This window comes from Rhincodon typus, chromosome 2 (genome assembly GCF_021869965.1).
Source record: "Rhincodon typus isolate 14 chromosome 2, sRhiTyp1.1, whole genome shotgun sequence".
In the NCBI taxonomy this organism is placed as follows: Eukaryota; Metazoa; Chordata; class Chondrichthyes; order Orectolobiformes; family Rhincodontidae; genus Rhincodon; species Rhincodon typus.
This window is the reverse complement of record NC_063333.1, coordinates 91,722,452-91,866,630: the sequence shown is the minus strand read 5'-3', so window position 1 is coordinate 91,866,630 and position 144,179 is coordinate 91,722,452. Positions and strand designations below refer to the sequence as shown.

Below are 144,179 nucleotides of genomic sequence, written 5' to 3'. Positions count from 1 at the left end.
GCTATGGACTTCATCCACTTGGAATCATACCCACCTGCACCCTATCCACCTTGTCCACCTGACATCACACTGAATTGACAAACCAACCACCTGATAGCCAACCCACCTCCTGCCTGGTACCCTACCAGCCTCACTAACTGGTGAACCACCCAGCCGGCACCCTACCTGCCTCCCCACCCACTTCAGCCACCTGGCAACCGCCCCTGGAACCCTACCCAATTTACCCCTTTTCAGTCCCCACTACCTGGTACCCCACCCACCTCACTCACCTGACGCAGTTCCCATCTCACCCAGCTAGCACCCTTCAATCAACTGCCACCTTAACCTTCAGTTACCTTACTTACTCACTTACCGTACTTACTCTTTCACAGTCGCTGTCAAGTGGCTGACTATGCTGCTGGACATTAAATCTCAGAACATGCCACAATGACTGCTACAGAGATTTGCTTTACTGCTGAATTTTTGGATTTCTGGACAGGTTCTGTCTAGGAGTCTCCAGGACAGAAGACATGTAAAGGTTAGTGGGTAACTTTTAATCCAACCAGAGTTGGAAATAGGGTTTCTGAACCTGATCAGAATATTTGGACTATTCTTCCTACCTGTGTATAGAATGTGAACAAATGAGGAAGGCTACTTGCTACAGTTGTAGAATTCCTAATTTTCTTTACCAAAGTTCATTTTTTACATGAAAAGATCACTCAGATTACATTTTGCACTTCCTTTATAATATGCTGTGGTTTGGGACTATATGTTACCGTATGTTAATGTTGCACTGGCGCAGTCCAGCATTTACGACTATTATTGGCAATTACTATTTTTCTGGGAGTAGTTTTCCACCATATTTTATTGTAAGTAACAAAGTGTACTTTTTACTGTTAAATTTATCACTGCTGCCATTTTCGGCAAAAGAACAACCTCAAAAGGAGACTGTGATTCAATACGTACGATTCAGGGATAAGAGAGATATAGCTTTAGACCAAAAGGCCAGATTTTATAAAGAGGTCAATTTGTGCCTTCCTTCACTCCAAGTCAAATAACAAAAATATTTGACTGTTGTAATTTTTAATCTGTCTCATTCTAGCCGAGTTTGAATCTAACAAATGAATGTTATCTTGGGTATACTCATAATTAAAGTTAGCAATTCAATGTATGCAATTTATAGTGGAAAGATTCTAACAATGCAGTACTGTTTAAGAAAAAACAGCTTTTGGGAAATTGCCAGACATAATGTGTTGGTTGTGACAAACTTCAAAAATATTTGTTCAGCAAAAGGCTGCAATTCCAATCACAAACTCATACATTTAACTCCTTTTTTATGTTGGTTGACTTGTTTTGTAATTTTCAGTAGTAATCCATTCACAATGGTTATGGCTAGATCATAAATCATAGCTTAGCTGAAACATCATGGACAGAGTCTAATGTTTTAAAGTAATGCCATGGTAGTATTACAGTTTAAAACAAAACCTCCTCGGAATGTAAAGCAATTCAATTTCCATACTTTTAAATTAAGAGTCACTGTACCTGTGTCATGTCATATTCTCGAATACAGTTGCATCTAGTTATTATCCTGATGATATTTCCATTGTAGTTTGTAATAGGAAAGTTTAAGTGGGCAGCCTGTCTAATTATAACATTCTCATCCATAGCATCTGCTGGAATAGCAGTGTCTCAACGGAAAGTGCGCCAAATCAGTGACCCAATTCAACAGATTCTCATTCAGCTGCACAAAATCATCTATATTACACAGGTATATCAATTTGATTTATTCCTTTCCTTTTTTAATTCATTCATGGGACGTGAACATCACTAACAAAGCTGGCATTTTTTGCCCATCCCTAATTGTTCTTGAGAAGGTGGTGGTGAACTATCGTCTTGGATCTCTGCAGTCCATATGATCATACTGCACCCACAGTGCTGTTAGGAAGGGAATTCCACGATTTCGAAGTAATCATGGTGAGAGAATGATGGCATTGTTCCAAGTTAGGCTAGTGAATGGCTTGGAGGTGGTAGTTTTCCCATGAAACTACAACTCTTGACTTTCTAGGTGGTGGAGGTTGTTGGTGGAGGGTTGTTGTTTGGAAGGTATTATTGGAGGAGGGTTGGTGAGTTCCTATAGTGCAGTTTGTAGATGGTACACACTGCAGTGATGGAGGATTTGTGAATAAGTAGTTAGATTGGCAGACATTAAACTTATCAAGAAGGCCGCTTGTTCCTCATTTGTACTCAGTTTCTTGAGTTTTGGTGGAGCAGCACTAATCCAGGAAAGTTTTCCATTACACTCTTAACTTGAGCACTGTTTATGGCAGAAAGGCTTTGGGGAATCAAGAGGCATGTTGCCCATTGCATAGTTCCCATCCATTTACATGGATTGATAAGCTAAGTTTCTGATCAATGGTAACTGCCAGGATGTTGATAATGGGGTATTCTGCAATGGTAATGCCGTTGAATGTAAAAAATAGGTTCTTGAGTTCTCTTTTGTTGGAGATGTTCATTACCTGGCAATTAAATGTTGTTTGCCATTTATCAACCTGAATATTATGAAAGTCTTAACTGCATGCAAACAAGGACTAACTCAACATCTAGGAGCTGAAACTAGTACTGAACAATGTGCAACATCAGTTGCAATCACCACTTCCCGCCTTATGATGGAGGAAAGGTCATGGATGAAGTAGCTAAAAATAGTTGGGCCTAGGACACTACCCTGAAAAACTCCAGTAGTGATGTCCTGGGACTATTGGTCTCTAGCAATCACAATCATCCTCCTTTATGTTGGATATGTTGCTACCCAGTGAAGAGCTTTCCTCATGAGTCTTATTAACTTAGTTTCACTAGAGCTGCTTGCTGCCACATTTGATGAAAAGCTATCTTGATATCAGGGGCAGTTACTCTCACCTCACCTCTAGAATTAAACATTTTTGTCCATGTTTTCACCAGATAAGAATCCAAATTGACCGTCAGTGTGTGTCAGACTGTGTACATACTACTTGACAGCTTGTTAGCAGATCATCTTCTGTAGGCCCAGTCTCACAGATGTACCCTCAACACTTGGGCACTTGGGTGCTTGTAACTGTGTACAAAGCATCCAAAGAGTGTAGATGGCATTGTCTGCTGATGTTAGTGTTGCATCATTTTATACTTCATCATATTCTCATTATTCAACAATTTCAAAGCCACCATGATTAAAATGTATTCTAGTATAATTTTAAATAATATGGTATTTAAATTGTGTCCTTTTTTAAAGTAAAGCACAACCTCCATATAATCTAGTTCAATAACCACCCAATTTAGAAGCAAGCAGTGAATTTTAGTGTTATACCACTGGTAGCCAGTTGGTAAAGGAAGCATTACAGGAATATATTTTCTGATTTCATTTCACCTCTACATTACTAAGTATCTCACATGCTCAGATAATCATCCAATAAATACTCTCCACCTGTATGTACTTAACCTCAGTTGATAAAATTACTCACTTGGGTGGATGGATTTCTGTGCATGCGGCAGTATAATAGACCAGAAACCAACATGTTTGGATGTAAATGAGAAGTAGCTAACTTCTGCATCTATTGAAAGCGTACTTGCTAATGTGTAGGAAAGCCTTGGGACAGTAGAGCTCGATTCCTTCAGACATTGAGTGGAGTTTTATCTCTGGATTCTGTTACTAACTTGGAGCATTTAGGTTTCCTAAGCTTCAGGGAACTTACCACAGGGTGAGACATCTATGGGGATTCAGAAATGTCTTTAAATATTAAGATAAGGCAGCTACTTCCCAGCCAAAGCAAATGGTGTTATTCTGAGAGCATGTTTTCACTGCATCTTGAGGAAATTTCCAAGACTGCACTTCTCAGTTGTTGGCCTTCATAGCTGCATGGGACCACTGATGCAGATCTACCGCAGATTTCAGATAAGGAGCATAAGCAACACCACCAACAGGAACCTCCTCAATCACTCCCACTGTCCAAGAGGAAACAAGCACAGAGCACTAGTTCATAAGAGGCGAGACCCTAATATAAGGTATGCAGACAAGGGATTAAATTTCTGACAAAGGCTACGAATCAAAAGGTGAGAAGTGTGAGTGGGCAGGATAGTTGTTGTTGGCCACTGCAGACAAAATGGATTAAAATGCCTTCTTCTGAACTGTACATTTCTGTGATTCTTCAACTAAGCACCAGTATTTCAGGAAGCTCGGACTTTAATATCAGATGCCTGCTGACATTTGCCACTTCCTGGAAGAAGAGTTTCTGCCGAGTGGTCCAGATTTGCCTGTGATATCCATAGAATTCGATTCCTGGTTCCTTCCAGGGGTTGACAGGATACATTTGTTGTATCTCACAATCTGCTGACACAAGTGCATCATCCTGGTAACACAGTGTGGTAACACAGAGGAGCAGGAAAGTTGACGTTTCGGGTTGGGACAAAGGGTCCCAACCCGAAATGTCAACTTTCCTGCTCCTTTGATGCTGCCTGGCCTGCTGTGTTCCTCCAGCTCCACACTGTGTTATCTCTGACTCCAGCATCGGCAGTTCTTACTGTCTCTGCGTCATCCTGGTGACTGATGCAGTGTTTCCCAAGGCCAGCCCTAATGTGCACTCCCCAGCTGATGAGGCCAGTGAGAATACAGGGGCCCTTGGACCTGCACTCTGACTAGATTCCCACAGGTCCAGGCAATCACAGTATACACGTGTAGCAATCAAGTGGTTTTCAGATTATGCAGCAATACTTATAAGTCAAAATGGATTCCATTTTCAAAATGAATACAGTCAACCTGAGATCTTCATGCATTTTTGTCCAAGTCTTGCTGGGAGCACAGACTACTTCATTATCTAAGTTACCAGCATTGATCATATTTAGAACAATGCTAGATAAAATAGGTTATAAATTCAGGGCTGATTCCTTTTCCAGAGTTTTAGTTATTGGTTGTTAATAGGTAAACATGCTCAATTCTATGATTGAGAATATTTACCAATTGAAGGAAATTGAATTTATTTGTTAGAAAAGTTCAGAAGACTGTTGTATGTGCAAGGGTGTGAATGAGGCCTATATCCTTCAGCACTCTTGAGACTGTGTGGTTGCTTTTCTCATTAACGATGGTGAGTGGCCATTCTGATAGAAGGTTATTTTGGCATGATTTTGTTTGAAAGGTATGAAGCTTGTGAAAGTTGATGTTCAGAGTAACTTGGATGTAGTCATATAAGGAACACAGAAAAGTTAGCATGCAGGTAACAGCAAGTAATTAGGAAGGTAAATGGCATGTTGCCCTTTACTTCAAAGAGGTAGGAGCTCAAAATAAGGAAGTCTCTTTGTGATTGTATGGGAGTTTTGTGAAACTATGCCCAGAATGCTGTGTGTACTTTTGGCCTCAATATAAAGAAGGATATGCTTGCATTGGACCGTATCAATGAAGATGAATAAGTTGATCTCTCTGATGAAATGGTTGCCCTTTGATGAGAAAATTGGGCCTCTAGTCTTTGGAATTTAGAAGTTCTGAATGTTCTCACTGAAACATAAAAATTTCGAAGGGTTCACAACAGTGCAGTCACTGAGAGGTTTTTATTTCAACAGAGAATCTAGAACAGATGCAGTCTAACGCTAAGGGGCAGATCATTCGGGACTGAGACAAAGATAAAATTATTCAAAGTGTGTGAATCTTTGGAATTATCCACCTCAGGGGATTGTAAATATGTCATCATTGAATACATTTAAGATTGAGTTGCAGATGTTTGGCCTCACAGGGAATCACAAGATATGTGAAGAAATCGGGGTTTTATGTTCTTAATTGCACTTGAGACTGTGGTGGTGGGTCACCTTCTTGAAGTGCTGCATTCTGTATGATCTAAGGGCACTGACAATGCTTTTTTCTGGAGCAATTTTATCTAACAGTTGCTTACTAAGCTATTTCCAAGTCAACTATATCACGATGGATTTGAATTATACATTAGGCCAGATAACATATTTTCCCTAAAGGATACCAATGAATCAGATGAGTTTTTGAAACAATCTAGTAGTTTCATGATCATTGTTAATGAGATTAGTATTTTATTCCAGATGTCTTAATTAATTTAATGTATATTCCACAAGCTACTGTGGTGGGATTTGAATCTGTGTCTCTGAAAAATTAGTCCTGGTTTACACACTATTCGTACAGTATTACCACAATGCTTCTATCCTCTTTGTAAGGACTAGAGTTGTGAGGACTAGACCTCCAGGAGGAAGAATGTGATTAATGCTCTAGACCTTCAAATAAGTAGTTGGAAGAGTCAGAGGAGCAGTTGACAAGCAGCCTGATGTGCCAAGGGCACATGCAGCCACTTACATAGCTGCCAGGCGTGCACAGGACAGACTAATTCATCTGCTGGAGCTAATCTGAGGCAGTGCAGCCATCTAGCACACCAGTTCTGAAGCCAGTGTGCCCACCTCGCCCTACCCCCTTACAGCCTCCAGCACAAAGCAGTTTATTAATTAACAAACCATCCCTCTCACAGACTCCATTTCTAATCTATGATTCTTGTCATAACATTTCTCATTAGGCCACTTGAAAGCCAGCAGACTACAATGGAGAGGGCAGAATATTAGAGATTTGAAGTAGTATTTAGTGTTCATAAACATTAAACTGAAATGTGATGAAGTCTTACCCTCACCACATCCCCCCACCTCAGATGAATACAGTTGTACAGCTACAAATTCCTCTTCTCCCTTTTGTCAATTCTCTTCTGCCATGACAGAGCTGCCTGTTTCCGGCTCTGACTGTTCAGATGCACTTGGCGAAGGTTTGCTGGGTTTGGGAATAGTTAAGGGCCCCATCAAAAATGGCCCCACCTGCACCTTTACTGGGATAGGCCTGGTCATCTGCCAGGATACAGCAGCATAACAGGGGTGAGATGGTGTTGGGAAGGAGTCCATAAGACCATGAGATATAGGAGCAGAATTACGCCACTCAACCCATCAAATCTGCTCCACCATTCAAACATGGCTGATTTGTTTCTCAACCCTGTTCTCCTGCCTCCTCCCCATAACCTTTGACTCCCTTACTAATCAAGAACCCATCTATCTCAATGATTTGGCCTCAACAGTCCTCTATGGCAATGAGTTCCACAGATTAGCTACCCTCTGGCTCATCTCCATTCTAAATGACCGTCACTTCACTCTGAGACTGTGGCGTTGGGTCCTAGACTCTCCTACTAGTGGAAATATCTTCCCGTTGTCTGCTCTATCTAGGCCTCTCAGTATTCTATAAGTTTCACAGCAGTAAAAGTCAGCAGTGGAAGCACTTTGAATAGAATTCCCATTTCCATTCGTTCTCCCGAACGTTTCGAGTCCGATGTAAGTTCTTCAGAATTGAAAGAGGCTGGAAAGTAGTGGTTTGTTACGCTACTGACAGAGTGGGAGGAGAAGTGGGTGGAACAAATTGTGAGGGTGCCCAGAACAAAAGATAAAGAGGGTGCCAATGGTGGGGAAGTAGAGATACAGATATAAAATGGTGTAAATGAAAATGTGAAAATGAGAAAATGGATCTGCACTGCTAAGAGCAAAGACAACAAGACACTAAGACATAGCTGAGGGAGGGTGAGAAGGATGTAAGAAAAACAGAGGTCAGAGAACATGCTCTGAAGTAGTGGAACTCAGTGTTGAGTCCTAGAGTCTGTAAAGTGCTTAAGTGAAAAATGAAGTGTTGTTCCTCGGTTTGCACTGAGCTGCTAGATCTGCTAGATCTGCTGAAGGTCTCTTGAACACAGGTATCTGCAGCAATGATGGCAGCAGTCTGATTTGAAAAGACCCGTATCTTAACCCCGTTGCATCACTCAGTTGCACTCATGTCATGTTAAGTAGTGTTTTCAAAAAATAATTTACCAGGAGATAAGAGAACATGAGAGTAGTTTGTGAATGTTTTGTACTGTTACTGAACTTCCCCAATGCTGGACACAAGTGAAAATAAGTATGGAACAATTTTTAGTAGTCTGCTTTTCCAAATGACATGGTTTTGACATTTCTGCATTAATATTTTGTTTTGAAATTTAGGATGCATTCAATTTGGGCATTCAGGATTTGTATAATAAGGCCACATATATTGTGCATTGTAATATAATAAAATTACTAAGTGATTTATCGTAAGAATCCCATATTGATAAACTGTATTATTGTCTCCCTAAAATAGATATAAATTATAAGAAGATTTCATTATTAAAGTAATTCTCTCTTCATTCCTCACAGCTTCCACCTACTTTACATCACAACTTTCGAAAAAGTGTTATTGAAAGGTTTAAAAAGTCATTATTCAGTCCACAGAGCAATCCCTGCAACTTGAAAGCAGAGCTTAAAAAGGTTTGTTGCCATAACACAGTTAACATATTTTGATACAAATATATTAAAGTTCATATATTCATGAAAGTTCATGAAAGAAACAAACATCTGAAATAACTAATGTGCAAATATTTAAATCCAAGTTTAATCCAGAATCTGAACTATTGTATAATAATTTACTGTATTTAAATATTCAATGCCTTTTCTTCCTCTAATTCCAAATAATATTGAATTAGTACATTGTAGAAACATAGTAAAGTGTAGATTGCAAATATTAAATAATTTATCAAAGGGACAATTTGTTCTATATTGCATTTTTTCATACTCCTTTGAGGTACTATGCAGCAAATGTGACTGTCAGAACCAGGCTGAAAGCAGATTTATTGCATATTCTTAAAGTATTCTTTTTGATAGGTCCTTCAAGGGTCCCCTGAACTGATTGAACTGAACTTTGTGACAGCGGATTGTAATTTAATGCGACAAACCTCAAGAGAAAATGCAGCATTCCCTGGAGATAGGGCAGGTAATGACAATCAGCTTTCCTGCCTGCCTTTGGAAAAGTTTTCTGGTGATGGGAATGTGTTGGAGAATTTTCCCAATATGGCTCCCCATTATTTTCCCAGCCATTTGGGTACTGGTAAAATTCAGCCCCATGTTTTATTTTAACTGTTTAGAATAAGAGTGATCAGTTTACTGTATTGAATAATTCATAGATATACAAGTATGGTTATTTCTGCTCTTAAAAAAATGTATGATTACAGAAGACCTTGTCTTTTAATTTACTTTAGTTTTGGTTGTGGACCGAATTAGAGAAAGGACAGTTTTACAAAAGAAGGAATTGCTTTATTTTTAGAAAAAGCAAATTACTGAAACTCATTGTAATTCATGTTTCTACTGATGCTGTACAAGCAGTAAGGCTGGTGTAACTAGATGGCCTGGCACCGGGGCATGTATACAAAGTGAAATTCATCTAACAGCAAGTAGTTGATTCGTTTGTGGAATTTTGACCAGTTGTGGATATCAAAGGTTATCATTGTGAATTACTTGTGGATATGAATGATTCACTGGGAAGCCCTCAGACCTCTGGAAGGGTAAGTGGTGTGTTTGTCTCTCTCACCAGTAAAATACCTAATGCTAAAGAAAGCCAGTTGTTTTCTCCCACGAGTTGTTGTAAGATATTGGTTTTAATCAATAAGTCAGAGATTTCATAATTTGTGAACCATCTGCTCTGTGCCTCCTGTGAAGAAATGAAAAAACCTGAAAATAAAGCTCAGAGAACTGAAGGATTTGGGAAACAAAAGGAACCCCTCCATTAAATCCTGGGGACTAATATCACTGAACTATCTCTCCAGTACTTTTTCTCCCCTTCCATTGTAACTCCTGTATGTATGTGTACAGAGCTTTAGAAAGGGATTAGAATTTTAACTGGTGGAATTATATGTTAATAGTTCATAATTGTTTACTTGTAGTTTGAATCTATTTATTTGTAATAAGTAGTAGTTCTTGTTAAGTACAGAAACCTAGTCCTTGTTTTCTGTTAACCTGAGTCTATCAGACTGGTTGCCTTTGTGTACTTTGATAACATTTTTAATTTTATGATGGTTCCAGGAATAGTGGGGCTTTACTTTCAGCATGGTAACCCAGTGAGGCATTACAGGATTGTGTGCATTCCTACTCTCTTAGAAGATCTTATAGCCACGAACAATCCTGGTTGCTAAATGTTTATTCACAATATCTAATATGGCCTATTACCTATACGGGTAAGAAAGAAAGACTTGAGTTTATATAGTGCCTTTCATTATGTCATATTGTGCCAAAGCACATTATAACTGATAAAGTACATTTGAATTGTAGTCACTGTTGCCTTATAGGAAACACAAAAGCCAATTTATGCATAGTGAGGTCTCACAAATAGTAATAATGATTAAATAATCTTAAATAAGAATTTCATGTGCTACTTGCAATATCTTCTTACAATATCTGGGTGGTACCACTACCTAATGAACAATCTTCATCCGCAGTTGTGTGAGGGTGTCTCCACATTCTAATAAGAATTCTGTTCTTCATGAACTAGCATTCCAGAACTCCTGTAGCTCAACTTCCGTGTGAGCTGCCTATGGTGACTCATTTAACTCAGGGTCTGCTTTCTGTCATGACTGGGTGACTCCTTACTCTAAAATTATGCCCTTTGCTCCTATACTTTCCCTCAAGGGGAAACAATTGCTTCACATCTATTTTGTTAAGCACCCTAAGATTCTTGAATATTTCCATTAGGTCACTCTCATTCTTCTAAATCCAATGAGTACAGGCCCAATCTACTCAATCTTTCCTCATAAGACATTCCCTCCATATCATGAATCATCCTAGTAAACCTTCTCTGAACTGCCCTCCCAATGTGAATACATTTTTTCCTTAGATATGGGACCCAGAATAATTCACAGTATTCCAGATGTAGTCTGACTAGTACCTTGTACAGTTTTAGAAAGACTTTCATATTTGTATCCTCCATTCTTTTCAAAATAAAGACCAACATTCCATTTGCCTTCCCTATTACCTACTGAACTTGTATGCCAGTTTTTGTGATTTTTGCATGATGACTCCCAAATCACTCATTGTTGTAGCATTTATAGAACATAGGACATCAGGCAGTACAGCACAGGAACAGACCCTTTGGCCCATCATGTCTGTGCTGACCATGATGCCTTTCTAAACTGATTCTATCTGCCTGCACATGGTCCATATCCCCCTATTCCATGCCTGTTTATATAAGTGTCTAAATGCCCCTTAAATGTTGCTATTCTATTTGCTCTACCATCTCCCCTGGCAGCATGTTCCAGGCACCCACCACCCTTTGTGTAAAAAAACTTGCCTCGCATATCTCCTTTAAACATTCCCCTCTCACCTTAAACCTATGGCCTCTAGTATTTGACATTTCCAACCTGGAAAGAAATCTCCAACCATCCATCCTATCTATGCCTTTCATATTTTTATATACAGGTAATTCTCCTATAATGCAATAGTTGCGTTCTTGTGTGACCTCGTGCTATAGAAAATCACCATAGAAAATTACATTGTAGGGAAATCGCTATAGAAAATCACACTACCTGTACAGCAGAAATTTTGCATTATCCAAACAGCATCCACTATTCATCAATCACGTTACAGCTGATTCGTGTTAACAAAACACACATTATAGCAGCAATACCTGTACATCTATCAGGTCACCTCTCAGCCTCCAACCCTCCAACAAAAGTAATCCAAGTTTGGCTAACTTCTCCTGAGAGCTAAAATGCTCCAATCCAGGCAAGATCTGGTAAACCTCTTTTACACCTCTCCAAAGCCTTCACATTCTTTCTCTAGCATGCACACAATACTCCAAATGTCATATAACTAAAGTTTTATACAGCTGCAACATGACTTTCCAACTTTTATACTTAATGCCCTGACCGATGAAGGCAAGTATACCTTCTTTGGGATAGTAAGAACTGCAGATGCTGGAGTCAGAGATAACACAGTTTGTTATCTCTGAAATGTCTTCTGAAGAAGGATCCAGACCCAAAACGTCAACTTTCCTGCTCCTCTGATGGTACCTATCCTGCTGTGTTCCTCCAGCTCCACACAAAGTATTCCTTCTTTACTATCTTATACACTTGTATTGCCAGAGAGTTATGGACTTGCATCCCAAGATCCCTCCATATATCAATGCTTCTAAAGGACCTGCCATTTATAGTATACTTTTCTCTTGCATTTGACCTCCCAAATTGCATCACCTGACGCTTGTCTGGATTAAACACTATCTGCCATTTCTCTGCTCAACCTTCCAATTGATCTATATCCTGTTGTATCCTTTGACAAAGTTCCTCATTATCCACAACTCCACCAATTTTCATATCATCTGCAGACTTACTAATCAGACCACCCACATTTTTATCCAAATCATCTATATACATATTACAAACAACAGATTCCCAGCATTGATCCTTGCGCTCACTGGTCACAGACCTCCAGGCAGACAAACACCCCGCCACAATGAGATCCAGTTTTCTATGACCAAACCAGTTTTGTATCCAATTTACCAACTCATCGTGGATCTCATGGGACTTAACCTTCTGGACCTGCTTACCATGAGGAACCTTGTCAAATGTTTTAGTAAAGTTCATGTAGACAACATCCGCTGTCCTACCCTCATCGATCACTTTCATCACTTCCTCAAAAAACTCAATAAAATTTGTGACACAAGAGCTCCCCAGCCGAAAGCCACGTTGACTATCCCTAATAAGTCCATTCTTTTCCAAATGTATGTAAATCCCATCCCTAAGTATCTTCTCCGATAATAAGAGGGAAATCAGGAGGGCAAAAAGGGGACATGAGATAGCTTTGGCAAATAGGGTTGAGGAGAATCCAGAGGGATTCTACAAATACATTAAGGACAAAAGAGCAACTAGGGAGAGAATAGGGTCCCTTAAAGATCAGCAAGGCCGCCTATGTGTGGAACCACAATAGATGGGGGAGTATTTTGTATCAGTGTTTGCTGTGGAGAAGGATATGGAAGATACAGAATGTAAGGAAATAAATAGTGAAATCTTGAAAAATGTCCATATTACAGAGGAGGAGGTGCTGGATGTCTTAAAATGCGTAAAGGTGGATAAATCCCCAGGACATAATCAGGTGTACCCTAGAAGTCTGTGGGAAGCTAGGGAAGTGATTGCTGGGCCCCTTGCTGAGATATTTGTATAATTGATAGCCACAGGTGAGGTGCTGGACGACTGGAGGTTGGCTAACGCGGTGCCACTTTTTAAGAAAGATTATAAGGAAAAGACCGAGAACTATAGACTTGGTGAGCCTGACATCAGTGGTGTGCAAGTTGTTGGAGGGAATTGAGATTTTTGGAGAAGTAGCAAAGAGGATTGATGGGGGAAGAGTGGTGAGCATAATCTATATGTACTCCAGTAAGGTGTTTGACAAGATTCCACATAGTAGACTGATTAGCAAGTTTATATCACGCGGAATAGAGGGAGAACAAGCTATCTGGATACAGAACTGGATGAGAGGTAGAAGACAGTGTGTGGTGTTGGAGGGTTGCTTTTCAGACTGGGGGCCTGTGACCAGCATTTTCCAATCCTACGCCATCTTCCTAGATGTAAGTCTTCTTGGAACGTTACTACCAGTGCATCCACTATCACTGTACCTACTTCCTTTGATATCCTAGGTTCATCCTGTCAGGTTCAGGAGACTTTTTGGACTTTAGCCCCATTAGTTTCCTTGTACTGTTTCTCTAATAACGTGTATTTATTTCCTGTCTCTGTTTTACCTCTCTATTATTTATTATATTTGGAATGCTATTAGTGTGCTCTACTGTGCAGACTCTGCTTCCATTTTCTTGTTCCCTTTCATTATTATTTCCACAGCCTCGTTCTTTGAGGGGCCTATGATCATTGTGGCCTCTCTTTTTCTTTTTATATGTTTAAAGAAGCTTTGCTGTCTGTCTTGATATTACTTGCAAATTTACCCTCAAAGTTTATTTTCTCCATATTTATTTTCTTTGGGTCAGCTTTTGTTGATCATAAAATTTTCCCAATAGTCTTGCTTACTGCTAATCTTTGCCACATTGTGTATTTTTGCTTTCAATTTAATGCTATCCTTAACTTCCCTGATTAACCATGGTTGACTTATCTCTTGTGAGCCATGAACTATGTTCTTAATCATTTGCCATTCTGCTTCAACTATCTTGTCTGCTAAACCCCTTTCTCAGTCTACCACAGCTAGATCTTCCCTCATCCCTATGTAATTACCCTTATGGTTGGCACCATTGTTTCTGACCCAAGTTTCTCTCTCTCAAACCGAATGCTAAATTCTAAAATGTTATGGTCACTATTTCTGAGAAATTCTTTAACTCTGAGGTCATTCATTAACCCTGCCTCATTGTATATCAGAAGATCCAAAATAGCCTCATCCCTGATTGAATCCATAACATATTATTCCAGGAAATTGTCCTGAATACATTCCATGAATGCTTCCTCATAGCTGCCTCTGCCAATTTGACTTTCCCAATCCACATAAAGACTAAAGTCACCCATGAATAATACTGCCTTTTTTATATGCCCTCATTATTATCTGATATATTCACTGTTCTACTGTCTAACTACTGTTACAGTCCTCTCTACTACTCCCACCAGCATCTTCTTCCCCTTGTTATTTCTTACCTCCAATCATATCTACATCTTCCAATCCAAATCATTTCTTGCTATCATATTTATTCTATCCCATTCTAACAATGCTATCGCACCAGCACTTCCTTCCTGTCTGTCCTGTTGAAAAATCACATATCCCTGAATATTTAATTCCTAGCTTTGATCTCCTTATAACCAAGATTCTGTAATGGCTGTAAATTCATACCCATTAACTTCTATGTGTGCTGTTAGTTAATTTAATTTGTACTATATACTATGTACATTCAAATAAAGCACTACTCATTTTGCCTTTTTATCATTTTTTACCACTTTGACACTGCTGCAATTTTTCAGGTTTGTGTAATCTGTCCCTTCCTGTCAGTATCCAATAGCTGACCTTTAATGTGACCATATCAATTTACCTTAAAACCTACATTTCCCCTCTCCCAAGACCTCCCGCACTCTCTAAATGTTTTAAGCCCTCTTGACAGCCCTTGTCATTCAATTTGACAAGACACTGGTTCCAATGTTCCTACTATTCAAATGAAGCACATCTGACCGAACAGCTACACCCAAAACTTGTAACAGGACCCCTTGAACTGAAAACCATTCCATCCACACCAAACTTTGAACATTTAACTGCTTGATTTCATTTACCCTTTCCCAGTATGACTATGTCTCAGATAGTAATCTAGATTACTACCTTGGAGGTTCTGATTGCTAATTTAGCTCCTAACTGTTCAAATTTTTTGTGCAGAATGACCTTTCTAGCCCAATCAATGTTATTATTACTAATATAGATAATGACAATTGGATCTCTTGCCTGTCGCTCCAAGTTCTTCTCCAGCCCCAAGGAGATGTCCTTAAGCCTGGCACTAGGCAGGGAACACAGCCTTTGGGACTCCCACTCGTGACTACAGAAAACAGTGTCTATTCCCCTATTTATACTGTCTCCTATGACTGCTACATTCACATTTCCTCCCCCGACTTGAATGACTCCCTGTACTGTCGTGCCATGGTCTGTTCTTGTAGCTTGCTGGAACCTTGTAACTATTGGACAATTGCAGGGGCCCAGGATTTTCAAATCAAGCTCCCTACGGCCACAGTGTGCAATCACACTCTCCTATCCCTAATCACAGATCAAATGTGAGTTACCCAGTCTGAGGGGTGTGACTTCCACCTGGAGCAAAGTGTTAAGGTAACTTTCCCCTTCTCCGGTGTGGCGCAATGTGTGCAGCTTGGACTCCAGCTCCTCAATTTGGATCCGAAGTTCCTCAAGCTGCAAACACTTACCATAGATGTGTTTGCTCTGGGTCACCTTGGTGTTCAGTAGTTTCCACATGTTGCAGGAGCAAACACATTGCCCATCCTGCCATCACTATCACATTTGACTTATTTAATTAATTAATTACCTTTGATTCCCTCCTGTTCACGCTTCACTGAAATTAATTTTTGTTATTAAAAACAGTCTCAATCTTATACTTAACCAGTTTTTTTTAAAGAGTGAAGAAAAGAAACTTAAGACCTAAATATAAACTTAGTGAAGTAAGATCTTACTTTTAGTTTAAAGATTAGAAATGTTCTCCACTCCTGCTCACCAGTCAACTTCTTTCCCTGCTCTCATGGATTGAACCAGGCTGCATCATTGTGCTGATCAGTCTGAGCCTTCCTGGATGCTCACAGCTTCTCTTCATTGCCTTTTTGAATATTTACCCTCAACTGGAGACACCTAGCTTATATTACTGCCGTATTGCCATGCCACTTATCATGGGCACAAAACCAGGAAACTTGCCATGGTTGTCAGCAGGTCTCAGTCAAGTCAAGGGATACAGCCTTCACCTAGGTGATCCTGGCACTGTAAGTCAAGGACAGCCTCTGATGCCAGTCAAGGTCCTCCTCGGTTGGTCAAAATCAGGATCCTTTCCTCATACCGAGTGAAAAATCGAATGGCAGGCAGCCCACCATCTGCTTTGATACTTTCTGCTTTAGTGTGGGATGTTCAGCTCCTGAAGTAAGAGTGAGGCAGCTATTACAGAAGATGAAAATGAATAGCACAGGTACTACTGTTGGTACAGGTGGGAGGGTTTCCTGAGTGAGTAAGCAGCACAGAGCACATGCAGGATGAGCAGTGTCACAATTTGGGGCAGGTAAGGTTGTGTGGGGAAGATATTGTGTGCAATTATGAGAGTGATAGAGTGGGTGTATGAACAAAGACAGGGTGAATGTGAGGTATCAGAGTGAAGATCGTGGCACTTATGCTGAAACTGCTTCAATATGGGTGGCAACCTTGGAACTCGTTGGCGTGATCTGATAGTGCAGCCTCCTGCACTGATCCTAGGAAAGAGGAAGTCCCACCTGTGCACCACCCAAAACAGCAGGAACTCTAGGACTATTCCCGTAACCCAGGCTGCTAATTTCCCCCTGTCTGCCATGTCTGGGACCATGCAGGGCAGTGCAGTCTGGCAGTGCTTGTCCTGGTGCACAGAAGACTTAAATATCATGCTGGTGCCAGGGGTTCCAGGATTGCTGGTGAGTGGTGAGTCGCTCATGGATTGGTGCGTGGCAAGATGGGCCAGAAATCAGAAGTGGTAGTCATCATAAGGTTGAAACAACAATTAACACAGAGAGTTTGATAAGATATGGTGAGAAAACTCGCCAGCCTTGTGACATGAGTCACTCCACCAATCACAACCTGACTCACACTTAGCTGAATAACCATCAGATTCAGCCTGTGGTCTTTGCACCTAGATCATGGGAAGTGAATATAGGATCTTTTTTGTCTATTTCATAGAGCAGATGTTGTCTCCGTTTAACTTAGAATTGGCATTTCAGAGAGTGCTCTGCTCCCTCAGTGGTGCGTTAGAATGTTGGCCCAGACTTTGTGCTTAAGTCTCAAAGTCAGAATCAGTGCCCACAACTTTCTGGCTCAGAGGCCAGATGATATCACCAAATCAAGATTGATATCATAGAATAAATGCTTTTCAGAAGTATATGAGACTATAACTTCACATGAACACCAGTGCATGAAATAAGCAAGTTTCGTAGCAAGAGGTATATAGGACTAGCATACAGCAATGATGCAAAGTCTTTAGCAAAGATTTCAAAATAATTGCCAAGGTGGTGGTATTGCAGATAATGTATTGCCCACCTGCTGTGGCACTCATCTTTAAACAATGAAATGAAGATCAAATTAATTCCACAAAGGGGAGGTGATCTACTCCTCCATATTGTTTCTGAGGCAATTAAAACAAAGCTAGATATTAATCTTTCATGTAGAACTTTAAATAGTTATGCAATAGTGGGCCAGCAACTAGTATATCTCTTCCATTAACCAATGTATATTTTAGTTCCATAATGTTTAACAATTATTGTTATTCTTTCTAGTCAATACATATAGCTATGAATATGAAGATGGAATAACGTATGAGCAGATGCAGGTTAGCGTTTCATCATATACATGCTAAATTATATTTATCTTTATATGTAAAAACAGTTAAACCTTTAAAAGGTTACCACACTACACTTCGTTTGTTTTGTTTCAAAATCTTAAATTAAGCTAATTTCTGTTCAGTTCTCCTAGTTCTACAATGTTCATTATGAATTTAAGTAAAAAATATTGTTACAAATATTTAACCTATAAATACACTCACATATAATATACATTATTGAAAGACAAGTAGTTAACATATAATTTGTTTGTTTATATGTTTTCTGTTTGTTTCGTATATAGACCATGATTGAAGAAGTTCTGATTGAAAGTGGTTATTACGATATCCTGAACACTGTTAACAGGTCAGTTTATCCATAAAGGAGATATTTGTACTCAATAAAGTGAGTGGCTTTGGATCAAGTAGGAACTAAATATGTTAACAAAAATGTAAAACTTGAACCCATCCTACCTCAAATCTAACCACTTCTGGTTTTAATGGAAGTCAGATGAGAGCTGGATAATAATCTGCCCGCAGGAAGCATTCATTTAAGCATTTTAATGAGGCTGCCTAATTCAGATTTTGTTTGTTTTATGGTTTCACATCGGCTAGGTGGTATTCCCAGGACTTTGGAAGCAAGGATCTTACAAGGATATAAGGATGGCAGCATTAAAGAGAATACTGGGAAGATAAAAAGTGCAATCTCCTGTCCAGAACAAGCCTGTTAATTTGTCTATTGATTATATCACTCTCCATCCAAGACCCTGCCCTGCACCTCCTTGTGCTCCGCTCCCCGACAATAGCCACCACTGACGTCATTGTGCAACAACCTTTTCCTCGCTTTGTGTACTAACTCCTCATTCCCTGAACTCATTCATTCCCCGACCAATTACTGACCCTCTTGCCCAGGATACGTGACTCTTCTTGTAACCCTCTCTCTGCATTCAGTCTCTGTCCTTATCTCCCAGTCTCTCTCCAACTATCCCGTATTTCCCTCAAATGTCTCCCCCGACCCCTCAACCACACTGTCCCATAGCCTTTCAAAATCTCCACTGCAGCCTGGTTTGCAGTGTTTCTCTCCTGACTTGGATCAGGCTGGCTTCATGGAACCTGTTTTTAAAAAAATGCATTCATGGAGTCAAACTCTTAAGGTGTTCAATCAAAACTGCTCCGTATTATTTGGAAATCCTGCCTATTAATGATTGGAGCCAACAATATAAAAAGTAGAGTATTAATAAATGAATTTTTAAAAATTGACAGGATGTGATGAATGGAATCTCTGCTTAGGTCTCGGCTTTTTACAATTTAAAACAATGACTTAGATGAGGGAAACGAAGGCACAGTGGTCAAATTTGCAGATAACACAGGTAGCAAAGTCAACATGAAGAAAATACAGATGCATGTAAATAGATTGAATAAGTGGTCAAAAATCTGGGAGATGGAGTATAATGTGAGAAAATGAGAAGTTATTAGCTTTGCCAGGAAAGATAAAACAGCAACGTATTGCTTAAATGAAAATGAATGCAGAATTCGAAGCTGCAGAGAAATCTAGGTTTTCTAGTTCATGAGTCACAAAATTTAATATGCAGGTAAAGCAAGTAATTAGGAAGGCTAATAGGATGTTATTCTTTATTATACAAGGAATTGAACATTAAAGATAAAACAGAAAGTACTAGAGAACGCAGCAGGTCTGGCAGTGTCTTTAGAAAAAGAAACAAAGTTAAGGTTTTTGAGTCCAATAAGTTTTCTTCCGAATTGCTCTGAAATCAAAACATTAACCCTGTTTACTCTTCACAGGCCTGCTGAGTTTCTCTTGCAGTTTCTGCTTTTATTTCTCATCTCTAGTATTTATAGTATTTTGCTTTTATAAAAGTAACAATGTTATCCTTCAGTTATATAGAGCATTAGTGAGACCACATCTAGAGTTTTGGTTTTCTTATTTAAAGACCAATGTAAATGTGTTCAATGAATTTTACTAGATTGACACCTGTCTTATGTGGGAAGGTTGGGCACACTGGGCTTGCTTCCATTGTTCAGAAGAGTGATGAATGAAGTACTTGATTGAAGTATGTAAGATCCTGAACAGTCTTGACAAGGTGGAATATGGGAAAGATGTTTCCTTTTGTTGGTTTATTCAGAACTAGGAGCCACCATTTAAAAATTAGGGATCATCCCTGTAGGACAGGAATGAAGGGAGTTTCTTTGAAACTTTGACTTTAGAAGTCGCCATCTCAGAAAGCAATGATTAAACATTTTTAGGTAAAGGCAGGTAGATTCTTGTTAGGCAGGTGAATCATTAGTTATTTGGAGGTAGATAAAAATGTGGAATTCAAAACATAAACAGATCGGCATGATCTTATTGAATGGCAGAGTGGGCTCAAGGGATCAAATAGTTCTGCTTTGATTAAGGGATGGAATATGTGGTTACCAAATTTTCTGACGACTTAAAGTTAGATAAAAGCATAAATTGTGAAGAGGACATAAAGTGGTTACAAAGAGATATTGAAAAGTTAAGTGAGGACGAATATCTGGTAAGCGGAGTATCTTGGGAAAATGTGGAAGTATCCATTTTGGCCGGAATAATAAAAAAGAAGCATGTTATCTGAATGGTAAAAAATTGCAGAGCTCGGAGTTGCAAATGTATCTGGGTCCTCCTGCAAGAATAGCAACAGGCTAGTATGCTGGTGCAGCAAGTAATAAGGGAAACCAATGGAATGTTACATATTGCAAAGGAAATTCAATACAAAAGTAGGGAAATAACACTTCAGTTGTACAGGTCACGCTAAGACCACATCTGGAGCACTGTGTACAGTATTGATCACTTTTTAAAAATATTTAAGGCAATGTCAATATACTAAATGCAGTTCAGAAAAAAGTTTACTGCACTAATACCTGAAATATGTGTATTGTCTTATGAGGCAAGGCTGGACAAACTATGTTTATATCTGCTGGAGTTTAGAAGAACAAGAGGTGACTTGATTGAAACATTTAAGATCTTGAGGAGTCTTAAAATGATAGACGTGGACAGAATGTTTCCTCATTTGAGGACAATCTAGAACTTTGGGTCACTGTTTCAAAATAAGACATCACCAAATTATAAAAAGAAATTAGGTGACATCTTTTCTCAGAGGATTGTGCATCTTTAGAACTTTCTTCCTGAAAAAGGTGATAGAAGCAAAAGCTTTAAATATTTTAAAGATGGATTTGAATTGATTCTTGTTAAGCAAGAGATTGAAAGATTATCAAAGTAGGGAGAAATGTGGACTTGAGGATACAATAAGATCTAATTAATTAGATCATGATCTAATTAAATGGTTAGCGGGATGGAAAAGCCAAAGAGGCCATTCCTGCTCCTTGTTTGTATATTCATATAACAAGGCATTGCAGTAACTCACTAAGGTCTCAACAGTAGCTGCACCCTCTCTATATTTTAGAACACTATGATTATAGCAAGCGTGTAGGAGAACAAGCACCTCCAAGCTCCCTTTCTGGTTACGTACAATACTCGCTTACATTTTTATACTTGTTCCATTTATAATTGCTGGTTCATTAGCTAAAACTTTCCTTATTAGCATCACTGTGACAGCAGAATCACAACAAGGGCTTTGATCATTTAAGGAGAACATTTGCAATGCAACTAGGGATAGTCAACAAATGCAGCTGTACCAGCATCATCCAAACATGAGAATAGAACAAAAGTACAACCAGTAAGGGTTGCTAATTTTTCTTTTCTTGAAGATGAAATTAAAGATGAAGTAATTGAGAGTTTGTTACAGCTTTTATTCTGTATACCACTTGATGTAAATTAAGCAGCTTACATTATGTACCAGTTTCATTTCACAATGTATTAGTCAGTTCACTTACGAAATGAACAGAAAAATACCTGAGAGGACAAATGTGCAGGGTGAAATATCCAGTTTAGATAGTATGGAGATGTATTATTACACCTCTGGATTATATTGTTATTTAAATTCATGATTAGACAAAAAAGACACCAAAGTTCATTGCAATAGCACCATTGGACAGTTCTGACATTAGTATCCATCTGTTTCAAAGAATTTTTTAATTGTTTGTAAAGATTAAATACATATAGTGCCTGGTTTTCTCTTGCAACTATAAAGATCAGGACTGGATACTAAATATACTGAATACAAGCTGCTAAGGAAAAATAAGAAAAAAAAAGGTTAACAGTACTGATTAAGGAGAGCATTATCATGCTGAAGAGAATGGATGTACTAGAGAGGTCAAGGACAGAATTTATTTGGTTAGGGCTAACAAATGATAGATTTACCATTACACTGCTGGGTGTATTCTATTGACCATCATCCAGTGGGAAAGGTATAGAGGAACAAAATTGCATGTGGAGGTGCCGGTGTTGGACTGGGTTGGACAAAATCAAAAACCGCATTACTACAGGTTATAGTCCAACAGGTTTAATTGAAAACACTAACTTTCGAAGCGTTGCTCCTTCCTCTGATGTAGTGAGAGAGGAGGTATCAAGACACAAAATTTATAAGTAAAAGATCAAACAAGCATAAAACTGATGTGAATGTATTGAATAAACCTAAAATGACTGGCTGACTCCCTCCTGTTAAATCTTTAATCAGTTAGAAAGGAGGTGCATGATTTTATTGATTAAAATGCAAATCTCCAAATTTCTTTCAAGTCACTGCCCTGAGATAACAAAAGGTTTTATCAGTGTATACAAGAGGTGATGTCTCAGGTCAGACAATGCACGTTAGGAGTGAGACCTTGTTTAGAATCTGGCTGTGTTTTAACTTGGAGACAGACTGGTTTTATTTCCAAAGCAGGATTTTATAAAATGCCCCATTGACTGACTGTCCCCAAATTGTGTGCTTTTCGAACAAAAAAGAATGCAAATTCACTCCATTGATCTATATGTACGCGTGCGCGCGCGCGTGCTCAAGACAGAGTGTGTCATTAAATGTCTTAACAATAATGGATAAGCTTATGGAACGGAAAGGGAAAGTGACAGCATGGATATGAAATTGGCTGTGTGACAAGAAACAAAGACTAATAGTTAATGGTTGTTTCCAGAATGGAGGAAGGTACGTGTTGAAGTTCCCTAGAGTTGAGTGTTAGGATCGTTAATTTTCTTGGTCTGCAGTAATGACCTGTTCTTGCAGGTACAGGGCGCCATTTCAAAATTTGTGAATGACACAAAATTTGAAAGTGCTGTGAATTGTGAGGAGAATAGTGAAAAACTTTAAGAGGAATTAACTCGGTTAATGGAATGAGCTGACAAATGACAACTGAAATTTACTGCAGAAAAGCCTGGACAAATGCATTTTAGTAAGGACAAAGAGAGACAATATAAAATAGACTGTACACATATCCAAAAAGTATTTAGGAACAGAAGTATCTGAATGCATTAATTGAATGTGAGGCATAGAATACAAATGCGAGGAGGTTGTGATGAAACCTGGTTTCATCAACCTCAACTGGCATATTGTGCCCAGTTCTGGATGCATACATTAGGAAGGCTATGAAGGCATTAGAGAGGTTGTAGAACAGATTCATAAGAATGGTTGTTCCCAGAGATTAAAAACTTCTGCTACACGGATAGAATTGGCCTGTTCTGTTTGGGAAGAGCATATTAAAAGGAGATTTAATGAAGATTTTAAAATTTGGACACAGTGGATAATAAGAAACTGTTCTTTGGCAGAAGAGTTAAGAATTACCTGAAGCTAACACAGTTCTGATGGTCAGTTGGCCTCCTTCTGTTCTGCAACCATTTAAGATTCTATGAAACATTAGTGATAACAACCCATCATCTGGAGATCTGAGGAAGGGTCACCAGACCCAAAACGTTTACTCTGTTTTTTCCTTCACAGATGCTGCCAGACCTGCTGAGCTTTTCCAGCAACTTTGTGTTTGTTCCGTCTTTCTGCTAGATCTGCAGCAATTGTCTCAATATTTTTGTTGTAGGAATTACAGTTATCCATGGGCAATGAAGAACCATTTGACTGCACGCCGATAGTCTTCTTTTCAGATCTTCATAAAAAATCATCAACAGAACTGTCTGCGCACAGGATTGTAGGAAGGAGTTACTGAATAACGCATTCATCACTTGAAATGCACATTGAACTGTACAGTATATATGAATAGAAGGTACTATATTCACAAATACAATGCAGTGTATACCATATATATTTCCTATCCAATATTTTATTTTATACAGCAAACTGAATTGCTTCAAATTGATTTCTGTTTTCACTGTTTAAAATGCTTAAGAATTTGATTCTGTTATTATTGTGATTTGTGAAGTTTTTGTTTATTCAACGTGGTAAAGGTTAACATTGATTTGCAACAAAATATTGTGGATATGAGCTCAGACTAGCATTGATGTCACAGCTGAATAATGCTGTTTGTTCTCATAACCTTTTGCTTGAATTTCTTAACAGACTCAATAATCAATATAAAGAATGATTTTTTTACAGTTTATTACACTGTCTTTAAGTGAAACAATCGAATAAACTATGAGGATCCATCTTAGGAGATTGATTATCATCATGTTTAGCCATAGGCAACATCTATTATCTATTTAGTTTAATAAGCATATTGTTGACATGATTTTTATGCTTGCGTGTAAAATTATTAAAAAGATGTGAGACTATTAATGCAGGAAATGCAGCACAAGGCATGGTTTAGGAAAGTTCTGTCCATTCAAAACCACCAACCAGCTAGTCAATGTTTCCTGTTGGCCCATATAATACGTAGCAAGTAATTGATTTTTTTGAATCAGACCTTCAATATTTTGAGATAATGAATTTTTCATGAAACAAGTGGTCATATTTTGTGTTTAAATGCTGTAACAACTTCCCTTGCAGTGTAAAGAGAGCAAGACACTAGCAATTTGTTCAATGAAAAATTCCCAGCCATTTTACAAAGGGACCCCAGCTGTATTGAAATCTTTTCAGTGAAGAATGAAAGGATAGTTATATGAACCCATAAGAACAGCAAACTCCCACAGATATGGCTAGATAATCAATGTGTAAGACCAAAACTGACCAATATTGTAACACTATAATTATATATTTTTTCTAAACTAGAAAAGAGAAGACTGCAACTGATATTTCTATTTAAGAATGAAAAATGTTAAAATTTTTCATTTTCTATTTATCTCCTGCTTTATTAATAGATTGTCAGCCAGGTTTATTTGTGTTATTAAAATCTTGTTATGTTGCTGCCTAATAAGAACCTGCCATAGCATATACAATGAATGGTTTCAATGTATATAAGCATCAACTATTTCTTTATAGTTTATCTGAAAGTGTCAGCACATTAATCAAAATGTAAGACAATATGTTTTGAGAAAAAAGGGACTACTTCTATAATTTTCTGACATGTTACAGTATTTACTCTCTAATATAACTGCAAATGTTGGATCAAATGTAAGACCGGTACTAGCAGTGGCTGTGCCTTCATTCATAAAGAAAGTACCTATAGTTGATGACTGTCTCCTAAATTTATTACAACTAAAAGTAATTCAAACACAATTCAAAAGTAGAAGTCTTTTCAAAAAACTTTCCTACTTTGTTATACAGTTAGATGGATTGAGCTCACATCATAGGGTGCACTGATATTGCTGTTCATCAGTAATGTCTGCTCATATGTGACTTATTTTCTTAGTAAGCTGTACTTCGTTGTGAATTTACCATTATTACTAATGCACAAAAGACACTTGTAGATTCCTAAACCTGTGATCACTGTAACACAGTCATCATCAACAATTTTTACCAATTCTCCAAAGTCTAATGCTTGCTGGGATTTGAGTCTACATTGAAAATTGTGACTCAGGTACATTGCTTTAAGCAACAAGAAAGAACTTGCTAAGTGTCATTATTAACTTTTTGATTGTTCATGTAACAAGAATGGCATGGTATTACACTTAAATGGATCTTTAAGGAAATACATTTTTATTTAAACATACAATTTAAATATTACTCACTTGTGCTGTGCAAATTGAGTGATTAAGTGTATTTAAAAATAAGTTTCTGTTCATATTTGCAACCTGTACAATAATATGTTAAGAGACATTTACAAAAGTTGATATGTTCTATTTTTGTTATACTTAAAAATTCTCTATATTGTACTGAATGTTTAAAAATAAAATCTATAATGAACATTTGCTGTTTAACATAATTTACATTTTTAATTAGAGATGAATTAAAGCAAATAGTCAAGTTGACATTTAAACTATAAGGTATTAAAATAAAATTGCTATGATTTATATTAACCTGTACCATATTTCTCCTGTACCTGCTAGTTCTATGAAAATCATGTTTGACTTTACATATATTCCTTTATTAGTTTAATTTATTATTATTGTTAGGTATATGTATATAGCATGATGTCAATATGTATAATTCATCATAACTAGTTAGGCATGATTACACTATCAAGAGCCAGGTATGATAAATATGTTTCCATTGGGACTTTGTGCTAAGCTAGCTGTTTCTTCACCCAAAGATTATGTGATCCCATTAGGTTGGATGAAGCTCATGCAACTTCAGTCTTAACTCTTTCAGAACCATTATCTTATACAATGCTCCACTTGGTGGAATCCTGTGTATTGGCCAAGTTTGCATTCTAAGAAAATATCAAGCTAAAGTTTTCGTGTACCTTCCTTTTTTGAAGCTTAAGCTTGTGTTTTCAAGTTTTAGAATTTATGACAATCACAAACATAGGATCAGTGTTCAATTGCCTGTTCCTTTAATGATTTGAATCACAATTTGCATTTTCTTACAACAGAAAGTTTGGTGATATACCATTCAACCTTGTAGTCTATTTTACTGATCTTACTCTTGCTAACTTGCTGCTAATTTTACCAGCATACTATATAGAGAATGCCATCAGAACAAACACATTTAAGACAAGCCAAGAGCTGAAGTAATAGCACATTCACCCCCCAGAGCTGTAAAATGGTCTAAGTGAATGGAATCTTAATTAAACTTTAATCTGCAATTAATTTAAGCTGCAGTTTTGCTATTTGAGTTTGGAGAAATTTGACAGTTTAACTGCTATGTGTGATGTATGAATTAAGTCTATTTTAACTCACTACATTATGAATTAAAATTTTAAGAAGAATGTAATTATTGACTTGGATTTTCTTGGGTTGCAGAGGTATAAAAAGAGCTCAGCAAGCCAGTCTTGAATTATTAAATTATTGAAATGTTCTGAGTTTGAATGAGGCTGAAACTCAAAAGTCTTCATGGACAGTTTAAAAAAAATGCATGATAGCATGCTGATATTCCTCTTAGTAGATAGGAATGACACATTTTTGAGGTTTGGATTTCTCAATTTACCCATAGCCATGAGCATAACTTGTGGCACTGTCAGCATTAGTAATGTTGATCAATGTGGGAAAACAGAGGAGGAGCTGTTTAAATTCTGAAAACAAGCTGAATGGGCTCCACATTTATGTCATTGCAATATTAAAATTAAACTCACTGGTAATTGGATAATCAAAGATATGTTATTAATATTTGCAACAGAAAAACATTTTAATATTTATGTCCAATGTAGGAATAATCCATCATATCATTTCAAAATCACATTGACATTACACTATTGGCATTGATTTTACATAGAAACATCACAAACATATGAAATAAGAAGAGGAATAAGCATTTGGCCCCTGGTGGCTGCGCCACTTTCAATATGATCATCGCTGATCCATTTCTGGCCTCGATTCCTCTTTCATACCATTCATCATTGCAATTCCCCCCTATATTTCAAAAATCTATCTATCTCATTTTTAAATACTTTTAGTGATCTACCCTCCACAACTCTCTGGGGTAGATACTTCCAGGAATTCACTGTTGTCTGGGAGAAGAAATCACTTTTAAATGTGTATCTCCTTATTCTGTGACTATGTCCTCTAGTTTGAAATTCTCCATTGGGGGAGAGATCTTCTCAACATCTACTCTATTCAGTTTCCTCACAATCTTGTATGTTTCAATACGACCAATCCTCATTCTTCTGAATTCTAATGAATAAAGTTCTAACCTAGTTAGCCATTCGTCATAAGTCAACCCTTTCGTCCCAGGAATCAGACTAGTGAATCTCTTTTGAACCGTCTCCAATGTTAGTACATCGTCTCTTAAATGCAGGGAACAAAACTGTACATAGCACTCTGGAAATTGCCTCACCAGTACGCTGTAAATTTGTAAAAAGCCTTTCTTTTTTTTTAACTGCGTAAAGGGCAAAATTTCATTTGGCTTCTAAATTATTTGTTGTGTCCGTATGCTAACATTGGACTTGGATGAGGAGCAGTGTGGATCTTGCAGCTGCTCCTGGGGTTGCTGGCTTGGTTAAAGGTTTATTATAGTTTTTTTTTTACAGTTTTACAGTTATTTATAGTCATTATAGTTTACTAATATTGGATTTTTTTCCATTTTGTTTTATTAACATTTAAAAATGGGGAGGCGATGGCCTAGTGATATTATCGCTGGACTGTTAATCCAGAGACCCAGATAATGCCCTGGGGACCTGGGTTCGAATCCCACCATGGCAGATGGTGAAATTTGCATTCAATAAATATCTGGAATTAAGAGTCCAATGATGATCATGAATCCATTGTCGATTGTCAGAAAAACCCATCTGGTTCACTAATGTCCTTTAGGCAAGGAAACTGCCATCCTTACCTGGTCTGGCCTACATGTGATTCCAAACCCATAGCGATGTGGTTGACTCTTAACTGCTCTCTGGGCAATTAGGGACGGGCAATAAAAGCTGCCCAGCCAGCGACGACTTCATCCTGTGAATGAATGAAAAAAACACAAAAAAAATCTCAATTTTTTTCAAATTGACTTATTTTTAAAATTTTTTTAAGGGCCTACAATGAACAGCTGAAGTTTTTTATTCTTAATTCAGAAATTTAAAAAAAGTCTATATGTGTTTTAGGGAATTTTTTTTCTTACGTTGCAAAGGTTTTTTTTATTGAAAAACAACGAACATTTTTTTAAAATAAGGAGTAGTGTTTTCGTTCTGGAGAGTCCTGCACATGGTCAGCTCTGGAGAAGACTTTTTTTCTTCAAAGAAGTTATTGAAAAGGAATCGATTTTATTCAGTTAATCACTAAGTGGTTGATTTTATTTAATTTTTATATGTTTGATATACATATATATATTTATTTTTTTTCCATTTTAACATTATTTTCTGTAAGTAATGAAAGGTAGTTTATTTTATATATAAGATGTTATTGAAATATCCTTTTTTTATGCTTAATGTTATTAAGGCCATATATAAGGTACAGAGTGAGATGGCTAGTAGATTTAGATAAGTTATTACACAGCAGGATCAGTCAGACAAATGGGTGACTGTCAGTAAAGGTAAGAAGGTAGTTCAGAAGTCTCCGGTGGCTATTCCTCTACCAAATAGATATTCAGTTTTTGGAACAGTTGAAGGGGATAGTCTGTCTGAGGAAAATGGAAGAGCCAGTCAGTTATTGGACACTTGGAATGATCCTTATGTTAGGCAGTATTTGAAAAGATTTAATAGAGTTATTGTTATACGGGACTGTCCAGTCAGGGGCATAGACAGGCGATTCTGTGGCAGTGAGAATAAATTTAGGATGGTTTGTTGCTTTCCTGGTGCTGGGATTAAGGACATTTCTAAACGTTTCAAGCATATTGTGAAAGGTGAGATTGAGAAACTAGAAATTATTGTATACATTGGTAGGAATGACATTTTTAGGGAAAAGATTAAAGCAGTACAGAGTGAATTTAAGAGGTTAGGTAGAAGATTAAAAATTAAAACCTTAAAAGTAGTAATTTCTGGTTTACTCCCAATGCCAAACTCAAATGAGGGAAGGATCAAAAGGTTAAAGGAGATAAATCAATGGCTGAAGAGCTGGTGTGTTGTTCAGGGAGTCAGGTTTTTGACAATTGGAATGTCTTTTCGGATAGAAAAGACCTTTTCAAAAAGGATGGGTCTAACCTAAACTGAAAAGGAACCAATATTTTAGCAGGAGATTTGCTCATTCTATTAAGGGAGACTTTATACTGATACAGAAGGCAAGTGGAGAAATTCTAGGTAGCAGTGTAAATGGAAGGATTGACAGGGTAGGTTCTGAATGTGAGGACAGCACGTCAATTAGAAAAGAAAGACAAGAGAGAGTCAGTGTATGTAGTAACTCTGAAGAACTAAATTGCGTTTATTTCAACGCAAGGGGTCTTACAGGTAAGGATGATGAACTCAGGGCATGTTTAAGAACATTGGATTGGGACATCTTAGCTATCACAGAAACTTGGTTGAGAGATGGACAAGACCGGCCCCTCAATATTCCCGGTTTTAGATGCGATTGGAAGGATAGAAAAGGAGCAATAAAGGAGGGGGGGGGGGGGGGGAGGGGTGGCATTTTGATTAAGGAATACATTATTACTGTAACTAGGCAAGGTATTTCTGAAAAGCCATCCAGAGAAAATATATGGGTAGAAATTACAAATAAGAAAGGAAAGGTCACTTTGATGGGATTGTACTATAAGCCCCCCAGTAGTAAGAGAGAAATTGAGAAACAACTATGTAGGGAGATCTCAGATATATGTCAGCATAATAAGGTTGCAATAATGGGGGATTTTCATTTTCCAAACATTAACTGAGACTACCAGGTTTGGGTGGTGAAAAATTTGTCAAATGTGCTCAAGAAAATGTTCCTATCAATATGTGGATGCTCCTACTAGAAAATAAGCAAAACTAGATCTTCTTTTGGGCAATAAGGCAGGACAGGTGACTGAAGTAAAAGTGGGGGAACACAATCATAATTCTATTAGTTTCAAAATGGTTATGGAAAAGGATAAGCCTTCCATAAAAGTTAAAGTTTTTAATTGGAGTAAGGCACATTTTAATGATATGAGACAAGAATTTTCAAAAGTTGATTGGAGTAGACTGTTCACGGGTAATAGGATATCTTGACAGGTGGGAGGCATTCAAGAGTGTGATGACAAGAGTTCAGAGGCATTTTGTTCCTGTTAGAGTGAAGGGTGAGGCTGGTAAGATTAAGGAACAATGGATGAATAAAGATATTGAGGTTCTAGTCAAGAATAAAAGAGAATCATTTTTTAGACGTACAACTTGGTTCAATTGAATCTCTTAATCAATATAAAGAGTGTAGGGGCATTCTTAAGAGAGAAATCAGAAAGGCAAAGAAGGGATATAAGATAGCATTGGCAGATAAGGTTAAGTTTAATCCATAGAAATTCTATGATTCTATGACTATGACCCAATTTTGAATTCCATGCACAAAATAGGCTGCCTTTTGATTCTGCCTACCAGTGTGCATGACCTCAATTAAACTCTAACATTAAACTCCACATGCCAAGTTTTTGCCCATTAATTCAACATATCTATATCCCTATGCTGATTCTTTATGTCCTGATCACAACAAACCCTCTTACCTATTTTTGTATTGTCAGCTAATTTGGATACACTGCACTCTGTCCCCTTCTCCAAGTCATTAATATAGATAATAAGTAATTGAGGCCCTAATACTGATCCTTATGACGGTTTTATATGTCTGAGTTTTTAACTGGATCCTCTCTTCAATTACTGTTGTAATCTACAGGTGTGAATTGTCCTTCTCACTATGTCCTTTTTGTCCAGAATAAATTTTTGAAGAGCGCTGTGGAACATCTATTTAAATGTCCACCATTGCTCATCCACTGACTTTCCTCATATTCTGTTTACCCAACCTTACTTCATACCGCTGTAATTTCCCTTATTTAAATTGAGGACACTGGTTTAAGACTGACGTTGTTCTCCCTCAAACTGAATTTGTAATTCTACCCTGTTGTGATCGCTACATAATTGTGAGATCCCTTTGCAATTTTACCTCATTATACCTGACCAAATCTAAAACAACCTGTTCCCAGGTACCTGATGCTCTCTACAGATTTGCCTTCCCCATTTCCCAATTTATAACTGCTTTCCCTTGCTTTTCGTCATTTGCATCCAAACTGATTCTATATCATGATCTATTGTGCCTCTATTACTATTCATCACTGCACTGATACACTCCCCAATTAACAAAGCTATTTCACCTCCTTTTCCTTTCTGCCTATCCTTCTAAAATGTCGCATACCATTGAATATTATGTTCCGGCATGGTCACTCTGCCACCATGTCACCATAATAATTGTCAATTTCATCTATCCATGCTACTGCTGTCCCATTTAATGCATACATTAATTTTTTTCTTACAAATCTGCTGTGTAACACTATTTCCAATGTCTGTTGGAAGTCTTTGCACACCACATCAATAACATTAACCATGTCAACCATTTTTGTTATCTCTACAAAAAAACTCCAGCAATTCAGTCAAACACAATTTTCCCTCAAGACAGTGAAGTTGGCTCTTCCTAATTAATCTACAAATCTCCGTGTGTTTAATAATTCTATCACAAATATTTCTTCTCAAGTTCTCTGGAGTTAAACTGATTAATCTGTACTTCCTGGGCTTATTCTTACAGCCTTTCTTGAACAAGGATGTTACATTCCTAAGTCTCCAGTCTTCCAGTACCATCCCTGAGTCAAAATAATCATGCCAGTGCCTCTGCAATTTCCACTCTCATTTTTAGGGAAATGAGAGTTCCTTATCTGCTTTGAGTACTGACAGCTTAAACGGAACCGCTTCCAAATTAATTCTGAACTCTTCTAGTGACTGAGTTTCCTTCTCTGTCACCATGGACTGGACAACATCTCCTTCCTTAGAGAAGACAAAATATTCATTCAACAACTCACGCTCCCTGTCTCCATGCATAACCTCATATTTCGTTTCGGAACCCTGCAGCCCAAAGGTCTCAACGTGGACTTCACAAGCTTCAAAATCTCCCCCAACCCCGACCTCATCCCAAGACCAGCCCAGCTCATCCCCGCCTCCTTGACCTGTCCGTCTTTTCTCCCACCTGTCCACTCCTCCCATCTCACTGACCAACTCCCACCCCACTTCCTACCTACACTCACCTTTACTGGCTCCATCCCCACCTCCTTGACCTGTCCGCCTTCTCTCCACCTATCTGCTCCTCTATTCACATTCCATCATCATCTCCCCCTCTCTCTACTTATTTCAGAGTCCCCTTCCCCTCCCCCATTTCTGACCCGAAACATCAGCTTTCCTGCTCCTCTGATGCTGCCTGGCCTGCTGTGTCCATCCAGCTCTATACCTTGTTATCTCAGACTCCAGCATCAGCAGTTCCTACTGTGTCCATGCATAAATCCCCTTTTTAGTCTCTAATCCTCATTTTACTACCCTTACACTGTGCAAATGCCTGTAGAAAACTTTGGTGTTTCATTTATGTTCACTAATAATCTTTTTTTATAATCCTACTTTATACTCATATTTGTTTTCTCACCTTCCTTCTGAACTTTGTGTATTCAGCTTGGTTCACAATTGTACTTTCCATCTACACCTCTCAGCGGCACACATTTTCATCTTTATCTTAATCTCTATGTCTGCTTTCATCCAGGGAGTTCTGCATATATTTATCCTCCCTTTTCCTTTTGATAGAATATACTTCAGCTGTATCTTCTTTGAAGGTAGCCCATTGTTGAGTTATAGTTTTCCCATAACTTTTGACTTCACTTTATTCATCCCAACTCTTCGTACTCCAGTCAAAGTCTCTCCCGGTTAATTATTCTTATTCTGCATTGTCCTTTGCCCTTTTCCATCATCATCCTAAACCTTATGATACAATGTCCCTGAAATGCTCCACTGCAGACACTTTCCCAAGGATTAGTTCTGACAGTAGCCTCTTTCTTGTTTGACTGGATATGTACTGCTGTGTGAAATTCACCTGAACACAATCTAGGAATGTTTGTAACAAAAACAAAAATTACCAGAAAATCTCAGCAAGTCTGGCAGCATCTATGGAGAGAAATCAGAGAAATCAGAGTTAATGTTTCGGGTTCAGTGACCCTTCTTCAGAATGTTTGTCCCTTGTTGGTCTTTACACTACTGCTAGCCCAATCTCTAATTGGGTAATTAAAGTCCCCCATTTTAATTACTCTACGATGTTTCCACTTCTCTATAAATTCCTTGCAAATTTGTTTCTCTACATCCTTCTCACCAGGTGATGATCTATACACCACACTGAGCAGTCAGCAATGTAATTGCACCTTTTTTGTTCCTTAATTCTAGCCAAATTGATTCTGTTGTTGAACCCTCTGAGATATCTTCATACTGCGACATTCACAATACTCTCCTCAACTATAATGGTCAATCCTCCTTTCTTTTCCTCCACCATCTTTTCAGCAATCCTTAAATCCAGAAATATTTAACACCTTGTCCTCCCCTTCCTTGAGCCAAGTCTGTTACAGCTACAACACATAATTCTATGTAGCGCTCCCCATTTATATCTCAACATTCTTATTAACTATATTCCCTGCATTCATATACAATAAGTATTTAGTTTCCATTTCTTTCCTCCTTTCTGCAACTCCACTCATTAAATTATTATTCGCTATTGTTCTCTGTCCTTCCCAGTATTTTCTGCATCCTGGAATTACTCTCTGATATACTCTTCTAGTTCCCAGACCTCTGCTGAGTTAGTTTAAAGCACCAACCCCTCTCCCACCCATACTCTAACAGCACTTGCAAACATCTGCAAGGAACTCAGTCCCAGCTCCTTGCCAATATAACTTATCCAGTTTATACAGATGCCATCTTTCCACAGCCAGTCCTGGTGTCCCAGGAATCCAAAGCTCTTCCCCCAGCACCATCTTTCCAGCAGGTATTCATCTGCTTTATCCTGCAATTTCTGTGTTCATTTACAAGTGGCACTGGATAGGTCTGAATATTACTGCCGGATTGTAAACTTTGCAGTAACCATCCTAAATTGTGTTTGCAGGACCACATCCTGTTTCCCATTTATGTCATTGGTACCATCATGGATCATGACCTCAGGCTATTCAGCCTCCCCTATTGGAAAGTCCTACAGCTGCACAGTGACCTGTTTGACTCTGGTATCAGGAAGGTAATCACTATCCTGGAGTCATATTGACAGAGATTCTTGTCCATTCCCCTAAATTAGGAATCCTCTACCAATACTGCTCTGCACTTCATCTTCCTTCACTGCTGTAGAACTGGGCCAGGTTTAATGCCACGGCCTTGGCTTTTGCTGCCCTCTTCCTTGCCTTCAACAGTACCCAGAATGGAAAGCTGATTAGTGAGTGGCACCTCAGGAAAGTCCTGCACTACCTTCCTGGTTCTTTTCAACTGCTTATCAATCACGCATTTACTACCTACCTCCGTGCTGCTATTCTGTGATGCAACCACTTTTTTGAGCATGCTCTTCATTTAATTCCCCACAGTGTCTCCAGGCATTGCTGAAGCTCTGAAACCCACAGCTCAAGCTTGTACCACCAGTGTCACTTCCTACTGCAGAAGTGCTTGTTGGACTGTTTTCAGCTTTCAGGACCATTCAAAACACTCACTTAAAAAGAAAATCAGTTAAGCAGCAGCCTCTCATTTCCTAAAAAGAGGAAGTGGTAGAATATTCATTGAGTTTAGATTTCTAACATTTAGCTTTGGTTTTAGTCCTTTAATTTTGGTTGTAGCTGTAACTCCAGCTCAGAACTCAAATAGATTGATAGATTACTGCTAGGAAAAGGATTTTCCACAACTGTCATACTATTGTCACCTCTTCAGCCTTTAGTATCCAGATGTCCTGGCTAGCTTTCAGTTCCCACTTACTGCTACCATATTGCAGTTTGTGGTTTCCTGTATATGTTAGCCCATGTAGCTATTATACAGACAGTTAGATTCTTATCAAATAGATATCTTGAAATTTATTTACAACACTCACTGATTACAAGGCTACAATATTACAGACATCCACTCATAGTCTGTGGTTTATGCTTACTGATGTTGCTGTAGATTACACAGACATTTAGCTGACTGCCTACAATGACTCTATTACATAGAGAGAGTGATTGAGGATGCAGTGGGTACTTTATACTGGAATGTAGCCTGTAATTATCTTAAAGGGATACACCAATCTGACCTGGAATCTGCACCATTATTAAACAGATATAAGGGAGGACCTCATAAATGTCTGTTTCATTGGTGACCCTACAGAGAAGTAGTTGTGAATTCAGGTAGGGTAAACACCTGAGAAGGGTCCAATAAACTCAAAGGATTACACCTGCTAATAGCTTACCTTAAAAATGTTCAAGACGCTGGTCTTGAACTTAAACCATGTGAGATTAACTTAATAAAATTTGTTATGTGAATATCAGTATTATTTTTTATTTTACTTGAGTTAATACTTTATTCAAATAGCAGAGGTATTTCACACTCAGATTAAGTATTTATATGGGCACAGTATCATTTCAAGGCCCACAGGTGTCTAAAGATGTGCATATTAGGTGGATTGGCCATTCTAAATTGCCCATAATGTGTGGGATATGCAGGTTAAGTGGATTGGCCATGGGAAATGCAGGGTTACAGGGATAGGATTAAGAGGTGGGTCTGGGTGGATTGCTATTCAGAGGGACAATGTGGACTCAATGGGCCATATGGCCTGCTTCCACACTGTAGGGATCCTATGATTCTACATGTTTAAAGCATAATGAATAATTGTATGAATGATTTCTGTGTATGGACATTTCGAAGGAGAACAACCTCCAATATTCCTAGATGACACAAAATAATTCTGTAGTCATTAAAGGTTAAGCAAAGAAGCTGATGTTTACAGAAAAGACTGTCATTTCTGTTCAGTATTACTCAAATGATTTTCAAAAGCCTTGAGGATACGTTTTAAATCAGTTTGCATATTAATCTGATTTAATGATGACGAGCACAGTTGCAAGATTTAATTTGGTCATTAAAGATCATAGTTTATTGGATGCTTCTAATGATTTTACTGGGATTAAATCAATTTACAGGAATTAATGGTGAGCATTAAACACAACATTTCATGGACAGAGTTACAAGCTGCAACATGATTCTGCTGAATGACCTTGGCAATTTTAACATTGTGCCTCTATTTCAAGTATTATAATTCATTTCAACACTGTACTCATAATTAAAGAACATCTCTTTAAAAAATATTCAATCTTCACATATTCTTTGGTTGAACTATAAAAGTAACTCTTTGCATGAATAACATTGCTTATTGCTTCAATTGATGTTATTCAGCTCACAACCTCTCAATTTCCCATCAGCGATCTAAATTTAACAGAAGTGCAAATTTGTAATCAAGGTGTCAGGAATACCAAGTGAACTGATAGATAGGCCCTCGTTTCAGTTGCATTTATTTTGTTTTCCTCCAGGCTTAAGTTTATTATAACTTACATTTTATTGTGGAAATGTCAACACTGCACAATGAATTTGTTGTTGTAGCTACCCTTTCCAATTTAATTAATCCAAACAACATGAAGATTAATGTCACCCACAATTATTGCTCTATTGTAACAAGCTTCCAGCAGCAGGAACTAAAAGCTATCAATTTGAAAAGTTGGGATACTTCTGGAAATATAAATTAAAAGCTCCTTCATCACTTCAGAACAAAAGAAAAAGGCCTGCGAGAGGAAAATTTCCAATGAAGTCAAAATTATGCAACAAGGAAAATGGTCAAGAAGTCAAAGATACAAAAGGTGAAGACAACATTCCTAGAGGAGGTCAAATAGAGCCAAAACAGATTCGGGACCATCAATTTGAAGGTATAAGGCTTTAAAGTAGATTTTAAGCTCAACACACAAACTGCTGTTTCAATATTGACAGACAGGTTGCCATGGTTGAAGTCTGAGTTTTAAATCAGTAAACATAAAACCCAGGAGGCACAATTCTTCAGGTGCATGAGCAATTCATCACAAAGCACAGTCACAGAGGACAAAATGTTAGTGCAACTTACTGAGGAGTACATCATACATGATACATGTTTTTAATCTAGGCCTGTTCGAGAAAGTAGATGCATATTTCAGAGTAAAGATCGCAGAGAATTTTAGCAAGAAATTCTAAAGGTATTCAAAGGTTTTAAGTAAATTGAAGCGGGTATATCACATCATTCTTCAAGAAGATGCTGATCCCAACAGCTTCTATACAGGAAAATTTCTCATTTCTTGATGGGACGAGTGAAGTTTCAGACAGTATGATTGAAAGCAGGGTCATTTTGTCAATATCAGAACTGACGCCATGCTGCTGAGGGCTAGTAACTGTTCACAAGACAAATGGAGATCTAAGATTTTGTGTAGATTCCTCTCAGTTAAACAAAGAACTAAGAAAGGAAATTTGTCGTATTTCGTCTGTTGGAAATTGTTTGGCAAAATTGATTTTTGCAAAATGGAATGCTAACAGTGGGGTATGGCAGATACCCTTAGAACAAAACTCAAAATTACTGACTACATTTATTACACCATTCGAGCAGTTTTGCTGCAATCATCTACTATTTGGGTTAACCACTGCATCAGAGACTTTCCAAACAGCATTTTTGAGAATCCTGGAATGGATACAGGGAATAATTTGCATATTGATGATATGTGAGTGCCTGTTAAAGCAAAGAATGAACACAAACTGAGTGTCAGGGGCATGTTAACGGCACTACAGGACACAGGCCTTACACAAAATGAGAAATGCCAGTTGTCTAGAATGACGATTACATTTCTGGGATACATTATTCAAGGACAGAGTCAAGACAAATTTTGATGGAATTAGAAAGGAGCTTGCAGAGGTTGATTGGAGAAGTTTGTTTGCAGGCAAAGGAACCTCTCGCAAGTGGGAGGCCTTTAAAAGTGTGGTAGCTAGAGTTCAAGGTCTATATGTTCCTGTGAGGGTGAAGGGCTAGGTTGCTAGGAGTAGGGAACCCTACAAGAGATATTGACGCTTTGACCAGAAAAAAGGAGGCGCATGTCTCAGGTACAGGCAGCTGGGATCAAGGGAATCCCTGGGGTGTATAGGGGATACAGGAGTTTACTGAAGAAGGAAATTAGGAGGGCAAAAAGGGAGCCCAAAATAGCTTTGGTTGAGAAGATTAGGGGAAATCCAAAGAGATTCTTTAAGTATATTAAAGGAAAAAGAATAACTAGAGAAAGAATAGAACCCCTCAAGGACCAAAGTGAACATATATGTGCGGAACTGCAGAAGATGGACGAGGTCCTTGATGAATATTTTCCCTCTGTGTTTACCATGAAGAAAGACATGAAGACTTGGGAACTTGCGGAAATTAGTGGCAATGTCTTGGGGTCAGTCCATATCACGGTAGAGGAGGTGGTGGAAGTATCAGAATGTATGAGGGTGGATAAATCTCTTGGTCTTGACCAGATATATCCAAAAACCCTGCAAGAGGCTAGAGAAGAAAATGTAGCATCTCTGGCTGATATATTTGCATCATCATTAGCCATGGGTGAGGTTCTAAAAAACTTGAGGGTAACGAATGTTGTGCTCTTATTCAAAAAGGGCTGCAAAGAAAAACCTGGGAATTATAGATCAGTAAGCCTAACATCTGTGATAGATAAGTTACTTGAGAAGATTCTAAGGAATAAGGTATTTATGCATTTGGAAAGACAGGGTTCAATTAGGTGTAGTCAGCATGGCTTCATGCGTGGGAGATTGTGTCTCACAAATTTGTTAGAGTTCTTTGATGAAGTGACCAGGAAGATTGATGCGGGCAGGGCAGTAGGTGTGGTCTATATGGATTTCAGTAAGGCCTTTGATAAGGTTTCACTTGGTAGGCTGCTCTGGAGGGTTGGATCACATGGAATCCAGGGAGAGCTGGCAAATTGGATACACAATTGGCTTGATGGTAGGAAGCAGAGAGTAATAGTGGAAGGATGCTTGTCGGACTGGAGGCCTGTGGTGTGCCTCAGGGGTCAGTGCTGGGCCCATTGCTGTTTGTTATCTATATCAATGGTTTAGATGAGAATGTACACGGAATGATTAGAAAGTTTGCAGATGACACTGAAATAAGCAGTATCATGGACAGTGAGGAAGGTTATCCAAAATTGCAGCAGGATCTTGATCAGCTGGGGAAGTGGGCCTAGAAATATCAAATGGAGTTGTTGCACTTTGGAAAGTCAAATCAAGGTAGGAATTTCATGGTGAATGGTAGGGTCTTAAGGAGTGTAGTTGAACAGAGGAACCTTGGAATGCAGGTGCATGTTTCTCTGGAAGTGGAGTCACAGGTAAAAAGGGCAGTGAAGAAGGCTTTTGGCACACTGATCTTCATCAGTCTGGACATTGAGTACAGAAGTTGGGAAGTTATATTGCAGTTGTACAGGACTTTGGTGAGGCCCACTTGGAGTATTGTGTTCAGTTTTGGTCACCTTGATAAAGGAAAGATGTTACTGAACTGGCAAGAGTACAAAAGAAATTTACAAGGATGTTGCCAGGATTCAAGGACTGAGTTATAGGGAGAAGTTGTACAAGCTAGGGTTTTTTTCTTTAGCGCGTAAGAGACTGAGGGGGGGATCTTGTAGAAGTGTATAAGATCATGTGAGGCGTGGATAGGGTGAATGCGCTCAGTCTTTTTCTCGAGGGGAAAGAATACACGGGAACCTGAGGGGTAACTCTTTTACACAGAGGGTGGTGTGCATATGGAGCTGCCAGCAGAAGTGGTTGAGGCTGGTACATTAACAACATTTAAAAGGCATTTGGATGAATACATGGATAGAAAAGGTTTAGAAGGATATGGGCCACATTGCAGGGAAATGGGGTTAGTGTGGATGGACATTTTGGTCAGCATAGACCTGTTTGGGCCAAAGGGCCTGTCTCTGTGCTGTAGGGCTCTATGACTCTATGAAAGGTTCCATGGTAGACCCAAAGAATATAAGAGCTATCAATGAATTTCTGGCAGTGATGATCATAAATGATATACAGTACTTCGTAGATCTATATTTGGAAGGCAAGGACTTATTAGGGATAGTCAACATGGCTTTGTGCATGGGAAATCATATCTCATTAACTTAGTTGAGTTTCTTGAAGAAGTAACAAAGAGGTTTGATAGGGGCAGAGCAGTGGACATGATCTATATGTACTTTGGTAAGGCATTCAACAAGTTTCCTCGTGGGAGACTGGTTAGTAAGGTTAGATCACATGAAATACAGGGAGAACTAGCCATTTGGATACAGAACTGACTCGAAGGTAGAAGGCAGAGGGTGGTGGTGGTGGAGGGTTGCTTTTCAGACTGGAGGCCTGTGACCAGCAGTGTACCTCAAGGATCGGTGCTGGGTCCACTGCTTTTTGTCATTTATATAAATGATTTGGATGTGAACATAGGAGATATGGTTAGTAAGTTTTCAGATTACACCTCCAACTGTAGTGGACAGTGAAGAAGGTTAACTCAGAGTACAATGGGACCTTGATCAGATGGGCCAAGGGGCAGAGCAGTGGCAGATGGAGTTTAATTTAGATAAATGTGAGGTGTTGCATTTTGGAAAGGCAAATCAGGGCAGGACTTTTATGCCTAATTGTAAGGACCTGAAGATTGTGGCTGAACATAAAGACCTTAAAGTGCAGGTTCATAGTTCCTTGGAAGTGGAGTGACAGGTAGACAGGATAGTGAAGAAGGTGTTTGGTATGAGCAGTCTTTCTGGTCAGTGAGGAATTGCATTTACAATATTTTCCTTCCTTAAAGTTTTCAATTTCTTTTAATGGCAACAGCCTGAGTTTCTGCACATTGTTTGGATGGAAAGATAAACACTTTCATCATAATGGAATCAATGCAGTCATGGTATTTTGATCTCATTTGTAAAATTCATGCCTTAAAAATAAATTGCATTTTTCATGAAAACTGACATTTTTAAACCAGGTTATGATTCATAAGAGATTTTAGATATTATGAAACCAATAAAATGATAAAATAATAAAGTGCCATGAACATTCAACCACAATTTAATACCTTTCAGAATATTTATCCTCTCAATTGACCTGTGTAGCACGGTCACTCACGTCACGATTATTCAATCCTTGATTTTCTTCCTCAGCACTACAACAATAAAATCCCAACGCACAAAGAGACTGAGCTGTACTAAGAGTTCGGAGTCTGAAATTTTGTAACAAATTCCGATTAATTGTGAGGAATGAACTTTAACAGTTTGAATGCCATCATCTCAGCAACTTTAGTGAACAGGAACAATGGAATAGTCTTCCCACACAACAGCCATCATTTCCGTGTGTGTGTGTGTGTGTGTGAAAGAGGGAGTTCATAAGGTGGAAGTATATGCTGATGGTTCACAATTCTTTACCTGTACCTCGGGTCTAATACTTGTAATAAATAACAAATTTTGTTAAGAACAGAAACCTATTCCATGCTTTTTGTCAACTTGAATTTAAAAAACAGGTAAATTGGAGAATTTTGTATCATTTTATAGTGTACTACTCCATGGGGAATGATACTGCCTAAGTCCCTCACCCCCGAACATCTCCATATCCCCTCAAATCCTCATCCTTCCCTCACCTCTTCATCATTCCCTCACTTCTGGACCTACCAAACAAATCCATTTATTTAATATCCAACACATACTGAAGTCTTAAGCTAAAATAGTATTGACAGGGGCATCTTTGGGATCTTTGAGAAAATCATAAATCTGTTAAAATAAAAATACGCTCCTTCTTAATCCACTTAAAAAAAACACAATTCCATTAGGAGCTCCAAAATGTGTCAATTTGTCCATGCTCATAGACACTTTGATGGCTGTGCCAACAATCTCTGTTGAACTAAATCAGTGGGGTTGGAATGCAGCTAAGCAATTAAAACGAAATTCCATTGAACTCACTGTGTCAAAAAACTCTCCAGAGCTTAACTCATAAACACCTTTGAACACAGTTGGAAGCTCAGCCATTTGTCAAAACCTTGATAGATTCTTGAACTGACTGTTAATGAAAAGATAAAAGCAAAGGGGATAATTCATATGGTCAAACCTGAATTTCACTATCATTCAACGCAGAATAGCTATTTATACAGTGGGTAATGTACTGTAATGCATCCAAGGACCTTTCAATTTCCACAGTGCTGTTCAACTTAATGATCACTTATGTTATCAAAAAAAAACCCTGTCATCATTCATGATATTAAAAGCATATATAACTTATGGTACAGCATTTCGTTATGACATATGAAGTTGGCAACGCCTTTCAAACTAATCTTTCATACAGTTCTGACTTCAAAATTGTTCCTTTGAAATTCTCATCACTTCAGAGCTAGTGTCAATGCCATTGACAAAGGTCTTAATGATTAATGGAAATTGCAGGAATTTTGAAATGCCCAGTTTCACAATGGAGCCAGCAACACTGGAACAACTGGATATTTGCTCATGATTCACCTTCTTTTCTTCAATGAAGTGGGAATGGGGGCAGAAATGCTGAATCAGGTCCAATTCACTATGTCTAAAGTCTACCTGATGTGATACAGTTCTTAGGACTAAAGGGATGAAAAGGTACGGGGAGAAGGTGAGAACAGGGTACTGAGTTGAATGATCAGCCATGATCATTTTGAATGGGGAAGCAGGCTCAAATGGATCAGTGTCAAGGACTGTCCATGTGTAGAGGTGGCTTGGTGATGTGGTACCGGCGTCTATGGAGTTATTTCACATTGTTGTGAATGGCTTACTCCTGCTCCTATATTCTATGTTTCTATGATTCGGCTCTGTATCTGTATGGGAAAATCCAACATAAAGTTTCAATTCAGTATCAATACAAACCTCAACTTAAAACAAAATTGATCTCCCCAGGGAGCATTTAGTCACCAATATGTTACCATGTTTCTAGTGTGTGTATTTTTCTGAGCTTATTATAGTTGAAGATTACTGTTTATGAAGATAGTATGAGCCTTTTTGCTTTGTGGGTTTCGATGTCTCAACCTTTTACTAAGAACCACCCACAAACCCTTTTTTCTGCTACTGACTCATGGTGTAACAAGTCAGCCAGATGGAGGTCATAAAATATGAGTTCCTTAATTGGGGGCTGTTCATCTGGTCCAATCAGAGAGCCCTTGCTGTCAGATAAGAACAGGATTGTCAGAGGATCTGTTCACTCTCAGAGCTGGCTCTGAGGGAGCTGGATCAGTGTCAAGGACTCTCCTCGTGTAAATAAAAGATGACTTGGTGACAGGATACCGACCTTTGTGGAGTTATTTCACATTGTTGTGATATTTTTGTGGTTGTATTATAGGGCATGTAATGTAGCAATGAGCCTGTTTGATTTTTTGTTTAGATAATTCTTTTCTTTTACAGCAATTTCTAGCCTTGAATTCAGAAATCAGCTTCATTTGGAGAGTCTTAAACCCTCTGTTACATCATCTTTGAACTGGTGAACCATCCAGTATTTCATCTGATGCATTATACCATCAAGGGGGTGAAGTGTACCAGTTTTGTGCAATTATGCCAGGAACGTACTTGTAACTTCTAACAGGATTGTCAGCCTAGCCATTTGATTGCTATTACTCCTTGATGAGTTGATAACCTGAGCGCATAACGCTGCTGTATGAACTTTTGGAATTTTCTTAATGTTGATTTGTTGACTGGTTTGCATGTATTCACTCATGGGATGAGGGCATTGATGGCTGGACCAGCATTTATTACTCATTCGTTACTGCCATTGAGAAGGTGGTGGTGAGCTGCCTTCTAGAGGTGCTGCAATCCATGGGTATTAAGTGCACAAACAATGCTGTTTGGAAAGGAGCTTCTGGATTTTGACCCAGTAACAGTAAAGGAACAGTGATATAGTTCCTTGTCGGGGTGGAGTCCAGCTTGCAGGGGGACTTGCAGGTGGTGGTGTTCCCATTCATTTGTTGCCCTACTCTTTCTAGGTAATAGAGGCTGCTGGATTAGAAGATGCTGTTAAACACACCTAGCACCACTTGCTGTGTTTCATCTTGTGGATGGCACGTACTTCTGCAACCATGCACCGGTGTTGGCGGGGTGGGGGTGGGGTGTGCAGCTGGTGAACGTTAAAGCTGGTGGATACAGTGCCATTCAAGAGGATGTTTTGTCCTGGATGGTGTCAAGTTTTTGAGTTTTTAAGGCACTTGAACCATTCAGACAAGTGGAAAGTATTCCATCACCTTCCTGACTTGTGCCGTATAGATGGTAGGCAGATATTGAAGAGTTAGAAGGTGAGTTACTTGTCACAGAGTTCCCAACCTCTGACCTATTCTTATAGCCAGAACGTTTATGCTGACCAGAAATTGAACTGGACCATGTATGACCTCATTTGGGTAGAAATAGTCAACAAACAAAACACAGTTTATCTTTAGCTACTTGCCCCTTTGTACCTCGACCCTCCCCTCCCGCTCCACCAAATTTCTCAGTCTGTCAATAATATTAACAACATCAAAGATAATCTATTCCATTTGCTTCAAACAGATTATATACTTTATTTTGTGGACTGTTAGGCATAATGTTGAAACTGCTTGGAGATGACATCTTTGCTAGAATCTTTAGAATGTATTTCTTGGGTAATAGCAAACTACTCCCTAGATCTCCAAAGGCAAGAGCTGGAAGTATTGTTGGAATGAACTTTGCACTTCATCTCATACAATGTGATTTAATTATAGGTCATCTATTATTCTTAGTGCCTACGTTTACATATCTGCACACCCTCACCCTGCACCATCAGCATTCCCCACCACCCCCGTTGCCTTTCTTGCTGACCTTATCTAGCAATCAATCCAACCTCCCCCCAACTCTCAAACTGCCATTGGGGAAGTGACTGTTCATCAGTAACACATAAATCAGAGAGTAACCCAGAATCTGGGCATGTTATCACTAATGCAGCTTAATGGACCAATAAAGCATACTCATTTACCTTTAAACACATCCCCTGTTGCATTGCAAAGTTCCAAACATCATTAAAATTATTTTTAATAGTTATGCAAACTTAAGCCTAAAAATCATTGCTATGACTCATTTCAGTGAATAATCGGTGTGCATTAGTTGAATACAATCACAGGGTAATCAGAGTTTGTAAAAGTTTGGATCATTACTCAGAACACAATCTAACCCACCCATACTCCATGAGGCAAATTGTTTTGTTCATCACAGGATGGTAAAGTGGCAGGAGCAGACATCCCATCTCTTAAAGAACTGACCCAATTTTCATTGCACTCTGCAGTGAAGGTGAAAGTTTTACCCCAAATATTACAGTTTCTAAAGTCATTACATTACACTAAATAAAAAACAAATCTTGTCACGAACATCAATTTGTTTGCTTTAAGTTGGGTTAGAATAACCTTGCTACCATACACTATCAGGAACATTGTCCGATCTCAATCCAGGCCACTGGCCATGTCAGTCAGTGATCAGGGTTCACTGATCCATGTCTTTGCAGCTGACACTGATGCCAAGTCACAATGGCAAAAACAATACAGTGTAGGTCTGCATGCATTTCCAGCAACTACTGAACATTCTGCTGGATCTGTCTCTCTATGGCAGATACCAGCCTGTCCGTGGAAAAGACAAATGCTTTCAGAAGACAGAGCCAGCGCAGTACTGAAAATGTTGGTTGACTCCATCAACTCAATCCAGATCAGTAAGTGTCTCTGTTCCTGTGACTTTCTGTGCATTTGTAGAAAGCCATGAATGGCCCAGACCATGGGGTTATCTGCCTGAGCCTGAGCAAGTTCTTGGCAGACCTCTGATTGACAGCCAGGTAGTTCTGCTGAGTCTAATTGAGAAAGAGAACAGCCCCATTCATACCCCATTTTCTGGTTGGTTATGAGACATTTCTACTGCAATGAAACAACAAGTGGGATTGAGTGAGATGAAAGCGAATGGAAGAGCCGTTAGCGGTGCTGCTGGAGCAGAAGAGGTGGTGAGCGCTCCTGAATAAGTGAACAAAATCCCCAGAAGGCTGGATGTGCTAGTGGTTTAGCGGGATGAGGTGAGTGAGGGCCATTGAGATGAGATGCCATATATAATAGTGGGAGTTGTAGCCCATTAGCCTTGGTGATGTTACTGTTCAGTGGAAGAGTTAGAATGCATGTGAGATAGCAGAAAGAAGCTGGTGATATTTAACTTTGCCGAGCACAGAAGATCATTAACCTTCTTCCAGCACTGCTGGGCACTTCTTTTGGTTCATAAGATAGCACTGACCCAGGTTACTGGCTGTGTCTGGTTCTGAGGTCTCCTTTGACAGTCCACAGGAAAAGGATGGATCTTCTCTTCAACAGCCCATCTACCAACACCACCAGGTCCCATTCTCTGAAGCAGGGTTAGTGGCAGATTCCCTTTTTTTAACATCTTATTGCCAAAAGTGGTGGAACAGCAGCTTAAGAAGGGCTTTAGTTGGAAACGCTGTGCAGCTGCAGCTTAAGTACAGCATCGTAGTATGAAAGACAGAAGGTCCTGGCACTGGTGAACTCTTCCACCTCTGCTACCATGGTTATGTGAGAAGGGCATTGTGGGGCTTGAATGAATAATTAATGAGCTTAGCTGTGGAAGATTGCACGAGAAAAGTTGCCATGGGCCATTGTGTGAAGGTCTGCAGCAAAAATCCCAAGTATGACATCTAGCCAAACAAAGAGAAACTTCAAGCCCATGCGTTCCAGTCACTGGAATGGGGTTTGAACTCAAAACCTTCTGATTTAGGGATGAAAGAGTCAGATGAAAAGACTCAACAAGAGACTCCTCTAACAAAGAACTACAAAGAGCAAAATTCCTGGGATCCTCTTTTTGGACAGTGACATTAAGTGGAATGTAAAGCATGAATCCTTGTACATTTTGGAAGCTGACTTTGAAAGCAATGAAACTTACTTTAGGAATAATTTTCCAGCTCCTCAATCTTGGCAGATTCTTTCACCTAGCAAGAGGTTATGTCACAAATTCAAATACACACTGTTTTAAATGTAAATTAATGGTTGGAAAGTCACAGCACACATTTTTGACATACACACCCACTGGGTGAGACTCCTGTAGGCTTTGTAAATTTGAAGAATGACCTTTAATATACGAATTGATATTCCCAACCTTGATGAGAAAGCATAGTAACAGGTGTAGCCATGGAGAACAGCAGTGAGAAAGGTTCAATTCAGAATGTTATTTCTTATAATGGTTGTAATAGATTCTCCTGTTATGTCTTTGTATTTTCACTGCAAACTAAAATAAAATGTTATTCACATAAACACTAGCCAAAGACTGGAAACATTTAATGTCATAGTCCCCTACTGCTTATAGTGATGCATTGTGTTCAACTTAATTTCCTGTTTTTGTCTTTCAATGCTTTAAACGGTATAAGATTGCTAGAAGAATTCTACAGCACGACAAGAACTGAATCATGTTGTAGCAAGTTAATATTGACTGTGTAAATCCCAGCTCCTTAAAGAGGATTGAGTAATTAATCTTAATGAGTTACAATTTAATTAGTGAACATACTTGTTCTTGTAGTCAGAGCTCAGTATTATCGAAAGTAATGGTTCTGATAAGGTTAATATTGGAGCTTGCATTACCTTCCAACCTGATGATGTCATAAGGACCCAAACTGTTAACTCTGCTTTTTCTCCACAGACATTGCCAGACCTGCTGAGTTTCTTCAGCAATTCTGTCTTCTTTTTTATACTCTTTTGGAAGCCATCAAATCAAGCTAACTAAATTAATAACTGATAGCCCTTTAAACGGCCACAACAACAAAAATCAAATCTTAAAGGAAAATTACAAAATGTTACTTATACTGTAGCTTGGTTTTGGGTGCTGATGATGCACTCCAGTTCCTATGGTGATCACTGGTCATGGAAAGCCTTAAACATACTGGCAGATACCACATGCTCCTTCTCCATGGCCACCTGGCTATGAACTGGAAAATTTAATTGTTTTTCCAATGTCCACCCTTCTCTCATCTTCACCTGATCCATCTTTAACTAAGGCCCTTCCTTGACTTCTCTGTGGCTATCAAATAATATTCACTACAAACACACAGACTCCCACAGCTGCTTTGACTACCCTTTAGAATCATAGAACCACAGACAAGATATAGCACAGAAAGAGGCCATTCAGCCCTTATGTCTTTAATTCTATCCATTTCCCTTCTTCAAAATGCATCATCTTATAATTCTCTCTATTAAATTCAGTCTGCCGATTGTCTGTTCATTCTGTTACAGGATATACACTCATTTTGGTGATGATGGCTTAATAAAAAATATTCATCCACCTGAATATTAGGAAGACATTAATTTAGAATAATTTAATTTAATATAATTTAATGGCACTATGGTTTTCCTCCTGGATTGTTTGTGACTGTAACTTGGATATCAATTTCAATTCCTGGAGAGTTGACATAATCCTAGAATTCATTTTCAGGTCCACATAGACCACGTCCCATTTGTTGGTTGAGTTGGTGAATGAATGATCTGTACTTAGTTATATATTTCCATATAACTTGCGGCTACAAATCAGACAAGAATAGTCCAAAGTTAGGAGACTGATGTCATCATTCTGTTTGGCCTTTCCATCTGAGTATTTGATGAACTTTTATTTGCTGCGTGACTGAAATCAATCAGTTTGGACATGTTTGGAAATGTGTAGGTGCAAACCTTCCACTCTGTGAGACAAAAACCGAATCAAATTTGTGTATCTCTTCTATATAAAAATTATTGATCCAGAGTTCACGATCAATTGCAAAGCATCAGCACTTGTGGCTGGTTTCAAAGAAAGTTGTCCCCAAATGTGTAGTGATCTCTATGGCATGGATTTTCCCTCTTGCTTTTGTTAGATTCGATCTGGCATGTGTACCAAGTTCTTGCTTGCATTATGTTAATATGTAAATTATGAGTGTCACACCCTGGGATACAAAGTATATGCTTTTCTTTCTTATTGCTTTGTGGGATAAATCAGGAAACTGTAGGCCAGTCAGTCTAATCTCAGCGGTGGGGAAGCAATGCTGAGACTCAGAGTTAATTTGCACTTGGAGAGGCAGGGGTTAATCAGGAACAGCTACAAGGAGGTCATGGCTGACCAACCTGATTAATTTTTTTTCAAAGAGGTAACCAGGTGTATAAAAGAGAGCAATGTATTCAACGTAGTCTACCAAGGCTTTTGATAAGATGCTGCGTGGAAACTGATCGTGAAAGTAAGAGCCCATGGGATCCAAGGAAACTGGATCCATAATTGGCTGACTGGCAGAAAGCAGCGGGTGAAGCTTAAGGGGTGTTTTTCCATCTGGAAGTCTGTGTCTATAAGGCTCCCCAGGGATCAGTATAAAATTGTAGAGAAGGACAAATGGGATACTTGTCTTTATTAGCCGAAGCATAAAGTTTAAGAGCAGAGATGTTATCCTGGAATTGTATAAAAAGTTGGTTAAGACAATGCTAGAATATTGGGTGCAGTTCTGGAATCCACATTATAGGTGGGATGTGATTGCATTGGACAGAGTGCAGAGGAAGCTTTCTGGGATTTTGCCTGGGATCGAATGGTTTTAGTTATGAAGAGAAATTGGATAGATTGGCACTGTTTTCCTTGGAGCAGAGAAGGCTGACAGGGTACATGATTGAGATGTTAAAAAATTATGAGGGGCATAGGCAAGGTAACAGGAAGCGAATCTTTCTCCTTGGTGGAGAGACCAATGTACAGGGGGTATACATTTAAGAAATGATAAGATTAGAGGGGATGTGAGGAAAATGTTTTTCACTTAGGTGGGAATCTGGAATTCGCTGCCTGTATGGGTGGCTGCCTATATTAGAGACAGAAAGCCTCGTAACAATTGTATAAGTATTTACACGTTCACTTGCAATGCTAAAGCATACAAGGCAACAGGCCAAATGTTGGAAAATGGGATTAGAATAGTTTAGTGAGTGATTTTGACAAGCACAGACTCCTAATGGGCCGAAAAGCCTTTTTCTGTGCTATAAATCTCTATGACTACGATTCTACTGCTTTTCTCTTGTCTCTAGAAATTTAAACAGAATCAATAGGCTTTCTTAAATAAAAATGAGCACTAATCAAATCCAGCTTTTTAAACAAAAATACAACAGATTTTATTTTGTCCAATGCAGCAACAGAATGAAAGCACATGCTGACAATTAGCCATATCTGTGAATTAAGATCCAATGTTATTCAATATCATACCTATTCACCTGAGTCCTTAATGGGGACATTATGATACATAAAAATCTAAAATATTTAAGGACACAGACATCTTTTTTTTTAAGTGAGCTGCATTAAAGTAGGTGATGTGTTTGTAACAAGAGTCAATGAATTTCATTCCGAGTAAGAAAGACTAGTAAATAGGAAGTGTCTGCAACAACCTTATAAAATCCAATCTGTTCAAAAGAGAAAAAAGGCATTCCTTCTGGAAGAGAAATGTTAGTTCATCCATCACATTCACAGCTGCTGCACCTTTGTCCACGATAATCTGACTCGATGCAACTGCCACAAGATGAATAATACAGTGGTATTGTGCATGTACTAGAAATTTTATTTGTAACATTGGATGAGGGCATTGCTGTCGATCAGACTGGAAGTATTGGATGAAGTACCCACAGTTTAAAATAACAATGTTATTTGTGCCATGGGGTATAGCTTCTAGTCTAGAGAGTATGCTGCATGCAATTTATAATGTCAGTTCTCAGGGAATCCCAAACTGTGGGTTGTGAACCCCAAAGTTGCTCGCAGGATGAGAAATTGGGGTGACAAGCTCCAAGGAAGCAGTAGTGGCCTCTGGATGCTACATCAGATATGTTACTTCTCCCCAAAGTCCCTTTAAATGGACACACACAATTTGTTTTGCCTGTGGATGTGGTCTCATTGAAAGTCCTGTCCATCAACATTCTGCAAGATAAGGTTCTTTTGTGTGCATTTACTCATGCCTTTTGAATCCATCCCTTCACCCCAATACTGCAACTTTCCCCCATGACCCTCAGATTCTGTGTTCAAGACCAACTTGAAGCATTGAAATGGGATCACACCCAGAAAAGGTTGGAAAACACTGTCATATCTGTTAATTGAAGACAGCTTTCTTTCCACTCTCTCCATGCTTAGGATTAGTTTACTAGAAAGTTTACCACTCATTTTAAACTAATTTTCCAATTTTTATTACCTCTGACTAAGAAGGCAGATGAATTTTTTAAAAACAGGTTGAACAATTATATAGCACCCTCGAGAACCTACTGCAAAAGCCCTCTCCATCCAATTAAGTATCATTTTCTAAAGTGTTGCAGTATAGAAATTGCAACGATTTGTGCACAGCAACTTTTCACAAGAAACAGTGGCGTATGACCACTTTTTATGATGTATTTTTATGATGTCGATTGATTGATAAATCGAGTCTAGACACCAAATATAGCTCCCCTGCTCATCATAAAAATAGTACCATGGGATTCTTTTAAAATCTCTGTGTAAGGTAGTAGTTAAGACCTCAGGTTAACAGGTCATTCAGCATATTGCACTCCCAGCAGGGTCCTGGAATAAACATCAACTAGCAACATTCTGACTTGGAAAGCAAAATTGCTATCATCTGAGGTACAGCTGACACCTCAGTCCCAGCAGGGAGTGGGAGCACAGCGCAGAAAACTCTGACTAATATTTCCTTTCTCCCTCTCATGAAACTCATAGGGATTACACTAAACCTCTGCAGTGCAGCATGGTTGGGATAAATAACTTTTATGCAGAAAATCGCAGCAGAAACCTATATTCAAATCACAAACAATAATCCTGCTCCTCTATCACCATTTTTAAACACCAAATTGATCCAATTACATTCATGGCAAATAGCAAAGACATTAATTTCAATTCTGATGAAAATGTCATTTCTCAGGAATTCCCAAATTGTAGGCTGCAATCCTCAGATCCTAAATATTATTGTACAGCATTGCTCATTGAATTCCTATTGCTCAGTTATTCAAGGCGTCAAATCTTCTTTGTATTTTGGCTAAAATGTCAGTGCAGGAGGAGATATTAACTTACCAAAGGTGGCAAATGCTATTTCACCAGTAGGCTGGTGGCCAATCAGAGGCCAGCACTTTATATGCATGCCAGTAGATCATTTAGGTATAGTTGGAGGTCTTGTTGGGTATAGGCTCCCAGTGAGGGGCACAGGGTGTGGCAGGCTGAGGTTTGAGAGGGGAGAGCAATCCCGGGCATGGCCTAGAGAGCCCATTGTGGTGAATGAAGGGAGTGGACCTCCAAACCACTGAAAGTGCTTTCAAGGAATCCTGCCGGGCTGTTCATATGGTGTGGGCCTCTCCAGAAGCTCAACAAATGCCAGCCGTGTCTCTAAGAGGCCCGTCGATGTGCATTAATTACCCAGTTCTGGGCCTCAATTGGCCAATTGGCATTTGGAAAGGGATCCTAGCGGGGAAGACGGTGGAACAGCAATATTTCTGGGGGTAGTTTGGCTCAGTAGAAATTCATCCCAAGGAAGAAGAAACATACTAAGGGGACGAAAAGACAACCAGGGCTGACAGGGGAAGTCACGGACAGCATAAAAGCAAAAGGAAAAGCATACAATGTGGTGACAATTAGTGGGAAGCCAGAGGATTGGGAAGCCTTTAAAATCAGATAAAAAAGCAAAAACGCGTGACAAGATGAAATATGAGGGTAAGCTAGCTCATAATATAAAAGAAGATTGCAAGGGTTTTTTTTAGATATCAAAAAGGTAAGAGAGAGGCAAGAGTGGGCATTGGACCACTGGAGAATGAGGCTGGAGAAGTAGTAATGGGGAACAAACAAATGGCAGAGGAACTGAATAATACTTTACATCAATTTTCATGGTGGAAGCCACCAGTAACGTATGAGAATTTCAAGACAGTCAGGGGCAGAGGTAAGTGTAGTGGCCATCACTAAGGAGAAGGTGCTGGGAAAGCTGAAAGGTCTGAAGGTGGATAAAACACCCAGATCAGATGGACTGCACCCCAGAGTCTGATGGATATAGTTGAGGAGATTGTTGAGGCATTGGTGGTAATCTTTCAAGAATCACTGGAATCAGGGATGGTCCCAGAAGGCTGGAAAATGGCTAATATAACACCCCGTTCAAGAAGAGAGGGAGGCAGAAGACAGAAATCTACAGATCTTGGTAAGATTTTAGAGTACATTATTAAGGATGAGATTGAGGGATACCTGGTAGTGTACGGTAAAATAGGGCTGAGTTAGCACAGCTTCATCAAGGGGAGGTCATGCCTGACAAATCTGTTAGAATTCTTTGAAGAGGTAATGAGCGACTTAGATAAATGGAAGCTAGTGGATGTGATCTATTTGGATTTCCAGAGGTCTTTGACAAAGTGTTGTACAAAAAGCTGCTTTATTAGATAAGAGCACTTGGTGTTAGGTGCAAGCTACTGGCATGGATTGAGGATTTGCTGGTTGGCAGAAGGCAGAGAGTGGGGATAAAAGTGTATTTTTCAGGGTGGCAATTCTTCACTAGTGGAGTTCTGCAGGGGTCAGTGTTGAGACCATAATTATTCACGTCATACATTAACGATCTGGACGAAGGAACTGAGGACATTGTTAAATTTGCAGATGAGACAAAGATAGTTGGCAGGACAGGTGGTGTTGAGGAAGCAGGGAGGCTGCAGAAAGACATGGACAAGCTAGGAGAGTGGGCAAAGAAGTGGTAAATGGAATACAATGTGAGAAAGTATGAGGTTTCATTCTTTGATAGGAGCAATAGAGGCATTGAATATTTTCTAAATGAGGAAAGGCTTTGGAAATCTGAAGCAGAAAGGGACTTAGGATTCCTAGTTCAGAATTCTCTTAAGGTTAACATGCAGTTGGCAGTTAGGAAGGCAAATTCAACATTAGCAATCATTTTGAGAATGCTTGAATACCATATATCGTTGAGGCTGCATAAGGTTTTGATCAGATCATGTTTGGAATATTGTGAGCAGTTTTGGGCTACATATCTAATGAAGGATAGGCTGGCATTGGAAGGGATGCAGAAGAGGTTCACAAGAATGATCCCAGGAATGAAGGCCTTGTCACATGAAGAGCGGTTAAGGACTCTGGGTCTGTACTGGATGGAGTTTGGAAAGATGAGGGGGGGATCTCATTGAAACTGAAAGGCCAGCCTGGATGGAATGGACATGGAGAAGATATTTTCACAAGTAGGAGAGACTTTGACCTGAGGGCACTGCCTCAAAGTGAAGGGATGACCCTTTCAGACTGGAATGAGGACAAATTTCTTCAACTAGAACATGGGGAATCTGTGGAACACATTGCTGCAGAAGGCTGTGGAGGCCAAGTCATTGAGTATATTTAAGCTAGAAGTAGGTAAGAGACTGAGGGTTACAGGGAGCAAGCAGGAGAATGGGGTTGTGAAACATTTCAGCCATGATTGAATGGTGGGATGAGCTGAATGGCCTAACTCTGCTCCTAAATCTTATGATCTTATGGTGTCATGGCTGCCCAATGCCCCAAAGCTGCTGATATAATGCAGTGGTGATAGGGTGACTGTGTATGCTGTGGGTAAGCTGTCAAGTGGATTTACCAAGTCCCCCGCATGAAAGAAACTGTATTAGGAAGATAAATTTATTAGTGGAAGTGTAAAATTCCAACTAATGGACGTTAATTTCTCAAAAAATGTTGGACAACAATACAAATCTGGCTTATTAACTGTTGTATAGCATTCTTTTGAAGAGAAAAGAAATGTTTATTTGCATGTTCATTTGCCTATCCTCTTACAATTTCAGAGCATTCCAAAGTGTGATAAAGTCAAAAGTGTTTCCTGTGGTGGGGGGGGGTGGGGGGGGTGTGGGGTGGGGGTGGGGGGAGGGTGCGGTTGCAATATGCCTCCTTAAAAAGACTTAGATTTTTCAAACATTTGGGAGCTTATGATATTTAAATTTGCATATGGTCTTAACATTTATTTAGAAACACAAAAAGATGCCCATATTCATGAGCAAGAAAATGTTCTTTTTCTTTATTTCTGACCAAACATTTTTCTGAAATATGGTGTTATATTACAAGGTGTTGTATTCATAAAACTAATATTGAAAATCCCTTTCATAGCACTGTTCATGTATAGTCCCAGCGGATAGAACATAGAACAATACAGCACAGGAACAGGCCCTTCGGCCCGCCATGTCTGTGCTGACGATGATGACGTTCTAAACTAATCACATCTGCCTGTACATGGTCCATATCCCTCTATTCTCTGTCTGTTCAAGTGTCTGTCTAAATGCCTCTTAAACATTGCTATCATATTTGGTTTGATTACCTCCCCCCGGCAGCGCATTCCAGGGCACCTGCCACCTTCTGTGTAAAAAAAACTTTCCTTTCATGTCTCCTTTAAACTTAACCCCTCACCTTAAATCCATGCTCCCTACTATTTGACATTTTCACCATGGGAAAGGACTCTGATTATACACCTTATCCATGCCTTTCATGAGTTTATACAATCCATCAAGTCGTACCTCATCCCCGACACTCTGGCAAAAACAATCCAAGTTTGTCCAATCTCTCCTTATCACTAATACGCTTCAGTCCAGGCAATATCTGGTATCTTCTTTGCGCCCTCTCCAAAGTCTTGTATCCTTCCGAGAGTGTGGAACCAGACTGCACACAATATCCAAACGTGGCCTCACTAAAGTCTTATACAGCTGCAACATGATTGCTGACTTTTATACTCAATGCCCAGACTAATGAAGGCAAGCATTTCATATGTCTCCTTTACCACTTTATCCACTTGTGTTGCCATGTTCTGGGCGCTATGGACTGGACCTAAAGAGTCCTCTATATATCAATGCACATAATGGTCCTGCCATTTACTGTGTACTATCCTGTTGCATTTGACCTCCCTCCTCATATTTGTCCAAATGAAACTCCAATGGCCATTTCTCCATCCAACTTTCTAACTGATCCATATCCTACTGTATCCTTTGACAGCCTTCATCACAATCACAACACTGCCAATTTTCATGTCATCTGCAAACTTACTAATCAGACCACCTAAATCCAAATCATTTACATATTTGACAAATAACAGATTCCAACATGGATCCTTGTGGAACAACACTGGTCGCAGGCATTCAGTAAGAATAACACTCCTCCACAACTACCCTCAGTCTTCTATGACCAAGCCAATTTCATATCCAACTTACCAACTCACCCTGGATCCCATGTGACTTTATCTCTGGACCACCTTACCAGTGATGCTATGGGTCATTGAAACCCTGGTGGATGATTCTGCTGTAAGAGGCATTTGTTGGAAATTTTGTTTTACTCACATTCAGAAAAGAATGGGTTTGTTAGGAGTAGTCAGCATGGCTTTGTGCAAGAGAGGTCTTGTCTTAAAAATTTCATCAAGTTTTTTAAGGAAGCGATGAACATGTTTGATGAGGGTAGGGCAGTGGATGCTGAACACATGGTCTTTACTAAAGATGGTGGTGGGTGTAGATCATTTTGAAAAACACATTATAAAAAAATGAACACAGTGCTGGTGCACCAATGCAGTCTTCTGTGAAGCCACGTTCACTCCTGTAGCCTTTACTCCTGTTATAGAGTTGCCTACCTGTTTGTCCACAGAACCCAAATCAAAATCTGAAATTGCTTTTCATGTTTCCAGAGCTTAGTTGGTGGATCTGGGAAATTTTCCAACTCTGCACTCCCAACTTGGGAGCAAAAATCAAGGCCTAATTTTAAATTGTATTCAGAGAGGCTGTTGGGAGAAATGGTCCTGTTACTCTGGCAGAATTGTTTAACCAGGGTTTTCTACAGGAAGTCAAAATGCATTGTTGAGTTCTGAGATTACATTATGAACAATAACCACTGTACTCACTAGGTAATTAATGTGAAAAGTTTCCTATGTGGATAGAGTAGGTGTTCACGTTATTATTCACACTTTGAAATGTATATCCGGAAGATGAACTTTTATAGCTCGAGTTGTATATTAAATATTATTGCACGAAAAGCATTACATATTTGTGAGAAAAGCATTGATTTTTTTAAACAAGCTATATATGTACAATTTGGCATTGTTGTTAAATTTAATGTCTGCTGGCTCACAGCATATCACTATAATTATCAGGTATAAATATGCCAGTAGTAAGAAAAAAATCAAAACCCAAAACCTATGCACAGGATATTAACTTGCTTATTTGGTATTTTTATCAGTTCTGAGAAGGTGTTAATCCATTTAAAATAAGTTAATCTGCTGGAAAGCAGAGAGCGAAATTTCAGACGTTCCGTGTGATAATTTCAGGACTTGAGTTTCATCATTCAAGAGCGTGCGAACACTTAAGCGGTGATCTGTTTAATTTTTTCACTCCGCCTCAAGCTGCAACTCTTAGATATTTGATCCCTCTGAACAAATGATCAGAATTACAAGGCAAAGATAATATCAGAGTTTGCAAGTTTGATTTACTGTTACTACCGGATGAAGACATGTGGCGATGAATCAAAATTGTATAAGAATACAAGTCACAGCAAGATAAAAAAAACCCAAAATTCTTTCCAAAACAATCCTTTGGTATTATCCTCACTGCGTAATTATGTCAAAGTCTGTAGTTGGTTCACTTATTTCCTCTTGCACTTTCTACAAATCCATTAGGCATAAAGGAATGGTTCTCCAGTCTCAATTTAGAGTGAGCAGGGCTTGCTTTGCTGTCAAATATTTCACGTATGTCGTTGTTTATGTAGCTACTTGCTGCACACAGTAGAGGCAATCACAGAGCAGAGAACGTGCCATTTGTCTTCATATTTCACTAAAATCCAAATGCCATCGCATATATCAAATGTTTGAAAGAAAGCTCCGTCTGCTTGTCACTGCTTAACTAATGGTCTGATACCATGAATCAATACCCAAGAGGCAACTCCTTCTCTTGGTCTGTCTGTCATGTAATTCCTGCATTAAATTAGCACAGCATAAACAATCAAACCCCCATATGAAGTACTTGATTATTTTTGTCATTGCAATCTTATATTTTAGGAACAGTATTTTGTAACAATTGAGGATGAGGTTGCACTAAAAATAATTTTATCCTTAGATGCTTAAAATTGCTTTTATTTCAGTAATAAAGTGAAATGAATACTACTTCATAATAAAAACCGAAAGAACTGTGGATGCTGTAAATCAGGAAGAAAAACAACGGATTGCTGGAAAAGCTCAGCAGGTCTGGCAGCATCTGTGAAGGAAAAAAAGAGTTAACGTTTCGGGTCCGGTGACCCTTCCTACTTCATAATACTTAGTTACCTCTTTAAATGGTATACCTAAAAATTTCACCAAGATTCTCCTGCTATTCTTTGACAAATTTATCCAAAAACTGACAGAATTCCCAGGAAATTAAGTGAGTGATTGAAAATGATCATTTACGTTAACTTACCTGGAGGATTCAACAAAGTTACAGCAGGAAATCCCTTACGAAATTTCCAGAATAATTAATGTTCATTTTCTCAGCCTATATTTCCCTCCATCTCGATTGTACTGTTTTCTATTGAATATGTTTTATTTCTTGTACTTCTGCCTTCACTTCTTCATCACCATCTCATCATATTTCCACAGTTCATTATTCATTTTGCTGTCAAAGAAGCATTACATTGATTCATAATTCTAGCATTTGTCTACTTTATACATTTTTTAAAGTTCTTGTAATTCAACAAGGAGAAAAAGAAAATGTATGTGTGAAGAAAAATCTAACCTGTCGAAGGTCAGTGGGGTATTTCTTCAAACTCACAGAACAGGCTCTGATGACAGAGCTATGGCTGTTGAACTCTGATAAGAAAGCTTATCAGAAAGTGAGCCCTGTTTAAATTTGAAATTACACTCAGCTGGAATGGAGAGAGTGGAAAGCATGTAACTCTACTGTGTTGTTTTAGATGCTGAGCACAGTGGGGCGTAATTAAAATTCCCAGCTGGTCGCAAGCTGGCCATCCATCCTCTGTCTTCCTTAAATTTCTCCTGATCCAAATCTCAGCTGCCCACGTGATATCCTGCTTGCTCCTTGCACATATTATTACCGACCTAAATTGGTTCATGGTCCTCTATAATGTCAAGTGGAAAGTTTCATATATTTAAGGTTTCTATCGGTCTCCATTTAAGAACACAGTCTTAATCTTTAGCCCTCTCAATGTCTACTTCTTTGGCTCACTGTTGACTTTCCACTGTGTCATTTTTGGATTTCCCTTCCATGCAAGAGGTGACATGCAAATGGCACCTTTTAGAGTGGCGCAGTGGCTCAGCAGTTAGCACTGCTGCCTGACAGCGACACGGACCTGTATTCGATTCCACCCTTGTGTAACTGTGTGGAGTTTGCACATTCTCCCCATGTTGGTGTGGGTTTCCTCCGGGTGCTCTGCTTTCCTCCCACGGTTCAAACACGTGCACATTAGGTGGATTGACCATAATAAATTGTCCGCGGTATCCAGGGATGTGTAGGTTAGATGGATTAACCATGGGACATGCAAGGTTGTGGGTTAGGGGATGTAGGTCTGAGTAGGATGCTCTTTGGAGGGTTCGTATGGGTTGAATGGCCTGCTTCCACACTGTAGGGATTCTATTATTCAAATGCAAGTTGCCGTTTATATTCTTCTATGGGCTAGATATTAATGCTTTTTTGGCTAAGTGAGAATTGCACTGAGTTCTCTGGAGTGATTCTCACCACAAGACTGAGCGAGTTTTCTTGCTGTAGCTTAACAAACTCACCCCATTCATTGCCATTTGAGCTGTTGCGGCAGGAAAAGTATCTGATTTCTACCCCACCTTAACAGATATATTCCCAGAGCAACTCGTCGCTCAGCAGAGGTCCTCCCTAAACCCAGCATCCCTTGTGGCGGTGCCATCTTCCAAAGCCTGCTGCACACCTTCCAGAATGCTGGCATGTGGAAGCTGTGCTGCTTGACTGCTAAAGGAGTCAGGGAAGATAGTGGAGACAGGGAGGCTGGAACCATGCTTCTCTGAGAGGGACCTGGAGACCCCTGTGGACAGAATGGTGTTGAGGAGAGGAACTGTCTTCCCAGGTGACCAGAAGAGAGCCACTGTATCATGCCAGTATGGTCTGAAATCGCCACCTGGGTCACTGCCATCTCCAGGGTGAGGAGGACTGGGCAGCAGTGCCAGAAGAAAGTCAAGGATCTTCTCAGCTCTGCCAGGATAAATATAAAACTCTGCCATCTGCTGCCTCACATTCACTCTAGCCCTGCAACCGCACCCACCTCCCACCAAGGCTCAATGCTCTGGCAGCCCCTCTGTTGTGTACAACACCTTCCCTCACTCATTACCCAACCCATCTTCCCACAACACATCTCCCATGCCCTCTGCACTCTCCACAAACACTAGCCCTATCACCTGTGCCTCCTATCATTACAGGAGAAGACATCCCATAGCTGGCCGGAGTGACATAGGGCAGGTGGTGGCTTGCTGAATATCTCTGTTGCTCAAGCACGAGAAGACGGGGACCATGCCTGATGGGATACAGACACATCCAAGTCAGTAGCACTTATTATCCCTTATGCAACGGTCACATTAACCAGACATCAGAAACCACACTAACCTCTGGCCCCTGTGCCTTCTGCCTCTTGTGTCTCACAGGTGGACTCATACTCCCAAGGACCAGCCCAACTTCTACAGAGGCAAAGTTCTCAACTGCTCCAGATGACAATGCGGAAATATTGCAGGACATGCTAAAAGCACTCCCCCGGAACACGCCCAGACCGCTAGCAGCATGGGGGAGGATATCTCACTGAACACTGTAAGGGTGCACAGTGAGTTCCACCCACTGGCAGTTAAACAGATGGGGGAGGGATAAATGTTCCAGTCCACGACTGTTGAAGATCAGGTACCCTGTCAACATCTGGCAGGAGAGGATCCATTACTCTCATTTCCATTTTTAGTGAACTCTATTTTGATGGGAGACTGTATACATAATAAGAATTTGAATTTCAGGTCACATTCAATTTTAATTAAATGTTTGATTTATTCTTCTGAAGTAAATATTTCTGCCGATAAAGTGGTTTAAATGGAACAAATTGAAAGGAAGTAGAATTACATTGTTTAAAGGATGTCTTTTCAATGTTGTTTGATGATGTCGACAATCATAGTTATTATGCTCCAGTTCATTAATGTGCTTGCAGATTTAATTGCAGCATGAATTCTGCTGAATAGAAAACATTCAAATTCCAAATTGTTACTCTCAAACTAACAAAAATTAAAAGCTTGATTTAAGGAATGAGAAAAACAATTTGATTGAAATTCAGTTTGTGATTCTAAATCTTTTCTACTCCATTGTTACTCCCACAAGGCAGAGGAGTTACCTACCCACAAGGGTCAGTCAATGCAGCTTTTAAACCAGTTGTTACACACCAATGTAGACTGCCATACTGTTTCATTTTCCTTTTTATTTGTGAACAACGTGGCTGTATTGGAGCTGATTTGAAATCACATGACAAGTTAGGATAAACGAAGATTATCCTCATCCATCCAAAAAGGTCCCATATTTCTCCTGTTACAATTTTAATTCAAAATGTAATAGTGACTGACTTCAACAATGTACCATGCAGATTAGTCAATTTCTTCTTGTGCCTGATAGCCATAGGGATCATTGGATGCTGCCAAACAGAAAGTAAATATGGACTTATTTTACTTATTCAATTCACCAGATTAAATAATCCAGATGCCATTCAACCCATTACCACTGCCACCTTGAACCCATACTCTGCACCTCTCCCCCACACACCCAGTCCCTCCTGTATCCCACTCCTTCTCATAACCCTTGGCCAGAGAGCTAAACACACCAGACGTGTTTGTTTCTAGCACCAGTCTGCTGCCTCTGGGTCCCTGGCTTACATTCACTGCTCACCAGTAATACGAAAATGATGCGGGTGAAAATAATTGCCGTGATCATGCCACCACCTTCAATGTTTATGATCAAATTTCTAGATTTGTGGCTAGAAGTTTCAACCCCAGTGAGGGTACATGATGGCCAATATTGATTGGTTTTCTTGGGCAAGGCCTGCTTGACCAGGACCAGCCATTCGTTACTCAAGCTATTCAATGAATGGATAAGAAAGATACAAACAATCAAGTATTTAAGGTATAACTTGATCACAACTCTTTTTTGTATTCCACTGTTTTGGCTCTGTTGAGAATTAAATTTTACTGGTTGTATATGTTGAGTACCGGTGTCTGGGGCACATGGTAATGGCTGCCCGGCCCCAGGGTACTGCGACCTACCAGACCCAGTCAGTGAGTTGTCCTTCAATTGGAACTTCAACGGTGGCTACCCATAGTGGTGGCCTTCTTATTGGGTCAGCAGTTCTTTGGGACATGCCTCTATCCTTACTGGATGGTGGCCCCGGTGACTATTGGTAAGATGCCAAGTCTTGTCACTGTCTGAAGCAGGATTGATTCCCACATTCAACCTCAACGGCAGGATTTCACCATTGGCAACAACGTTCAGTCCCAGGACATTGATGTGAATTTGAAACAATAATGGTACCAATCCCTTGGGAGTAGCCAAATCAATACTTCAGTCTTCTCCAATGTAACTCTTCAAAATAAATCTTTTATTCATTCTAAAGATTTACCCTAAATTCTCTGTTTAAAATGTTGTGTTAAACATTGCTAAATACCTTTTGTAAATCTAACTGTAATACTTTCCTCATGATTTATTCAGTTTATTTGTTTAGATTGATTATAATTGTCATTGGTGCAATACAATAATTGAAATTCAACAACCATTCTGGAAATACAACGTGAATTAATGGCTTACCAACAATCAAACTGACATTTTAAACAAATCAATTTCAAACAAATCAATTTTCAAACTTTTTTCATTCATAGGATGGAAGATGTGACTGACAAAACTAGCCTTTATCACATCTACTCAGAAGGTCTGATTGGCTTACAGTTAGCTTGGGACTGAAGCATTCACCAGGTCAGCTAAAGAAGACAGGTTTCCTTCTACCTTCTTATTTCAAATTATTTTTTAAAGCTGGGTTCAAATTCCCAAACTTCAATTATGGGATTTTCACTCACATTTTCTCGACTACTGATCAGTGATTCTATAATTCTTTAGGAACTGCACTGTTTAAGTTCCCACATACTGTAATCAACTAGAACTCATTGAATTGCAGAGAATATCCCCTAGTACTCTTTAATATTACTGTTAAAGGCCCTCTTGTTAATGGAGGTGATTCTGGATTTTTAAGCTGAACAACTTTACTGTGTCTGGGAAATTTTACCTTCTTATTTCATATTTTAGATTCAAAATTTGTCAGGTTTTAGTATTAAAATTGTTCAGGATACTTCAGTTTTAATGTCATTTATTTCAGTCTCTGTAAAATGTAATAAAAATAGTAGGATAATCAGTGTATTTTCCTTCTAGCTTCCTGTCTTGAGAATTCTTCCATGAGGATGACTTCTTGAGGCGCTTGGTGTTATCTTTGGCATTACTGGACTCTTGGGAGATCGCTTTCACTTGGTGCCAGATTCAAACTGACATCAGGAATGGGGAAATCATTTGATTTTCATTAGGATCCTTTCTTCAAGGTTAGGTGCAAGGGCTGTTACAAAGTCATAGAGTCATACAGCTGTGAAAGAGATCCTTCGGTCCAACTCATCCGTGCCGACCAAGTTTCCCAAACTAAATTATTCCCGTTTGCCTGTAAATATCCCTTTAAACCTTTCCTAGTCATGTACCTGTCCAAATGTCATTTCAATGTTGTAGCTGTACTTGTATCTATCACTTCCTCTGGCATTTCATTCAATGTACGAACCACCTGCTGTGTGAAAATGTTGCTGCTTAGGTCAGTTTTAAATCTTTCTCCCCTCACCTTAAAATTATGCCCTCTAGTTTTGAACTCCCCTATCCTAGGAAGAAAGACCTTTGCTATTCACCTTATCTATGCCCCTCATGATTTTATAAACCTCTATAAGGTCAACCTTCAACCTCCTACACCCCAGTAGAAAAAAAAGTCTATCCAGCTTATCCTTATAACTCAAATCCTCCAGTCCCAGTAACATCTTTGTAAATCTTTTCTGCACCCTCTCCAATTTAATAATATCCTTCCTACAGCAAGGCGACCAGAATTGCACACAGTACTCCAAAAGTGGCCTCACCAATGTCCTTTTCAACCGCAACATGACATCCCAGCTCCAATACTTAATGGTCTGACTAATGAAGGCAAGCGTGACAAATACCTTATTTACCACCCTGTCTACCTGTGACGCAACTTTCAAATAACTATGCACCTGAATCCCTAGGCCTCTCTGTTCAACAACACTCCCCAGGATCCTACCATTAACTGTGTAAGGCCTGCCATTGTTCGTCTTACCAAAATTCAACACCTCACAATATATCCAAATTAAACTCCACCCGCCACTCCTTGGTCCATTGGCCCAATTGATCAAGATCCCGTTGTAATCTTAAATAATCTTCTTCACTGTCCACTGTATCACCAATTTTGGTGTCATCCACAAACTTATTAACCATACTTCCTAAATTCTCATTCAAATTGTTCATGTAAATGACACACAATAGTGGTCACAGGCCTCCAGTCTGAAAAACAACCCTCCACTATCACTCTCTGTCTCCGATCATCAAGCCAATGCTTCAACATTAACTACAAAATCCAAGCCATTAGTTCTTTTACAAGTATGATTCTTCTTTAAATTTTCTAGTTGCCCATGAGAAGGTGGTGAGCTGCCTTTTTGAACTTCTGCAGTCCACAAGCTGTAGATCGACACGCAACGTAGTCATTCTTACTGTTACTGTCATGGATGGGTGCTTCTGCAGCAGGCAGATCGGTGAGGATGAGGTCAAGTATGGTTTTCCCTTTTTTTGGTTCCCTCACCACCTGCCACAGACCCAGTCTAGCAGTTATGTCCTTTAGGACCTGACCAGCTCGATCAGTAGTACTGCTGCCGAACCACTCTTGGTAGTGGAGATTGAAATCCCCCACCCAGAGTACATTTTGTACCCTTGCCATCCTCAGTGCTTCCTCCAAGTGTTGTTCAACAAGGAGTATGGATGCATTGGCCAAGGGAGGGCAGTATGTGGTAATCAGAAGGAGGTTTCCTTGCCCATGTTTAACTTCATGCCAAGAAACTTCATAGGGCCCAGAGTCAACATTGAGGACTCCCAGGCCAACACCCTCCTGACTGTATACCATTGTGCTGCCACCTCTGCTGGGTCTGTACAGGACATACCCAGGGACGGTGCTGGTGGTGTCTGGGACAATGTACAGTATAATTCTGTGAGTATGACTGTGTCATACTGTTGCTTGACTAGTCTGTGAGACAGCTCTCCTAATTTCGGTATTAGTCCCCAGATATTAGTAAGAAGGACTTTGCAGGGTTGACAGGGCTGTTTCGGCCTTTGTCTTTTCCAGTGTGTAGACCTGGCCGGTTTCATTTCTTTTGTTGACACTTTGTCACGATTGATACAACTGAGTGGCTAGCTAGGCCACTTCAGAGGGCAGTTGAGAGTCAACCACATTGCAGTAGGTCTGGAGTCACATGTAGGCCAGACTAGGTGAGAGTGGCAGATTTCCTTCCCTGAAGGACATCAATGAGCCAGATGGGTTTTTTGATAATGGGTAATGGTTTCATGGTCACCAGTGGATTCTAAATTTCAGATGTTTTAATTCCCATGTATTCTGAAGTCACCAGAATATTAGCTGAGTTTTTGAATTAATATTCTAGCAATAATACCAGTCGGCTATAGCTTCTCCTTATGATACATTTACAAATGTATCTAACATATCTACAGTTCCACCAAAGATCACTTTCCTTAATTCCACCCAGGTTGGTCATGATGAGGAAAATCACTTGAAATAACAATGTTGGAGGTAGTATTTTTAAAAAATGCTAATGTTGGGACTGATTTTACCATTCTAACTGATCACAGAGAATCTGCAGGCTCTTGTAAACAGTTTTATGCAAGGAGGAGGAAATAAATGATTAATCCAAAGCATGAAAATGGGAAGAAAGAAACAACAAGTGTCAAGTGTCTGGCATTTATTTTCTCCTGAAACTGAAATGTGCACATGACAAATATAGTTATGTTAGCTAGACAACATTAATAGCATGTTTCCAAATACAATTAATATAGATGTCAGTTAGATAGATAAGAAAAGACAGTTTCTTGCAGAAATCATGTAAGATTTAACGCATAAACAAGCAACACAGATTTCAGGCACTTAATAGGAGATCAGAATCATTCTGTGCTAGATTGTGCTTATTCTTAAGGTTAGTCACTTCTATTTTGAGAGCCAAAATGACCAGAATGCCCGTAAGTGGAGATCTATCAGCTATTTCTCCCCCCCGTCAACTCCATAATGACCAAGATCTATCACACGTTTTTACACTTACACTTTATAGTGGGTCCCATTTAGCAGAGTTTCCTATTATTTTTCTCAGCAATTTCTGTTCACAAATTTATCTTCTGAAGGAGCTGAAATCTCATTAGGATCCATGTGCTGAGTGTTATGTGGTACCTTGGTAAAGTTTTAACTTCCTGTGTGTTAACTGTGACAATGAGTTTTAACAGGTTAATGTTGCTTCAGATATGTCACAGAATCCAGAACAAGGGAATCGTCTGAAAATTAAAGTGAGGCCATTTAGGACTGAAATCTAGTTGCAATTTTTCATGTAAAGAATAGTTACAATTTGGAACTCTTTTCCCAAACACTTAGATAAATCAATTGAAATTCGATAGACCGGGATCAATAGCTATTTGTAAGGGTATCAAATGATTTAGAGGAAATATTAGTAAATGGAATGGAGTTACAAATCAGCCACGGTCAATTGTAATGTCGAATCAGGCCGAAGGGACTGAGTGACCTATATATTATTTCTACATCCCTATATTCAGGTAGGGACACTTTGCCAGACATATCTGTAAAGAGTGGACCGTACTTCCACTTGACATTGTTGCGTAAGTAAAACTCGGACCATCATATACAATCCTGGCTTCACTGCCATCAACTTATTTCATCTTAACCTATATTGGCAGGTGATACTAGAGAACTGAAATTGCCTGCTTGTAAAAAAGACTGACAGGCACAGGAACAAGGGATTCTAACACTGAAAGTACCAAGCTTGGACCGACTGAGAGATTCACATTTTCACAGTGTATGGCAGACTGTTAACATGTTCATGACATTTTTATGACTAATCAGATAGGTTCTGAATCCCTTTTGATAGATACTTCACATTCCCTTCCAATTCTGCCTAAATAGTGAACCAAAGTTTATTATAGGTTAGAGAATTGGTAGTTTTCTCGGTTATCAGAGCTTTACCCTTGCATGAAATGTGGTGATCCTCACCAGTTGCCTCAGTTAACCAGTTAAACCACCACGAGCTGCCTCTCTCTAATAAGAGAGCAGCCCAGTCTGGGCACATCCTCTGGCATAGTGGAGACTTTAGCCATAACTTTGTATTAATTAATACAGGTGGTGATACTGAGACCAATTGGAGATCTTTCTGTTGTGACTATCAACAGTTACCAGAAGGAGAACAGCAATCAGGCCCATGCTTAATCACTAACTGCGTAACGGTGAGGAATTGGGACCTAACACCTTTTTTAGCTACAGTCCCTGACCCCAACAATTCAACTTGTTATAGACATTCAGCAGCTGAAGCTGCAGATTTATTCTTACTTTTCTCTGCTGTTTGGTTTTATTATCCAATTGGAAATAAATATTTCCAATGACTAGTTTACCTAGACTTCACCTTCTCATCGCTATTTCTTTCTCTTTCATCTATATTCCCGTCCCCATGTGATCCTCATCAGGAGGCACCAGTCTCCTGCCCATGGTCTGTTCAGCTACAATTGAAAACAGGCACCACATTGAGTTCTGTATCCTATCCTAATTAACAAAATGATCAGAAGATACAGACAATCAGACATACCTTCAACAAGTAGAGGACAACGGCCCTAAAGCTCCTTAGCTCTGTCATTCTAAGATGTTTCTTTTGTCCTACTGCCAGCTTAGATCTAACAATAATATGATCTACATTCATTCTGTGAGATACATGCTGTGTTTGGGACATACACCTATGAGTAGTCAGATTGAGGGTAAATTTAGCAGTTACATAGACAGCCACTTGAACAGTTTTCCTTGTTTATATTTAACTTATTTTTCTAATCAACTTGTTCAGAGATATTATTACATACCTCCGGAGCAGGTGAGACTTGAACCCGGACCTCTTGGTCCAGGGGTAGGGACACTACCACTGCACCACAAGAGGGCTGTTTTACTTGAATAGTTTTCAAATTAATTGTTTATTATTATTTTCTAGCCTGTGCCACAATCTCAAAACATATGGGATGATGATTAATCAAAGTCTGTAAAAAAACATTCTTTCACCTTATTCTACCATGACCTGATTGTAGGTTTTAAATGACTGTCAGTGATATGGACAGCTCTTCACTATCATTTGTGCATCATTACTTTTCTAGACACAGGAATGCCACCTGAAGCTGAAAACGTCCTCAATTGCTTTATACCAGACTCATGATTTTCCTCCTTAGCAATATCTCCTACTAACTAACACCATTGCAGAAATGCTAAAAGAAGTTTTCATACATTTTTCACATACACCATGGATATCTGTCCATCTTGTAGCAGCTGAGCTCCACTACCTTCAGTTTCACTGCAGTTAAATGCTGCAAGTGGATCCAGTGAATGAAATATACACATAAAAAACTTTGTTTCAAAACCTTTTCTTCAGTAGAACATTTTACAGTACAGTACTAATGTCATCTGATTCCTCTGGCTTCCTTTGCTTGCTAGGGAGTGATTTTAAATATTCAAGATGCCTTCTTGCATCTTCTTGGTTCTGACGTACATAATATACCACGTATGAGATCACCATGGTGAACCAGCCAAACATAGTGACCAGCATGGCCACATCGGTTGTTTTTTTTGACAGATTACAGAGGTCTGCTTCATTTGCAGCACTGATCAAAGATTTCCCAGTATGTTCCTTCAAAGCTGCAGTCTCACAGATAATATTGCTGGCCACTTCATGGTTCGAGGGCATGCCATGCAGTGCCTGCTGGAGGCTGCAGTCACAGTGCCATGGGTTGTCGGAAAACTGGGCCCTGCCTTTGAGTTTGCTGAATGTGTCTTTATGTACACTTTTAATCTTGTTGTTTGAAAGATCAAGAGTCTGCAAGGTATCAGCCACACCTTTGAATGCTTGTTCTTCTATGGACTCAATAACATTTTTGGACAAATTAAGCACTTTGAGTTGGTGCAAGTCTTTAAAGATCTCATTGGGAACGGACCTTATTTGATTTGAGTCTAAGTAAAGTAAAGCAGTTTCTGGAGGAAGGTCTTTAGGAATCTCTTTAAGATTCGCATTGCTGCAGCTTACATTTAAGCTACTGACATGAGAACACATACAGCCTTTGGGACACATGCTGGCTGAGTGAAAGCACAGTACCAGAAACACTACACTCTGCAGCAGAAAACACATAGAGAGTGAGCGAGCAAGGAATAGGTCCATCAGCTTCATGCTGGGACGTCTGCATAATCACACGGCCTAGTCCTTCATCCAACAGCGTACATACAGCATATGGCAATAATTCTTTTCCTCTTCGGTAAGCAACTTAAACAAAGTGGTGAAGTTGTGCATGTTGTCCACATTTATATGTTGGTAATGATGTTCAAAAGTATTATACCTGAAAGAGAAATATACACATTTTATGCACAAATGCCTTGAATAGAAATATAATGGACCAAACACTTGAATCCTTAGGACTGTAACTTTGAATAAATTCAATCACAACCAGTGTCATTGCTCCAATCTTCTGCTGAGACATGCTGTGTCATTGAGAAAACTACATAATAATGAGATGCCGAGAAAACATAATTGCTTCTCTTATATTCAGTGCATTCCACATAATTATTTTGATTGTAATTTTAAGATGAATTATTTTCCATCGAGATGTAAATTAGAAAGACTACATATCTGCACGTAAAAAATGTGACAACTTAATTTTCATAAAGTTTTGCTTCATCAGAAATCTTATTGGTTCTGCTTTCTATTTTAAAGTTCCATCTTTTATTTTTCCCAAATACTACATTTTAATCTTTCTGTTCTTGATTTAAATCTTCTTTATTGATTTTATGTTTACAAGGTTTTTATCGTAAGTACAAGGTCTATTTCAATTTTGGATTAGGAGGATTGTATTTCAATCCCGTTTATCTTTAGTAGTGACCCACTGTAAGAAAAAAAACTACTGCAAAACAGATACAATGAAAAGATATAATTAAAACTCAGAGCAATGGTAAATAAATAAATCTCAAACAATAAAGATAAATTTTATAAATTTCACTACCAACTAACCACAAAGGGTTCCAAAACTATTCCAGAATGAGCAATGCTGTTTTCAAAGGTTGAACCCTTTGCACTTCCAACACACTGCTTTCAAAATTCGAACTTACAAATATTTCCGTGGCCTAACTTTATTTATCCCCAACAACCTCTTGGAGTTCCCTCTCCCAGCTGCACAGTCAGCTCCTCTGTCATGTGTTCACTTCTCATCTCACCCTCCCTCCTCTTTACATTCATGGCATATCCTGCAGGCAGCATGTCTCTGCTATCTGGGATAACACAGTGTGGGGCTGGATGAACACAACAGGCCAGGCAGCATCAGAGCAGCAAGAAAGTTGACGTTTCTGGTCAGGACCATTCTTTTTCTGCTCTCTGGGATTTTCTTTCTAAACTCGCCTGCCGTTCTTCATGTGCTGCCAACTTTGAAAGCTGCCTCAAACCCTACCCTTCAGCCACATCTCTGATTGCCTCCCCTTGATCTTCTAAATCTTACCTGGTGCTGATTTCCTCCAGTGAAGCATGTTGAGAAATTTAGCTGTATTAAAAGGCGTGACACAATGCACTTTGTATTATGAGAAAGGATTTCCAGTCCCCCTAACTCCTAGAAAAGATCTCTCTTTTGAGAAGTACTCTGAAGCAAATGGAATTGAACTAGACTAGCCTGAGTGAAACAGAACCAGTCATCCAAAATTAAATGCAATCAAATCAGAAGTTACACTATGTGCAGCGACCACTCACTTCTGAGGGATGATCTACTCTGGTAAATTAATTCTATCTCCATGATTAAGTTGGAGAAATGAGAAAGCAGAGGGGAAAGGGGAAGCCAACAGAGAAAAGAGGATAATAAAAGAAATACCAAAAAGACCATACCTTAACCACCACCATCTACTCTGCGCCACCACCCTGTACATTGCATTCAAAACCCTTGACTTATATGTGACATACTAAAAAAGAGTTGTTATCAAATAAAGACAGACTTATGTTGCCAACATGGGTAAAAATACCAAGCACTCTGGACAAAGCTGGTGAGCCTGAGGCACATTTAATATAATAACGCAGCATTAACACAGATGCTGCTAAGTTCAAGATGGATTGAGAGCTGAATATTTCTGGCTACAAAATATCCTGGAGAACAGAATAAGAAAGGAAGTTGATGGATCGTGGAGAAGGAATGGTAGTATTTATCAAATTCTTTACAACAGCTTTGAAACATAAACATGATAAAAGGCAACATGAAACATTGAAATATACGCTCAAAGCTAAGGAACAATCTGTAGATTGATGAAGAGTGAAAGGAGACAGACAGAGGAAGATAAATGTAAAATACAAAGGACTGCATGAAAATAAAATGGAACAAAATGGCTGAGTTCAATTATCAAAAACAAACTAGAGTAAAAACAATGTACTTTCGAAGGAAAAGGGACAATTTTGCATTTTGTCCAAAGTCACAATTCTGTCTGCACTGATTCTTTGCTGGGCCAATCAAAAGCCATATCAACTACTTTGTTCTCTCTCCAGAGGCCCACATCTTCTCCAACTTCAAATTCTCTTGGTCTCTGTTCTCAACACTCATCTTGCAAAGAATGTAATGCCACAATCAGGAGTAAAACTGAACTTTCTGGACAATAATAATCCAGTAAATAGCAGTCAATATAATAATAATTCCACTATTCTGTCAAACACACACTTTTCCGCACTTCAAAAAATTAACTTTTTTCTTAGAATACACAATAGTTTCAACTTCTTAGCACAAACTTCATGCTGCACCTACTCTCCGTATAAAGGAATTATGTTCATTTCTAATTTTAAATTTTAATGATTATTTTATGAGTATAACCCAAGCACTTATTTCTCACCAGAGGAGCTCTGCTTGAGACAGAAATGTTGGCATGGGAACATGGTGGTGTGTTGAAGTGGCAGGCAACTGGAAGTTCAGAGTCATTTTTACAGACAGAATGTGGATGTTCTGCAAAGCTATAGAATAGAATAGAATATCCTTTATTGTCACTTGTACTCCAGTAGAGAAGTACAGGAGTACAGTGAAAAGTTTTTACAATGGCCCATCTTAGGTACATGTACCTAGGTACAAATCTTACAGAATAATGTTGCTATACAAGAGGATTAAAAGGTAAGAATTTACATGACAGTCCGGTAAGCGTATCAAACAGCAGCAGCTCAGCACGTGGTGCCAGGCCCAAATCCAACAACTGTCCCGCATCACACCAGCCTCCAGTCCGCTCCTCACCGGCACTCAGCAGCAACAAGGTAAGTCACGCTGTACCCAGATTCGCCTCCCTCACGCACTCTGGGACTTGGGATTCTCCACACGGCATTACCAGGGCTCGCAGCCCACACTGTACCGGCTCGTTCCCCACACACTGTACCGGCTCGTTCCCCACACACTGTACCGGCTCGTACCTCACACTCGTCCAAGGCTCGCAGTCCACTCCACGTTCCGGGGCCCACAGCTCCCAGTCCACATTTTGTTGCCCCAATGGAGAGGAGACCACATTGTTGGCAGTGAATACAGTCAACTAGGTTGAGTTAAGTGCAGCTAAATTTCTGAGGATAGGCTGGCCACTGATATCCACTTCAAACCCACCAACTCCCACAGTTACCTGGACTACACATTCTCACACCCTGCTTCCTGATGGGACTCTATCCCAATCTCCCAGTTTCTCTGTCTCTGTCATATCTGTTCTAACTATGACACCTTCCATACAGGAGCCTCAGAAATGTCCACCTGCTTTCCTCAACTGAAGATCCCCCCTCACAGTGTTGACAGGGCCGTTAGCTGTGTCTGACCTATCTCCTGCACTTCTACCCTCTCCTCCCTTCCACATCAATGATAGGGTCCCTCTGGTCCTCACTGTCCACCCCACCAGTCCCTGCCTCCAAACGCTCATTAGCTATTTCCATCACCTTTAATGGGATGCCACCACCAGACACATATTCCCCTCCCCTCCCTTGTCAACATTCTGCAGGGACCATTCCTTCCAGGACACCTGGGTCCACTTCTCCTCCATTCCCAACGTCTTCTCACATCCCCATTGTACCTTCCCATCCAACTGCAGAAGGTGGAACACTTGGCCATTTACTTCCTCCCTCTTCACTCCTAAGTCCCCAGACATGCCTTCCAGGTGAAATGGCACTTTACCTCCTCTTCAGTCAATCTAGTTTCCTGTATTTGCTGCTCACAATGTGGTCTCCTCTACAATGGGAAGACAAAGCACAGATTGGGTGACCATTTTGGCAAATACTTACACTCTGTCCACAAAAATGACTCCAAGCTTCCAGTTGCCTGTCACTTCAACATACCTCCGTTTTCTCACGCCAACATTTCTGTCGCAGGCCTGCAGCAGTGTTCATGAGTCTCAGCACAAGGTGGAAAAACAACAACTATTTTCCACCTGGGGACCCTGCAGCCTCTATGACTCAACATCAAGTTCAATAACTTTAGATCCTGATTCCATCCCTCCATGTTCTCTACCCCACGCCCACACTCAGTCCAGTCATGACATGGGTTGCTTTTAGCACAGTCACACATTCTCAGGTACTTCTAGGCCCATTATCACATTATATTGGTTGCATTCAGCACAGCTCACACCCATTTTTCTCACTCTTAGCTATTATTATCACTTATTCAGCTTTCTCTGCCCTGCCTGCTATCCGCAATCTACTGGTTACCTACCCCTTTCATATCTCTCTCTCTGGATTCTGTCTCCATCTATTCACCCACCTCTCTTCACACACCCACTTTGGTTTCAGCATAATTACCAACAGTTCTGACAAGGAGTCACTGGACTTGAAACATTATCTCTCCTTTCTTCTTACAGATGCTGCCAGATCTGCTGAGTTTCTCCGGGAATTTCTTTTTTTGTTTAAGATCTGGAACTTGTTGACTGAGAGCTTAGCAGAGGGAGATGACTTTCAAAAGGTAATTTAATGTTTGTCTAAAGACAAAATAATTTACAGTACATACAAAGGAAAGGGCAAGGGAATTAGCAGGTCCACATGACAGGCCAAATGATCTTCTTCTGTTCTGTAACTATTCTGTAATTCTATCTACTCTGTAGTTAGAACATAGAACAGTACAGCACAGTACAGGCCCTTCGGCCCACAATGTTGTGCCTAACTTTTACCCTAAACCTAAGGTCTATTTAACCTCCACCCCTACCTTACACTATCATCCATATGCCTAACTAATTGCTGCTTACATGCCCCTAATGAGGCCGACTCCACTACCCTCTCTGGCAATGCATTCCACGCCCCTACCACTCTGTGAGTAAAGAACCTATCTCTGATGTCTCCCCTATATCTACCTTCACTTACTTTAAAACTATGCCCCCTCGTAATAGCTACCTCCACCCTAGGAAAAAGTCTCTGGCTGTCCACTCTATCTATACCTCTGATCATGTTCTATGAAACAATTTGTATATTTAAAGTGCATTAGGAAAAGTATATCTAGAACTTTACTAACCTTCTATCTGAACTCATTCATCTTCCGAGGCTGTGTGCCATCAGGCTCTGATGAATTTACTTTGGATATTCCACTACTTCATTTCAGAAGCATTGCAACTCTGTTCAACGAAGAAAAATATAAACTGTGTAACTACAAATCAGTCAGTCTAAAATTAGTGGTAAATCAGTTTCTATATGTCATAGTACAGATTAAAATGAATATATCCTTAGAAAGACAGGATTTACCAAGGATAACAACATGGACTTGTAAAAGGCAAATCATGCCTCTCAAACTAAATAAGAGTTCTTTGAAGGAATGTGATAATAAGTAAAATGCATTGGATATTAGGTTTCTTTTCAAAAGGCATTTGTAATCTGGCATAAGGGGGTTTACTGATCAATTTACAGCAAATATTAAAGGAAGAATAGGGTTATAGCTAAAGAATATAGAATGGACAGTAGTGGTCACTGAATCTTTTTACAGACTGGAAGGATTTTAAGAGTAAATTCCCTTAGGGTTAGGATCATTGCTTTTTCCAATATTCCAATATAGAAGGATGATCAAATCTCAGGTTTTCAGGGCATAATATTATAATTTGAAAACTACACAGAAGTAGAGAGCATGGGTTTCTGTAAATAGCTTTGGGAGAATATAGATACGTGAGCAGATGGGATAGATGGACATGAGCTGAATGTTTTGTCGTGAGTTGTAAGGTGATACGTTATGACAGGAAAAGTAAGGTGAAGAAATCAGTGTCATAAAATGGAGGTTGCCACCCTCCCTTCTGTGAACTAAAACCGACACCCAAAGAGGAGGAGCTTGCTCTATAATCTGTAAAAGGATTGTGAGAAGTAACCTGCTGTTCAGCAACTTCTAGCGGTTAAATAAAATAAATCCCTGACACTCACTTTAAAATCTACAAGTAACAATTTATTTATCTAACTCTAACAGTGAACAAATAACTGAACTGTTAACAAGCCAAATAAATCCCTCCTAACTACGAACTATTCCTGAATAAAGTAAGATTCTAATGGTATGCTGTTCCAATAAATACAAATCCCACTTATATATATAAGGAATTAGTCTCTGGAAATTACAGCCAAGTTACATATTTTCCAGAATGTTCTGTGCCTTCTCCGTCAATTCTTCTGTCAGGAATATTAACTAGTTATGCCGTTGGTACCATTGTTATTTAGATGGTGCTTTCTCTAAGACATACAGGAGGCTGTGACAGCTGGTGATTCTCTCTTGACAGCTTAGGGCCGTTAGCTCTGGCAGATGGCAGCTCACTTTGGGCTCAGTGTCCAACTCCCCTTCTTTTTATACCCTTGATGACATATCAATATTTCTTACGATAGGATTGGTCTTATGTTGTCAAAACCATCTGACTTAAATTTAATAGGCTTTTGGTATCTAAGTACCGGGTTCAAATTGATTGGCTAAATTCAAATGCCTGTTGTTTTGGTAAAAACTTCTGCTTGGGCTGCTGACTGTACAGTCTTTCGATACAAATATTTCAATTTCAGTGCTCTCTGTTTACTTGCACGCTTTCAAGCTGCTACTCACAGATATCCATTTTCCAGCTCGAAGCACAGGAAAAGCACATAATCTGATAAAGGGACCACACAATGCTTTACCCCCAACACTTTATAAACACCAGATTCTAACTTCCTGTTTCCCAATCCACAAGTACTCTACCCGAACTTTACAACAAAACATAAACAGTAAAGCCTGAAGAAAAGGTAAACAAAGAAGTCAAATTCTTCCCCACGCTCCCGTATTAATCTCTTTGTCCTTGGTCTCCTGGAGTGTTCCAATGAATCTAGATGTAAGTGTGAGGAACAGCATGTTAACTTTCAACTACGCACTTCATAGCATTCCAGATGCAATACTGAATTAAACAATTTCAGATAGTAATTTCCACCACTTTGTTTCTTCTCTCTTCCCTCAGTTTTTTTTCTTTCAATGGCAAGTATACACACTGACCATGACCCATCTTTTGTTTCTTGTCTCATTACTACTGTCATTTATCTTCTACTATCAACCTTGATGACGTTCACTTGAATCAAGCTGGGACCAGGGTCTGAATGAATTGGATGACTAAGATTTAGAGTGTTTTAACCTAAGTAGTGGAAAGGAGGTTTTACATGAGGGGAATGGAACACAGCAATCGTACTGAGAAGCAATATGGGTAATGGTAATTACAGAGTACCAGCAAATATGGTCAGATTAGGAAATATGCAGAATTAAAGAATGAAAGTTTCCTTATTGAAATCAATGACAAAAGCCAAAATATACAATTATGATATGACAGCCATTACGGAAATATATTTTCAAGGTTGGGAATTGAAAATACAAGGTATTTGACATTTTGAAAGGAAATGAATGAAGGAAAGGAGATGGAGTAGCTCTTTATGAAAAGAATGAGGTCAGTACAGGAGCAGGAAAGGTTATAGGCTTGGAAGATCAAGACGCAGGGCTGAATATTATCATTTTATTTTTATTGAATTTCATGGAAGATTTCTCCCCACAAGACCCCTGTGCCCCCAAACAAGCACTGTCATTCTGGAGCTGCCCTGCAAGGTTCATAACATTAGCCCTGGATATTGTACATAAAGTGGAATTGGTGCGCTGCATTGTGGACAGGGATCTGGAAGTCCTGATGAATGGAACGGGTGGTGCAGAAGAAGGACATCCTCTATTCCCAAGACTGCCAATGACGACCATGGCTTCACACCCTGCCAGCCTGGTCCAAAGTTGCCACCTAGGTCAGTGTAGTATCAACCATCTGGAGGAACACCCAGTACTGTAGAAAGAAGGTCAATGACTTTCTCCAGCTGCCAAGATAATTCACACTCTGACTCTCCAGCTACCTTCCACTAAGGGTCATGCTTTACCACTCGCACCCCAACTCCTAAAACTTACCAACCTGCACGGTTTCTGCACTACCTACTCACTCACTCGGAGCACCTCACCAACTTCCCCCGACTTGTACCAGCTCTAACAGCAGTGCCATCCACTTTCACCTCCCTCAATCCCTCCCTTTGTCTCACTGCAGGGGAAAATGACCCACAATTGGGTGGAAGAGCCAGGATGGATGGTGGAGTATCTGACATTCAGCTCCTCACCCTTTGTGAAGAGAGGATCTGGGCCCTCATTGGTGAGGTCTGGGACTGCTACCTGCAAAGACAGAAACATCCATGGCCCCAGCAACCAAGTAAGAAGCTGCTGTGTTCCCTTCTGAGTCTCTTACTGTAACTGTATATTTAACACACTGGAACAACTACCCCTTGTTCATGACACATTCTCTCTGAATCTCTTGCATTAGCAGGGTCACTACAGTCAACAGGATGGCCCCACAGGATAACCCCTTCTCCACATCTGAGGAAGACAGCACAGATGACTCAGAGGAAGCATTCTGCACCCTTCACCTGCTCTTATCCTGACACCTCGATGGGTATTTTAGCTAAATCAGTGTTGGAAACACCTGCAGCTGGCAATCAGAGGACTGGCAGATACATGATGTCGGTGTGAGATTGATGGTATCAATCATGCTGCTATGCTGCAACATGTAACCCTTTGACTGATGGCTATGACAAGCTGCCTGACTGCCTTTGTGTCTGCATGTAACAGAACTACTGTGAGCCTTTCAGCTCTGGTTGAGGGGGAAAAAGCACAAAAAGACAGGGATGCTGTGAGCAAATGAGTAGGCATCAACTCAGTTAGAGCTGAGAACAAGTGAGGATCCCTAAGATGCAACCTGGTATAAACTATGAACTGGGTCCCTGAGGGCAATAAATCCTTGCAGCAGTAAAGTGAGCCTTTTAAATAATGGAGCACTGAGTTCCAAAATGATACTGTTGCTGACAAATCAATATTACACACTGATTTAGGGCATGATGTGCCGCTTCTAAATACATCCAGCAGATTTTAGGTGAATTCCCTCAACAAGGTGCTGTCTACTGCGAATCTTTGGAGAAAAGTGTGTGTGTATGTGCGTGTGATTGTATGCGTGCACGTGATAGTGTTTGTGTGTGTGTGTGCACGCACGTGTATGAGCGTGTGTGTACGCAATGACGCCATTATATCCCACATATAACTACTGTGACTGAGCCTAACTTAGCACACGCTGTTTATCTGCACTGCTTACTTTTGTCACGTCTTCCTCCAATCATGGCATATTGAACCTTTCAAGATTTGGTTACATAGTTAGACCCTCCATTTTTTGATGATTGATAACCTTCCTGTTAATAATTACACAATAACATATTTACGCAATCATCAGATCAGCTGACAAAGACACATAAACACAGAGATACGAACAGATAAACAGATATACACAGACATATGCCTATACACACAGTCAGACACACACGCACACACACAACAGACACAACTGTCCATTCTCATCATACATATGCACAGAAATATACATAACCTACACAAGATTGGCACTTCCAATATTTCCTCTCATGACGATCCACAACAGTCAGATTGCGCTGATGTTTTGCAATTAGGCCTTTTCTAGACATGTGTCCTGGTTGCATGGGAAAAATTCTATCCTTTATAAAACACGGGATATGTTATTTCAAAGAAAGTGATTCTTAAATTTTTATTAACTAATGGAGCAAATCAAATACTGAATAGCATACATACTCATGTGTGTTGAGTTTCTGGAACCAAATCTTTAGCCAAAAAGTACTGGGTTGACACATACGTGAATAATATTTGAGGGGTGAAATCCACCTTATCTCATCATCTCGCTATCTCACTACTTGCAGTGATACATCAGCACAGCTGCACGTCAGAAACTGCTTCCAATAACCGTGCCCCAAAACCAAGACAAAAGGAGCCAAAACGTGTTTTAAGTATTGTTTTTCTTTTTCCAAAATAATACCTTCCTGACACAGACATTGTACACCATGTTTATCCAATGGTTGAATACGGCTGGTTAGACCATAGGGAAACACAGTAATATTACATTTTGCAATCTATCTCAAGCAACATCATCAACGATATATGATTTGAACAGGTCCCAGATAGGAAGACCTTTTCCTGACTTAATCCTCCTAATTGGAAACTCTGAACTTTCCTTGGCCATTACTTTTAAGTCACCTTCATCCATCCATTTCTTTTGGGAATTGCTTTTCTCAGAGGACATCACTATTGGCACAAGCTTTGTTCTGCCAGACATATGCAACTCTATTTTCATGACCAGTTTTCCTCATTATCATTGTTTTCACTCCAGCCATGCTCATTGACTGGCTGGTATGTCAAAGTTTACAGGGTTCTCATTCATGTTCCCAATACAGGTCAATCTGTATCAATTTTTCTGCCAGTATTATTATGAACTGCTGACATGTGATAAATATCAAGTTCTGCCTGGACTGTGTGAAATCTTGGAGAACTCCAATGCCAACATCTCTATGACAGTCAGATATTTTCAAACTGCTGCTGGTGTGGGGAGGGAACGAAGAATCCACTCATCTCCGATTAGTTGCTCATTAAGCTCCCTTCGGAACTTTTGACAGACCAGAGATCAGCACTGCAAATCTTAATAGTGATTTCTGCAAGATTGAGAAACCTGGCACAAGCTAATGCCCCACCAGAAGAATTTGGCACTATTCTGTGCTCTAACATTTGTCTGTACTCATTTGCATGATCTGCATTCTGCAGTGTTCATTCAGTTATCCTTCGACAACTAACAATGATCTATGGAAGTGAATTACTCTGAAATGAAATCACACATTGCACAAACTATAACAATTACAAACACTTATGGTACTCTGCAGCATTCAAGTGAAATCATCTGAAATCAGCTGTCAAGGAATCAAGCTGAAACAAAAGCACTATAAGGCATTCCTCAGTCGAGAAGCGATCAAGAAATTCTTCAAGCTAGAGATCACAAAGTTCCAGGATATTGCTAAGTTCCAGCTGCACTGGCATGAAGTGTGCAATTGCTTACCATAAACAAATCACAACTGTGATCAAGATGGTGTTATTAGTATTAGTTATTGTAATGACTGTAAAGAACTACTGTTATGATGGGACATAGAGCTGAACCTTATATTTTTTGGCTAAGTGGCAGTTTTGATGATTTTCATGGGGGGTTTCTCTCTACAAAGCCTAGCAAGTTTTCTACCTACCTACCACATCCCATGGGGCCTCTCTCGTCCGATTCCAGACCATCCGCCTACCCCTGAACAACTTGCATTTATTTCTTTTTTAATTAAATAGCATAAATGAATTATTAGTTAATGATAAAACCAAAAGTATGGATATTTTCAAAAAAAATAAGAAGTGCACAAGTTCTCAAAGGTTAGTGGTAAATCAATAAAACGGGTAGAATTTAAAAATAGCAAAGAATGACTAAAAGACTTATGAGCAAGAAATTAAATTATAAGACAAAGCCAACCAGGAATATCAGAAAGGATTGGTAAGAATTTCTACAACTACTTAAAAAGGAAAAAAACAACCAATGTGAAAATGAGGAATGAATAATGGAAAATAAGGTAATGCTGAGTAATTTCCAGCATTTTCCATTTTATAATGAGTTACAGTAGTTTTTTCCAGTGTGTTTTTTTTTATATTCAGATAAAGATGAACAAAAGGAGCTACAAACGTGTTATAGTGAGGGTAAAGGAGAAGGTTGGAATCAATAGAAAACAATAAATGAAAATGACAGCATGAAACATAAGCAGAGCTAACAGTTCCCAAGCCTCCATTCCCAAATGCAGGAATGAGAAGAAATGGTTAAATGAGAAGGGGTTAACTTGTGAAAGTAGAGTGTTGATGTAATCATTATTGGCTCCTTTGGCTGTCATGCAGTGCTTTTATTACATTTGCAGTTTTTGCTTCAATGAGATTTCACATTCTGTGAACATATATTTGTCATTTCATAGATTGTTAGCAGGAGTTTTGAATTGCTTTCCAGGTATTAAAAAGAATATTCAAAAAGACTGAAAAGTTCCTGTTAAAATATGGAGACCACAAAATTCGGCCTAATGACGCTCATAAATTTGCTGCTGCGGGTTTTGTTTCAAATCCAGAATAACATCTGCACCATACTTGCACTCTTCTGGTGTGGGCTGCACTGGATGTGATTTTTAGTGCGTCAGCAGCATGTGCAGGGACAGTCACCGCACACAGTGATGTTAATCAACATCTAACACCTTTTGACACCAACTGGGCCATTTTCTATTTTAATATTCTGGCCACTGCCCTCTCTTAACCTCACACAGCTGAACAAGCATTTAGCAGCAGGAAATAAACCTACCCGCGCTATTTAAAAGGATCATCAACTACTTACAGATTAGTTGTTGAATGATTCCTCCTGACTTCTGCTGCATTTGTAGGAGTGTTTGGTGGGTTATATTGCTACTTAGAATTGGTGAGGTCTACAGGGAGTGGTGTTGCACAGAGAACTACACGGTTTCAGCATAACTGGAGAGTGTTCTGCCCCTTGTGTTCCTGCCAGCTCTCTGCCAGAGTACTCAGCTAGCTTCATTTCCCTGCCTCTTCCCTGCAAGTTCTCTCTCTCTGTGGATAATTATCAAATTTTATTTTAAAAGCTAAGCCAAGACTGAACCTGCATTCACCGCAGTTTCATTTCAGATCTGAACCACTTGCTGTGTAAAAAAATTCTCCTTATGTTTCTTTTGCTTCTTCTGCCAATTGCTTTAACTCAGTGGTTGTCTGTTTCTTGATCCAGTGGGAACAGTTTTTGCTCATTTACTCTGTCCAGAACTTTTGTAATTTTGAAAGTGTCCATCAAATTTACTCTCTCCAACAGCCCAAGCTCCTCCAATCTATCCATTCTTGTAACGGTTTCTGTATCGTCTCTAATCTGTTCACATTCTTCCTAAACTGAGATGTCCAGAGTTCAACACAATTTTCCATTTGAAGTTCGACCAGTGACTTAATAAACAGCATCACTTCATGTCTTTACAGCTTTATTAGGCACATTTTCAACCTGCCCTGTCACCTTCAACTGGTGCATATTGTAAAGACTGCATTTTTTTTTTAAACTTTATTCTTGATTGTAGACCAAAATGGCAAAAGGATTCTCTTAAAACCAAGGACTATGGAAGGGATTACTACACTTCTCAAAACAACTTATTCATTCTGAGTTGTGTTTACACTGCTACTTTGCAAGTAATGCAGGAGCAGAAATAAGACACCATCGCACCAGGGTGTGTGCTTGGAGGAAGATTCATCCAGCAACAGATTGTTGATTGGCTTGTGCAACTGTAACCAATTGTGGATGTAATAAGTTACCAGCTTGATGACAACTCTCCAAAAGGCTCCTGAGCAGGTGGACAATTGGGTATTTTCAACAGAGGAGGAAGAGCCTCCAGGAACAGCAGGTTCTGTGTTTCTATCATTGCTGTAGAAGTAACTGAAGCCTGCAAAAGGCCACTTATTTTTCCCTACCAATTTCTGTAAGCTGGTTCCTACAATCAATAACTAAGAGATTTTATAATGAGTGTGCCAATCACACTGTGCCTTTTGCAAAAAAAATTGAAAGAATATGGAGAAAGGGATCAGAGAACAGATGGTTTTGGGAAGCTAAAGGAACATCTTATTAATTTGATGCTACTGAACTGTTTTTGTCTAGTGTTTTCCCCTCCCCTTAAAACACTAATGTTTTTTAATATTTGTCTGTTAGTATGTGTGCAGGTGTCAGAATTTCAACTAGTTGAGTAGTTATAGTTGATAGTTATAGTTTTGTTTGCCTGTAATTAGAACTTAGCTAATTGTAGTAAGCAGTAATTCTTGTTAAGTACATGAACCCAGACAATGTTTTCTGTTAATATGATTTCATCAGTTGGGTAAACTGGGGTCTTTGAGTAGTTTGATTGTCATTACCTTTTGTGACAACCCAGGGAATAGTTGGACTTGAGTATCAGGCACTTTCCGAGGTGGGTTGGATAACATTAACCTCTAGGTCTATTCAGCAGCCAGCCACCTCAGCATTCCTTATGAATTTGGCAGCATCATCATCTTTGGTAAATTCAGTTCAAATATTCATTTGCTACCACAGCCATGCTCTTTGCCTCCGTATATAAACCCATTTTTGGTCCCCAACTGGCTTCACTTTTCCTTTTACCACCTTTCAACAATTTATAAGCTTATGGAAGGATTCCCTCTTATGTTAGTTCCTAGTCTCTCTTTATACTCTCTTTTTGCTTCTCTTATTCTTGGATCTTCCTCTGAACATTCGATTTACACTTGTATCATTAGCCCAAATCTGTCATACATGTCGTTTTCAGCTTCTTCTTCTTTTGTCTCTTTCACCATTGATGGAGATCTGGATTTGTTATTCTCACCGTTCAGCCCCATGGAAGCTAGGTTTAAGCTTTCGTTACGGTTTTGCCTGCAAATGGTTAACTCCAATTTATCTTGGTGCTCCCACAATTAATTATTTGTACTTTGGACTGCTTGTCCTTTTCCACATCTAATCTAAACCTTACGATACTATGATCACGGTCTCTTAAATATTCCCTCGCTGCGACTTGATCTACTTTATCCACGTCATTCACCAGAACCAGAAATACCCCCTTCCTTGTTGGACTGGAGTCTGGAAGATTCTCCTGAACATAGTTGAGAAACTCTTCCCTTCTCTGCCCTTTACAATGTTACTATTCTAGTCTGTAAGTATTACTATAACTACTGAATCATTTTGACTTTCCCTCTAATTTCTTTGCAAATTTGCTCCTCTATACATTTCCAACTCATTGGTGACCTACACAATAGATTCAGCTGTGTCATGGCACATTGATTCTTTTTTAGCTCTAACCAAAGAGGTTTTGTCCTTGATCCACCCAGCACATCCTTTCTCTCCAACACTGATATTTTCCTTAATAAATACTGCTGATGGCCTCAGTTCTGACCTTAAGAGTTCAGGGATTGCTCACAGACCTGGTGTTCTCAGTCCTGTCACCACCGCATGAATAGAATGATTCGAAGTGATACAGAGGAGGATGAGCTGGTCAAAAAGGCAAAGCTCAAAAGACAGAAGAGTTCTTAGGCCATATTCACCCTGGGTGCTCAAGGAACACATCTCCAACCTTAACCTCAGTGTGACACAGCACATGCAACATTTCTATTTCACTAGAGAGATGCTCATCAAAATCGACCATCCTTTAAAGGCAGAACTGCAACTTCAAAGCCGCCTGGGATCAGCACTGCCAGTGGCTTTGAATGTGACTGCAGCGTTGAACTTCTTTGCAATGAGCTCTTACCAGGCTGATACAGGTGACATCTTGCAGTTCACTCTTTAGTATTGTACTGGGGAGTTCATTGCCCTCAAAGTGCAAAGATGGGGAAAACATTGCATTTATCTTGCCAGAGAGCTGGCAGAGTGAGCACTTTCAGCATTCAAGGTATCATGTAGGTCATTAGCTGGTCTTGTTGACAGCAGTCAAAGTGCCTTCATCAGGCTGCTGTACCATGAACAGTTGAGACAGCACAAGAGACAAAAAAGAGTGGCCACACAGCGACAAGGGCTATCATCTGACCACCTGGCTCATGGCTCTGGTGCATAGTTAATATGAACGAATAAAGAACCATGGTTAATCCACTTCTTTCATGGAGTGTAGGCATCACTGACAAGGCCAGTGTTTATTGTCTATCGACTTGTTCTTGAGCTTAGTGGTTTTCTAAACCAGTTCAGAGCATAGTTAAGAGTCAAATACATTGATGTGGATCTGGAGTCACATGCAAGCCAGATGAGCAGGTTTCCTTCCCTAAAGGACATTAGTGAACCACGCGAGTTTTTACAAAAGTCAATGATAGCTGTCATGGTCACCACTGCCGAGGCTACCCTTCAATTCCACACTTTATTAACTGAATTTAAATTCCACCAGCATCCCCTGTTTGAACACATGTTCTTACAGCATTAGCCTAGACCTTTGAGTAACTGGACTGGTGATACTGCCACTATTTCTTCATCTCCTCCTGGTGTCAGAACAAAATGCCATGAAGCAGACGATTCAAGTATCTATGTAATGTTTCCTCTGCCTGAACTGTTCTGGAGAAGCCCTGCAGTATGTCCTTGCTTACTATGATCTGCCTGTACTGCTTGCAATCAAAACTTTTCACTGTATTTAGGTACACATGACTACAATAAATCAAATCAAATCAGTACTCAGTACAGCATGTGTCACAATTTGTCGTGGGCTGCTGCATATTCTGCTATTTCACCAGCAGGGAAACATAATGCTTACCATCAGGTAAAGGCCAACCAGCCGAGATAGTAAGAACTGCCAATACTGGAGTCAGAGATAACACACAGTGGAGCTGGAGAAGGGTCCCGACCCGAAACATCAGCTTTCCTGCTCCTCTGATGCTGCCTGGCCTGCTGTGTTCCTCCAGCCCCATACTGTCTTATCTATGGGGTCAAAATATATTTGGTTTCAAGGGCACTTCTTGAGATTTTCTTAAAAGCTACTTTCTGATCTTTGGGGGCTATTTCTTGGTTTCAAGGGGTACTTTTTCATTCTCGCTAACACTTTTATTAGGTGATCCTGTCACAAGTAACAGTACCTTCTGCATTTGTGCTGACAAAGTGGGTCTCTGCACACCCACAGAAACAGAATTGAAGAATTCATCAATATCCTAAGTAATTATCAATCTTCCACGAAACATAAAGCCAGAACACACAAAGAAAACAGTAATGGCCTTAACAACACAGTATTTAAACTGGTACAAGACCATCGGTTAACATCGTTTTGTTTTCAAAATAACTGACAAATACTTCTACAAACTAAATAAAATCCATCAACACACCTTCCACAGAATGGTAAGGTCTCAGCTAACTGCATAAATACAAAGTCAGAATATTTTAACCATGCAGAAAATACTTTCTTTTTTAACTGCATCTTAGATCTCAATTGCTGATTTAAATTCAAAACTTGACAGTGCTCATTAGCATACACTACATTTTTCCATATATGCAGCCTTAAAGATTTCACATTCATTCTCAAAGAATTCAATCACTCCGTGATTTCAAATTTTTCTGGTATTCAGTTATGAATTTTTCTTTGCCAACAGGTTTAAAACTGTTCTCTCTCAATGCAGCCTCCATCTATTTCAGCCTCCATCTCTCCTCAACCTTCTTGCAGCCTCCTTCTCTCTCCCACAATCCTCTCTTGCAGCTGCCTTCATCTTCAATTCCCCATGGAGCTTCCTTCTCTAATTGCTTTGCAGCCTCCTTCCCCACCAGCTGTCTTGCAGCCTGCTCTTTGTCCATTCCTTCAGGAGCCTTCATCTCCCCCAGGTGATGTCAACTCTCTCCCACTGGCCTCAGCAAAAGTCCTGGCACTGCCCAAAGTTCAAAAAAGACACATCACAAGCCCTGGCAAAAAGGAACGCCTGGCATTCTGCTCACTACTACCACTTAGAACTGCTTCTCAGCTGCTCACTGCTCCAATCACAGGAAGGTTCTCTCCCATGTTTACCGGATTGTTGTAAAAGTCCATCTAGTTCAAAAGTCTCTTGGGAGGAAATTTATCATTGTTATCAAGTCTGGCCTACACACATTAATGTGGTTCACTTTTTAACCATGATCTGAAATGGCCCAGCAAACCAAATTGTGTCAGATCATTACGAAAAAACAAGTGGTGTGGGTGTACCAACATGCGCACTATAGTGGTTCAATTAGTTTAGCTTCACTGCCACCTTTTCAAGGCAACAAATACTGGCATAACCAGCAACACATGACAAGAAAACAGGTGACTTCAGGAAGCTGTATCCCTCAGGTTTAAGTTGCTATGTGAAACTTGCCTCTTCATGAAATGGCCTGCTGAGGCTATTCTGCTTTACATTTGAGTTTTAGTGCTGCTGTTTTCTTAAAATACATCAATATCAGTACTCTTTGTGTTCAAGAACATTTGTAGCATCTTCTACAACTTCCTAAACTGCTTCACAGCCAGTGTGTACTTTCTTTAACAAAAATTATTGTTGTACAAAAACAGAGGTGTTGACTTGCAGACATTCAGATTTCACAAACTGAATATGTGACCAGATATTCTGTTTTTAGTGATGTTATTTGAGGGATGAATGCTTTTTGAGACACCAGGGAAACTCCCTCCTCTCTTCTAAAATAGTAATATGGGATATTTGACACCCATCTGAAGGCAGACCACACTGCTCTTAACCCTCATCGCTCCAGGCTGCATCACTCTGTTAGACTAGATTCTGTGCCCAGGCCTCTATGGGGGGGATCACTGTGGCATCCATTGGTGTTGACTCAAAGATTATGTAAGTAGAAGAATCATCTTTGTGGACTGAAAACATGGTTTTTCTTAATTAATGTTAGTTTCTGCTAAAACCGAAGGTGGTGTGATAATGAGATTTTAAATTAATTTTGATCATCAAACATCACTGTTGACTTTATCAATAAAGGAATGTATTGCAGCTTACACAAGCTTCAAAGGGCTTGCATATATTTTGCAATGCATCTTGTAAAATGTATAGTAACACTGAGAGTATTACAAGTGAATAAAATATAGTTTAATAGAATAATTAACACTCAGCAGAAGCAGTGGTTACAGAAATTTCACTTCCCTTTCAAAATTATAGCATTGGGTTTTCTAATATTTCTTTTCTGCTGCCTATTTAACATGCAATAACAATCTACTTAAGGGCAGGATTTGGATATGTAATGTTTCCCAGCTACATTACAGTTCTCACACAACTCCATGATTTTAGTGCAGATTTATTCTTCTTTCTCTCTCTTAGCATTCAGAGACCCACAGATCATAAAACACAGGACAAAGGAATGGCACTAGGCCATTTAGCCCATTGTGTCTGCTCTGCCATTCAATGAGATCACAGCTGTTCTGATAATCCTAAACTCCACTTTCCTGCCTTTTCCCCATAATCTTTGATTTCCTTAGTGATTAAAAATCTATCAATCTCAGACTTGAATATTCTTAATGGCCCAGCCTCTACAGCTCTCTGCAGACAAGACTTATACACTAATTCCCTTTCATCTGTCTTAAATAGGTAACTCTTTGGTCTGTGATTATACCCCTCTGGTCCTAAACTCTCCCAGCAGGGAAAAATCTATCTGCATCTACCTTGTCAAGCTCTCTAAGAATCTTACATGTTTCAATAAAGACACTTCCTATTTTTCTAAACTCTAATGAGTACAAGCACAACCTATCAACCTCTCCTCATAAGAAAATCCTTCCATACTTCAGATTAATCTGGTGGAGATTCTCTGGACTGCCTCCAATGCCAGTATATTTTTCCTTAGATCAGGTGACCAAAACTATTCACAGTATTCTAGATGCTGGCTAACTAGTGCCTTGTATAGTTTTGGCAGGACTTCCCCATTTTTATACTCCATTCCTTTCAAATAAAGGGCAAAATTCTATTTTCCCTCCCTATTTCTTGCTGAACTTGACTTTTGGATCCCCAAATCTGTCTGGTACAGCTTTCTGCAGTCTTTCTCCATTTAAATAATATTCATCCTCTCTACTTATCTTGCCAAAGTGCATAACCTTACATTTTCTCAAATTGCACTCCAGCTGCTCTTTAAAGGACATCTTCTGTTTCCAACACCACAATGACTTTCCTATTTCCCTTTACACTTTCCAGTCCTCTGTGAACATTTTATATCTTTGAATATTAAGCATCTGGTCCTCACCACTATTAAGCCATTTTTCCTTTATTTCTGCCACATCACATTGCCACATGGTTATTTATACTTCTGGCTCAACAACCTCATTCACCACACTTTGTGTGTTTATATAACATTCTAATACCTGCTTGTTTGTTCCTTGTTGTCCCTTTTAGCCCACCCTTAGATAACATGGTACCATTTCCTATCCTGTAACTGGAGTTGGGCATGCTGGCCGTGAAAACAGTTTGTTGGTAGTCACAGGATCAGCTGAATGCCAAGATGCACAGGTTAGAAAGGTTGTCACATTGCTCTGAAATTGTGACCCAGTTGTGTGGTTGAATAAAGGGAGCTTTGCTTTCACCCTTCATCTAATACTCATGCCTTATATATGCCTACTCACCTATTATGACCCTCATATCCTGCATGCCAAACCATGCTCTTTCACTCCCTGAGGCCCTTCATATGCTCCTTGCCCATCTTTTCCCCAACCTATTTCAATAGCCTTTTATAGCTCCCTTCCCAACTTAATGCCAACTTAAGCACCATCCTTTACTCTTATAACCTCCCATTCCAACTCAACCATGACTCAACTCGACCTCAGGAGCCAGCTGAGATGAAATAAAATCAAATTTCAAGTATCAATTTCCGACTTCATCTCTTGGATCCACCTGGCTAACCAATACGCACTACTTTGTATTCTTCAGTGAGTTATTTATTCAAATTCTACAAATCCCTGTTTCCATAGCTTTGAATTTCGCTATTAACCTTTTAGTGTTGAACTGTAACAGATGATTTTTACAAATCTACAGACGTAACTTCATTGGGATTTCCACAACAAACTTGAGATTTTACTTCCCCAGGGAAATCAAAGGTGCTCATGCCCAACTAAAACCAGGTTGACAGCTAGTTACTAGTTAAGTGATAATCCTCAAGTTTGCACCTGACAGTATTTTAAATGGAACTGAAGTGAAACTAAATGGATCCGTAATTGCCTACAAGCTTTTCCATTCTAATGGTGCTCCAGAAATGGTGCTTCCTCAATTGATTATGAAATCCTTTCAAATCCCCTCTCTGGTATCTCTACATTCTGAAATAAATGTCATCCAAGCTGATAGTTTCAGTTTAAGGTCTTCCAATTTATCCAGAATTCCAATGTCATTTGTATTGAAGTTGCAGAACACAAACATAAACAGAAAGTGCTAGAAAAACATAGCAGGTCTGACAGCATCTGTGCAGGAAGGAAAAGAGTGAACATTTCAGGTCCTGTATGATTTTCCTTAAATACATCCTTCTTCCTTTTTCTCTGGAAGAACGACATGAATTCAGAGCTTTCCTTGTGAAGAATTTAAAGTAATAATTCAGATATTTACTTCCCTGGGCTCATTATCAGTTAGTTATGAGTCAATTTGTGTCTTTTAATGTTTTCACCTGCTCCCTGCTTTTGTGGAACTGAAATAATTCCTTTACTGTAAAATTTTGCCTCAGCATCTCCTTTTATAGGTTTATTTTAGCTCCTCTGCTCTCACTTTTTCTGATGATCTGTCTATTCCTAAGAGGAGCTCCTCCTTCCTGAAGGATTTATAGGGATTTTTTTTTCCCCTGTAATTTGTTAGTTCCTTCTGTATCAGGCTCATTTTGCATGACCTTGTGGACATTAGTTCTTTATTTATTTGATATATCTAGCATTATTCATTAAGGAAGTTTAAATTGTTTCTGCATTGAAATATTGATTTTGTCCTCCAAACCGTTTCTCTGAGTTCTTCCAAATTCTGTTCGAATTCAACCATTTTGGAGTTAGAAACCTGGATCTTGATCTTTGGTGAAATAGTGTTCCAGATTGTGGAAATTCAACAATTCTGGAGTCACTGCTCTGATTTTTGTGGGTTTTGTACATAACCTAGATCTTTACCAGGTCAAGATGCACACTGCTTTTAATGACTAGCCTGATGCACTGAATCATGGAACAGTCACACATTACATTAACAACATGTATTAATTCTGCATCTGAAACACTCGAGTTTCTGATGCAGTACTACATTCTTCATTGATATTTTTAACTATTGGCACAAATGCTTAAACTGCAATTGACCCTTCTGTATCCTTTCCTACATTACAACACTGACACACTCCAAAAGTACTAATTGGTTGTACAATACTTGGAGACATTCCCAAGTTGCCCTGGATCGGTAACATAAAGCCATATTCTTTAAATCCGATGCCTGCTTTATATTTGTGATCCTCCAACAAATTTCTGCCTTCAAAACCTTTGGATTTTTCTTATAAAAGTTATCAATTAGGAGCTCTGATTTCTAAGCAGTGAAACAAGATATTCTGATATTCACATTTTTGGATACATTATTCACTGCATAATCCATGAATAAAACTTTGGAAAGGACTTTGTCTTTTTTTGAGGAAATCAGGTACTGTCATCTTCTTGTTATCCAGATAGCTCGTGGCTGATTTACTTTTATCCAGACTTGTGGGGGAAAAATATCTACAAATCACACAACAAAACCACATAATGTCAATGAATTTGGTCCATCAAAATTTTAGCTGCTAATTCAGCATCAACAACTTCAACAAAATCTAGAGAATTATTTAAATATAAATGGACAAACAGGTATAGAAATAAAAATAATATAATTTAGAATTAGGTTTATTTATAACATGGTCCTAAAAACAAATGATTAAACTTATCCAGAAAATGGACCAAGTCTGGTCAGAAATCTCTCAAATAGATATTGCCAGCAGAGTTAAGCCTTTATTTTTACAGAAGCTGACATTCATCCTAAATGTTGTTATTTTTCAGAGCTCCATTCATGCAACCTCATTGCCCCACACAGTTTTTCATTTTTGATGCTTCTCTTCTACATAAAAATAAATAGCATTCTATCCTCCAAAGCAGCTGTCATTTCTATATTTGCTCCTTGTGTAGCTACGGACACTATTTGTTCTTCTGCTGTGGTTACAGCCACTGTATGTGCTCCAGCTGTTTCTGCAGCTGCTACCTACATTGATACTCAGAGTTGCTGTAATCTGTTTTACCTCAAGGCTGGATCTAATGCTGCTCCTGATGGAATTGTAGCTATTTTGTATACTCTGCCTTCTGAAATGCTTTCTAAACCCTCCTCAAGTGCTACTGAGTGTTATACCCTTCGAAATCAGGAAGCATTTAAAACACTGGTGCTCTACATGTATCTGTCTTCATTTGGTATACCACTCCCATTTACAGATAATACCCACACCTCACCAACACACCAAAACTACAAAACACCACATGACTCCACCATCTCAAGTGAGCCCACATTTTGGATTGGCAATGGTGCAAAATGATAGGAGGTCTAGCACTGACAGATCCCATAAAAGAAACCCTACCAACTCCACCCAGCGTGTGGTCAAATATTCCTGCCCATACTGAATTCCCCCAAGATTAAGCCCCAGATCTTCCAGATCCTCTATCCATTGGTACTCCAATTCCCTCAACCTAACTCAATCACATCGACATCTTGTCTCCCAATCCTCTTTGGATTCAACATGACAACTGTACCTCATACGGAATTCAAAATACAAGGGGTCGCAAGCAAAACCCTCAAAACTCCTGGGTAAGTTCACTTTTGCAGTGACCAGAGAAAAATCACCCCCCATAAACATGGTGAGGAGCTGTCCCTGCAATTATAAGCTGGTTCTCCCCTGTTCTTGTTGGTAATAGATTCAACAGTGAGCCTTCAACTAAGAACATGGGAGAGAAGCAACCTGTATTTGCAGGGGTAGTGAGCAGTTATGTACCTAAGTACTGCTGTGAGGGAGTCACTGGGAGAAACGTTTGCTGGGGAACCAGCAGCCAAGACGGGAAGCTGGGAGAGGGAGCTGAGTGCTGGGTGTAACTGCTGTGAGAAAGGCCCACCAGCTGGAGGTGGAGGCAGAGAGTAGAGGGTAGGAGGATGGGAGAGCATGAAGTGGACCTGAGCACCAGGAACACGGCCTGAGCCAGGGCAGGGAGCCTGCTAGGTTTTGGTGAAGGCTGAGATGCCTTTTTGCTGAGATTAGGAGCAGGAGTAGGAGCCGGTCTGCCAGATCCAGGGGTGGGCTTGAGGGGGAACAAGGAGGTTGCAAAGGAGATTGAGGAAATAGAGGACTGGAACGAAAGGGAGGTAGAATGGGTGAATACAGGAAACAGGGAGGTTGAAAAGGAGATCAGGCAGAAGGCTGCAAGGGGGATTGGGGAGACAGAAAGGCTGCAAAGATGATGGAAGACAGGGAATTTTCAGGTTGGGGGTAAGATTCAGGCTGCAAGGGATGGGAGGATGGGTAACTGCAGATGACAGAAAAAGAGTTTGCAAAGGGAGGGGAAGAGACTGGCAAGCTGCATGGAGGGGAGGAAATGGAAACTGCAGGAGGCGAGGGGGGAGGGAGGGAGAAAAAGAGAGAGACAGAAAGGGAGACTGCAAGGGAAGATAAAGAAAAAGAGCGGTTAACATGGGGGAGAGAGAGAGATGCTGTAAAGAACACAGTTTTCATCCTGTCAACAGCAGAACAGTCAGCTACCTGGAAAGTCAGGAAAACCTGAAATCACTGAGATAGGAATTTCCTTGTAAATGAACATGGAGTCACTAACTTAAGGATACAAATGCTCAGGAGCTACTATATGGGGAAACTGTAGTCAATGCTACTGCAATGAACACTGTCAATTTCTGGGATTGAGAACAGGGATACAGTAAAAAGAGTAGCAAGTGCCTGGTTAAAATATTCCAGTTTTGTGAATACACAACCAGAACACATTAGGTGTGACCTCACCGATTTGGAATGTGGTTTTTTGTAGATAGAAATTTGTTTCAGTTATTTTGAAAAAAATCTTTGATACTAACTTACACCCGTTGTCTTGTGCCAATTTAAATTCTTTGTATCTAAGAAATCAATTGTGTGTTCTGGTTTAAAATGAAATGGAGCATTGATAATCACTGAAGATATTGATGAATTCTCCTAATTTGCTTCTGCTTGAATCCAAATAATCCACAAGTCAGCAGAAATACAGAAGGTAATGTTACTGTGTGACTGTAGCACCTAACAGATGAGTTTGTGAGAATGAAAAACATAATACTTGAAAATCAAATATCAGTCCACAAGAATCAATCTGATTCAAGTCTCTCCCTCTCAAACTGCAGGGTGAATTCTATCATATTATGGTCACTGTCTCCTGGGGATTCTGTCACTTTAAACTCCCTAATCAAGTCTGTCTCATTACACATCACCAAATCCAGAATTACCCATTCCCTTCTGCTCCTATGATGCTGCTTGGCCTGCTGTGTTCATCCAGCCCTGCACCTTGTTGTCTCGGATTCTCCAGCATCTGCAGTTCCTACTATCTCTAATTCTTACCCATTCCCTAGTGGGCTCTATCACAAATTGCTCCAAAACAACCATCTCATACACATTCCACAAATTCCATATCTTAAGATCTGCTATCAACCTGATTTTTCAAGTCCACCTGCATATTGAAGACCCCATGATTATTGTAACAGTGCCTTTCTTATATGCCTTTTCTATCTCCTGATTTATTTTCTTCCCCGTATTCTGACTACTGTTAGGAGGCCTGTACACAACTCCTATCACGGTATTTTTCCCTTTGCAGTTCCTCAACTCTACCCACACAGATTCTATGTCTTCTGACTCTATACCACTACTCTGCCCATCTGCCTGTCCTTTCAACAGGACACGTATCTTTGGATATTTAGTTCCCAGTCCTGATCCCCATGCAACCACATCTCTGTGATACCCATAACATCATACCTGCTAATTTCAATCAGTGTTACAACTCATTTATCTTGTTTCATATACTGCGTGCATTTAAGTACAACACCCTCAGTTTTGTGTTGATTGACCCCCTTCTCATAGGTGTCCTCTTATCTGTTGTGGCTGAAGTTAGATTCCTGACTCTTGCCATATTTTCTGTCCTATTACTTGTTCGGGAAACTTTAATAACTGCTGCAGAGTCCTCCCCCAACTTTAACTTTTTCCATAATTTTACATGCAACTGAACCCACCCCCCGACAATTTAGTTTAAAGCCCTAGTTATGGAGAGGATGTCAGCTCATGTGCAGTGAGCAGCCACCAAAAGTATACAGTGGAGGATGACCATGTCATTCAGCATGAAATGTTGATTTGACGCACTGGAGCCAATTTAGAGCTCAGTGCACCAGTTAATGTCCTTTCTTAGTCTTGTACAGCTGAGCATTCAATCAGCCGGGTGAAGAATCTCCCACCAGCACCATTTAAAGGATCAACAAAGGATCTACTGGTTAGTTACAGATTGATTTCTTCTGTAATCTGCATTAGAAAGCTATACATGGAGTGATGTGGTAAGTGTTCAAGGAGATTCTGCTGACTCCAAGGCATCAGCAAAAATAGATGAACCCAGGCGTAGGAACAATTCCCTCTGGGATACAAAATGACTTGGAGATGAAACACAGAAAGATAATTTGCTGAAAGAGGGAGGAGGAAGGGGTAAGACTGTCAGATTTTGATTTATCATCGAATCCCTACAGTATGAAAGCAGGCCATTTGGCCTATCAAGTCCACACTGACCCTCTGAAGATCATCCCACCCAATCGCTGTGACCCTGCATTTTTACCATGGCTAACCCATGTAGACTGCACATCCCTGGACACTGCGGGTAATTTAGCATGGCCAATCCACCTAACCTGCACATCTTTGGATTGTGGGAGGAAAGCCATGCAGCCACAGGGAAAATGTGTAAACTCCACACAGACAGTCACCGAAGACTGGAACTGAACCTGGGTCTCATGCTGTGAGGCAGCAGAGCTAATCACTGAGCGACCAAGCCACCCATTTAGTTGTGTCTGCATCATAGACTAACATCTGTATTCCACCAATTTTTGCAATTCATGCATAAGAACATCCAGTTCTCCACATCTCAGAGCCCTGCAATCTCTGACCATTTAGATAACATTTCTTTTTCACTCTTACTGCCAAAATGGACAATTTCATATTTTTCCACATTATACTCCATTTACCAGATCTTTGCCCATTTATCTAGCCTATCTATATCCTGTATACATTCCTTCTTCCTCTTCACAACCTACTTTCCTTCCTATCTTTGTTTCAAAGTAAATTTAGCACCCATACCTCTCATTCCAAATTCAATAAATTGTGAATTGTTAAGGGGTCAGCACTAATCCCTGCAGTACAACACTTGTTACATCATGCCAACAAGAAAATGGTTCATAAGATACCTGAGTTAGGAGCAATGGTAAGTCAACCATTGTAGCATGAATCCTTGGTTGAGGAAAAAAGTGGGCATTTCTTAGGCTCCCGTGCAGGAGATAGCATCATCAGGACAATGGAGACAGAGAAACTGAGAGAATGGGATGGGGTCCTTGAGCCCTCACCACTCCAACAAACAAAGTATGCTCAGTATACAATCAAAGGCATGCTACCACAAGAAATGTGATAAAGCAGACTACTGTCATGTTAAACCGAAGTTTTTACAGCCTGACTGTGCTGAAGGAGACTTGCAGTTCTCCACTGATTAGGTTAGATTATACACCATGATCACCACTGGGATGCTGTACAATCCCAATATGGCTTTACAGTAAGCAGCTGTGTGTAGGAGAAGGATGCAACCCATCTTAATTGTGCTGACCATGAAGAATTCATTTGCATTGAGTATCAGAAATTGCAATCCCAATTTCCCATTCATCAAGAGTTTGTTCTTTCTGTTGCTGGCACAGTCACAATGTCACTTGGTTATAATGTTAGCAAATACACAATAAAATAAACACTCCAAACCAAGTTTACACATCAAATTATTTCATATTGCACACAGGATTCAACAAACCACCCGACCACATTCCCTACTTCTTGGTTCACATTCCTTTGCCTGTCTTTGTTCTCCTACACAATGTTACCCCAGTGGCTACAAAGGTTGCTGGAAGGCTGCTAATGTCCAATGGTAGCCACTGCACCCGACTCTGCAGGATATCCTCAAGGAGGTATAGGTCTCGAAGGCCCAGACTGAGATAACAACATGATGTCATCGGCAATAACAGTCTGGGCTATCAGTCTGAAAACCTACCACAAGGGCACGAAGTGGCACTGGTGGGAGCAGAAATGCTGTTATCGTGAGAGAGAACACTGGGCTCCTGCTCCATGGTGCCATTGTTAGTCTTCCAGAAGACAACCTAGGAACATGTTGCAGCACATGACAGTCTTTGGTTGAATTTCTATGGTACCATGCTCAGTTCAGAAGGTATTACACTGACATTTCTTGATCTCAAACTGTTCTTCTGCTGTAGCAGTTGGACATTGGCTCGTTCCTGGCTGGAAGAGTAGAGACATTGACCAATAGATACTCCATGTTGCTTGGGTACACAAGTCTTCTCATGGAATCAGCCACCATTTCCATACTGCATGGCATGGACTCCACGTTCTGTGAAATATCCCGCACCAATCTGGAGGTGGACTTGTCCACACTCCTTGATAAACACATAAGGCTATCAGAAATCCACAAAGTATTTCTGACAGCAGATCCACCAACCTCTGTTTAAAATGCATCAGCCCATTACATGCTCAACAAAAACAGATATTGCTGCAAAATCTCAGCAGGTCTGGCAGTATCTGTGACGAGAAAGCAGAATTAACATTTCGGGTCTAGTGACCCTTCTTCAGAACTTCTTTGATTTTTTTTTAAATTAACGTTCTTATCTGAGACCTCTGCAGAAGAAATCATGTCTAATCTTGCCTTTTGGAAAGTGGTCAGGCACACAATCCCGACTCCTGGCTTGGAACTTGGCAATTTATAGTTACTGATTCACTGTTGCCTGCATATAACCCTTTAAACCTGACAGTGCCAAGTTCTCAGATGGTGGTTGAGGATGTCAGGTTTAGCAATGCTGTTTCTTCCTCCTCAGCCTCCCATGCCATTACCTGGCCAGCTAGCAGCTCTTGAGAATCTGAAAGCATCAATTAAAGCAGACTGTAGGATGAGGTTGAAATGAGATTTCAGAAGGTGGGTCAGGCAGAAACATGCAACTATCTTTAATGCCTTCATCCATGTCATTGCCACAGTGACAGGTATTCCATGGATGGCCAAGGCTCTCTTCCCCATGCTTACTTCCTGCCAGTTTCTTACTGCTGCCACCTATAATGGGCCACCTTGTCCTGCAAGATAGACGGAAGAGCATCAGTGAGTGTGATGTAACATGCTTGGGAGATCTATGTGAATGGGAGGCGGGGAGCAGTGCTAGGTGCACAAGGATGAAGTGAGGCTTTGACTGTATGGTTTGACTCATGTTTGATGGAGATTGGCGGTCGGCAGGAAATGTGACTGGGGTGAAAGCAGCAAGTCTGTGACTGGTGATGCATAGTGAGGATGCATAGACTGTCAAAATATTGATAGATTTTAATAGGACACAAGCTGATGGAGGGGATATGAAGAGAAGCATGGATAATTCATGCTTGAGAAATGGGGAAATGCAATATGAATTCGTACAATTCTAAAGAGGGTACAGGAACATGGGACATATACTCACATGTATAAAGTCATTAAATTTCTTGAGGTACTACATTGAGGCCCTTGAGCCTAGACTTCTGGCATTGACAGCAATGGCTTTCTGCTTCCACCATCTTCTGAATATCTGGAGGGACTCTCAGCTTCCTAAGGAAAGAAAAGTTCCTGTATCCAGGCCTCCAGGCACATTGACACATTGACATATACTCTCTGGCCTGCTCCACCCTCATTTTCTGATCTTTTAAGCTTCACTAACCAGCTTCACACCTGCACCTTACAGGGCTTCTATGCAAGGTCAAATTCCTTTGCTCTGAATACTCAGTGTAATGAAACAAGCTTAACAAAATCCATGATGGCTTAATGGGTATAATGCGATAATGACTCATACAAACAGGATGTTCCAGACTATACTGAATTAACTTAACACAGTGGCAGGATACTAAAATTGGCCTCAGCAACAGTATATTAGGAAGGTGAGAAATGAAAACAGCTAAGCAAATCACATTTTTATTTTTTATCCAGGAACTCTCTGCCGGAGAGTTTGTGAATGGGTATGTCCAGTAGGGACATGATTACATTTGATGATGATAATTCACATTCCACCTGAAGTTGAATGGCACTAGCCCCATGCACAAGGACATTTTGGATTGGGACATGGCAGTTTATTTATTTAGGAATTGTAACTAACAGAAGTATCGAGAGAGGAGGAGAACACAAAAAATAAAGAAAGCTTTGATGTTAAACTAATATTTCAATTCCATTGAAATAACATTTTAAAGTGTAATTTAAATCTATAGTTTATTCATAATATCTGCAGGTTCTGACATTAACAACCATCAAGAGTTTGCAAGATTAATGTTCCTGTTAGGGACCATTCATGTTTAAAGAAGCTAAACAGCCAGCAATTAACCGACAGAATGACCCACAAGTTCTCACATTTATTGTATGTCTAAAAGAATGAAACAGCGTAAGTATAATTAACACTACTTTTTTTATTCACTTATGGGACATGAGCATCACTGATTGTGCCAATATTTATTACCGAACCTGAACTGCCTTTAAGAAGACGGTGATGAGTTGCTTACTTGAACTGATACAATTCCCCTGTGAGAGGGGAGTTCCAGGATTTTGACCTAGTGACAATGAAGAAACAATAACATATTTCCAAATCAGGATTTTGAGTGGCTTGGAGGGGAACTTGCAGTTGGTGGTGTTCCCATGTATCCGCTGCCTTTGTCCTTCTAGGTGGTTGAAGTGATGATTTGGAAGGTACTGGTGAAGAAACCTGGGTGTATTGTTATTGTGCACCTTGTAGATGGTACACCCTGTTGCAACTGTGTGTCAGTGGTTGATGTGGTGCCAATCAAGAGGGCTGCTTTGTCCTGGATCATGTTTCGCTTCTTGAGTGTTGTTAGAGCTGCCTTTATCCAGGCAAGCAGGGAATATTGCATCACACATGTAACTTGTGCCTTGTAGATCACAGACAGACTTTGGGGATGTAGGAGATGAGTTAGCTCACTCTGAAATTCCTAGCCTCTGACCTGGGCTCGGTACTGTTACGTTACCACTTTTGGAGAATCACCTTTACCAAGGACCTAACCTTGTCCCACACTTATCTTCATTATTTACGTGTTCTCGAGGGATTACAATTCTTCACTTTTGCAGGCCTTGCCTTGAAAGTCCACCACAAGAAAAATTCTGTCAGTGTCTGCTCAATGATTGCTCCCGGTTATTCCATTACCCTTCTGTCCTCAATGAATACTTACCTAAAACCTGTACTCCATCATTTATTCACAATTCCAGTTTGCCAATAAAAGCTTCACCAAGCTAGATCATTCCACTGTTTTCCCTCAACTCTAAACTTGCTTAGTCATGACAAGCAGACAATGATAGTGAGCCTTTCAACCTCTGCTCTTAGCTATACTGATCTATTAGTGGCATCCAGCTTCTTGTGTTTTTCCACAACTCCCAGGATTTTTCCTAAAACCTTACTGCAACATCTAGCTGTTTAATAAATTGGTTCTAACACAGATATCAATCGTCCTTGACCTCATCATCATAATACCATAAAACACAGGAACAGAAGCAGGTCATTCAGTCTGCGAGTCCGTTCCATCATTCAATGAGATCATAATCCTCAACTCTACTTTCCTGCCTTTTCCCCACAACCCTTGAATTCCTTGCTGATTAAAATCTATCTGCCTCAGTCTGGAATAATCTTAATTACCCACCCTCTGCAGCTCTCTGTGGTAAAGAATTACACAGATTTCCAACCCTGTGAGAAAAACAAAATCCTCTTTGTCTTTATCTTAAATGGATGATCCCCTATTAGGACACTAAACTGGCTGTTCCTTGATTTTCACAAGCAGAGACAATCTCTCAACATCTACATTGTCAAGTCCACTAAGAATTCTATATGTTTCAATAAGTTCACCTCTCATTCTTCTAAATTCCAGTTAGTAGAAGCCCAACATATATGCAAACTCCAATATTGTTGTACCAGCTGCAAACTTGGTGATGGCACATTCACTTCCATCATCCAAGTCATTAATATATTTTGTATCTTAATAAAACAGACTCATTCTGGAATAACTGAATAGAAAAGATCTATATCTGTACTTCATGCAATGACAGCATCGTAACACTCTTGTGAAAATTGTGAAATGAACCTTCTGTTGCAAAATAAAATGTTCCTTTGATGAATAATAACTGCTCAGGTCTTTGAAATAAATCTGATTTTTTTCCACATTTAAAAAACGATCTTTATTGTAAATAATTATGGCCCAGCACTGATCCCTGTGGCACTCCACTCATTACAAGTTCCATCCTGAAAATGCTCTCCTTATCTCTCTCTCTCTGACTGTCTTCTATCAGTCAGCAAATCGTCTATGCATGCTAATATGCTACCGCCAACACCATGGGCTCTTATCAAGTAGCCTTATGTGCTGTCGAATCATAGAATCCCTACAGTTTGGAAAGCGGCCATTCAGCCCATTGACTCTGCATCAACCCTCCAAAGACACAGAGCCATCCAGATCCAGCACTACCTCATCCCTGTAACCCTACATTTGCCATAGCTAATCCACGAGGCTACACATCCCTGGACATTACAGACAACTTAGTGTGGCCAACTGAACTATCTGCACATTTTTGGACCATGAGAGGAAACCAGAACATCTGGCAGAAACCCATGCAGACATGGGGAGAACATGCAAACTCCACACAGACTATCATCTGTGGCTGGAATTGAACTCAGGTCCCTGGCCCTGTAAGGCAGTAGTACTAATCACTGAGCCACCATGTCATCCATGCCACAGTACCTTAATGAACACCTTTTGGAAATCTAAATATATTACATCTACTGATTCCCCCTTATCAAACCTGCTTGTTACCTCCTGAAAGAACTGTGATGAACTTGTCAAGCATGATTTCGCCTTCACAAAACCATGCTGCCTCTGCTTGAATATATTATGCACTTCTAAATGTTCTGCTATTACATCTTTTATAATAGACACTAGCATTTTCCCAATAACAGATGTGAAGCTAACTTGTTTTTTGTCTCCCTCCCATTTTGAATAAGGGTGTTACACTGGCAGTTCTCCAATGTCTGGAACATTTCCCAAATCTAAGGATTCTTGGAATTATTACCTGTGCTTCCACTAACTCTGTGGTTACTTCTTTTAAAATCTTAAGATGCAACTCATCAGGTCCAGGGAACTTAACAGTCTTTAGGCCCATTAATTTCTCTAGCACATTTTCCTCCAATGATAGCTATTGTGTTTATTTCCTCCCTTCCTTTGGCCCCTTGACTAATTGGTATTTTTGGAGTATTATTAATGTCTGCTACTATGAAGACTGAAAAATTATTCATTGAACTCTTCTGCCTTCTTTTGGTTCTCCATTATTATTTCCCAAATCTCATTCTCTGAAAGGCTTTTTAGCATCTCCTTTTTCTTGCTCATATATTTATAGAAGCTCTTATTGCCCTTATTTATATTATTTACTAGTTTGCCCTCAATATATTTTCTCTCTCCTATTATTTTTAGTTTTGTATTAGTATTATTAATTATTTTCTCACTTAGTCTCCTACACAGAGCACATTTAGTTCAGATTTCATTCCTGCTATACAACTAAAAGTCAAAATTTAGTATACTCGTTCTAACATGGAGTCTACTTTGTCTTTCTCAAACTTACTTACCTTCAGTCACCATCTGTAGAGTTTTCAAGTGCTCTTCGGTGATCTCGACAGTGTCCTGAGTGACCTAATGGAAAACTCTGCAATAGGTTCCTCTCTTATTGCTGGGTAGAATTAAATGTTGCCACACAGCAGCTCTTGGAACTAAGTGCTCCATTAATATTACCAGTCATAAATTACGTATCGCTTTCTACAACAAAGGGATTTAACTCGAGGATTTCATTGCACATCACACTGTTTAAATGGTTTAGCAAAATTTTCTGGCCTTTGTACTCATAATTTATAATGCCCGTTTGAAAGCTCAGGTTACAGAAGGATATACACTTTACAAACAACGGCTTTGTCAGTCAACGACCACAACACAGTTATTCATATTTTACACAGCTCCATTTTTTGACTTGGCACTATGCAATATGTAGACAGTAACAACCCACATGATTTGAACCTCACAAGCATTGAAAATATATGTACAAATGTAAAAGAACTAATGAGGACATCTTTTGTTGGTATGTTTCACTTGGTTTCACTTCCAAATTTAAAAATAGCAGCAACTCCCAGTAAATTTGCAACAACCAATTCATCCACCATAATGCACTATTTCTATTCATGCAATTGAGCTTTGTTAACAAAAGAACATTTTTAATATTAAATTGAAACTAACACCACTTTCAAATGTTCGGTAATTTGCATAAAACAAGGGAGCAATTACTGCTGAAGCTGGAAAAAGTCAGCAGACTACAGAACATCTGCCAAGAGAGAAACAGAGTCAATGCTTCAGGTCCGTGACATGCATAGGTTCTGCGCAAGCTTCACTGAAATCTGTGTCTCTCTATACAGATGCCACCAGAATTGCAATTCCCATTTCTATTGGAGCAAAAACAATCCCTTTTGCCTTCATTCCCAAAGGAAATCAGACTTGTGAGTCGCTCATTCCCCAACAGCAAGAAACCAACAGCAACTGCCTGAGATCTGGTTTGGCACAATAATAATTGGGGACTTCAAAAAGAAAGTTAGGCTATAAATGAGCTGCTGAGCAAGCTAAATCTATGCCAAAACATTAATAAAATAATATTTTAAAACAAGCAATAAAATTATCTTTAAAAATTGTCAGCAACAGTGCTAACTAATAGAATTTTTTCTTGTCTTTTCACTTAACATGCAGAGTGAGATAAACAGTTGTGGAGGTGCTGGTGTTGGACTGGGGTGGCCAAAGTCAGAAGTCCAACTGTTTAATTTGAAATCACAAGCTTTCAGAGCATAGCCGTTTCATCAGGTGAAGTAAGAGAAAAGCACACAGACACAGAATTTATGGGCACAGATCAAGGGCAGAGAGATCAAAAGATCATACAAATGGTGTGAGTGGAGTGTCGAATAATCAGTCTCTGCAGATGATCAAAAGTGCTTGATGGTCTGAATAAAGTGTCAACAATAACAAGTGAAAAATTGACCTATAATCCGATTAAATGAGGCAGAGAGATAATTATAGAAAGTTAAGAATAAGGCGGTGCTGGAGACAAACCAAATGATTGTAATAACATGATAGGTATAAGAGTCGCATGCCGAGGGTCTAACCAAAGTAATAAGTAATCCAAACTGATCTTCTGATCTCTTTGCCCATAAATTCTGTGTACTATGTGCTTCTCTCTCACTTCACCTGACGAAGGGGCAGTGCTCTGAAAGCCAATGATTTCAAATAAACCTGTTGGTCTATATCTGGTGTTGTGTGACTTCTGACTTAGATAACAAAATAATACCAAGTCCAGGGAAGGGAAAAGGAATCATGGCTGAGCTAAGAAGTTGGGTTAAACAACACAGACCTTGCCATTTCCTCTGGCAAAGCTAGCCTGGACAGAATCCATACATAAAAGTGGGGCTGGGAATGGGTGTCTTTCAGTCTGGGTTTTCCTCAACACCTGCCCTGGTGTAGGTATAGTTTTTTTTGGGGAGGGCAGAGAGTTTCAATTACCAAAACAGGCAAAACCCATCCCTTTGCCTCCTTTTCCTTCCAGCAGTACATCTCTTTCTTGCTAAATAGCATCAGGAATGACAATGATGTATGTCCAATATCACCTGTAGTCACAAAGTGTCTCAATTCTGTCCTTTGACACTGTCCTGGATCTTACAAGTCCAGGATCTGTGTAGCAATGCTATTGCTGAGATTCCTGAGAAGGATACAAGATCTTGTGAGGTGCTGCCAATGTACTGTGCTACAAGCAAGCTGCCATTCCAAGGTTTTCTACTCATTGCCCATCCTTAATTAGCCTGACTCCATTAAGAGTCAACCACGTAGTGTAGGCTGGATGTATCTTCTATCTCATGGTTTGGTGCCATGTGATAAGTTTGGGCTCAAGACAGATTAGTCGAGAAGAAGGCAAAGCCAAGAATTGTATTCGGGCTAGGACTTTAATGTAACACTAACACCTTAACATCAAATACTGCTGAACATGGTCATTGAGGATTTCTGATTTATAGTGATATTAGATAGTGGCTAATCTATCTTCTTTGTACATTAATGTCCATGTCCTCATGTGAGTCTTCCAGAGTATGTTGTAATCTAGTCTAGCTTGACCTAACGTTTGATCTGACTCTGCCCACATGCTGCTGTTTATGCTCAATGATACGCAGCTCCTTGACATCATTGTAAGGTTGCTCCAGGGTCACACAGCGTCCATGCCCCAGCTTTCTCTCCCCATGTCTAAACACTGATTAATAGTTATATACATACTCAAATGAGTTACTGAGAATACTGTGTTCTACAACACGTACTGTACAGACTTTTCCTAATCTCTCAAAGACCTGTGGAAGGGCAAGACTTAATTCACCTGTTCCAGTAGGTAGATCAGGAAAGTCTGTGACCAGTTATAGAAATTCAAAATAAAGCTGGTGATCTTTATCTTTCTCCACTGGTTTCTGTTCGATCAGAAATTCGATTGATCTGGCTGAAGGAACTTTGAGTGATGTAACTGCAGGAGTGGATAAAATTTACAAGGTGGTTATACATCTTCTGTTCTATTATTAATTGTGGATACAATTGTTAAGTTTCCTAGGAACAAATGAAGTGTCCATCCTTGTGTTCTTCTGGTAAAGAAGCTTGTTCCCTAGTGGTAGTCAAGTTTTCGTCAAGGTTCTTTTCCAAGGCATGAATGTATATGTTGGATTAGGAATGATCTGATTTGTTGCTTGGCATGTTCCTAAGGAAGAACATCTTCAAGAAGTAACTTCTTTTGCTACAATAGTTGGTGGAAGGCTGGACAGTTTTGTCTTCACTGATATGGAGTACTGGAACCATCCCAGTAACAAAATACTCTAGATCAAATTAAGATTTTGTGTTGATGTTGTCGCACACAATATATTGTTTAGGAGAGGTCTGTCTCCTTTGGTCAGCTAGTTTATTACGCTTTAAGTACTCAAGACACTTTGTAGAATGTTTTGTGTTTTGTATTAAATTGAACTTTTGTTGTATAATGCTTTTGGAACAATTTTCTAGACTCTATCCACCATTATTTGGGCTGTTTGTTGTAAATATAGATCCTCTTTGATTGGAGAAGTTCTGTGACTGATCTATTTAAGAGACCAACAACAATTCTGTCATAAATGCGCTTCTCTTGTAAATTTCCATAACTGCATGATTCAGATTGTACAGACGAGTCATTAATGAAACTATCAAGATTCTCCTGGAAGTTGATATCTGCTATTGAAGTGTGATCTTACTAGCATCCCATTTGTTCTTGAAGTGAAATATTGTTCAAAAGTTGTTAGGAGATTGTAATTTGTTTCTCATTGATCTGTTATCTTTGTAACATATGATATGATGTTCCTCCCATTGAGTAGAGAAGTGTGCTAACCTAGTTCTCATTTAATTTGGTGTCTATTCAGAAGCAATTCAATATCTTATGAATTGTGCTTTCTACATGTGCGATTCACAATACAGCAAATTGATCTGAAAGCTAGTTTTCTTTCTGGTGGAAAGATGGTATGGGCAAATTTTGTTACATTGTTTTTAGTTAGGCTTTTGAAGGTATTAATTATTTTCTTAATTTGGAAGAACTTTATTAGGATTTTGATCTCCTTATTATACTATACTTATTTTGTTCCCTCATGATAATGTCAGTTGGTTAAAACTGTTGTTGCTATAAAGATTGTTGTCGTGGTACCTGAAACCTGAAAACTGTTTTGTTATTCTAAATGCTGCTTCCAGTGTAAAGTTTGGTCTTCCTTTGTCAACATGGCATCCTCAAATAAATGAATGAAGATATTCCTTTTCCAAGTTGACTGAAAGATTTCCAAAAATCTCTGGGTAGAATTTTCTCAAAGTGGGTTCACTCAATAAATTTGAGTACATACACCCATAGTGCTGCTAGCGAGGGGGCAGAATTTTGGCCCAGCGACAACGAAGAACGGTGATATATTTCCAAGTCGAACACGGAGGTGGTGGCGCTCTCACGCAGATGCTGCCTTTGTCCTTCTCAGGGTAGAGGTCACAAGTTTGGAGGGTGTTGTCGGAGGAGTCTTAGTGAGTGACTGCAGTGCATACACATTGGTGTTAAGTGACAGAATGCTCAAGATGATTGATGTGGTGTCAGTCAAGCAGGCTGCTTTGTCCTGGAAGATTCGAAGCTTCTTGAGTGATGTGAAGTATCCAATTATTCTTACTACCTTTTCCTTCCCTGCATATTTCCAGGTACATAGCCTATACTGTTAGGAAGGTACCATTGAATATGTTTACATCCATCCTTTGAAGGAGTACATTCCAGATAATAATAACCCACTGTGTAAAAGAAAAAAGTCCTTACCTCTCATTCTTTGCAAATCATTATAAACCTATTTTCTTGGTTATTGATGTTTCTACCACTGTAAACTGTTTCCCTCTATATATTTAAACCTTTAATGATGTTGAACAGTTCTATCAAAACTTCCCTTAACCATCTCCAGTCTAAGAAGAACAATCCCAATTCTATACTCTCTCCAGGCAACTGAAGTATTACCATATTATTGAAAGTTTCTGCATTTTGCCTTTTGAAATGATTAGTATTTACAATTTTTCATTTGCTTATCTGTGCTATTCAACATACTGTTGTTAATTGTCACACAGAAGACAGTTTTGAATTCAGCATTGTGTAAAATTAATAAGTGTGAATTGGTAGCCCAATTTATAGCTTTCCCAAGTTTTATTTTTATTTCTACTGACTTCAGCAAAACTTGAGAGGCTTGTGAAAAACACAGCTGACTCATTAACACACTTTTTACTTCAGTGCCCAGAATTACAATATACCCCAGAGATTCGAATCATTGCCATCTTTAAAAGGTAGACAATCAAGCAAGCAATTGTCAAAGTTAATCTACTTAGTTAATCTTTATAACTAACAAATCCACATGTTAGAATTATTTCCTTTACCTTAGTACATATCAATTAGCATTCCATTAATAATTTTGGTATACTTATATTTTTTGAAGCCGAGTTTTCTTCTAATTTTGGCATGTTTTTAAAGTTATTTCTTATGATAAAATGTGATGTGCTGGTACTGAAACATCTTGGAAAATTCACTGCTTTGAAGCAGTGAAAATTTGAGACATTACTCTCATTAGCACTTATCATCAACAATGATATCAAAATAATATAATCTTTACCTGTCTGTTAATGTATTTGCAGAATGTAACAAAAGCATACAAACATAATGAATAATGTTACGAAGTTGAGTAGAGTATTCATGAATTGGAAAGCAGGAAGTTAGAAATGGTTGGTAAAAATGATCGTGGGGAAAAGCAGTGCCATAGTCCCCAAAAGAGCTTGTGCTATGTCTGTGCTTGGATGTTTACAAGTACTACGTACAGAGAGTGCCCGAATGGAAACATTTTGTATCAAACAGCCAAGCAACATTTTTACCAAGACAACAAGTTTTAATTTGGCCAATTAATTTAAACCAAGCACCTAGATACAGAAAGCCAATTGAATTTAATTCTAATGGCGTTGACAACAGCAAACTAATCCTACGTAAGAAATGCTACTATGTCATTACGGGTATAAAGATGAAGGCATTTTTGAAAATTGGGAGACAGCCAACTGCCATCTGAGGGACAACCAAACTTCAGCTACAGTGAAAGCAAATCTGCCATCTGATACAAACCTGGCTTTCAAATAAAATTACTGAGCTCTCCGAAAAGACCCATCAAAAGGTACCACAGCATTTTACCTCGAGGTCCTCACCAAAGGAATTAAAGAGAAAACATGCAAGACAGCAGAATCATCGGAAGAAAGGCTTTTGTGACAGATGATCAATGGAAAAGATGGAACTTTCCGGAAGACATATTCTGTGTGAATTTGGAGAGATTAAGTTTTAATTTATTATTGTCTTATTAATTGGGTTTATATAAGAGGGACTTTATTTGAACAACATTCTAATAGAATTTAGACCAGTTAGGGAGTAGTTGGTAGTCTAAGGGATGAATTGTTCAGTTTGTTAGTAATTCTGTTAATTTGCTCATTGTTAGGGTTAAATAAATAAGTTGCTTCTTGTTTTTTGTCAAGTGGAAATCAGGGTTTGTCTTTTTTTGAACAACTTTTAACAGATTACAAGCTTCTCTGGTGTTCCAGGGGTTAATTATTAAAGGGGAACCCCTACTCCCATCAAAAAGATTGGGGCTTCTGTTTTAGTTTAATTATCAGAGGCGTTCAGCTATTCCCTCTCGTAACAATAATAAAGGATTTATAGACTAATGAACCCTGCCGCATTAAAAGAGCAATTAAATCTGCCACCATAGTAATCTATCGCATAACCTGAAACCCCACCCCCGAAAATGCAAAAAAAAGGTGAAATTCAGAAAAAAGATTGAAAAATGTTTTGCTTTTTTTAGGCAGCTAAGCAGTTTTATAATATGACGGCCTGTCATAACTCCTTCCATTCACAGTTAACATTCTGTAACTAAAAATGTTCTCTTTGCTCAGCAGCTTGTCAAATTCACTTCTAAAGAAACAAGAGGCAGTATTTTTCTTTAAAAATCGTAGATACATAGATACATTTTTAAGAAATTATTTCACATAATATTTCCATGTATTTATTACAGATAGCTGTTTTCCTGTCATCTTGAAAATGTCTCAAAATTCTGTGCATAGTTGCAATATTGAGGACCATGCTAATTAGCTTGAGGATTCTCAGTAAAGAATATCGCACTGCTGCATAAACTGAGATTTCCCATATTCATTTGGAAAGCACACTGTCAAAAAGACTTCCAAAAACAAAAGCATGATTGTACGGTTAATCACCCTGTGCATTTTGTAATTTTTAATACCATTTATTATGCCACAAATTGTTATAGGTGGAACTTCCACTCCCTTCTGCCTAGTGGGCAATGGTGAGAACATTGGGAAAACACAACAAAAATGGAAAAAAAAAATCAGACTCACAATGTCACGGAAAAATTTCTGATTTTCTCCTGAAGGTTTAAATGGCCAGTGCTGAATCTTACTGAGGGGTGATTAACTTATTTCAATGTATTTTATCTCATTATTACCTAATCTCACTTCACTTCTGTGCATTTCCCAAACCCTTCTCTTCCTCCGAGAAACTAGACAATGCCAAATCCCAACACGAAAGTCAAAGCAGTTACCTAGTGGCAGCCACTCGCTACTTCATTCTCTGGTCTTTCAGACAGCTCTATCTTTATCACAATGGTCATGCAATCTGCACGGGCCTGTCCTCTTGCACCTTTTGTATATGCAAGTCACCATCGGCAAACCAACAGCCTCACAACATCATCATGGCTGCTTTCAGACAAAGTCACACACTACTACATTCCCTCAGGACTTCACTTTGCAGCTCAGAGTTACCTATGACCTGTCTGCTTCTTCCAAGTCCCTTTGCCCACGGCGAGTCTCACGCACCTTATACATCTACATATGTTGCATCTTATAGCTGTCAGCTTACTTTCATAGCATTCAAGAACTTTGCGCTTAATAGGAGGTTGTCAGCCTCTTTTGCTCACAGTGCTTTACAGCTCAGAGGGAGAGGCAGACAGTTTGATATGATTTGGAACACTGAACAATCAAGGGGGTGGACGTACTGCTATATAGCACTGCGTTCAGTCAATGTCACGCCAACAACATGTGCCAGCAGCTTACACAACAAATACACTGCATGTGCTTCAACCAAACAGAAATATCTAAAAGGCAAAGGGGGCCAGTCCTAAGTGGAGCCAAAGACTACGGGGTGCCATGACACTCAGTCGAGGGGCTTGTCCGATCTCAGTTCAGGGGGTTCAGTCAGAAGCTTGGTCCTACAGTCTGGTCTCTGCAGTCTGCAGGTGTATTGGATCAAGGTCAGACCTACAGGACAAGTGCAAACAGTCCAGAGATTTTAGGTACATTAGTCAGGATGCTGACCCAATATCAGTCAGGGATATCTTGCCAAATCAGGAGAGGGGGTGAACCACAGTCAATCCTGGGGAACTGGGCAATAATGACGAGAGGGCTTATCAGAAAGCAGTCCTTAAAGTTCTGAGTTCTGGAGTGGGAAGCTCAAGTCTGGGATTGGTATTCATTGAATTAGGTCACTGAGAAGAAGGATTATCCTGAACATGCTTTAACATGGGGTGCATATATGGCCAATAAGGGCATGGCAAACTGCAAAACCATAGGCTCAGGAGGTACACTGGGGATATTAGCAGTTATGTAAAGGGATGGGATGGGGGTGTGGGAGGATAGCACCAAAAGATCATCGGGGACACAGAAAAAGCAACTCAAATACATGAATGATGTGAGGACCACAATGCATCTCAGACAGAGTCTGCAAATCACTCATGAGGACACAAAGTTGAAAAGCTGTCATCTTCGATCCAAAGTCAACCACATGATAATGAGAGAAAATGGCTGCCAGCACATGCAGAATAGGTAAAGTAAGTTATTGTTTTCCTCTTTGGGAGTGGGGTGTAATTCTTTGAATGTGACATCAGCAATTGAATTAATCATGTATCCATTGATTCTACAATGCCACCCATCTGGCACCAAATTGCAATTTCTTGGCAGGTCATTCTTTTTGCAAGAATGATAATTAAAATTACGACCTTAGTTGATCATGGTCATTACACAGTTTGCATCAATAGCCTCCTTGCCATGTCAGATATGCAAGTCTATTCAGACTCTAACTTAAAAATCTGACCTGGGTTTGCCATTTCTGAATTGCATTTCATACCTGATACTGGAAGACAATGCTTCAGAGCTACTACATTTGCTCACCAAACTGTAAGTATGCAAGGACATGGACTGTGATGTTCAAGGATGACTTTTTTGGAGAGGGAGTGCTAGTAAAGTGGGTTGATGCATTAGCACTTTGCTTCTGTAACATACATCTGAATAAGGTTACATATCTCAATGTTCCTTATGGGGGCATGATATTGGCCTACTTACAATACCTCCTTGTCACATTATGTCAGGGCATAATATAATGCTTCATTGTGATTGATGTGGAGGGCTCAGGAATACCATCAGTGAATGGTGTTCTCTGTCCAATATTCCCACAGATTACTGCGTCACACATCTGGCACGAATACATATTGCAGTTGGTGGAAGCCTTGTGCCCACTGGGCACAGATGAAGACTGTATTGAAAGAGAGAGCAATCACAATGCTGTCTGCAAGCTCAGCAAGAAAAGCAAATTCAAGTAGTTGCCTCAGTCTCCAGAGGGGGAAGCATGGGGTGGAGAGCCCTCATAGAGATGGCGAAGGATGACCAGGACCTACCAATACTGACCTCACTGTCATTTTCTACTAACACAGTGCACACACAGGCTAAGGATGACCTGGGCCACAATCAGCACAGAATTGAGTGACCTCCTGGAGCAGGACTTAGGTCAGAAGGACTGGGTGACCAGCCCAACCCAGTGACTATCAATGCGATAACCGTGTTGAGTTTTTATGTCAGCAGTTCGTTTGAAGAAGCAATTGGAGACCTTTGTGAAATTTCCCAATTCTAGACACACAAACGCATTCAAAATGTCACAGATGCCATTTTCTCTAGAATGCATGTTTCTCCAGAAATTCATTTTCTCTAGAATTCTCCAGAATTCACAATTCTGTTGTGAGGAAGGGTCACTGGACCCGAAACGTTAACTCTGACTTCTTTTCACAGCCACTGCCAGACCTGCTGAGCTTTTCTAGCTATTTGTTTTTGTTTCTCCAGAATTCAGCAGTTTATATCCTTTCCCTATGATGAGGACAGTCAAGCAGTGCAGGACATCTCAACCATTACTGGCTCCCGCCAGGTACTGTAGATTGCTATATTATAGGACACTATAGATTACACATTGAGGCTTCTATCACTAACCACTAGAAACTGTCAACAGAAAAAGCTTCCACACCATCCAAGTTCAACTTATCTGTGACCATCAATGCCAAATTCTGGGGGTCTGACATGATGCCTGCATTGGAGAACTCACAGGTTCCTGTGTCCTTCCAAGTTCCTGAACCATACAAGGTGACTGCTAGGAGTCAAAAGCTACCCCCTCTAAACATAACTACTGATACCTCTACAAAACCCTCAGGCTAACACAGAACAAGGATACAATGCTGCTCAGACTTCCTTCAGGGCCAGAGTGAAATAGATCAAAGGCTTCCTTTAGATGAGGTTTCAATGCCCAGACTGTTCCAGAGGGGACCTAGTGTAATCCAGAAAAGAGGTGCAGCATCATTATGGCATGCTATACCCTTCACAACTAGAGCCAATAGATAGGGGGATATACTAGGTGCAGACAAAATGGGGATCAACAGTAATTTCTGGGTCATAGTCATATAGCTGGACAGCATGGAAACAGACCCTTCAGTCCAACTCATCCATGCTGGCCATAGTCTCATTTGCCAGTATTTGGCCCATATTCTTCTAATCCGTTCCTAGTCATATAACCATCCAGGTGCCTTTTAAATGTTGTACCAGTCTCCACCACTTCCCCTGGCAGCTCATTCCAAACACACACCACCCTCTGTGTGAAAATGTTGCCCCTTAGGTCCTTTGGGATGAAGATGACAATGAGGATTAGGACACTGATCAAGAGGGACATCTAAGAGACCATGATAGAGTTATGCATGAGCATCAAACACAACAAGCCAGAGAGAACATCATTAAAATTCACTTTCAGGAGGAATGAGCAGGATTTTTACTTCCTTGCATTGTGTTGTTTGCTGTACATTATGTGGCAAACAGTTCCTGGTCAGTCCATCTGGATGCATCTGCCCTCCTTGAACTTTTCTGTTCATAGATCAATATTTACTTTTAGCCATATGACTGTACGCATGATATTGATAGCTGATCCCACCTCAAAAGTTTCTGCACTTGACGTGCCCTCCTCACCATTCAGCAGTCACCGAGAGAGGGTAGTAACATCAACATTAGACTCGGTGGGCTTTTCAGGTTTCAGTCAGTGAATGATATCCAAGAGTTACACAGTGCAGTCCCTTATGATTGGCAGCAAGTTGGGAGCAATCCTGAGGCACCTCCTTCTCATCCTTCCATTGTCAGTCAGCCATCCATGTTTCAGATTGTCTGTAGACTGCTGAATTACTCCAAAATGCTTGAGCATCCTGTAGGACAGCGTTCAACCTGAGAAAGGCAGCACTTTGTGCTGTTTCTCTTGGCACGCCACTGAGGTAGCAGGAAGAGTGGAGATGTGAGCTCCTCTTTGTACACCTCCCAGCCTTGAATGCCAGTGTGGTCCCTTCAAAAGATGGAATGAATGAACCTTCGTCTCCAGGGATTGTGAAATCATCACTGATTCTGTTCTCTCACTCAGAAGGTGAGTTTGAATATGGATGATCTATTTAGGGCAGACCCTACCACGGACCCTGCACCTTGCTTTTAGCCTCAGTGTTGTACATGTTAAAGTCCAATGTCTTGGCTGCAATAACAAAGTTACAGTTCAAGGATTCCTGACATCTGATGCTAATTGCTGTAACAAAGTCAGTTGCGTGTGAGAGATGACCAATGCTTACCCATTACAACTTCTTTCATCCTTGGGATGTCTAAAAAGGCTGCTCCTGAGGATCTTGATGCACTTTGACAATGTCATTAATGGCCAAGATCTTGGGAATCATTTTCTGTTTGGAGGTCAGCAGGGGCCAGTCTCCAGCTGTCCTCTAAGCGCCAGAGACCTAGGGCACTTCTTCCTCGATTAGCTGCATAGACATGTTAGTGGTGTGTTCGCCAGATTGAGCTCCCGAGGCTAATCTAAAAAAGAGAACCCCTCCATCCCGAGGTGAAAGTCCCTGAGCTGGAGGAGGGTGCAGGTCAAAGCCTTGCCAGTGCCCCTCTGAAGGTTCAGAGGCTCCTCCTCAGAGGTGGAGGTGGAGCTAAAGGTCTCAGTGCTGGCTAATTGTTAGCAGAGGTTCGCTGGGTGCCACTAGAGTCAGCATAAGAAAAGGAGTTACTTGTACAAGACAGATAAAAGCTTGAGCAGGTTAGCAGCCAGTTAGCACTGGTGGCGTATGCAGTGAAAGTCAATCAGCTGGTTACTCATAAGTTCTCCACACCCTCAGAGTGGTTACACTCTTCTCCAGCCACACCAACCATCTTCTCCTTGTATGGTCTATGCCCTCTCAACCAGATTGAGAGATTTTTTTTCCCTGTATTGAGACAAAAGCTGTGTTGGAAGTGATGGAAGGACATGAGAGGGCCATGAGGGTGATGCAGGAAGAGTAGAGGTTGTGTCCTCGGGTGAGGGAGTAGCGGCCAGGGAAGGTTAGTTGGTGAAAGCATTTCAGTGGACATGATGAATGCACAAGTGAATGTTGTAGCCCATGAGCGCCAGTGAATGGATACTGCAGTGGTAAAGTTTGAGTGACTGGTGGTCTTGTGAGTGGGAAATGTCATTAAAAACAGTAGCATTTACCCTGGTGGAGTGTAGAAGATCACTTACTTTCTTCCTGCACTGCTGGGCATTTCCTTTAACCAGGAACACTGCACTAGCCTTGAAGCCATCTCCCATATCCCCAACCCAATGCTGCCAGACCCAACACACACCTCTAGGCTCTGGCACAACCCTGTTAGATCCAAAACACACACACAGCCCTCAGCACAATGCTGTCAGACCCGACAAACACTCATCCCTTGATGAATCCTTCTGTAAGTAGCACCAACTCCACATCCTGACCCAACCCTGCTGGACTTTACACACACTTTCCAACACCTCCTCCACCACCACCTACAACCAGACCCTTAAAAACCTGACACCCACCTCCTACCCATCCCTCAAAGTAATCCTGCTGGAGATGACACCCAACCATCCCATTCTACAGCCTGATTCTGCCAGACCTAACACTGCTCAACCTAAAATCCACTCTTAATGCGACTCTAATGGAGCTGATGCCCACCCTCACTCGACCAGATCCTGCCAGTCCTGACAACCCCCACGTCCCCAACTCCACTGACCATGCCAGATCTAACATCCAACCCTGACCACACACCCACCCCTCCCCGCTAACAACTCAACCTGGCCTGGCTGGACCTGACATCCACTCACTACCCACCGACCCTGCGCAGCCAGACCAATTAAGTCCCCACCCCAACCTACACCTCCTCTAATCTGACCCTGCCAGAACCAAAATCATTCAGCCCAAACCCAGCACTACCCTCAACTCAATAATGTTCATTGTATTGATAAGTGTTCTTTACTCAAAATAATAATCAGTCAAATGATCGAGTGCAGAAAAATCATTTCATGAATCCGTATCTGCATTCCTAATCTATCCCACACTTCTTTCCAGGCATTAACTTCAAATAATTTGAATGCACACAGCTTCCCAACATATCCAGTTTTGTTAGGTTTATGCAACTTCTTATCCACAATTATTTTGCTAAAATATAGCATTACTTTCCCAGGCCCTTTTCTACACATAGCAATCTTGGTCACATACAGTGATCAGCACTTGCTTTTTATTACCACTTTGTTAAATCCCTGTACCAATTATGCCTGGTTCGTAATCTCATCAACTCATCACCATACTTTTGTCACTGACATCGTTTGCAATTCGTATCTATTTTAGCAAGATTAACACATTTGCAGAGAGATTGAGAAATCCCATTTTTCTCTGTACTCACGCCTGTACATTATTTTAGACTAACCTTTAATAATTCTAATTTGTCACGTTAAAGGAACAGAATCAGTCAAGCCGCCATTGCCTTTTTTTCAGATTTTGTCCAGTAATTCATATCTATTTCCAGCTAACCTTCTCCTATAGACACCTCTCCATGTAAACATACATTTACACTCTCCCTTTGTAAAAGTTCTAATAGGGTGTGCAGACAGCTATTTTGTACAAGTTGCACTATTTTCCTCTTTAGAAAATACGTCTTACTGAAAATAATAAACTAAAGAAAATCCTTAAGAATGTTGTTTAACTGAAAAAGTAATTTGAAATCAAGTCTAAGTAAGTTAGATTTGATAAGTGAGAATAGTCTTTGTTAAAGTCATAGCCTTATTGTTTTCAACACAAAATGATTTCCTCAGAATCAAGATAACAAGGTGTGGAGCTGGATGAGCACAGCAGGCCAGGCAGCATCAGAGGAGCAGGAAAGCTGACATTTCGGGTCTGGACCCTTCTTCAGAAATGGGGTAGGGGAAGGAGGCTCTGAAATAAATAGAGAGAGGGGGAGGCGGTGATAGAAAGTGGATAATGGAGCAGACAGGTAGAGAGAAGACGGACAGGTCAAGGAGGTGGGGATGAAGCTAGTAAAGGTGAGTGTAGATAGGGAGTTGGGATGGGCGTTGGTCAGTGAGGAGGGAGGGGCAGGTAGGTGGGAGGGAAGACGGACAGGTCAAGGAGGTGGGGATGTAGCTAGTAGGTGAGTGTAGGTAGGAAGTGGGGGTGGGGGTTGGTCAGTGAGGTGGGAGGAGCGGATAGGTGGGAGAGAAGATGGATAGGTCAAGGAGGCGGGGACGAGAGGGGGTGCTGGTCTTGGGATGAGGTTGGGGGTGGGGAGATTTTGAAGCTAGTAAAGTCCACATTGAGACTATTGGGTTGTAGGGTTCCAAGGCAGAATATGAGGTGCTGTTCCTCCAGTTTCCGGGTGGCATCATTGTGACACTGGAGGAGGCCCAGGATGGACATGTCGTCCAGGGAGTGGGAGGGGGAGTTGAAGTGGTTCACGACAAATGACAACATCTCCCAGTCGCGAAACACTTCAACTCCAACTCCCACTCCCACTCCCTCGAAGAAGGGTCCAGACCCAAAACGTCAGCTTTCCTGCTCCTCTGATGCTGCCTGGCCTGCTGTGCTCATCCAGCTCCACACCTTGTTATCTCAGACCCCAGCATCGGCAGTTCCTACTATCCCTTCCTCAGAATAAAGTAGCATTTCCCAGTCTACATGATGTCATCATGCAACTTAAGGAGGTAGTGCTTAAAGTTAATCGATATTTGGAGGTCAGGTAATGAATATAAATCAACAGTACAGCTTGCAAAAATCATCTTCATTTATTTAGTTACAGAAACATGGCAAATTTTACATTTTCTAAATCACAGTTTGACTATATCACAGCATGTCTCACTTGTCCAAGCTCTTTGCTCTTCCATCTTACTTGTACCATCTCCTCCATTTTATGCATGCGTCACTTTCTTTGATCCTCAAATCTCTTGTCTCTCTGAACTTCACATTTCCCTATCTTTCTCCGCAGTCTCTCTCCTCTATCCCTCAACTATGTATCTCTTATTCCCCCAATGTCTTTTACTTTGCTACATAAATCTTTTACTCTCTCTCCCCTGCTGTTACCCAAGTGTTTATTCCTTTAGTGATCAGATTTGTCAGGAGCCTTGTAATCACTGTCTAATAAAGGGTACTTTTGTTGGGCAATCAATGGGCAAGAGATAAACCACATATCAGTGTCTATTTAAGCATATCTATCCTGCCATAAAAGTGAATGAGACATTGTTTCACCTAGAATTGTCACTGACCTATGCTTCAAGTGACAATTCCCATGCTTCCCTCATAAAAATGGTGTTTCCATTTACATCTCGCTCCTATAACTTGCAGTGAAGGGCTCCGCAGAATTGCAACCGGAAAATTTTCACCCAATAATATGCAATGAAGTGATGCGAAGCTACTAAATCTAGACAAGGGGAACATCTGATCCCAAACAGAAGTACTGTTCACTCAAATTCCTCAGGAAAATCTGTCTAAAATGGCAAGTCTAATTTTAAACCAGGGCTCCGTATTAGCCATAGTTTAAGGACCGTCATTTCTAAGTCAGAAAGTTACAATTTCAAACCACTTCAGACATGTCAGACAGGCTGACACCATGGCGCACAACTGAGGGAACATTGCATTGAGAGATGCGAAGTCTCAGCTAAGATATTTTACTGAGGCTTGTCTTAGATGTACATAAAAGATCCAATTCCATTTCAAAGAAGATGGAGAAGTTAACTCCAATGTCCTGGTCAATATTTATCCCTCAACCAATATCACTAAACATGCTGGTTAGTTATCTCCTGGTTGTTTGTCAGACATTGTAATGTCACATGTCCTACAATATTACACTTCAGTTATTTCAGTCGATGTCAAGAACTTTAGGATGCTCTAAGGTCATGAAAGATGCCACATAACTGCAAAATTTTTTTTCTACATGCCGGATCATCCTCAATGAATCAGACAAACGCAACAAATTGATTGGGAAATGTTTTGCTTTGTCAAACAATGAATTAGTTATCTATATTTTTGCTATATATATATGGATATATATATATTACATACAATAAAAGTTAAAGTAGAAACATTATTCTGAAAGTTAAGAATTTTTTTTATTTTATGTGTAACCTAACGTAATTTAAGCTTAGTTATTAAATTGCTTGGTTATTCAATCAATAAACCAATTTTTATTATGGTGAAGAAACCCCATTGCTGTCTGTGTAATGAACAGAAGCTTAAAATCCCAAGTCTACAATACTATGCTATTCTTCCAAACTAAGTACGTGACAATCAAGCACTGGCAATCCTGTTCCTCTTAATTCATTGTGCAAAATTAAGTGTCTCTAGCAAGGCTGGTATTTACTCCCTTTGATCAATTTCCCATGAGGCAATTTCTTGAGCTTTTTTCCTCAAATGATTGGAGTCATTTTATGCAACTACTGGGTGGCTTGCTAAGTTACCTTAGAGGGCTAAGTGCCAAACATGTGGTCTTGGATTGAAATCACAAAGACCAGACTGGATAATGATGGCTGGCTTCCTTCCCTAAAGCATACTGCTAAACCAGTTAGATCTTTAAAGCATGCTGGTAGCTTAAACAGTCAATTTAGTGATGCCAGTTATTTTATTTTTAGAAGAATCCCCCCAGCAAAATATGGTTTACTGAGCTGTATCTCAATTGCGTCAGGACTGGTGTTAACCATGCAAAATCCTTATACAGAAGTGAAATACAGCCAAACAAATCCTCTTAAATATAGCTATGGATAGGCATCGCAAAACATGAAGCATCGCCTACAAAACATAGAACATACAACCGTACAGCACAGGAACAGACCCTTCGGCCCACGATGTTGTGCTGAACATGCCGCCAAATTAAACTAATCCCTTCTGCCTGCCCTTAGTCCATATCCCTCCATTTCTTGCATATTCATGTGCTTATCTAAAAGTCCCTTAAACGCCTCTATAGTATTTGCCTCCATGACCATGCCTGGCAGCGCTTTCCAGACTCCTACCACTCTCTGTGTAAAAAACTTGCCCCTCACATCTCCTTTGAACATTCCCCCTCTCACCTTAAATGCATGCCCCCTAGTATTAGACGTTGTAACTCTGGGAAATATATTCTGACCGTCAACCCTGTTTGTGCACCTCATAATTTTATAGACTTCTATCAAGTCTCCCCTCAGCCTCCACTGCTTCGGGGAGAACAACCTGAGTTTTTCTAATCTCTCCTTATAGTTCATACCCTCTAATCCAAGTAGCATCCTGGTAAACTCCATCTACATCCTCTCCAAAGCCTTCACATCCTTCCTGTGGCTATCAGAAGTGAACACAATGACCTCTCCTAATTAAGCCATGTAGCTCTGACAATCTAAAAGCCTTGAACCAGAGCCTATGTGGAAGTGTGATGAGGGAAGATTAAATGGCACAGATGAAGATGATTCCAAATTCTTTTTGAAGAAACATAATTCTAATCCGGAACGGACACGGTGAGATTTAAACTCTTATTCTATAGATAATTTATCCTCCTCTTTATACAATTAATCCAGTAACAAATGCAATGCTACCCTATCCAATAATTCTTATGGCCACACATATATGTCAATAAGGTTGCCAGCTAACATGAAGAAAAGGCAAAATGAAAATTATTCAATGATCCATTCTCTACCCTTTATTTCTATTTTTCATGCAATGTTACATTCACAGCAGTAACTACTGGACTTTGGATCTCCCACAGCCTTACTCATGTTGCCCTGAAGAATGCCGTATTATACAAGTAGGCTGTGCCTTCATTTTTCCAATGCTCAAAGCCTTGAAATTCCATCCCCAAACCTCAGCTTCTCTATAGTTCTTTGAGAGCTGTAACCTGTAGGTTGCCTTTCACAGACGGCAGACTGCTCACACCCTCAAGGGAAGAAAATTGTGCAGGAAAGCTGTACTTCACTGTGGGTGAACTGAATGGTTCGACAGTGAGACTTCTGCCTCTCTGAAAGGAAATCACACTGTCAGAAGCTACCTGTTAATCCGTTTGTCCAACAGATCCATCATTTCAAGCAGCACCAGGCCTCGGTGGTGGACACTGCTAGGATTGCAAGACGAAGGCTGAAGAGGATCATGGCTGCCCCAGAAAGATAGGTCTCTGGGTTTTAGGTTGGAGAGGGATACTAGAACCCACAGAGAGGTGATTGAAGGCTAGGTTTCTGTTAGGTTGGTGGCAAGGAAAGTGGGCTGATATATATGAGAATGCCCTCTGGTGCATAGAAGCAATCCATTCTTCCCAGCTTTTCTCACACAGGCCATTAAAAACAGCACGCCCACTCCTGTCTGGTCAATCAGCTTGCTGAAGTAAGAGTAAATTATTTAATTATGGCAGGTGGGCCTTTGATTTTTGTGCCTGCCCATCTAGCAAATTATGTCGTGTGTAGAAAGCTGGTGGACTAGCCAACCTATATATTTTACATGTCCCTATCAACAATCACCCCCACCCCCAAAACCATACCCAGTGGGAACACCCCATAAAAATCTAGCCCTACATCTTTGAACAAGTGGTCATGTGGTCTACCTCCTCATGGAACCCAGTGTCAAATTTTGTTTGATATTGCTTGTAAAGCACCTTGGGATGTTTTATTATTTTAAAGGTGGTCAATTAATGCAAATTATTGTTATCAAAAATGGCCAGTAGGTGAAATTTTATGGGGAATTTACTACATGAAATATGGGTGGAATTAGGCACAACAGTCACAGAGATGTGCACTGCACGTAAAGCTTTTAATGGTAAAGATAATTGAATTAAATAATAAAAAGCACATCTTCAGTGTTAGAGAGAGCAGCTACAGCATTAAGTATCAGTGACTGGGAAGGATCCAGCATGTAGCAACGGTTAAGCCACATTAGCTGATGTGACCCAAATGTTGTGATAGCTGCAATTCACCCAGTGTTCTTTGGTTAGGAAAAGGAAATCAATCCTCCTCTAGTTAGCTATTCAGGAAATGTGACTGTAAAAAGGATTTCGGTAGTGACAGGATCAGGCTTCACTCTAAAGCTGCCTATTGTAGAATGATTGACAGTTAATGTCTCAGAACATACATGATAGTAATCATGTAGGTAACATGTTTGAGAACTGCTACTCACACTTCAGTATCCAAACTTAAGTCACAATCTTCCAGAAAAGGGAGTTTACCAATGCTCAGAATTTATGCCATGATGTCAAAAAAGCTGGGAAGTTCCCTGCTCTCTGTTAAATCTCTGATACTGACAGACATTTGAATTCAGCATCCGAAATGAAAAAGAGAAAAATCAGCCAGGATTCCTGACTGCTGCCCATTAACGCTACTGCAATTACATATGCATTGACAGGGCTGGGCATAATTTGGTACCATTTGATGTTAGTAACCTACAGCCACTGCTGCGAGTTAAATAATGATCATATGAACAAGATATCCAAAGGTGTCTAGTGCCTACTGATAATACCCCAGTACTGTATCAAAACCTTCCGAAGAGGAAGAAGGGTGTGTAAAATGGCAGGAAGGACCAGGAAATAATAAAGGAGGTGGGTGTGAGGAAGCTGTACTGCTTTATATTCACTAAATGGGGTAGAAGACAAGCCAGTGAGGTGTTGTGCATTTCATAATAATCTGGCTGAAATATGGAGAAAGATTTCTTTTGTTCACCGCGTCCTACACAAGCTTGACCAAGATGAAAGTAACACATCTGGAATTTATCAACTACTGTGCACTTTATACCTCACGTCCACATTGTTGTAATATTTGCATACACCGGTAATGGAGGCTTCACAATGAAACTAAACATTACTGTCATAGTTTTCAATACATATGTCTTCACTTCTGCACATGTATGGCCCACTACTGTTAGGGTAGTAGGTTAACAAATACATCTACACATGAGCTCTGATTGATTTCATTGAATTCCCTTCATTTCCAGTTGCAGATTGTTGTAACTGCCATCCGATATGTGCTGCTAAACTCATCCAGAGGATCTGAATGAGATGAAACCATAAACGGAGTGTTTGATTTCATCTGTTTACAGATTTATCAGTTCCCAGCATAACCACAGAGTGAATAGCCAAGGTCTTTTTCCCAGGGTGGGGGAGTCCAAAACTAGAGGGCACAGGTTTAAGGGGAGAGTTAAAAGCGACCTAGGGGGCAACTTTTTCACCAGAGGGTGGTGTGTGTATGGAATGAGCTGTCAGAAGAAGTGGTGGAAGCTGGTACAATTACAACATTTAAAAGGCATCTGGATGGACACATGAATAGAAAGGGTTTAGGGGAATATGGGCCAAATGTTGGCAAATGGGACCAGATTTATTTAGGATAACGGGTAGGCGAGGACGATTTGGACCTAAGGGTCTGTTTCCCTGCTGTGTAACTCGATGAGTCTAATCGCGGAGAGGTACTTACTCCGATAGGACTTGGTGTGAGATCTCCCGCACCATCTCTCTTTGCCCTCGATTTGGCATGGCATGTTGGAGATAAAACAACGGCACAGGGGAGATAGTTATAAATTCAATTTACAAGTCTGTGGATTGAAGTCCGAAAGGATTGAGGAGGGTTAATTCAACCTGAACAACTCGCTGCAGGAACGGGTCTCCGATACCTTCAAGGATTTGAAATTTGCAAAAACTCAACGCACTAGCTCTCAAACTATGGTGGGGGGGCGGGTGGAGGTGAGGACAGAGGCAAAAAAAAACCCAGCAAACTTTCACTGCGGTGTTCAATAATTCCACCAAAGCAACTTTTAACCGATAATATCCAAATAGCTGCTCCAGCGAACGGCGCCGTGTTTGCTTCGTAAAGTGACAACAAAAAGCCATTCAATCCGGTTTGAGCTTCGGCAGCAATTCACCGCATTTTATACAAATGCTGACAATGAAGAAAGATAGAGGGCTGAACAGTCTAAAAGCTCTCCACGAGAGTTAATCGTTTCGGGGACGGGTTGGAAACTGCTAGCCAGCACCGTGTGATGTACATACAGTGAATGCACTAATTTTTAAAATATATATATATATCATTGCATATTTAAATCGTAGGATGCATCTAATATAAATACAATTTTGACCTGCAGTTTTATTTCCCTGATAAATGCAGAATTTGCTCAGTTTATCTAATCCCAACACTGCGGGTGCGGGAATTGATCCCTCAAACCGCAGCTTTAGACTCAGTTCCCGTGCGGACAGACAGCACTCAGCACACACAACACAATCGCCAAAGCAAAACAATTCACCCCTCACCCAGAGCCAGGAAAGGTCAGGCATCAGCAGGGGCGGCGGAAGGGACGCTTCAGCCCCTGACGAAGGAAGGTGCACGAGTTTGCAGAGCAACAGGCAGCGCACTCCTTACCAGCAGCAAACACGCTGTCTTTACCTCTCCTCCCGGGCACGAGGGGGGCTGGGGGTGGGGGAGCCTCGCGCAGCCCGTCTCCTGGCAACGGCTCGGGGCCGCGCGCCACTGAAGCCCCCGGGTTTGGAACGTGTCAGCAAGAAAACCCCCAGACGGCACGTTTCCGCCAACACGCACAGCTCCTCTCCATGGACCCAACTCGCGATGACATCTGCCGGAGGAGGGCACAGGCCTCATGAATCCCGGAACTTGGAGAATTCGCTGCAGTCACTCGCATATCCCCGGTGAAGCTCCCGCCTCAGCTGGCTCCAGCCTTCCTCCGTCCCTCTCACAGAGGGTGGGGGAGCTTCACCCCAAACAACATGCAGCAGATTGCAGCAACCAGCCTTAAAGAGACCGTTTTTAAAAATGTATATATAGCAATAAAAAAAATGTACCCTGACCAGCACCCAACCAATTGCCATTCACCAAACTAAAAGCATTACTTCATAGTCAAACTTAACCATGTGTGTTATCGAATTCTTTTATTACATTATTGGGCCATCGCAAGGTAAGAGAGCACAAACTCTTCTCGGTCATTCCCAACCTCTCATTTCCCTCTCCGTCCCCAGCATCTTTCCATGCAATTAGGAGTTGGAACACTTTACCTCCTGCCTACTCCCCGTTCAAGACCTTCCGTGTGAAGCAGCAATTTATTTGTACATCTTTCAATCTAATCTACAACATTCTTTGCTCGAGTGCAAATTCCTCTAAGTAGTACAAAGGCAAACTGGGGGACTGCAGTTCACATCCGCTCAGTCCCCAAACGTGACTCTGACTTTCTCAACACTTGCTATTTTTAACGCAATATCTTGTTATCGTGCCCTAGGTCCGCAGCAGCGTTCTGGTGAAACTCCATGCGAACTGAAGGAACGGCACCTTGTTTTCCATTTAGGCACTTTACAGCCTAGGTCTCAATATTGACATCAATAACTTAAGACCATTAACTCTGTGCTCCATTTTTCCTCAATTTCCCCTAATGTTCTCGTTTTCTGAATTTTGATTTCAGCAGAACTGACCTTAGTTTTGTTAATAACGCATACTATTAACACCCCCACTGGAGCTACAACTATTAGCATTCCCTTTGCCTTTTGCTCTGTGACACATATGTTCTCTCATCTCATTGCCTCCTGTCACCCCATCTTTTACTAAGAAATGTAAGGCTTTGCCACCATCCCACCCTTTGCTAAGAAAATCTACTGAGAGACATTGGAGCTCATTGAAATTCTGGCAGTTCCAGCTTAGTGAAGCTAATTATCTGCAAACAAGCTGGATTGTATTTGTGAGTTCATGCTAAAGTACAACCTTCAGAATGCAGTCTCACAAGTGGAGGTTGAATGCTAATAATGTGAAGTCATTGAGGCAGTCTGTGATGGTATGACTTTTGAGGGAATTCCAAGGCTACATCTTTGAAGTAAAGAATGGAAATTCATTGGAAAGGTGGCAAACTTTTTATTTATGATCCTCACAGTGATCACTGTTATCTGGGGCTTGGGTTTCTGAGAAAGTTGTGTGATGATCTAGTTGATGTTCGGCATGGGGTGTTCAACCAATTCTGAATGTTATTATAAATTTTAACTATAACATAGATTGTTTACTTTTCAAACTGTAAAAAATACATTTTTTGTTGAAAACTATGGTATCTTCTGGTTATATTCTCTAACAATGTGATGTGTAAGGGCTCTTGCACCCTGGAGCAACTTTGTGCTGAAGTCATTGAGCTGCTTCTCTCAGGGCATGTATAGCATAGTATGGTGGCATTAGTTATATAGATTGATGATGGATGATTGATAGAGTTAAAGGAACCGTCTCTTAATAATGTAGTGATAAATTCTGAACATGGTATATCTCAGATTGCCATGTATATTTGTGTATAGTGTAAACAGTAGACAATATCAATAGCAGCCGAAGTTTCAAGACAGTTCTTGACTTTACCTTCTCCTTGACCAGTCATGAAACCAAACTTTCATGTTTAAAACCACAGGATAAAGTGTAAATATCCAGATCTCAAACTTTTTCTAATTTAAACAAAACAAACTTCACTGGTCCCTAATCAGATTGTCACATAACATCGCAATCTTGCCTGGGATTGTAACAAGTTGTATTCACTGGGACTAGATCAGACCAGACATACTAGAAACATAAGAGGGTATGCATCAAGCTGGCAGCATATCATAATCCATGAGAGAAGGAATGATTACTCTAGTCTGTAAAGCAGAAAGTGGGGAGAGGAAGGAAGAAAATCAGAAGTTAATGGCCTAGTTCATTACTTAATGTGGACTACAAAATTCTGTCCAAGGTTGTCACTAGTCAAATCAAGTCTGCTGTGGAGCTGGTGATCTATCCAGACAAGATCTGCACTGCACCCAGCGGGAGGGACACTTGCCTCCTCAGCCCTAACCAGAAGGTGGCCTTTGACAGAATACCTTACACTTACAATATGGATGTGAAATCTAAAATGGGATTTGTGAACGTAATCTGCAATTGGACCGAAATACTCCATGCAAACATCAGTAATACACTTTCATCCAATAGACAGGTTTTGGAAAATGTTCTAAACAAATTTGGAGTCAGACAGCAATGTCCTCTTTCTAGTGCCTTGTTCAAGAACTGTATCAAATCTTCTGCTGAGTTCATCAGGAAGGGTACAGCATAAGAATGGTAACAAACACAGTCAGTGGACTCAGTCATGTCAAAGCTTCCCTGAATATGAACAATGTCATCGTTATCTGCTCAGATTCACTGTCAGTTATCAGATTTATGAGCAGTTAAAACTAGCTTTAGGAACCAAAGTATAACACAGCCCTGTTCTTTGGGAACTGGGTCAACTGATCATTTGACCTCCTCATCTTCAGTTCAGGCTCCCGGAATATGCTGATATGGCTCAAATGGGCTGTGGCAATGAGCATACACCCAAAGAACATATACCCAATTTGATACATAAACTGAACATGTGAAAGCTTGCAATTAGGAACCAAGACATCAGATGCCTGGTGCTGTTGGAGTGGTTCGACCTGGTGCAGGTCTGGCCCATACCCTACTCCAGTGCCACGGTAATTAGTTGAGCTATCTTCTACTTAAATGGAGATCAAGAGTGATTCATGTCTGCTGGACACAATGTACAAATCCCTAGATAAAGTGGTAAAGCATACTCAACACAACGCTCATGATAATTATCACCTTTGTGTACAGCTTCAACAATTGTGAGTGAATCTTTAGTATACAAATATCATGTGTCACTTTGTGCTGAGTTTTTACCTGTCCCCAATTTTGCATAGGATAGCCATGTACATCACCAGGGAATGCTTCATTATTCAGTTGGACAATGCCATATTACCAGTCTCCCATGAAAATGGTTGCACAGAAAATCTGCTTTGCCCTCCAGGTAGTGGTTGGTATGTGACATCAACAAGGCCCTGTGGAAAAAGAAAATGGTGGATCCTGTTGGATTATTCTCTGAGCCAACTGTCAAACTCATTTGGCAGGATGCCTCATCACCAGAACTTTTAAACGAAGACAAAGCTTGGATGGAGTGAGAAGGGACTTCCCATCAGATCCTTCCTGCATGCCGGGAATCTCAACCCCTCCACATGTTACCCTCAATGTGGTTGCAGTATGCTTACTTTCTTCCTTCTGGAATGCACCTTTGCAAACCAGGGTCAGAAAGAGATGTAATGATTTTTGTCAAGGTTCGTCAAGAGCAGGCTCCATAACATAGGATTCTAAATTATACAGGTTGTTTCCCGAGACACACACTTTGATAGAATAATCAACTCTAGGAAAGGAGCTCTTTGACCTGCCTGAAACTCTTGATTTTCAGTGCAAAGAGTCGTCAATTGCTCAGTGTTATGGACTGACACATTTCAAGGTGCAGAAACACACTAAAGCTTGGGGTAACCACCTTCAAGGCTCAGTGGAAAAGGCCACAAAACTGGACCTGCCTGTCCTAATGCACCGAGGGGCTAGAAACTGGGTGAAGCTGTATGCACGAAAGAATGCTTCGCATGTAATGCAAATTGTAGTGTAAATATAACCTGTATTGACAACTGTAGTGAAGCAGCTCATGTACTGTGTTGAAAGAAACGGATCTGTATTTCACTTTGCATCATGATAAATTTGAACAGGTACATAGCATACTTTTACAAAGTTTATAAATAAAGTATATTTTTGGGAAAATAGTTTTTGGGATCCAGCAGCCTATAGCACCAGTCAATAACAAAGCTAAATTCATACTGAATGGACAGTGAAAGTCGGAATGGTCCTTCACTAGGGACAAAATACGGTATATTGTTCAAATATTCAGGCTTAAAACTAGAGATATATTTTGTGTTACTTGATGAATTGTGTCTTTTCTCAATTTACTAGCAGAATTTGTCAGTATTTTAAATTTACCCGCTATTTGTGTGATTAAGTGTATATTTTTAGCAGAGCATTTGCTAAGCTCATTTGTTAATATCCAAAAGATTCACTTTTGCACTGTTTAGCAATCCTTTCAAGATAAATGTTCAGAGATAGTGAGAACTGCCGATGCCGGAGTCAGAGATAATACAGTGTGGAGCTGGATGAACACAGCAGGTCAGGCAGCATCAGAGGAATAGGAAAATTGACATTTTGGGTCAGGACTCTTCTTCAGAAATGGGGGAGAAGGAAGGGAGCTCCGAAATAAATAGAGGAGGGATGGGGCTGGGGAAGGTAGGTGGGATGGTGATGGGTGAGTGCAGGTAGGCAGTGGTTGGGATTGGTCAGTGAGGTGGGAGGAGCGAAAAGGTGTGAGAGAAGACGGACAGGTCAAGGAGGTGGGGATGAGAGGAAGGCTTGGTCATGGGATGAGGCCGGGGATGGGGAGATTTTGAAACTGGTAAAGTCCACATTTTGGCCATTGGACTGTAGGCTCCCAAGGTGGATTATGAGGTGCTGCTCCTCCAGTTTCCGGATGGCATCACTGTGACACTGGAGGAGGCCCAGGATGGGCATGTCACCCAGGGAGTGGGAGGGGGAGTTGAAATGGTTCGCGACTGGAAGGTGTTGTCGTTTGACACGAACAGAGCACAGGTGCTCTACAAAGCAGTCTCCGAGCCTCCGCTTTGTCTCACCAATGTAGAGGAGGCCACATCGGGAGCAGCGGAGGCAATAGACCACATTGAAGGATGTACAGGTTCACCTCCCCCACCACTGCTGACCTGAAACATCAATTCTCCTACTTCTCTGATGCTGCCTGGCTCCCGAGATAAACGTTCATATGTTTTATAATGACACTTGACATTATCACTCCAAAGAAGATATCATCATAGAATCCCTACACTGCGGAAACAGGCCCTTTGGCCCAACAAGTCCACACTGACCCTTGGAGCATCCCAGCCAGACCCATCCCCCTATAACCCACCTAATCTACACATCCCTGAACACTTGGGGCAATTTAGCATGGCCAATCCATCAAGCCTGCACATCTTTGGATTGTGGGAGGAAACTGGAGCACCTGGAAGAAACCCATGCAAACAAGGGGAGAATGCAAACTCCACACAGACAGTTGCCTGAGGGTGGAATCGAACCCTGGCGCTGTGAGGCTGCAGTGCTAACTACTGAGCCACTGTGCCGCCCGACATGATATATACAGAAGCCTTAAAGCAATATATGAGTGGAGTGGGGATTTCAAGCTCAATGAGTCGTGAATTAGGTAAACAGGGATGGGGTGTGCTTTTTTCTCTTTTCTTTAACTTTCTTTCATCTTTTTTCATCAGAGCTGAAGTAAAGTGTGGCGGGAGCAGCATTTATGCAATAGTTGGGGGTTGGGGATGTTGGAGTGCCAGGGGAGAGAGGATGTTAATAGTTCAACGTTCCAATCACTTAATCTGAACTATCAACATCCTTTCTCCCCCAACACTCCAAAGCCCCACTGTTGCATAAATGCTGTCCCCTCCACACTTTACTTCAGCCCTGATGAAGAGTCATCTAGACTTGAAACATTAACTAGCTTTGTCTCCATGGATGCTGCCTGATCCAATGTGCAATTTTTGTTTTCAGTTCAGGTTCCAGCATCTGCAGTAATTTGCTCCTCCAATGCAGTGATCTGAAGACTACATCCAGTCCAACCTGCTTGTGAGCATAGATATAGAAGAATTGAGTGATTCAACTCATGGCTAGAAAACTGACGCAGAAAAGTAGGTATCAGATTTCTGAGGCATCAGACCTGATCTGGGACAGGTGGGACCTGTACAAGATGAACAGATTGTATTGTAGCAGGATCAGGCTAACATCCTCACAGGGAGATTTGCTGGTGCAGTTGTCCAGAGTTTAAATTGGACTAGCAGTTAGGAGGATGGAAACCCAAGATGGAGCTCAGAATCAAGGGGAGCAAAACTAATAAAAGGCAGTGGGCAAAAACTGAAGACAGATGAAGCAGTGGCAAGCATCAAATATAATCAAAATGGAGAACAATGTTAAACAAGTGAATTAAAGAGACTCTATCTAACAGTGTTTAGAATTCATAAACAGATTGATGATTTCAACGCACAGTTTTTTTTAATTCATTCACGGGACATAAGCATTGCTGGCTGGCAGCACTTACTGCCTTTCCCTAGTTGCCCTCGAGAAGGTGCTGGCGAACTGCCTTCTTGAATGGCTGCAGTCCAAGTGCTGTAGGTAGACCCACAATGCCATTAGGGAAGGAATTCCATGATTTGATCCAGTGACAGTGAAAGAACATTGATATATTTCCAAGTCAGGATATTGAGTGACTTGGAGGGGAACTTGCAAGTGGTGCTGATCCCATGTATCTACTGCACTTGCCCTTCCGGATAGAAGTGGGCACAAGTTTGGAACATGCTGTCGAAAGATCTTTGGTGAATTTCTGCTGTGCATCTAACAGACAGTACATACTGCTGCTACTGAGCGTTGGTGGTGGAGGGAGTGGATGCTTGTGGATGTGATGCCAATCAAGCAGGCTGCTTTGACCTAGACCTAGTGTCATGCTTCTTGAGTGTTATTGGAGCCACATCCATCCAGGCAAGTGGGGAATATTTCATTACATTTCCAACTTGTGCTTTGTGGAGTCATAGAATCATACAGCATGGAAACAGACCCTTCAATCCAACTCGGCCATGCTGATCAGGTTTCCAAAACTAAATTAGTCCCTTTGTCTGCATTTGGCCCATCTAAACCTTCCCTATTCATGGACCTGTCCAAGTGTCGTTTAAATGTTGTAACTGTATCCTGCATCTATCGCTTCCTCTAGCATTTCATTCCATATATGCACCACCCTCTGTGTGAAAAAGTTTCCCCTCAGGTTCCTGTCAAATCCTTCCCCTCTCACCTTAAAAATATGCCCTCTAGTTTTGATTCCCACATTCTATGGAAAAGACCTTTGTTATTCGCCTGATCTATGCCCCTCATGATTTTATAAATCTCTGTAAGGTCACCCCTCAACCTCCTATGCTCCAAGGAAAAAAGTCCCAGCATTTCCTTTACAACCAAACCCTCTAGTCCTGGTAACTTCCTTGTAAATCTTTTCTGTACCATTTCCAATTTAATAATACACCATCTATAGAAGTACGCAGTACTCCAAAAGTAGCCTCACCTATATCCTGTTCAGCAGCAACATGATATCCAACTCCTATAATCAATGCTCTGACCAACGATGGCAAATGTGTCAAATGCCTTCTTCAATACCCTGCATTTATCTAAATTAAACTCCATCTGTCACTCCTCAGCCCATTGGCTCTGCTGATCAAGATTTCCTTGTACTCTTAGATAACCTTCTTCACTGTGCACAATACCACCAATTTTGGTGTCATCAACAAAATTACTAACCATGCTTTCTATATTCTCATCCAAATCATTTATATAAATGACAAACAATAGTGAACTCAACACCGATCCCTGCGCAGCACTACTGGTCTTAGGCCTCCGGTCCGAATAACAACCCTCTACCACCACCCTCTTTCTCCTACCATCAAGCTAATTTTGCATCCAATTGGTTAATTCTCCGTGGATCCCACGTGATCTAACTTTACTAACCGGTCTACAATGCGGAATCTTGTCGAAGTCCATGTAGACAATGTCTACCGTTCTGCCCTCATCGATCTTCTTCATCATGTTCTCAAAAACCTCAATCAAGTTTATGAGGCACAATTTCCCATTCACAAAGCCATGCCAACTATCCCTAATCAGCTCTTCTCTCTCCAAATGCATGTAAATCCTGTCTCTCAGAATCCCCTCGAACAACCTACCCACCACGAGTATCAGACTTACTGGTCTATAATACCTGGGCTTTTCCATGCAGCCTTTCTTAAATAAAGGAATAATATTAGCTACCCTCCATTTTTCTGGCACGTCACCCACAAATATCTCTGCTGGGGGCCCCACAATTTCTTCCTTAATGTCCCACAATGTCCTGATAATGGACTGGCTTTGGGCAGTCAGGAGGTGAATTACTCGCCACAGTATTCCTAGCCTTTGACCTGCTCTTGTAGCGATTGTGTTTATGTGGCAAGTTGTGTTGAGTTTCTGGTCAACGGTAACCCCAACGATGTTAATAGTGAGGGATTCAGTGATGGTAACACCGTTGAATGTCAAGGGAGAGTGGTTAGATTGTCTCTTATTGGAGATGGACATTGCCTGGCATTTGTGTGGCACAAATACCACTTGTCAGCCCAAGCCTGGATATTGTCCAGATCTTACTGTATTTCAAGAACAAAAACAAAGTTGCTAGAAAAGCTCAGCAGGCCTGGCAGCATCTGTGAAGGAAAAAACAGAGTTAACGTTTTGGGTCCAGTGACACTTCCTCAGAACTTTTCTGAGGAAGGGTCACCAGACCCGAAACATTAACTCTGTTTTTTCCTTCACAGATGCTGCCAGGCCTGCTGAGCTTTTCTAGCAACTTTGTTTTTGTTCCTGATTTACAGCATCTGCAGTACTTTCGGTTTTTACTTTGTTGCATTTCAACATGGGCAAGTTGAGGTAAGTACATTTGACTCAATTACCATTCCTGAGATGTGGCTACAGGTTAACCAAGATTGGAAACTGTATCCAAGGATATTCTACATTTAGGAGAGATAGGCAGAAAGGAAAATGAGATGGGGTACCACTCCCATAAAAGGACATTACATTGGGAAGAGAGGATGTTAGATCGAAGTATTAATACATAGAATCAGTTTGAGTGGAGGAAAGAAACGACAAGTGGTAGCAAATTTTGGTAGCAGCTGTTTGCAGAGTTTGTATCAACATTTCTGAAGTGGTTGTTCAGTTTTCACTCAGTTTTGATGTTCTCTATGTTCTTCAGTCATATCACTTGACTCTTTCCATCATTGGTAGAATTTTATGGACCTCAGCCCACCCATCTCTGCTGGATTTTATAGTAGCAGAGGAGGCAGTAGGTGGCCCACCCTCAGACCTATTGAGACTTTTGAATGGACAGTTTAGGGGCACCGTCTACTGCCACTGGTTTATACTGACAACAGGACACGTCCATGTCACCTCGTTGCCATTTTGTGGGCTGAGGAAGGTGGGAGGCAGTGACTCTGCATAACCTTTGTAAAAATATCATTCGTGGGATGTGGGGGTAGCTGGTTCAGCCAACATTTATTGTCCATCCCAGGATCCTCTTGAGAAGGTGGTGGTGAGTTGTTTTCTTGAACTACTGCAGTCTGTTTGATTTAGGTACACCCACAACGCCACTGGGGAGGGAGTTCCAGGATTTTAACCTAGCCTGCTTCTTTATTATTGCTGCCTTCTGTAATTGGGATGAAGAATCCAGGGTACAACCACATCCCCAGTTGCCATGAAAGGAATTCTGTACACCTTGATGTCAGAATGAAGGTGGGAGTGGGACAGGGAGGAAGATGCTGGGTAAAGTTACATCAATGTGTGTGTTGATGCACACTATGGATTATGCCAATATGTTCCATATCATTCAGCTCACTCTTAAGATTCTCTTTTCTGTGAAGATTGTACTTTCTGGGACGATCAATTGACAGACCTGCATCTTCAATGAAGTGCAATACAGATCACATTTGAAGCTTCTTGTGACATTGAATCTGATCAAGTGTAATTGTTCTACGTACTGTACTGAACCAGTGTGTGTATTCTTCATCTATTCTGCTGCAGCCAGTATCTTGATGATCTAATGAATAGTCACAAAATAGATTGAGATCTGTGCATGTCAGTGATCTGGCAAATGCTGATTCCCTCTTGTCTGTCAGGTAGAATACTTGTGCTTTCCATGCAGAATTGCCATAACGTAGCTGCTTTTCATTATCAAAATACAAATGTAAGAGATGAGTGTCCCTCTATATGCATTTGATTTTACTGTTGCACATTGTATCATTGACATGCAGCAGCCAGGTACATACTCTTCAAGATTCTGACAAGGAAATTGTTTGCAACTACTCCCTATTCAACTTTGGTGTGCGTTTGCCAGTGCTCTTAGGGCATGCTATGTTAATAATGGCAAAAGATGTTGTCCATATAATGTGTTACATTCACAAGCTGGAACACCTGTACACTTCTGGTTGAAGGTCCTTTCAGTCCAATCTTCACTCTTGTTAGTCTTATTGCTAACCACATGTACTTGTTTGCTTTGGTGTGGGTCTCTGGTGCGCTCCCTGTTGTTGCTGCCAGATGCTTTATTTTTGGTTGAGTCCATCTTGGAATCTCTGGTTATATCATCGGAAGCTGATTTCTTGCATTGGTGAGCACTGTGTCTTTCTAAGAACATAGGAGCAGGAGGAGGTTATTCAGCCTCTTGGAGTGTCCATTCTAGATCATGACTGATTATCTACCTTAATGTCATATTCCTACACCATTTCCATATCCCCTGATGTCATTATTAACTAGAAAGACACTCAATCTATGTCTTGAATGTTTTAGAAATTATATTCCCTTCAAAACTGATTTTTTCTCATATTTCCTGTGTAACATGAGGCTTCATCTGACTGCTACTATGATGCTAGCTCTATTTCTCAAACACAAACAATTTCTAATAAACGAGGACAAAAGGAAATTGATAATAAAGACTTCTGAGGCTACTATGTTCCATAAACTGATGTCAACTAGATACAGTCATAAAATTATACAGCAAGGAAACAGACTCTTCATTCCAACTCATCCACACTGACCAAGTTTCCCAAACTAAACTAGTCCAACTTGCCTGCAGTTGGTCCATATCCCGCCAAACATTTCCTATTCACGTAACTGTCTTAGTCCTTTGGTTTTAGATGGCATGACTTGCAAAGAGCTTGGAATGTAGGACAGCTTCATAGTGAGTGCAGTAGACTACACTTCCCACACTTGCTTGCTTGCTTTCTGTATCTTGGCTACTGTGCCAAAATGTCGGCACCTAATGCTTTCAGATGTCATTGTCTGGATATAATGGCTTTATTTTTTTTTCTACTGACTGTAAGCCCTGTGTCAATGTCATCACATTACGTTTTTTTGTCCCAGAAGTCTTTGTGGAAAGATTCCATAGAATTTGAAGCTATAACTGGTTCCATTATCTACTCAGACAGCTCAGCCTATGAAAAAATCATAGCCAATGCCCTCGTCACAGCAGCTACTGACAATCTGATTGATTGTTCCGTGTGACTGCTCCCCGTTAGACAGCAGCTCACGATAGTGAATTCTAAACTTCACTTTTATATGAGCCGATTGTTTAGCAACTCCAGTAGATTAGCAGAATCCTTCTGGTCCTCTTAAGTCAGGACTGAACTATTACTTAACTATAAGCCACCCCTCATTTTCAATGTCTATTTTTATATTCACTGTTTGCAATTCTGGTTTTGCAATCACTAAATCTGAGGCACATAGCTTCATGCTTTATTTAAAAACTCTATTTTAGGTAGATTATTTGTGGCCTTCCAATTCATTCTAGGGAATACGGTAGTCATCTTTCTAATGTTCTTGGTCTTTTTCAGATATTATCAACGTCTAATGAACTTATAGTATTCTTTCTACTATAATGCTACTCTGTGTTGAGATCTAGCAATGCACACAAATAACCTATCTAAAACAGAGTGTTTAGATAAATCATGAAACCATGCTTCTTAGAATTTTTTTAAAAATTCTGTTTGCTTTTTTTTTGGGCTGCAACTTGAGCTTTATTTTTAACAAGTACTCTTTATTTGCAAAGTGGTATTTTTATGGGGTCCTCATGTTCATGTAACTCCTGCACTGCTTTGTTCCTATCTAAGGTGTTTTCCTGTCATTTTCGAACCTGCATCACTGTTTTGTTTTTTAAGAAAAATCCTCAGGACTGATTGCCATGTCGTATTTTGCTGTATTATCAGTACGTAACACAGATTATGTACGATGGATTCAGTTTACTTGAAAAGCTGATATATGTTCATTAAACAGTTCAGATTACAATTGTAGTACAGATAACTATAAATCCACTGTAACACTAGCAAGATCTGGTGAACTGCACGGTAGGCCATGTGGTTTCATCCCAGTTCTGGTCTCATTAGCATATCTAATTCTTAAAGCAATCCAGCTCTTAAAGCAATAATACTGTTCTAGCGCTTAATAATACTGTGTCTGCTCTGATTATAGCCTTAACTTCACTTTCCTGCCTGCCTCAGGTAACCCCCAATTCCATTGTGAATCAAAAACCTATTTAGCTCTGCCTTTATCTGTCTAAATTCAATACCCCAATCTTGCCTGCTGTCAATGGAAGAGAATTCCAAATGCTAACAACCTTCTGAGAGAAGTAATTTCTTCTTCGTTAGTAAGATGCCTTACTTGTTAACCATGTTGTAGAGAGCCACCTGACGGAAACATCAGGCAGAATTCAATGGAGCTGACAGGGATTTCACCAGCCAATGAGTACTCTGCATTGTCTGTTTTAGGGAAGGCCCACTGAAATAAGTACCACTCAAGGATCGATGTTCTATCTGCTGTACAGCAACGCCAGCAAGGAGGCTTTATTGAATATTGTTGCTGGATCCTAGGCCACAGGTGAGTGGTACTGGGAGTGATAGCCATGTGGCCGGATAGAGGGGTCAATAGAACTGCTCTGTCCCAATGGGTCAGTTCCTCAATCGGGTACTGAGTGCCCTTTGAATGTTTTACCCTATCCACAGAAGTTCAAAAGCAAACCTAGTATGGGTTTACTTGTTCTGGCCCCCTTTGGTGAGGCCCTAACTTCTCTTCTGGGTAAATGTCAATGGTCTAAGAATGAGCCCCTTAGTAGGCATTAAAGGCCCACTTCAGAGCCTGATATTGTGACAGGGTGGGGCCTCTCACTAAGGACAGAATCAGGGTGAAGGAGGGATTATGCCAGAATGTCCCTACCTCCCTTGAACCTCCCTTGCCACCAAATCAGATGATGGTGTTAAATTCCATTCATTGTCTCAATACTTCCCTGTCAACCTTCCTCAGAATCTTATACAATTCCATAAAATCACCTCTGATTCTTCTAAACTCCAAAGAAAATAGGCCAAACCTGCTAAATTTTTCTTCTTATGGCAACCAACTACAGAGAATAAAAGTAATTTCAGGTGTAAATTAAATAGTTGGCTGGCAGAAGTTCAATGTAACACATCTGCGATGTTAACTCTAAATGTATCAAAGAAACTTCAGAATAACCTAGCGTAACTTGAGATAAGGAGGGCCTGATGAAACTCTGCTCAACAGCAAACTTGTTGATTGTGTCCAAAACTGAAGATACATGTAAGCTTTTCCTTTTGAGGAATGCACAAGTGCGGGGATTAAGAAGCCAATTTCAACTCTACTGGAGGGTGCTAGTGGAACTGAATGTTCTCATGTGTACTATGGACAAGTGTGCTCAAAGAATTATACCCTAGTCATCCCTACCTTGCAGGTAAAGGACTTCTCTGGGATTGAGTGCTCGAAGCCAGGCACAAGGAAGTAGGAAAATGAAAGGACTCCTTCTCACCCTAAATGCTGGAATCAAATCACAGATGAATGAAATCAGAACTTCAGAATCACAATCAATCTGCAAAACTAAGGATTGTGAATTTGACTATTCCACTGTCAATATCTATGCTCCTAGTACAACCCAATACTGACTGCCTTGTTGCCTTATATGCTCCTCATGAACAATTCAGCAAATGATCTTTGTAAATTTTACTTTACTCCTTTTTAGACTCACTTATTTTGAATCTGTAAATATATGTGTTCTGTTACCAATTCTCTTCATATTTAAAATTAATAAACTCACTCTCTGTTATCTCAAGAAAGCTTGAATAATTTGTCTCTTTTTAAAATTCAGTTTGGTCTGGGAGAAAGCTATCCACAAGGGAAGGATCCCTTTTAAATTTGCTTTGTTGCAACCAAAGGTGAAGGTGAATAATAACACAGAGCCAGTTTATCCTCCTTTGCCCAGGAGCTTAGCAATTTAGGATATCGCACCTGGAACCATAACAAATTGGGAAACCTCTTACGAAGTCTGTATGTAACAAACGGTTGCATGACTTCCCTACTTTTATACTCCATACATCTTACAGTTAAGGTCTGACAGAATCTCAACAGTAGGTATACCCAGTCATGCTAGCTCTCTGTTGTTACAGGGATTCTCCACCCTGCTTTACAAGGCAAATGTCCATAATGAGTGGATAATGAACAACAACTCCCTCTGTTGAGCCCATTTTGGAGCTGGAATAGTGCTGAAGGTCAGTACTCAAATTGAGAAGAGTAGAGGCCCCATCCATCATGCCAGTGTAGGGGCTCTTAACCTCGAGGCAGTTGGGCACCACATTTTGCAGCTGAATGTGTCAGGCAGGCACTGGTGGTTCACCAATAACCAGGCTTGCACCCTCCTACAACAGATAATTTCTTCCAATGGCACACAAACTCTGACAAAGTTAACATTGCTAATGGACTAAATCCTCCAGATTGCATCCTGTCCATTGTTGGTCCTAATGTTTTAAAAAACACAGACTGCAAAACATATCTAAATACATGAAACATCTCTGAAATAAAATGGGAATGAGCATGAGCTTTCCGTTTGTCACAGCTTTGAGGTATACATATATTGTGGTACTTTAAAGTTAATCAGGATTAATCCCTTTAAATTAAGGATCAATTACAGTTATAAAATCATCCATTGCCAATCTTTAGATAAAATTGGCTAGTGTGGACCTGGTATATTGTATGTTCTGCAACAGATTGCTAGTAGCATTGTGCTTACATTATAAATTGGACTTCAATGTATGCTGAAACAGTGTGAGGAAAATGTTTGGAAAATGTTTACCTATTAATGTTTAAAACAGTTAACATCATCAGCAATTGTCCCCAGATCCAACTTTTTCCACCTGGGTTTTAATTTAAGTTACCTGTTTCATGATTTATAATATTTCTGTGACAACCAGAATTCCTCAATCAATTGCTTTCATAGGATTACATAGGATATGCATTACAGAAACAGTCCATTTAACCAAAGCAATCCATGTGAGTGTTTATGCTCTACTCAAGTCAACTTATGTCTTTGTTTCATCTAAGTCTATCATTCTAATCATCTATTCCCTTCTCCCTCATATACCTGTTTAGTTTTCATTTAACTGCAGCTATAATATTCACTTCTTACACACTTGTCTTGCAAGTTCCATATTCTTAAAATTCTTTGGATAAAGCAGTTTCTTCTGAATTATTTCTTGGATTTCTTAGAGACTATCTTATATTGATGGCTTCTAATTAAGGCTTTTGCCTGTCCACTTCTCTATTATCCACAATGCATCCTTTCTATCCTGTAGCACACTTCCACGCAAGCATCAGAAATACTATATTGCACTTCAGCCTTCAGTTGCCCAACATCCAAAACCCCAATTAGTCCTTTCAGGTGAAATAGCATTTTACTTGAACTTCATTCTCTTTAGAAAACTGTATGCATTACTCATGATGCCTCTACATTAGAGAGGTTACCATGAAGGTCTCTCCTTCTCAAGCTCTCCCCTTATGTTAAAGCACCATTAGTCATCTCTCTCTATCAGAGAGCAGCCCCCTGGTCCTCTGGGACTAAAGCAATGTTGCTTCTATGTTGGAGAGACCAAATAGCGATTGACTGACTATTTTCCAGTTATCTCTAATCAATTTGCAACATGACCCTGAACTTTCAGTCAGAGTCACTTTCATTCTACAGCCCACTCATATTTTGACAATGTTTCAATGAAGCTCAAAGTGCAGTATCTAATCTTTGGATTAGATACTTTGTAACATTTCTGACAGCACTAAGTTCATAATTTCTGCTCCCCTTTTAGTTGCTTTTGGACAGGAGTTCTAGGTAACGATTCTGCATTTTACATCTGCTCTAGACACATCCTTGTTTCTTTACTGGATTAACTTGTCCCTTTACCATCCTCCTCCTGCTTTGCACCTTCATCTTGTTTGATGTTTAATTGCTCTTGACTTCCACCTCATCAGAGACCATGCCTAACTTTCTCTGCTACTGTACTAACCGGAATTCCCTGCCCAGTGAAACAGTAGAGGCTGCCTCATTAAATGTTTTTAAGGCAAAGATAGATTTTTGAACAGTAAAGGATTTAAGGGTTATGGTGAGTGGGCGTAAGTGAAGCTGAGTCCAAAAAAGATCAGCCATGATCTTATTGAATGGCTGACTAGGGTTGACAGGTCATATGGCCTATTCCTGTTCCTATTTCTTATGTTCTTATGTAAAAGTGTTATATCTCCAACGTTTGCCAATTCCATTGAAAAGTCATTGGCCTGAAATTCTAACTCTGTTTGTCTGTCCACAGCTGCTATCAAACCTGCTGAATATTTCCAACAATTTCTGTTTTTATTTCAGATTTCCAGCAGCCACAGACTTTTGCTTTTGACATATTCATTGGTTGGAAAATAGGAATTGGATCCTAATATTAGTCTAATGTTAGTCACAATAAGGTATTCAAGCCTTGCAATGCAAGGACACCTTTAGACAAATTTTCAAATCTGATCTTTAAGTTAGAAAATAACTGTTGTTATATGAAACCAAACATTAATATGGAACCAAACATTCATGCATCAAAAACCAATGAAAGCAGGTTGAAGCTATTTCTATTTTAGGTTCCATATCCATGAGTTTCTGTTTCATTGTCTTGTACCAACCAAAACTACAAACATCCATCTTTCTTCAAGTTATTATCCTGCCTTTACACAGTGAATATTAACAAAAACAAATGATTGGACTCCTTCTCTGTGACTAGTGTGATGTCTCCTAATTCAAAGAAACACTGAAAACTTATACTAATGTATTATCATATTATGCTTTTTAAATCCATTATTTTGATCAAGTTAGAAGGGACTAGAAATTGATAAAAATAAATTAGGTTCGCATTTTGTAGTACCCATAGTGATTCATTTTCTTTGTAATTTATTTTTAGAAATGATTAAAACTGTTCACCTTTGAAAAGATGCATGGCACATAGATACTTCAGACGTGTACATGCACAAAAGGAATTAAATAGTCTTTTCACAGACGAAAATGCTGTAAATAATGAATAGGTCAAGTTGCATTTATGGAAAGTGTGACAACATTGAACTTTCATGCCAGTGACTTTTTCTCAAAAGTAGAAAATGCAATGATGGAGTAGGTTTTGAGTAAGAACAGCACAATGGAATATCTGCAATGGGGTGGAAAGCTTAAATGAACAGCAGAAACATTACCAGTAGCTGCTGTTCTGAAAAAAAGGGAGGCTTGGAGTGGTTTTGCCCTAAAATTGTTGAGCAGAATGCTGAATTCTAAGCTTTTTTACAGTTTTTAATGTTCCTAAATTAAAGATGAGGTGCCATTTCAAAAGCTTCCAGTGAACTTTGTTGAAGTTACATAGGAAGCTGAGAACAGAAAAGTTAGAGTGGGAATGAATTTGAGTTAAAATACCAAGGATTCCAGGACACTGTAAGGAAGAAAATGCCTGTTTCAGCAGAGCGGCTGTTTTCTATGAAGTAAATTTATGATATCAAAATCCCCCCAATGATGTCTGGGGGAAATTGTCTGTTTTGGTGGAAAGAGTTCCTCTGCAAAGGAAATTCAAGAGATTAAATGTCCTCCAGATGATATAACAGACCATACCCTGATTCTGCAGGAATTATCAGGGACATAAAACGTTATCCATTTTAAAGGGATTATAGACCTCAAATGGTTAAGACATTCTCAAAGTCAACAGTCCATAACCAAAGACCTACCAATCTTCCAAATCCAAAGACAAGACTGGTAGAACAAGGACCAAACCACCTGAATTTGTGAAGTCAGAAACTTGGATGGAGATTAGGGTAGAGATCAATGTAATTATAAAGACGAACTTATGAATGTTACTCATGGGAAAAG

The 144,179-nt window shown here is 40.0% G+C and overlaps 2 protein-coding genes across 8 annotated transcripts in view; one reads left to right on the top strand and one right to left on the bottom strand.

The window, feature by feature from the left end:
- Window positions 1–23,949, top strand: part of nek10 (NIMA-related kinase 10) — a 180,869-nt gene extending 156,920 nt beyond the window's left edge. Inside the window, exons 29-34 of the mRNA XM_048608532.1 lie at window positions 1,647–1,747; window positions 8,206–8,316; window positions 8,710–8,818; window positions 17,850–17,902; window positions 18,196–18,257; window positions 23,843–23,949. Of these exons, the coding sequence (XP_048464489.1) occupies window positions 1,647–1,747; window positions 8,206–8,316; window positions 8,710–8,818; window positions 17,850–17,902; window positions 18,196–18,257; window positions 23,843–23,894 (488 nt within the window). The 3' untranslated portion in view covers window positions 23,895–23,949. The remainder of the gene's footprint in view (window positions 1–1,646; window positions 1,748–8,205; window positions 8,317–8,709; window positions 8,819–17,849; window positions 17,903–18,195; window positions 18,258–23,842) is intronic.
- Window positions 23,950–66,703: 42,754 nt separating this feature from the next.
- On the bottom strand, window positions 66,704–126,225 carry lrrc3b (leucine rich repeat containing 3B). Of its 7 annotated transcripts, none has more exons than XM_048618283.1 (4): window positions 125,873–126,225; window positions 79,660–79,753; window positions 75,528–75,627; window positions 66,704–70,391 (listed from the first exon to the last, which is right to left on the bottom strand). In XM_048618283.1, exon 4 carries the CDS (start codon window positions 70,223–70,225, stop codon window positions 69,446–69,448), a length of 780 nt encoding a protein of 259 aa, XP_048474240.1. In that variant the 5' UTR covers window positions 70,226–70,391; window positions 75,528–75,627; window positions 79,660–79,753; window positions 125,873–126,225; the 3' UTR covers window positions 66,704–69,445. The 7 variants fall into 7 exon arrangements, with proteins under 7 accessions (XP_048474240.1, XP_048474231.1, XP_048474246.1 ...); XM_048618274.1 differs by lacking the exon at window positions 125,873–126,225 and adding an exon at window positions 125,764–125,863; XM_048618289.1 differs by lacking the exon at window positions 79,660–79,753.
- Window positions 126,226–144,179: the final 17,954 nt, after the last annotated feature.

What these genes read in the sequence shown, in the direction of transcription:
- lrrc3b (XM_048618283.1), bottom strand. Translation starts at nt 70,225, where the DNA reads ATGAAGCTGATGGACCTATTCCTTGCTCGCTCACTCTCTATGTGTTTT.